At 42.8% G+C, this 131,894-nt stretch overlaps 4 protein-coding genes across 10 annotated transcripts in view; 3 read left to right on the plus strand and 1 right to left on the minus strand.

Moving 5' to 3' along the window:
* LOC139543144 (FYVE, RhoGEF and PH domain-containing protein 1-like) overlaps positions 1–14,311 on the minus strand; it is a 181,076-nt gene extending 166,765 nt beyond the window's left edge. The window contains exon 1 of the mRNA XM_071349371.1: positions 12,727–14,311. Within this exon, the coding sequence (XP_071205472.1) occupies positions 12,727–12,946 (220 nt within the window). The 5' untranslated portion in view covers positions 12,947–14,311. The remainder of the gene's footprint in view (positions 1–12,726) is intronic.
* Positions 14,312–34,902: 20,591 nt separating this feature from the next.
* On the plus strand, positions 34,903–68,233 carry LOC139543145 (methyl-CpG-binding protein 2-like). 3 transcript variants are annotated; one of them, XM_071349374.1, is made up of 3 exons: positions 34,903–35,692; positions 53,037–53,453; positions 57,315–68,233. In XM_071349374.1, exons 1-3 carry the CDS (start codon positions 35,607–35,609, stop codon positions 58,696–58,698), a joined length of 1,887 nt encoding a protein of 628 aa, XP_071205475.1. In that variant the 5' UTR covers positions 34,903–35,606; the 3' UTR covers positions 58,699–68,233. The 3 variants fall into 3 exon arrangements, with proteins under 3 accessions (XP_071205475.1, XP_071205476.1, XP_071205477.1); XM_071349375.1 differs by lacking the exon at positions 34,903–35,692 and adding an exon at positions 51,353–51,455; XM_071349376.1 differs by lacking the exon at positions 34,903–35,692 and adding an exon at positions 51,353–51,455 and having other exon boundaries at positions 53,040–53,453.
* Positions 68,234–79,050: 10,817 nt separating this feature from the next.
* Positions 79,051–121,073, plus strand: irak1 (interleukin-1 receptor-associated kinase 1). 2 transcript variants are annotated; one of them, XM_071349378.1, is made up of 13 exons: positions 79,051–79,167; positions 83,281–83,448; positions 84,599–84,751; positions 85,185–85,267; positions 88,672–88,845; positions 96,147–96,211; positions 105,027–105,141; positions 106,089–106,201; positions 108,667–108,877; positions 114,679–114,750; positions 114,906–115,214; positions 115,422–115,839; positions 119,772–121,073. In XM_071349378.1, exons 2-13 carry the CDS (start codon positions 83,352–83,354, stop codon positions 119,966–119,968), a joined length of 2,007 nt encoding a protein of 668 aa, XP_071205479.1. In that variant the 5' UTR covers positions 79,051–79,167; positions 83,281–83,351; the 3' UTR covers positions 119,969–121,073. The 2 variants fall into 2 exon arrangements, with proteins under 2 accessions (XP_071205479.1, XP_071205478.1); XM_071349377.1 differs by lacking the exon at positions 79,051–79,167 and adding an exon at positions 79,566–79,965.
* A 4,383-nt stretch (positions 121,074–125,456) lies between these two features.
* LOC139543147 (host cell factor 1-like) overlaps positions 125,457–131,894 on the plus strand; it is a 51,443-nt gene continuing 45,005 nt past the window's right edge. For 3 of the 4 annotated variants that reach the window (XM_071349379.1, XM_071349383.1, XM_071349384.1), the window contains exons 1-5: positions 126,588–126,812; positions 127,177–127,367; positions 128,254–128,402; positions 128,636–128,796; positions 131,026–131,222. In XM_071349379.1, the coding sequence (XP_071205480.1) occupies positions 127,199–127,367; positions 128,254–128,402; positions 128,636–128,796; positions 131,026–131,222 (676 nt within the window). In that variant the 5' untranslated portion in view covers positions 126,588–126,812; positions 127,177–127,198. Of the gene's footprint in view, positions 125,631–126,587; positions 126,813–127,176; positions 127,368–128,253; positions 128,403–128,635; positions 128,797–131,025; positions 131,223–131,894 lie in introns of those variants that run through there. The other variant, XM_071349382.1, reaches the window with a different exon arrangement.

A 131,894-nucleotide genomic window follows, 5' to 3' on the forward strand; every position in this document is an offset into this window, starting at 1 on the left:
GAATCAGAGAGGTTATGTAGTGTAAAGTCTCCTGAATCCAAGAGGTTATGCAGTGTAAAGTTTGCTGACTCAGAGAGGTTATGTAGTGTAAAGTCTACAGAATCAGAGAGGTTATGTAGTGTAAAGTCTACTGAATCAGAGAGGTTATGTAGTGTAACGTCTACTGAATCAGAGAGGTTATGCAGTGTAACGTCTACTGAATCACAGAGGTTATGCAGTGTAAAGTATTCTGAATCCAAGAGATTATGCAGTGTAAAGTCTGCTGAATCAGAGAGGTTATGTAGTGTAAAGTCTGCTGAATCAGAGAGGTTATGCAGTGTAAATTCTACTGAATCAGAGAGGTTATGCAGTGTAAAGTCTGCTGAATCAGAGAGGTTGTGGTGTAAAGTCTACTGAATCAGAGAGGTTATGTAGTGCAAGGTCTGCTGAATCAGAGAGGTTATGTAGTGTAAAGTCTACTGAATCAGAGAGGTTATGCAGTGTAAAGTCTACTGACTCAGAGAGGTTATGCAGTGTAAAGTCTGCTGAATCGGAGAGGTTATGCAGTGTAAAGTATTCTGAATCCAAGAGTTTATGCAGTGTAAAGTCTACTGAATCCAAGAGGTTATGAAGTGTAAAGTATACTGACTCAGAGAGGTATGTAGTGTAAAGTCTGCTGAATCAGAGGGGTTATGCAGTTCAAAGTCTACTGAATCAGAGAGGTTATGTAGTGTAAAGTCTGCTGACTCAGAGATGTTATGTAGTGTAAAGTCTACTGAATCAGAGAGGTTATGTAGTGTAAAGTCTACTGAATCAGAGAGGTTATGTAGTGTAAAGAATACTGAATCAGAGAGGTTATATAGTGTAAAGTCTACTGAATCAGAGAGGTTATGTAGTGTAAAGTCTGCTGAATCAGAGAGGTTATGCAGTGTAAAGTCTGCTGAATCAAAGAGGTTATGTAGTGTAAAGTCTGCTGAATCAGAGAGGTTATGAAGTGTAAAGTCTGCTGAATCAGAGAGGTTATGAAGTGTAAAAGTCTGCTGAATCAGAGAGGTTATAGAGTGTAAAGTCTACTGAATCAGAGAGGTTATGCAGTGTAAAGTCTACTGAATCAGAGAGGTTATGTAGTGTAAAGTCTACTGAATCAGAGAGGTTATGTAGTGTAAAGTCTACTGAATCCAAGAGGTTATGTAGTGTAAAGTCTGCTGAATCAGAGAGGTTATGTAGTGTAAAGTCTACTGAATCCAAGAGGTTATGCAGTGTAAAGTCTGCTGAATCAAAGAGTTTATGTAGTGTAAAGTATTCTGAATCCAAGAGGTTATGCAGTGTAAAGTCTGCTGAATCAGAGAGGTTATGTAGTGTAAAGTCTACTGAATCCAAGAGGTTATGCAGTGTAAAGTCTACTGAATCAGAGAGGTTATGTAGTGTAAAGTCTACTGAATCAGAGAGGTTATGTAGTGTAAAGTCTACTGAATCCAAGAGGTTATGCAGTGTAAAGTCTGCTGAATCAAAGAGTTTATGTAGTGTAAAGTATTCTGAATCCAAGAGATTATGCAGTGTAAAGTCTGCTGAATCAGAGAGGTTATGCAGTGTAAATTCTACTGAATCAGAGAGGTTATGCAGTGTAAAGTCTGCTGAATCAGAGAGGTTATGTGGTGTAAAGTCTACTGAATCAGAGAGGTTATGTAGTGTAAAGTCTACTGAATCATATAGGTTATCTAGTGTAAAGTCTGCTGAATCAGAGGTTATGCAGTGTAAAGTCTGCTGAATCAGAGAGGTTATGGAGTGTAAAGTCTGCTGAATCAGAGAGGTTATAGAGTGTAAAGTCTACTGAATCAGAGAGGTTATGCAGTGTAAAGTCTACTGAATCAGAGAGGTTATGCAGTGTAAAGTCTACTGAATCAGAGAGGTTATGTAGTGTAAAGTCTACTGAATCCAAGAGGTTATGCAGTGTAAAGTCTACTGAATCAGAGAGGTTATGTAGTGTAAAGTCTACTGAATCAGAGAGGTTATGTAGTGTAAAGTCTCCTGAATCCAAGAGGTTATGCAGTGTAAAGTTTGCTGACTCAGAGAGGTTATGTAGTGTAAAGTCTACAGAATCAGAGAGGTTATGTAGTGTAAAGTCTACTGAATCAGAGAGGTTATGTAGTGTAACGTCTACTGAATCAGAGAGGTTATGCAGTGTAACGTCTACTGAATCACAGAGGTTATGCAGTGTAAAGTCTACTGAATCAGAGAGGTTATGCAGTGTAAAGTCTACTGAATCAGAGAGGTTATGCAGTGTAAAGTCTACTGAATCAGAGGTTATGTAGTGTAAAGTCTACTGAATCAGAGATGTTATGTAGTGTAAAGTCTACTGAATCCAAGAGGTTATGCAGTGTAAAGTCTGCTGAATCAGAGAGGTTATGCAGTGTAAAGTCTGCTGAATCAGAGAGGTTATGCAGTGTAAAGTCTGCTGAATCAGAGAGGTTATGTAGTGTAAAGTCTACTGAATCAGAGAGGTTATGTAGTGTAAAGTCTACTGAATCAGATAGGTTATGCAGTGTAAAGTCTGCTGAATCAGAGAGGTTATGCAGTGTAAAGTCTGCTGAATCAGAGAGGTTATGGAGTGTAAAGTCTACTGAATCAGAGAGGTTATGTAGTGTAAAGTCTACTGAATCAGAGAGGTTATGCAGTGTAAAGTATACTGAATCAGAGAGGTTATGTAGTGTAAAGTTTGCTGAATCAGAGAGGTTATGCAGTGTAAAGTCTGCTGCATCAGAGAGGTTATGTAGTGTAAAGTCTGCTGCATCAGAGAGGTTATGCAGTTAAAGTCTGCTGAATCAGAGAGGTTATGCCGTGTAAAGTCTGCTGCATCATAGAGGTTATGCAGTGTAAAGTCTACTGAATCAGAGGTTATGCAGTGTAAAGTATACTGAATCAGAGAGGTTATGTAGTGTAAAGTCTACTGAATCAGAGAGGTTATGCAGTGTAAAGTCTACTGAATCAGAGAGGTTATGTAGTGTAAAGTCTACTGAATCAGAGAGGTTATGTAGTGTAAAGTCTACTGAATCCAAGAGGTTATGCAGTGTAAAGTCTACTGAATCAGAGAGGTTATGTAGTGTAAAGTCTACTGAATCAGAGAGGTTATGTAGTGTAAAGTCTACTGAATCCAAGAGGTTATGCAGTGTAAAGTCTGCTGAATCAAAGAGTTTATGTAGTGTAAAGTATTCTGAATCCAAGAGGTTATGCAGTGTAAAGTCTGCTGAATCAGAGAGGTTATGTAGTGTAAAGTCTACTGAATCCAAGAGGTTATGCAGTGTAAAGTCTACTGAATCAGAGAGGTTATGTAGTGTAAAGTCTACTGAATCAGAGAGGTTATGTAGTGTAAAGTCTACTGAATCCAAGAGGTTATGCAGTGTAAAGTCTGCTGAATCAAAGAGTTTATGTAGTGTAAAGTATTCTGAATCCAAGAGATTATGCAGTGTAAAGTCTGCTGAATCAGAGAGGTTATGTAGTGTAAAGTCTGCTGAATCAGAGAGGTTATGCAGTGTAAATTCTACTGAATCAGAGAGGTTATGCAGTGTAAAGTCTGCTGAATCAGAGAGGTTGTGGTGTAAAGTCTACTGAATCAGAGAGGTTATGTAGTGCAAGGTCTGCTGAATCAGAGAGGTTATGTAGTGTAAAGTCTACTGAATCAGAGAGGTTATGCAGTGTAAAGTCTACTGACTCAGAGAGGTTATGCAGTGTAAAGTCTGCTGAATCGGAGAGGTTATGCAGTGTAAAGTATTCTGAATCCAAGAGTTTATGCAGTGTAAAGTCTACTGAATCCAAGAGGTTATGAAGTGTAAAGTATACTGACTCAGAGAGGTATGTAGTGTAAAGTCTGCTGAATCAGAGGGGTTATGCAGTTCAAAGTCTACTGAATCAGAGAGGTTATGTAGTGTAAAGTCTGCTGACTCAGAGATGTTATGTAGTGTAAAGTCTACTGAATCAGAGAGGTTATGTAGTGTAAAGTCTACTGAATCAGAGAGGTTATGTAGTGTAAAGAATACTGAATCAGAGAGGTTATATAGTGTAAAGTCTACTGAATCAGAGAGGTTATGTAGTGTAAAGTCTGCTGAATCAGAGAGGTTATGCAGTGTAAAGTCTGCTGAATCAAAGAGGTTATGTAGTGTAAAGTCTGCTGAATCAGAGAGGTTATGAAGTGTAAAGTCTGCTGAATCAGAGAGGTTATGAAGTGTAAAAGTCTGCTGAATCAGAGAGGTTATAGAGTGTAAAGTCTACTGAATCAGAGAGGTTATGCAGTGTAAAGTCTACTGAATCAGAGAGGTTATGTAGTGTAAAGTCTACTGAATCAGAGAGGTTATGTAGTGTAAAGTCTACTGAATCCAAGAGGTTATGTAGTGTAAAGTCTGCTGAATCAGAGAGGTTATGTAGTGTAAAGTCTACTGAATCCAAGAGGTTATGCAGTGTAAAGTCTGCTGAATCAAAGAGTTTATGTAGTGTAAAGTATTCTGAATCCAAGAGGTTATGCAGTGTAAAGTCTGCTGAATCAGAGAGGTTATGTAGTGTAAAGTCTACTGAATCCAAGAGGTTATGCAGTGTAAAGTCTACTGAATCAGAGAGGTTATGTAGTGTAAAGTCTACTGAATCAGAGAGGTTATGTAGTGTAAAGTCTACTGAATCCAAGAGGTTATGCAGTGTAAAGTCTGCTGAATCAAAGAGTTTATGTAGTGTAAAGTATTCTGAATCCAAGAGATTATGCAGTGTAAAGTCTGCTGAATCAGAGAGGTTATGTAGTGTAAAGTCTGCTGAATCAGAGAGGTTATGCAGTGTAAATTCTACTGAATCAGAGAGGTTATGCAGTGTAAAGTCTGCTGAATCAGAGAGGTTATGTGGTGTAAAGTCTACTGAATCAGAGAGGTTATGTAGTGTAAAGTCTACTGAATCATATAGGTTATCTAGTGTAAAGTCTGCTGAATCAGAGGTTATGCAGTGTAAAGTCTGCTGAATCAGAGAGGTTATGGAGTGTAAAGTCTGCTGAATCAGAGAGGTTATAGAGTGTAAAGTCTACTGAATCAGAGAGGTTATGCAGTGTAAAGTCTACTGAATCAGAGAGGTTATGCAGTGTAAAGTCTACTGAATCAGAGAGGTTATGTAGTGTAAAGTCTACTGAATCCAAGAGGTTATGCAGTGTAAAGTCTACTGAATCAGAGAGGTTATGTAGTGTAAAGTCTACTGAATCAGAGAGGTTATGTAGTGTAAAGTCTCCTGAATCCAAGAGGTTATGCAGTGTAAAGTTTGCTGACTCAGAGAGGTTATGTAGTGTAAAGTCTACAGAATCAGAGAGGTTATGTAGTGTAAAGTCTACTGAATCAGAGAGGTTATGTAGTGTAACGTCTACTGAATCAGAGAGGTTATGCAGTGTAACGTCTACTGAATCACAGAGGTTATGCAGTGTAAAGTCTACTGAATCAGAGAGGTTATGCAGTGTAAAGTCTACTGAATCAGAGAGGTTATGCAGTGTAAAGTCTACTGAATCAGAGGTTATGTAGTGTAAAGTCTACTGAATCAGAGATGTTATGTAGTGTAAAGTCTACTGAATCCAAGAGGTTATGCAGTGTAAAGTCTGCTGAATCAGAGAGGTTATGCAGTGTAAAGTCTGCTGAATCAGAGAGGTTATGCAGTGTAAAGTCTGCTGAATCAGAGAGGTTATGCAGTGTAAAGTCTGCTGAATCAGAGAGGTTATGTAGTGTAAAGTCTACTGAATCAGAGAGGTTATGTAGTGTAAAGTCTACTGAATCAGATAGGTTATGCAGTGTAAAGTCTGCTGAATCAGAGAGGTTATGCAGTGTAAAGTCTGCTGAATCAGAGAGGTTATGGAGTGTAAAGTCTACTGAATCAGAGAGGTTATGTAGTGTAAAGTCTACTGAATCAGAGAGGTTATGCAGTGTAAAGTATACTGAATCAGAGAGGTTATGTAGTGTAAAGTTTGCTGAATCAGAGAGGTTATGCAGTGTAAAGTCTGCTGCATCAGAGAGGTTATGTAGTGTAAAGTCTGCTGCATCAGAGAGGTTATGCAGTTAAAGTCTGCTGAATCAGAGAGGTTATGCCGTGTAAAGTCTGCTGCATCATAGAGGTTATGCAGTGTAAAGTCTACTGAATCAGAGGTTATGCAGTGTAAAGTATACTGAATCAGAGAGGTTATGTAGTGTAAAGTCTGCTGAATCAGAGAGGTTATGCAGTGTAAAGTCTGCTGCATCAGAGAGGTTATGCGGTGTAAAGTCTACTGAATCAGAGAGGTTATGCAGTGTAAAGTATACTGAATCAGAGAGGTTATGCAGTGTAAAGTCTACTGAATCAGAGAGGTTATGTAGTGTAAAGTCTGCTGAATCAGAGAGGTTATGCAGTGTAAAGTCTACTGAATCAGAGAGGTTATGCAGTGTAAAGTATACTGAATCAGAGAGGTTATGTAGTGTAAAGTCTACTGAATCAGAGAGGTTATGTAGTGTAAAGTCTACTGAATCAGAGAGGTTATGCAGTGTAAAGTCTACTGAATCAGAGAGGTTATGCAGTGTAAAGTATACTGAATCAGAGAGGTTATGTAGTGTAAAGTCTACTGAATCAGAGAGGTTATGTAGTGTAAAGTCTACTGAATCAGAGAGGTTATGCAGTGCTCTGTGTGTTCTGCAGCACCTCAAACCAGGTGGTAGTTGATGTGCAGTTCGCAAACGATTGATTATTCTTTAACAACACTTTTTACGAACTCTAAAATGATGATTCATTTTTTCTGAGGGACTTGTTCATTTTAGTCGTTCATTTGACCTGCTCGCGCTGGAGTCACAACGAGTCCTACAGCAGGATTTAATACACACTCCTCCGGTGACTACAGAGACGTGCTCCGACCAATAACCGTCTGGCGTATATGTGCGCAAGCGAAACCCCTAGTACAGCCGGGGACAATACCAGTATTACGATACTCGTTAGTATCTTGGCAAGGATACAAAACACAAAAAAGCGGATTTAACTTATTTTAGGGAAAACAGCTCCAATTGTAGTGAGGTGCGTACTGGCGGCAGAGAAGTCAGGCGCAGGAGTTGTCGTTTAATATCCATAAACCACCGTCAACAGAACAATACAATAAATGGGTTAAACAAAACTACTGTGCATAAGCACTACAAGAAACAATACCGACAAGGACATGGGGGGGGGGGGACAAAGGGTTAAATACACAACATGTAATTGATGAGATTGGAACCAGGTGTGATGGAAGACAAGACAAAACCAATGGAAAATGAAAAGAGGATCAGCGATGGCTAGAAGGTCGGTGACGTCGACCGCCGAACGCCGCCCGAACAAGGAGAGGGACCGACTTCGGGCGGAAGTCGTGACACCAATGTTGGAAACAAACAGCGTGTAATGTTGTCATCGTATAATGTTTTTATTTCTCCAGGCTACAGCACACAATATTTGACATATAGCAGGTTTTTAAAGGACCAAAGAGTTTCGGCTACTTCCTGTTTTCATTTTTACCATGGAACACATATCCAGATTCTGTTGCCATCACAACGAAATAGATCAGGCTGCAGGCGACATAGAGAAGAAAAAGACATGTTTACAACTGATAAGGGATCGCATGGTGCAAGAATGAATTCATTATTGCATGTTATCGATGGAGACAGATGACAGATGTGCTGTCTCCATCTGTTGTTATGCCCCTGAACAAGGCAGTTAACCCACTGTTCCCCGGTAGGCTGTCATTGTAAATAAGAATTTGTTCTTTAAACTAACTTGCCTAGTTAAATAAATAAAAAGTTGCTCTTTATTAGAGTGTCTGCTAAATAAACTTAAATGGAGAATGCATGGAAGTATTTACACCTGTACTGGACAAATCTGTTCCAACATGTTTACTGAGGGAATTGTAAGTATTTGGGGTATTTGTACTTGAAGTTTGTTCTAACAGACAAGTGTGGGCATCTGATATTCATTGGTTACCCTTAGAACATGTTGTTCTGTAGTGACAGGTGGTTTCACCTGACAGGTGACAGATGGTTTGTAGTGATGACAGGTGTCAGGTTTGTAGTGATGACAGGTGGTTTGAAGTGATGACAGGTGTCAGGTGGTTTGTAGTGATGACAGGTGTCAGGTTTGTAGTGATGACAGGTGTCAGGTTTATAGTGATGACAGGTGACAGGTGGTTTGTAGTGATGACAAGTGTCAGGTGGTTTGTAGTGATGACAGGTGACAGGTTTGTAGTGATGACAGGTGTCAGGTTTGTAGTGATGACAGGTGGTTTGTAGTGATGACAGGTGTCAGGTGGTTTGTAGTGATGACAGGTGTCAGGTTTGTAGTGATGACAGGTGTCAGGTTTGAAGTGATGACAGGTGACAGGTTTATAGTGATGACAGGTGTCAGGTTTGTAGTGATGACAGGTGACAGGTGGTTTGTAGTGATGACAGGTGTCAGGTTTGTAGTGATGACAGGTGACAGGTGGTTTGTAGTGATGACAGGTGTCAGGTTTGTAGTGATGACAGGTGACAGGTGGTTTGTAGTGATGACAGGTGACAGGTTTGTAGTGATGACAGGTGACAGGTTTGTAGTGATGACAGGTGTCAGGTTTGTAGTGATGACAGGTGACAGGTGGTTTGTAGTGATGACAGGTGTCAGGTTTGTAGTGATGACAGGTGACAGGTGGTTTGTAGTGATGACAGGTGACAGGTGGTTTGTAGTGATGACAGGTGTCAGGTTTGTAGTGATGACAGGTGACAGGTGGTTTGTAGTGATGACAGGTGGTTTGTAGTGATGACAGGTGGTTTGTAGTGATGACAGGTGTCAGGTTTATAGTGATGACAGGTGACAGGTTTGTAGTGATGACAGGTGACAGGTTTGTAGTGATGACAGGTGTCAGGTTTGTAGTGATGACAGGTGTCAGGTGGTTTGTAGTGATGACAGGTGACAGGTGGTTTGTAGTGATGACAGGTGGTTTGTAGTGATGACAGGTGGTTTGTAGTGATGACAGGTGTCAGGTTTATAGTGATGACAGGTGTCAGGTTTGTAGTGATGACAGGTGTCAGGTGGTTTGTAGTGATGACAGGTGTCAGGTTTGTAGTGATGACAGGTGTCAGGTTTGAAGTGATGACAGGTGACAGGTGGTTTGTAGTGATGACAGCTGTCAGGTTTGTAGTGATGACAGGTGTCAGGTTTGTAGTGATGACAGGTGACAGGTGGTTTGAAGTGATGACAGGTGGTTTGTAGTGATGACAGGTGTCAGGTTTGTAGTGATGACAGGTGGTTTGTAGTGATGACAGGTGTCAGGTTTGTAGTGATGACAGGTGACAGGTTTGTTTCAATAAGATCATGTATTCGGCTCAATGATAATGTCAGTAGGATACTGTATTAAACTCAATGATAACGTCAGTAGGATACTGTATTAAACTCAATGATAACGTCAGTAGGATACTGTATTAAACTCAATGATAATGTCAGTAGGATACTGTATTAAACTCAATGATAATGTCAGTAGGATACTGTATTAAACTCTGTGCCTAATGATAATGCGCTGTGCCTAATGATAATGCCTGTGGGATAATGTATTTAATTCAATGATCATGGCAGTAGGATAATGAATTCAAAGCACCTCTAAATATGATTATTTCACAGCTCTCAGAGCCATGACCCTTCGAAGCACGAATCCTTAATTGGTGAAACTGCCACGACTGTTTGGGATATTACCACAACAAGTTACTTCAAACAACCAACACCCCCCCCTCCCCTCCCTCAGGACAGCAGAATATGCACATCAGCAACCTCTCCTCCATTTTAATCAACAAAACACACACAAAATAACAGTGGCGCTGTTTGTCCTAATGAGGAGTCCATCTTTAAACTGCTGGGACTGTGATTATACACACTGCAATCTGTGGTATCAGAAATCATGTCTCTACACTCTACATGTTGATCCTAGTCACATAAGCTATGGCAACAATGAGACAGATGGAGAGAATTGTGTGTGTGTGTGTGTGTGTGTGTGTGTGTGTGTGTGTGTGTGTGTGTGTGTGTGTGTGTGTGTGTGTGTGTGTGTGTGTGTGTGTGTGTGTGTGTGTGTGTGTGTGTGTGTGTGTGTGTGTGTGTGTGTGTGTGTGTGTGTGTGTTTGGTTGGAGGTTCACATTATTTAGGCCAGAACAGATGTTTAACACCAATAGCTATGGTTTTACACACACACACACACACACACACACACACACACACACACACACACACACACACACACACACACACACACACACACACACACACACACACACACACACACACACACACACACACACACACTTTTCCCCATCTTAAGTGATCAGGATAAAACTGTTTTTAGAACCCCGAGAATTAAATGATTAGTGATTTAAAGTAGAGGATCCTACTTCAACATCTACGGAGGATTAAACGTTAATAATAAAAAATAATAATATTATGATAATGATTTCATGAGAAACGCAGGAGATAAAGGGATCGTCCCAAAGGGCATTCCTATTCCTTGTGTAGTGCATTGACCAGGGGCCCATAGAGAACTACATAGGGAACAGATGCCATTTGGGACAGTTATAATCCTCTATAATGGTCATGTTATCCATTTCCCCATTTTCCTGTAAAGTACTCAGCCTGTTTAGAAGAACAGCGGGGGGGGGTTCAGGGATGAGTGTTTTTGATGGACAGATTTTTACATTAGACACCTCTGTCTTGCATGATATCTATTCTATTAGGACATCTGTTTTCTCTGTTTGTACTGTTTGGGTCGATACGCGTTGTGTGCCATGCCTAGCTGTGTAACCAAGACATTTGATCTACCTTCTGCCGTTGTAATTAACGTGTGGCGTATCGTCAATAGACTATCATACAGGACCACGTTGTTTTGGCCTATGGATGCATGTCAATGTGTCTTTCATCCTCGCTCCCATATCCAAAGACAGTAAGGGACAGAAACAAACAGTGGCTACTCCACCTCATAGTGATCCATCCTCCATCTACAGTTTATATTCCACCTCATAGTGATCCATCCTCCATCTAGTTTATATTCCACCTCATAGTGGTCCATCCTCCATCTAGTTTATATTCCACCTCATAGTGATCCATCCTCCATCTATAGTTTATATTCCACCTCATAGCGGTCCATCCTCCATCTAGTTTATATTCCACCTCATAGTGGTCCATCCTCCATCTAGTTTATATTCCACCTCATAGTGATCCATCCTCCATCTAGTTTATATTCCACCTCATAGTGATCCATCCTCCATCTAGTTTATATTCCACCTCATAGTGATCCATCCTCCATCTAGTTTATATTCCACCTCATAGTGATCCATCCTCCATCTATAGTTTATATTCCACCTCATAGTGGTCCATCCTCCATCTACAGTTTAACAAATAAATAAAACCAAGAATATAAAAAAAAACCATCAGATTAACATTTTTTGATGAAGCCAGAAACGCTGAAAACAAATTCATTTTTAATGGTAAAATTTAATTGATTCGTTTTGGTTAGCATTATTTTTTTTGTAGTTTACATCACAGACACTGAAAGGGGGGGGGGGGCTCAGTTAATCTGATCCTGTTCATCTAAATGCAGAATAACTCATCTCAGTGACTGACAGTACCGATATTATTTCATGTTGACTAACCAATCGCAGTGAAATTAGATTAAATTTAGTCATAATCAGTTTCATATATTTCCTTTCAGGTGAATTTTGAAGATCGGCTTGAGAGCGGCATTGACGTTGTCGGTTGGTAACGAGCAAAAACTTGATATTACACATCGTTCACTTTGGTAGCTAGCTATTTTCAGGTCAACTAAAGCTAAATGAAAGTATAAACCCCACCATGGTGATATCTGTGAAGAAGCTATGAATGAGGTCCCAGGTTGAACAGTCCTTGCACTTTGAAACCCACCCCACCATGACGTATAGCAACACCCACCAAGTAAAATGGTGTAAAAAGAGTGTGTCCCAACCTGGAAGAACCACCCAGCCAGCCACTACTACCACCCAATGAGCACAATATTTGTTGTTGTTGAACATACGTTGAAAAGATGTCTTTCCAACGTCTTTTGTTCACTGGGTAGCCTATACACTACATATGTCTAAAGATGTCTTCCCAACGTCTTGTGTTCACTGGGTAGCCTATACTCTACACGTGTTGCTACTTCAGATCCCTCAGTTACGGGAACCTTTGTCACCGACCTTGAGGGAAATCAATGTACTTCAACACAAGTGCATGTATTTCACCTAACCAAGTGATCTTATTATTTCCAACACTCAAGCATATTAACAGGGAAACGAAGTGTTCTTGCATGAGTGAACATAGTCTGTCTGTCAAAGAAATTCATAGAATAACGAGGCTTACGAGGTATGAATGGCCTTTTATTAGAATGACAACAGCCTCTGTTCAACACTGGTGCTTATCATAATAGACTATCGCAATAGGGATGATAGTGGTGTTGGTGTGTGTGTGTGTGTGTGTGTGTGTGTGTGTGTGTGTGTGTGTGTGTGTGCCAATTTAGTAACTGGAGTACCCGCCCACTGGACGCACACATTGGTTGATTCAACGTTGTTTCCAAGTTATTTCAATGAAATTACGTTGAATAGAAGTTGAAATGACGTCTGTTCCCAGTGGGAGAAAACATCACTGGAAAATGCTCTATCTTTATAAGAAAGTGCTTGACATAACCTATAACCTAACCTACTATCTGTGTAAGCAAATAGGTTACTACTCACGTATCCCGCGCAGCGGTGGTTGTGGACTTGGCATGCCGCTGCTGATGTGGTAGGAGAAGCGGATTGTTTTGAACTGGCTGGAGAAGGAAACCGTACTGGTAGTCCTATTGGCTGCGGTCTCCGGGGCCATCGGTGGGCTGAAGCTCGTCACTAAAGCGCTCTTCGGCCGGTTCAACTGCATACCTGCCTGGTCACAGTTTACACAGGCATAGCATAGCATAGCCTACACAGGATACGATGCGGGTTATCTCACCAAAGAAAGTAAATCAGATTAGATTCCAGGGTTATTGGGTTAAATCCTCAAAAATCAGGATCTTCTGAGTGCGAGGGGTGTCATTTAGGGCGACCAGTGGGCGCTCGAGCGAGCAGCCTGTCCCCGGACTGGTCCGGTGATTCGAGTCGTTGTCCCGTGCCAGACTCCCAGTAGAAAGGGTCTCCAATCTTTCATCCACCGAACTGCAGTCCTCCTGGGTGAGCTGTACAGTACGAGTGGAAACACGATCAAAATCTTTACCAACAACGGAAAAAAGCCATCAAATAGATATTTATATTATTTGTCTTAATAACTCTAACCGACGTCAACATATTATTGATTTATTTCACTGCAAAATACAATGAAAATTATTTTAGGTTGCAATCCACAAGGATACCGATTATGGCAATTGTTGCAATAAAAATACAATAAGGCCTCATTGAAGTTGGTCACATTGTTGCGTCCAAATAATGGCTCACTGCATCTCTCTCAAAATCCGACATTCTTGGGAAAAGGGGTCGGCTACAATGTATCTTCTTTAATGACTTATGTATTCAAATAGGTTACCAGAAAACTAACGGCAAGCTACAGCTGACATTTCGATACAAGTCCATGCCCATTCTGGAATAAACAAAACGTTTTCCTCGGTCTGACCCCGCTCTTGAAAAAGAAACGTTAAAAAAAGACAATGCACAAAACCAAAAGTGATTGAAACATTATTACACGTGATAAAAGTCACTGCTCTTCTCAGCTCACATCGTTCCTTCTGTTATCTGTCTGCCACATTTTTCCTCCGTCCCGATTTCCACTGGAAACGCGAATCCAAAATATGCAACTTCAGCTTCTTCTTCAACTACATTCAAACCCCGTCATCAAAATTCTTTATACTCGTCATTCCAACATTTTAAACATGTTAATTGAATCCTTGAATGTATTTTGGGTGCATCAATTTGTCATCAATTTCGCCTTTATGGTCCCCCGCGGGTTAGTTTTTCTCCATTCTTTGAAACTTCCCGACAACGCCATCAAACTGCAATTCCTTGAATTTGTAAACTTAACCCCCTCCTTCTCTCCTCTCCTTCTGTCTTTCCTCTCTCGTTCCCTGCTCCTGTGTGCGTTATTCTGTCGACATATGAAACCAGTCTCAACCCCCCTAATCCGCCATCTCTCTAAAGCAAATTGTTGAGATGAATCCTCGTTTTTTTCTTTTTTTTTTTTCTCCAAAAGTAAACATTTGTTACTGGCTTACATTGTATGATTACTAGCCCTAACTGTTTTGAATACATGTATCCTAATAAACAATAAATATAGTATCAACAGAACCTAAAGGAGAATAAGAAGAGGGAGAGAGGAGAGGAGGGGGGACTGCCTAATCCAGTCTGACCCAGTTAGCAGTCACTTGGCCCAGTGGACAGGGTCAGTGGGCTGAGTTCCTCCACACTGCTGACTGGACCTAGATCCAAATATAATTAAATAGAACAGTTATTATTCACTAGTTTAAATTATAGTCAATGAAACGGAATAACATAGAATATACACTCAAGTGGCCAGTTTATTAGGTACAACCATCTAGTACTGGGTCGGACAACCCTTTGCCCCCAGAACAGCCTGAATTCTCTGGGGAATGGAACCATTGCTCATTTGGTATCAAGGGACCTAACATGTGTCAGGAAAACATTCTCCAGACCATTACACCCCCAGCCTGTACCGTTAACACCAGGCAGGATGAGGCCACGGACTTTGCCGTCAGCATGAACGCAACAGGGAACCGAGATTCGTCGGACCGGGCAATGTTTTTTTCCACTCCTCAATTGTCCAGTGTTGGTGATCGTGTGCCCACTGGAGCTGTTTCTTCTTGTTTTTAGCTGATAGGAGTGGAACCCGGTGTGGTCATCTGTTGCAATAGCCCATCCGTAACAAATCAAATCAAATTTTATTGGTCACACACACATTTTTTAGCAGATGTTATTGCGGTTGTAGCGAAATGCTCGGACCGATGACTTGTGCGTTTACGAGATGCCGTTCTGCACCATTATTTTCCTGTTTTTTTGCCCACCTGTTAGCTTGCCCCCAATTCTCCTTGGATCTCTCATCAACCAGCTGTTTCCTCCCACAGGACTGCCACTGTCACGCCCTGACCTTAGTTCCTTGTTTATGTCTCTATTTTGGTTTGGTCACGGCGTGAGTTGGGGTGGGCATTCTATGTTTTGTTCTGTGTGTTGTATTTCTATGTGTTTGGCCTGGTATGGTTCCCAATCAGAGGCAGCTGTCAATCGTTGTCTCTGATTGAGAACCATATTTAGGTAGCCTTTTTTCCCACCTGTATTTTGTGGGTAGTTGTTTTCTGTTTTGTGTGTCTACACCAGATAGAACTGTTTCGTTTGTGCCGTTTTGATAATTTTTGTTCTAGTGTTCGGTGATAATAAAAATGATGGACACGTACCACGCTGCACCTTGGTCCTCACCTTCTTCCACCGACAGTCGTTACAGCCACTGACTGGAGGTTGTTCGTTTGTCGCACCGTTCTGGGTAAAACCTAGACACTGTCGTGTGTGAAAAGGCCAGGAGGCCGTTTCTGAGATACTGGAACCGGCTCGCCTGGCACCGACCATCATACCACGCTCAAAGTCACTCAGGTCACTCGTTTTGCCCATTCTAACGTCCAATCGAACAGTAACTGAATGCCTGTCTGTCTGCTTTATACACACTGTTAAAATAGAAAGACTCAAAACATTATCGCTGTGTTGTAAAACCATGAAAATGACTGCACCTAAACTGAGATCTGGTGTTTGGAGGGTGTTTGAATGTGAACCCAACGGACGTGTTCTGATACACTGAATGGATTTCCAAACAGAATGGAAGTACTGAAACACACAAAGCGGTTCTTCATTCTGAATCATTGTGTTTTTTAAGACAGAACTGCGACAACCCTTGTTTGTGTTTCAATGCATTTAAAAGGCAGCATCCAAACACAAAATGTTTTGGCAGACTGTCTCTCATACAATCAAATGGTTTTAAAATTGCAAATATTCATAGCAAATATTGATTGATGATGATTTCAGTCAATACTTTGATGAACATTTTAAAGAAGCCACTGGGAATGAAATACCTTTTCCTAGGGTAGGCTTAGGCACTAATTATAGGCTACAGTTACCAGGCTCATTATGAGATTAGAACTAATGATACAATCACAATGTTTAGGGCTATGTACATTGTAGCAATGGTAACGTGAGGTAACGTGTATAAAGTGAGTCTTCATCACTGGTATTCATGTGAGTAGGTGGATGTGAGGCCAGGTCTCCTGCTGGTCAAATGACTGCTTTAATACACTCAGCCAGTCTTCGGGACTAGACTGTTGTGCTGAACCCGATCTTGTTACACTGAGCACATGTTGAGGCAGATTAGAAACAGGAGGAGACAGATTAGAAACAGGAGGAGACAGATTAGAAACAGGAGGAGACAGATTTTAAACAGGAGGAGACAGATTAGAAACAGGAGGAGACAGATTAGAAACAGGAGGAGACAGATTAGAAACAGATTAGAAACAGAAGGAGACAGATTAGAAACAGATTAGAAACAGGAGGAGACAGATTAGAAACAGAAGGAGACAGATTAGAAACAGGAGGAGACAGATTAGAAACAGGAGGAGACAGATTAGAAACAGGAGGAGACAGATTAGAAACAGGAGGAGACAGATTAGAAACAGGAGGAGACAGATTAGAAACAGGAGGAAACAGATTAGAAACAGGAGTCAGATTAGAAACAGGAGGAGACAGATTAGAAACAGGAGGAGACAGATTAGAAACAGGAGGAGACAGATTAGAAACAGGAGGAGACAGATTAGAAACAGGAGGAGACAGATTAGAAACAGGAGGAGACAGATTTTAAACAGGAGGAGACAGATTAGAAACAGGAGGAGACAGATTTTAAACAGAAGGAGTCAGATTAGAAACAGATTAGAAACAGGAGGAGACAGATTAGAAACAGAAGGAGACAGATTAGAAACAGGAGGAGACAGATTAGAAACAGGAGGAGACAGATTAGAAACAGGAGGAGACAGATTAGAAACAGGAGGAGACAGATTAGAAACAGGAGGAGACAGATTAGAAACAAGAGTCAGATTAGAAACAGGAGGAGACAGATTAGAAACAGGAGGAGACAGATTAGAAACAGGAGGAGACAGATTAGAAACAGGAGGAGACAGATTAGAAACAGGAGTCAGATTAGAAACAGGAGGAGACAGATTAGAAACAGGAGGAGACAGATTAGAAACAGGAGGAGACAGATTAGAAACAGGAGGAGACAGATTAGAAACAGGAGGAGACAGATTAGAAACAGGAGGAGACAGATTAGAAACAGGAGGAGACAGATTAGAAACAGGAGGAGTCAGATTAGAAACAGGAGGAGACAGATTAGAAACAGGAGGAGACAGATTAGAAACAGGAGGAGACAGATTAGAAACAGGAGGAGACAGATTAGAAACAGGAGGAGACAGATTTTAAACAGGAGGAGACAGATTAGAAACAGGAGGAGACAGATTTTAAACAGAAGGAGACAGATTAGAAACAGATTAGAAACAGGAGGAGACAGATTAGAAACAGGAGGAGACAGATTAGAAACAGGAGGAAACAGATTAGAAACAGGAGTCAGATTAGAAACAGGAGGAGACAGATTAGAAACAGGAGGAGACAGATTAGAAACAGGAGGAGACAGATTAGAAACAGGAGGAGACAGATTAGAAACAGGAGGAGACAGATTAGAAACAGGAGGAGACAGATTTTAAACAGGAGGAGACAGATTAGAAACAGGAGGAGACAGATTTTAAACAGAAGGAGTCAGATTAGAAACAGATTAGAAACAGGAGGAGACAGATTAGAAACAGAAGGAGACAGATTAGAAACAGGAGGAGACAGATTAGAAACAGGAGGAGACAGATTAGAAACAGGAGGAGACAGATTAGAAACAGGAGGAGACAGATTAGAAACAGGAGTCAGATTAGAAACAGGAGTCAGATTAGAAACAGGAGGAGACAGATTAGAAACAGGAGGAGACAGATTAGAAACAGGAGGAGACAGATTAGAAACAGGAGGAGACAGATTAGAAACAGGAGTCAGATTAGAAACAGGAGGAGACAGATTAGAAACAGGAGGAGACAGATTAGAAACAGGAGGAGACAGATTAGAAACAGGAGGAGACAGATTAGAAACAGGAGGAGACAGATTAGAAACAGGAGGAGACAGATTAGAAACAGGAGGAGACAGATTAGAAACAGGAGGAGTCAGATTAGAAACAGGAGGAGTCAGATTAGAAACAGGAGGAGACAGATTAGAAACAGGAGGAGACAGATTAGAAACAGGAGGAGACAGATTAGAAACAGGAGGAGACAGATTAGAAACAGGAGGAGACAGATTTTAAACAGGAGGAGACAGATTAGAAACAGGAGGAGACAGATTTTAAACAGAAGGAGACAGATTAGAAACAGATTAGAAACAGGAGGAGACAGATTAGAAACAGAAGGAGACAGATTAGAAACAGGAGGAGACAGATTAGAAACAGGAGGAGACAGATTAGAAACAGGAGGAGACAGATTAGAAACAGGAGGAGACAGATTAGAAACAGGAGGAGACAGATTAGAAACAGAAGGAGACAGATTAGAAACAGGAGGAGACAGATTAGAAACAGGAGGAGACAGATTAGAAACAGGAGGAGACAGATTAGAAACAGGAGGAGACAGATTAGAAACAGGAGGAGACAGATTAGAAACAGATTAGAAACAGGAGTCAGATTAGAAACAGGAGGAGACAGATTAGAAACAGGAGGAGACAGATTAGAAACAGGAGGAGACAGATTAGAAACAGGAGGAGACAGATTAGAAACAGGAGGAGTCAGATTAGAAACAGGAGGAGTCAGATTAGAAACAGGAGTCAGATTAGAAACAGGAGGAAACAGATTAGAAACAGGAGTCAGATTAGAAACAGGAGGAGACAGATTAGAAACAGGAGGAGACAGATTAGAAACAGGAGGAGACAGATTAGAAACAGGAGGAGACAGATTAGAAACAGGAGGAGTCAGATTAGAAACAGGAGGGGACATAGAAGGAGTGAAAGTTGGACAGGTAGAAGGTGGTGGTGGTGGTAGTGTGATGGTTTGGGGTCAGCATGGTGGAGGTAGTGTGATGGTTAGGGGTCAGCATGGTGGTGGTAGTGTGATGGTTTGGGGTCAGCATGGTGGTGGTAGTGTGATGGTTAGGGGTCAGCATGGTGGTGGTGGTGTGATGGTTTGGGGTCAGCATGGTGGTGGTAGTGTGATGGTTTGGGGTCAGCATGGTGGTGGTGGTGTGATGGTTTGGGGTCAGCATGGTGGTGGTAGTGTGATGGTTAGGGGTCAGCATGGTGGTGGTAGTGTGATGGTTAGGGGTCAGCATGGTGTGGTAGTGTGATGGTTTGGGGTCAGCATGGTGGTGGTAGTGTGATGGTTTGGGGTCAGCATGGTGGTGGTAGTGTGATGGTTTGGGGTCAGCATGGTGGTGGTAGTGTGATGGTTTGGGGTCAGCATGGTGGTGGTAGTGTGATGGTTTGGGGTCAGCATGGTGGTGGTAGTGTGATGGTTTGGGGTCAGCATGGTGGTGGTGGTGTGATGGTTTGGGGTCAGCATGGTGGTGGTAGTGTGATGGTTTGGGGTCAGCATGGTGGTGGTGGTGTGATGGTTTGGGGTCAGCATGGTGGTGGTGGTGTGATGGTTTGGGGTCAGCATGGTGGTGATAGTGTGATGGTTTGGGGTCAGCATGGTGGTGGTAGTGTGATGGTTTGGGGTCAGCATGGTGGTGGTAGTGTGATGGTTTGGGGTCAGCATGGTGGTGGTAGTGTGATGGTTAGGGGTCAGCATGGTGGTGGTAGTGTGATGGTTAGGGGTCAGCATGGTGGTGGTAGTGTGATGGTTTGGGGTCAGCATGGTGGTGGTAGTGTGATGGTTTGGGGTCAGCATGGTGGTGGTAGTGTGATGGTTTGGGGTCAGCATGGTGGTGGTACTGTGATGGTTTGGGGTCAGCATGGTGGTGGTGGTGTGATGGCTTGGGGTCAGCATGGTGGTGGTAGTGTGATGGTTTGGGGTCAGCATGGTGGTGGTGGTGTGATGGTTTGGGGTCAGCATGGTGGTGGTGGTGTGATGGTTTGGGGTCAGCATGGTGGTGATAGTGTGATGGTTTGGGGTCAGCATGGTGGTGGTAGTGTGATGGTTTGGGGTCAGCATGGTGGTGGTAGTGTGATGGTTTGGGGTCAGCATGGTGGTGGTAGTGTGATGGTTAGGGGTCAGCATGGTGGTGGTAGTGTGATGGTTAGGGGTCAGCATGGTGGTGGTAGTGTGATGGTTTGGGGTCAGCATGGTGGTGGTAGTGTGATGGTTTGGGGTCAGCATGGTGGTGGTAGTGTGATGGTTTGGGGTCAGCATGGTGGTGGTACTGTGATGGTTTGGGGTCAGCATGGTGGTGGTGGTGTGATGGTTTGGGGTCAGCATGGTGGTGGTAGTGTGATGGTTTGGGGTCAGCATGGTGGTGGTAGAGTGATGGTTTGGGGTCAGCATGGTGGTGGTGTGATGGTTTGGGGTCAGCATGGTGGTGGTAGTGAGATGGTTTGAGGTCAGCATGGTGGTGGTAGTGTGATGTTTGGGGTCAGCATGGTGGTGGTGTGATGGTTTGGGGTCAGCATGGTGGTGGTGGTGTGATGGTTTGGGGTCAGCATGGTGGTGGTAGTGTGATGGTTTGGGGTCAGCATGGTGGTGGTGGTGGTAGTGTGATGGTTTGGGGTCAGCATGGGGGTGGTAGTGTGATGGTTTGGGGTCAGCATGGTGGTGGTAGTGTGATGGTTAGGGGTCAGCGTGGTGGTGGTAGTGTGATGGTTTGGGGTCAGCATGGTGGTGGTGGTAGTGTGATGGTTTGGGGTCCAGCATGGTGGAGGTAGTGTGATGGTTTGGGGTCCAGCATGGTGGTGGTAGTGTGATGGTTTGGGGTCCAGCATGGTGGTGGTAGTGTGATGGTTTGGGGTCCAGCATGGTGGAGGTAGTGTGATGGTTTGGGGTCAGCATGGTGGTGGTAGTGTGATGGTTTGGGGTCCAGCATGGTGGAGGTAGTGTGATGGTTTGGGGTCAGCATGGTGGTGGTAATGTGATGGTTTGGGGTCAGCATGGTGGTGGTAGTGTGATGGTTTGGGGTCAGCATGGTGGTGGTAGTGTGATGGTTTGGGGTCAGCATGGTGGTGGTAGTGTGATGGTTTGGGGTCCAGCATGGTGGAGGTAGTGTGATGGTTTGGGGTCAGCATGGTGGTGGTAATGTGATGGTTTGGGGTCAGCATGGTGGTGGTAGTGTGATGGTTTGGGGTCAGCATGGTGGTGGTAGTGTGATGGTTTGGGGTCAGCATGGTGGTGGTGGTGTGATGGTTTGGGGTCCAGCCTGGTGGTGGTAGTGTGATGGTTTGGGGTCAGCATGGTGGTGGTAGTGTGATGGTTTGGGGTCAGCATGGTGGTGGTAGTGTGATGGTTAGGGGTCAGCATGATTGTGGTAGTGTGATGGTTAAGGGTCAGCATGATGGTGGTACTGTGATGGTTTGGGGATACTTTGCTGCCTCAGGACCTGGACCACTTGGCTTAATAGAAGGAACCATGAATTCTGCTCTGTATCAGAGAATTCTACAGGAGAATGTCAGGCCATCCGTCTGTGAGCTGAAGCACAGCTGGGTCATGTAGCAAGACAATGATCCAACACACACAATCAAGTCTACATGAAAATATAATAATCAAGTCTACATAATAATAAAGTCTACATGAAAATGCCTAAAAAGCAACAAATTTTAACTGTTGGAATGGCCTAGTCAAAGTCCAGACCTTATCCCAATTGAGATGTTGTGGCAGGACTTGAAACGAGCAGTTCATGCTTGAAAACCCTCAAATGTCACTGAGTTAAAGTAGTTCTGCATGGAAGAGTGGGCCAAAATTCCTCCACAGCGACGACGTGAGAGACTGATCAACAACTACAGGAAGTGTTTGGTTGGAGTCATTGAGTGTAAAGGGGGCAAATTACTTTTTCACACAGGGGCATTGGATGTTGAATAATTTAGTTTATGAAATAAATGAAATAATTATGTAATTGTTGTGTTATTGGTTCACTTTATCTAATATTAGGATTTAGTTAAAGATCTGATAACATTCAGCATCAGAAATATGCAACAGTAGAGAAAATGAGAAAGGGAGATCCGAGCCGTCTGAACCACTGATGTCATGGAGACCAGAATTGACATGTTTTAATTCAGAATTGACATGTTTTAATTCAGAATTTACATGTTTTAATTCAGAATTGACATGTTTTAATTCAGAATTGACATGTTTTAATTCAGAATTGACATGTTTTAATTCAGAATTGACATGTTGTAATTCAGAATTGACATGTTTTAATTCAGAATTTACATTTAGATCAATGATCCTCTTGATTCTGTCTCACCATAAGATTCTTCTGTTCCCCCGCCGTCATTCACTTTTGAAAATAAACTGAAAAAAACAGCATCACAACAATAATATGTCTACCAACTGTCATGGGATCACCCACGCCTAGGAGGAAGACATTTTCTTGGACTAGTTTGTATCGGCGACAGTTAGGAGACAAACAACTCTCCCACTGAATGAGTAATTCACTGGATCATTTCAGATTTGGCAGATGGTTTTCTCACACCCAGCTGTGAGATGATCAGGCAGTTCCCTGTGTGGCCACTAGGATAGAAGTACTCCCAATGAACCAGTCACAGTCAACTACTGCTGGTCTATAGAGACAACACAAACAGACCTCAACAAAGCCCCAGGACAGCAAAAACAATTAGACCCAACCAAATCATGAGAAAAAATAAAAGATAATTACTTGAGACATTGGAAAGAATCAACAAATAAAACAGAATGCTATTTGGCCCTAAACAGAGAGTACACAGTGACAGAGTACCTGACCACTGTGACTGACCCAAACTTAAGGAAAGCTTTGACTATGTCCAGACTCAGTGAGCATAGCCTTGCTACTGAGAGGCCGCTATAGGCAGACCTGGCTCTCAAGAGAAGACAGGCTATGTGGTGTGGGGGCTGTGCTTTGGCAAAGTGGGTGGGGTTATATCCTGCCTGTTTGGCCCTGTCCGGGGGTATCATCGGATGGGGCCAGTGTCTCCTGACCCCTCCTGTCTCAGCCTCCAGTATTTATGCTGCAGTAGTTTGTGTCGGGGGGCTAGGGTCAGTCTGTTATATCTGGAGTACTTCTCCTGTCTTATCCGGTGTCCTGTGTGAATTTAAGTATGCTCTCTCTAATTCTCTCTTTCTCTCTCTCTCTCTTTCTTTCTTTCTCTCTCTCGGAGGACCTGAGCCCTAGGACCATGCCTCAGGACTACCTGGCATGATGACTCCTTGCTGTCCCCAGTCCACCTGGCCGTGCTGCTGCTCCAGTTTCAACTGTTCTGCCTGCTGCTATAGAACCCTGACCTGTTCACCGGACGTGCTACCTGTCCCAGACCTGCTGTTTTCAACTCTCTAGAGACCGCAGGAGCGGTAGAGATACTCTCAATGATCGGCTATGAAAAGCCAACTGACATTTACTCCTGAGGTGCTGACTTGCTGCACCCTCGACAACTACTGTGATTACTATTATTTGACCATGCTAGTCATTTATTAACATTTGAACATCTTGGCCATGTTCTGTTATAATCTCCACCCGGCACATCCAGAAGAGGACTGACCACCCCTCATAGCCTGGTTCCTCTCTATGTTTCTTCCTAGGTTTTGGCCTTGGAAGGGGACTGGAGAGTGTGCAAAACTGTCATCAAGGCAAAGGGTGGCTACTTTGAAGAATGTAAAATATCAAATACATTTTGATTTGTTTAACACATTTTTGGTTACTAAATGATTCCATTTGTGTTATTTCATAGTTTATGTCTTCACTATTATTCTACAATGTAGAAAATAGTACAAATTTATGAAAACCCTTGAGTGAGTAGGTGTGGTACTGTTAACTGTATTCTATTCTACTGTATTTTAGTCAATTCCACTCCGACATTGCTCGTCCTAATATTTATATATTTCTTAATTCCATTATTTTACTTTTAGATTTGTGTGTATTGTTGTGAATTGTTAGATGCTACTGCACTGTTGGAGCTAGAAACACAAGCATTTTGACCCTGCAATAACATCTGCTAAATACAGTTGAAGTCAGATGTTTACATACACCTTAGACAAATACATTTAAACTCAGTTTTTCACAATTCCTGACATTTAATCCTAGTAAAAATTCCCTGTTTTAGGTTAGTTAGGATCACCACTTTATTTTACGAATGTGAAATGTCAGAATAATAGTAGAGAGAATTATTTATTTCAGCTTTTATTTCTTTCATCACATTCCCAGTGGGTCAGAAGTTTACATACACGCAATTAGTACTTGGTAGCATTGCCTTTAAATGATTTAACTTGGGTCAAACGTTTCGGGTAGCCTTCCACAAGCTTCCCACAATAAGGTGGGTGAATTTTGGCCCATTCCTCCTGACAGAGCTGGTGTAACTGAGTCAGGTTTGTAGGCCTCTTTGCTCGCACACACTTTTTCAGTTCTGCCCACAAATGTTCAACAGGATTGAGGTCAGGGCTTTGTGATGGCCACTCCAATACCTTGACTTTGTTGTCCTTAAGCCATTTTGCCACAACTTTGGAAGTATGCTTGGGGCCATCATCCATTTGGAAGACCCATTTGAGACCAAGATTTAACTTCCTGATTGATGTCTTGAGATGTTGCTTCAATATATCCACATTATTTTCCTTTCCTCATGATGCCATCTATTTTGTGAAGTGCACCAGTTCCTCCTGCAGCAAAGCACCCCCACAACATGATGCTGCAACCCCCGTGCTTCACGGTTGGGATGGTGTTCTTCGGCTTGCAAGCCTCCCCCTTTTTCCTCCAAACATAACGATGGTCATTATGGCCAAACAGTTCTATTTTTGTTTCATCAGACCAGAGGACATTTCTCCAAAAAGTGCTATCTTTGTCCCCATGTGCGGTTGGAAACCGTAGTCTGGCTTTTTTATGGCAGTTTTGGAGCAGTGGCTTCTTCCTTGCTGAGCGGCCTTTCAGGTTATGTCGATATAGGACTTGTTTTACTGTGAATATAGATACTTTTGTACCTGTTTCCTCCAGCGTCTTCACAAGGTCCTTTGCTGTTGTTCTGGGATTGATTTGCACTTTTTTGCACCATAGAACGTGTCTCCTTCCTGAACGGTATGACGGCTGCGTGGTCCCATGGTGTTTATACTTGCGTACTATTGTTTGTACAGATGAACGTGGTACCTTCAGGTGTTTGGTAATTGCTCCCAAGGATGAACCAAACTTGTGGAGGCCTACAGTTGTTTTCTGAGGTCTTGGCTGATTTCTTTTGATTTTCCCATGATGTCAAGCAAAGAGGCACTGAGTTTGAAGGTAGGCCTTGAAATACATCCACAGGTACACCTCCAATTGACTCAAATTATGTAAATTAGCCTATCAGAAGCTTATAAAGCCATGACATCATTTTCTGGAATTTTTCAAAGCTCTTTAAAGGCACAGTCAACTTAGTGTATGTAAACTTCTGACCCACTGGAATTGTGATACAGTGAATTATAAGTGAAATAATCTGTCTGTAAACAATTGTTGGAAAAATTACTTGTGTGTCATGCACAAAGTAGATGTCCTAACAGACTTCCCAAAACTATAGTTTGTGAACAAGAAATTTGTGGAGTGGTTGAAAAAACGAGTTTTAAATGACTCCAACCTAAGTGTATGTAAACTTCCGACTTCAACTGTATGTGTATGTGACCAATAACATTTAATTTTATTTGAAGATCGGTTGTTGAAAATGTCCCAAAATGGACTAACAATTTGCAGGACCCATGTTCCTCTCTCTACAGTTTTCTATATTCCTCCTCCTCCTGTGGTTGAGTTGTGCCTGTCAGGGATTCCGGAACGCTCTCTGATGTTCCCTGTCCGGATCTTCTTCACTTCCTTTTCTCAGACAGGTCAAAGGTTACCAAAGACGTTACCACGACTACCGTTGCCAAGGCTGTTGCTGAGGCTGTTCCTACAGTGACCAAGTCGATGCCAGACAAGACAGCTGTCACACATACAGATACCCGAGGAGGAGATTGTAGCTACAGCTTCTGATAGGTCTACTAGTGAGAGGGATCTGTCGCTGTCAGCTAAGAATTAATTATGTCCCTCACAGCACACCGTAGCCACAATTTCTTATTCACTACAGTGTCCTTCAGTACTTAACCCCATGTGTAGGTCTTGCTCCGACACAGGGGGAAATGTCTCCTTTTCTCTGTAATGTTGTATTAGTGGAAGAACGGCTGCCTGGCTTACCCAACATGTTTACATCTTTACATATGGAAATACTTAAACCCTCTCCTACTCAGAGGCTCATTGACTATAGTCCTATCTTCTCTATATCCTCTGCAGGATTCTAATTTGTGAGGTTGTCGCACTACAAGTTACATGTAGGCAGTGTTTCCAGCGACATACATTTACATATGACCTCGACTAACTGGTGCCCCCACACATTGACTCTGTACCGGTACCCCCTGTATATAGCCTCCACATTGACTCTGTACCGGTACCTCCTGTATATAGCCTCCACATTGACTCTGTACCGGTACCTCCTGTATATAGCCTCCACATTGACTCTGTACCGGTACCCCCTGTATATAGCCTCCACATTGACTCTGTACCGGTACCTCCTGTATATAGCCTCCACATTGACTCTGTACCGGTACCCCCTGTATATAGCCTCCACATTGACTCTGTACCAGTACCTCCTGTATATAGCCTCCACATTGACTCTGTACTGGTACCCCCTGTATATAGCCTCCACATTGACTCTGTACCAGTACCCCCTGTATATAGCCTCCACATTGACTCTGTACCGGTACCTCCTGTATATAGCCTCCACATTGACTCTGTACCGGTACCCCCTGTATATAGCCTCCACATTGACTCTGTACCGGTACCTCCTGTATATAGCCTCCACATTGACTCTGTACCGGTACCCCCTGTATATAGCCTCCACATTGACTCTGTACCGGTACCTCCTGTATATAGCCTCCACATTGACTCTGTACTGGTACCCCCTGTATATAGCCTCCACATTGACTCTGTACCAGTACCCCCTGTATATAGCCTCCACATTGACTCTGTACCGGTACACCCTGTATATAGCCTCCACATTGACTCTGTACCGGTACCCCCTGTATATAGCCTCCACATTGACTCTGTACCGGTACCCCCTGTATATAGCCTCCACATTGACTCTGTACCGGTACCCCCTGTATATAGCCTCCACATTTACTCTGTACCGGTACCCCCTGTGTATAGCTTCCACATTGACTCTGTACCGGTACTCCTGTATATAGCCTCGCTATTGTTTTTTTTACAGCTGCTGTTTAATTATTTTCAATTTTTAGTCTATTTTTTTCTTAACACTTTTTTGTCTTAAGACTTCTTAAAGCATTGCTGGTTAAGGGCTTGTAAGTAGGCATTTCACTGTAAGGTGATTTGCCAAGTGAAATAAAGTTTTTTTTATTTTTTCATTGTTGTATTCGGCGCATGTGACAAATCAAATTTGATTTGAAGATGCTAGGAGATACACTGCATGACCAAAACTATGTAGACACCTACTCGTCGAAAATCTCATTCCAAAATCATGGGCATTAATATGGAGTTGGTCCCCCTTTGCTGCTACAACAGCCTCCACTCTTCTGGGAAGGCTTTCCACTAGATGTTGGAACATTGCTGCGGGGATTTGCTTCCATTCAGCCACAAGAGTATTAGTGAGGCCGGACACTGATGTTGGGCGATTAGGCCTGGCTCGCAGTCGGCGTTCCAATTCATCCCAAAGGTGTTTGCTGGGGTTGAGGTCAGGGCTCTGTGCAGGCCGGACAAGGTCTTCCACACAGATTTCGATAAAACATTTCTGTATGGACGTCGCTTTGTGCACGGGGGCATTGTTATGCTGAAACAAGAAAGGACCTTCCCCAAACTGTTGTCACAAAGTTGTAAGCACAGAAACGTCTAGAATGTCATTGTATTCTGTAGCGTTAAGATGTCCCTTTCATGCACTAGCGGCCCAAGCCATGAAAAACAGTCCCAGACCATTGTTCCTCCTCCACCAAACTTTACAGTTGACACTAAGCATTGCGACAGGTAGCGTTCTCCTGGAATCCGCCAAACCCAGATTCGTCCGTCAGACTGCCAGATGTTGAAGCGTCATTCTTCACTCCAGAGACGGCGTTTCCGCTGCTCCAGAGTCCAATGGCGGTGAACTTTACACCACTCCATCCGACATTTGGCATTGCACATGGTGATCTTACGCTTGTGTGCGGCTGCTCGGCCACGGAAAAACATTTAATGGAGTTCCCGACGAACAGTTCTTGTGCTGACTTTGCTTCCAAAGGCAGTTTGGAACTCGGTAGTGAGTGTTGTAACCGAGGACAGACGATGTTTACGCGCTAGGCGGTCCCCTTCTGTGAGCTTGTGTGGTCTACCACTTCGTAGCTGAGCCGTTGTTGCTCCTAGACGTCTCCACTTCACAATAACAGTACTTAGTTGACCGGGGCAGCTCTAGCACGGCAGACATTTTACCAACTGGCTTGTTGGAAAGGTGGCATCCTATGACGGTGCCACGTTGAATGTCATTGAGCTCTTCAGTAAGGCCATTCTATTGCCAATGTTTGTCTATGGAGATTGCATGTCAGTGTGCTCAAATGTATACAATTGTCAGCAGCGGTGTGGCTGAACTACATGGCGCTACAGAGTCTGGAGAGACAGTCCTCATGATGCTGGACTGTCCCTACGATGGTCGCCAGCTCGGGCCTTTCCCGCTGTCTCCATTTAGATGGGTCGATTATTCTGTCACATTGTATAATGATGGGAGACAGACGCCGGAATACGACAATAGTTTTTTTTATTTCCTTAACCAAAATAGAGTACGCCGTGAAAATGACGGGGACGAAGCCCAAAACAAACACGTTTTGGGCGGGTGGCGCAGTGGTCTAGGGCACTGCATCGCAGTGCTAGCTGCGCCACCAGAGTCTCTGGGTTCGCGCCCAGGCTGGGCTGGGTTCGCGCCCAGGCTCTGTCGCAGCCGGCCGCAACCGGGAGATCCGTGGGGCGACGCACAATTGGCATAGCGTCGTCCGGGTTTGGCCGGTAGGGATATCCTTGTCTCAGTATGTAAAAATGTAATAAAATGTATGCACTCTACTGTAAGTCGCTCTGGATAAGAGCGTCTGCTAAATGACTAAAATGTAAATGTAAATATATGTAACACAGGGATGTAACCCAAACAAAAGAGCGAAGTGCAACCCCCCCCCCCTAAATACACCTGACGAGAACAATACACTGGAACGAGCCCTGTAATAACAAGTGCACAATAACACTATGTAAACCGTAACACAATGTACAGTAAACGTAGCACGAAAGCCGATACCACAGGTACTCACAAGACCAACGGACATGGGAACAATAATCGGCAAGGACAATGGGGAACAGAGGGCACAAGCCAGCAGCATACTACCCTGCATCCCACTGCTGGCTTGATTCTGAAGCTAAGTAGGGTTGGTCCTAGTCAGTCCCTAGATGGGAGACCAGATGCTGCTGGAAGTGGTGTCGGAGGGCCAGTAGGAGGCATTCTTTCCTCTGGTCTAAAAAAAATATATCCCAATGCCCCAGTGCAGTGATTGGGGACATTGCCCTGTGTAGGGTGCCGTCTTTCGGATGGGACGTTAAACGGGTGTCCTGACTCTCTGTGGTCACTAAAGATCCCATGGCATTTATCGTAAGAGTAGGGGTGTTAACCCCGGTGTCCTGGCTAAATTCCCAATCTGGCCCTCAAACCATCACGGTCACCTAATAATGCCCAGTTTACAATTGACTCATTCATCCCCCTCCTCTCCCCTGTAACTATTCCCCAGGTAGTTGCTGTAAATGAGAACGTGTTCAGTCAACTTACCTGGTAAAATAACAGATAAATAAAAAATGATACACATACTAATCAGGGGGAATAGGAACCAGGTGTGCGTAATGAGAAGAGACAGTCCGGGGTCGGTGGTAATGAATTCAGTTCAGTGACGCCTAGAAGGCCGGTGACGTAGACCTCCGGAGCTGGTGAATGGAATGAGCAGCAGTACCGGATAGGTGGGTGGATGGGTGGGGGAGTGGAGAGATCCGTGCAATCTACTTGACACATTTAAAAAGGTACTTACCTTAGAGATCAGAAAGTCAGCTAGTTTCCACTCCATTCATCTGAAAAATCAGTTTGATTCATACTGGTTTGTCTGGCTGTCATGTTATCATTTGAACCTTCCCTGATCCACAGTGAAATAATATAATTTAAGTCGTCTATTATGATTCATGTTTGTTCTATCTCCCAAAGCTCATTAGCACCCCCTTGTGGTTGAATATATATATATATACACACCTATTGTAGGTCCTAGGATACAATAATGAACCATGTGGAACAAATAAATACCATCAAAAGGTCACCTTACAACAATGAACACCTTGTGAAACCCAACCTGGCACTATTTAAGATTTTAATACATAAACCTGTTACAGGTGCCATTAATTCATTTTTTTGTATACTCACATGGCAATCAGACTAAAATACTGCATTCTGGTGTGTGGAATAGACAGGAGAGGTGGATGCTGTGTGGGTGGGAGGTTCTGCCTGTCACTTGTTCTCAACAGGCAGCTAGTCTCGGAAGGGGGACTCGAAGAGGGAGACGGCGAAGTCCAGACACTGCTGCTCTCTTTGTTCTGAGTGTTGGCAGTGCTCGTGTTTTTAGTTCATCTGTGTATCTCACATATGATGTGCCCAGTATGATAAAGCAAGAAAACTTTCTTAACAGATATTGACAACATGACAATAACAGTAGATGATGTAATGAGATGGAGGAGAGGGAATGGGATGAGTGGGCAGATTGCCTAACAAGCAGACATCACTAAATGCATAAATTGGTCTGGAAGGAGAAAGAGTTCAAGGATGAGGAGAGAGGAAAGAGAATCAAGAGACAGTTCTTCCTGTCACTTGTCCTCAACAGGCAGCCAGTCCCAGTTTAATTAAGGCATTTAAAACACCCCTACTCAATCTTTTTAGTGTTTGACCTGATGGGACTTGGATAGATGTAATACTATGTTGATGACTCCACCCCTGCTGTGTAATGGACTCTGAGACACTTCTACCATATTATATACACAAATCTAGACCGTCCAGATATACAAACACTAACTAGAAACCAATGTCTAATTCCATACCAACCCCGGCCTAAAATTGTTGATTTGGAATTGGGCACAAAAGATGAATGGCTAGGGAGACGGGGTTAAAGACCAGTAAGAAACTGGGCAACTGAACATTTTACTTGCAATGAATATATTTAATATGCAAATGTATTCATTTTGCAGCCAATTTGAGCAAACTTCAAATGGAGAAAAATATATACAAATATTTACATGCTTGTAAAACATTGCAATACAAGACAGATACCAGCTTCACAGCTAATGTCTGCAACAAAACACATCTTTATACAAATTAAAAAGCAATATTACAATAGGTTAAGGTTATTTACAATAATATACAATTTACAACAAGATGCAATGTAGTAAAATACCTACCGTTTTGAGATGAGGAGCCAGCCAGGCAGTGAAAACAAGGGTGGGTGAAAACAGACAAAACAGATAACGGACGATGGAAAGACAAATTCACGCACATTGACGACATGAGACAAACAAGACACATCAAAATGTTTGCTGCATCTCCTGCACCGGGCCACCTCCTTACCTTCTCTCGCGCATTTCCGACAGAAGCAGTGGACGCTGACCTCTGTTTGTGTATCGGTGTGGACACTCCTGTCTCAGCCTCCAGTATTTATGCTGCAGTAGTTTATGTGTCGGGGGGCTAGGGTCAGTTGGTTATACCTGGAGTACTTCTCCTATCTTATCCAGTGTCCTGTGTGAATTTAAGTATGCTCTCTCTAATTCTCTCGTTCTCTCTTTCTTTCTCTCTCTCGGAGAACCTGAGCCCTAGGACCATACGTCACGGCAAACCGGGCATGATGACTCCTTGCTGTCCCCAGTCCACCTGGCCTTGCTGCTGTTCCAGTTTCAACTGTTCTGCCTGCTGTTATGGAACCCCTACCTGTTCAACTCTTAATGATCGGCTATGAAAAGCCAACTGACTTTTATTCCTGATTATTATTTGACCATGCTTGTCATTTATGAACATTTTGAAAATTTTGGCTCTCTCTAATTCTCTCCTTCTCTCTTTCTTTCTCTCTCTCGGAGGACCTGAGCCCTGGGACCGTGCGTCGGGGCTGCCGGGCGTGATGGCTCCTTGCTGTCCCCAGTCCACCTGGCCTTGCTGCTATTCCAGTTTCAGCTGTTCTGCCTGCGGTTATGGAACCGCCACCTGTCCCGGACCTGCTATTTTCAACTCTTGATGATCGGCTATGAAAAGCCAACTGAAAATTATTCATGATTATTATTTGACCATGCTTGTCACTTATGAACATTTTGAACATCTTGGCATAGTTCTGTTATAATCTCCACCCAGCACAGCCAGAAGAGGACTGGCCACCCCTCATAGCCTGGTTCCTCTCTAGGTTTCTTCCTAGGTTTTGGCCTTTCTAGGGAGTTTTTCCTAGCCACCGTGCTTCTACACCTGCATTGCTTGCTGTTTGGGGTTTTAGGCTGGGTGTCTGTACAGCACTTCGAGATATTAGCTGATGTACGAAGGGCTATATAAAATAAACTTGATTTGATTTGATTTGACACCTTGGGAGGACTGGACCCGGGACGGGGACTGGACCCGGGACGGGGACTGGAATCGGGACGGGGAAATGGTGCCAGGTGGCCAGGCTGAAAACAAGAGTAAATATGTTGTTTTCTCATGGACTTCTGATGGTGATGAGAACCTCACTAGTGTCTTCTAGTCCAGTGACTGGCCTTATCTGGCCACTCTTCCGTAAAGCCCAGCTCTGTGTAGTGTACGGCTTAAAGTGGTCCTATGGACAGATACTCCAACACATGAATTCAATCACACCTTTGAACGACTACAGTATATTATATAATTGTATATAAAATTGCATTGTTTACCTCAGTCAACAACTGCGGCTCCCGTCCGTACAGCAGGTGATAGGGCGAGTACTCGGTGGAGGCCTGGACACTGCTGTTGTGTGCAAAAGAGAACTACCTTCATGTTGGCCTCCCACCGTTCCCGGTACCCGTCAAGGGACTTGCCCATGGCAGTCTTGAGGGTCTGGTTGGTCTGTTCATCCAAAACTGAAGGAGGGGGATAAGAAAAGGGATATCTATTGACAATGGAAGATATTGAAATCTGTCTGATTATGTACCATGGAAAAACAATAAAAACAAAACCGTTGGTCTGTGGATGATAAGCAGCAGAGACCCGGTGCTTCACCCCCCCCGGTCCTCCAACAAGGCTTTATGGGTCTAAAGAAAACCGCACATCAGTAAATAAACATGACCATTTATATAGTTGGTGACAGAATATAGCCTATAATATTATTACCTTGTTCTAAGAGTTCACAACCTCGGTCACTCAAGATGACCTCAGGAGAACCGTGGGTGTTGAAGATGTCCATCTTCGCCTTGGAGGTGGCCTCGCCAGTCCTTGACGGGTACATACAACATGAAAATCGCTTATTTTTGTTGGTTCTAAGCACCCTTTTTTAAAAAATCGTCTACAGAAGTGAATTTAGAGTTAAACACATTCTCTTCCTGTAGAGACCTTAATGGGTATTGCCTCGACCCACTTATAATATAAATCGGTCGGCTGTCAGACACCAGCTGTTACCATTCCTGGATTTCGTGAAGGGTCTGATGAGGTCCCTAACATTTAAAGTGTTATAAGAGAAGATGACTTTAATTCATACCCGTATCTTTGTCATACAGTATGCAGTTTTTATATGTGTAAGGATACTGACACAAACATTCGATCATATTAAACTCTGCTGTGGTCAAACTTATCAATGCAGAATTTGAATTGTGACACACTTAGCGATCATGTTCCACGGTGAAACAACTTTGACGGGCTTCTACTCCGGCGCCACAGTCTTCACCCTCTCAAACTTCTGGCACGCTAGACAGGGTACTGACCCTAGAAGCAAAAAGTGACATATTGAAACATAGTGTTCGTTCTGATATGACATTCATCAAAAAAATCAGAATAATTTCACAGATATAATAGAATGTGATTGAAAAACAAAAGGTTATTTCGCTTGCCCAGCTGTCCACGTCCTTAACAATACCACTCCAGAAGAAGCGTAGGTTGATTTTGGCAATCATGTGCTTCACTACGAAATGTCCAGCATGCATCTCTGTCAGCACGACCTCTTTCTCCTCTGTGGAGTGTACGGCTCACACGAGATGTATGTGGCAGGGTCTAGAGTCAATCACGGATTACAAAAAGAAAACCAGCAGCGGACATCGACGTCTTGCCCCCAGACAAATTAAACAACTTCTTTGCTCGCTTTGAGGACAATACAGTGCCACTGACACGGCCCGCTACCAAAAGCCTGTGGGATCTCCTTCACCGTGGCAAAACCCTCGCATGGCTGGGGGCTGCCCAGACGGCATCCCTAGCCGTGTCCTCAGAGCATGCATAGACCAGCTGGCTGGTGTGTTTACGGACATATTCAATCAATCCCTATCCCAGTCTGCTGTCCCCACATGCTTCAAGAGGGCCACCATTGTTCCTGTTCCCAAGAAAGCTAAGGTAACTGAGCTAAATGACTACCGCCCCGTAGCACTCACTTCCGTCATCATGAAGTGCTATGAGAGGCTAGTTAAGGACCATATCAACTCCACCCTACCTGACACCCTAGACCCACTCCAATTTGCTTACCGACCCAATAGGTCCACAGACGACGCAATCGCAACCACACTGCACACTGCCCTAACCCATCTGGACAAGAGGAATACCTATGTGAGAATGCTGTTCATCGACTACAGCTCAGCATTTAACACAGCATTTAACACCATAGTACCCTCCAACTCAATCCTCAAGTTTGCAGGCGACACTACAGTGGTAGGCTTGATTACCAACAACGACGAGACAGCCTACAGGGAGGAGGTGAGGGCCCTCGGAGTGTGGTGTCAGGAAAATAACCTCTCTCTCAACGTCAACAAAACAAAGGAGATGATTGTGGACTTCAGGAAAAAGCAGAGGGAGCACCCCCCTATCCACATCGAAGGTACAGTAATGGAGAAGGTGGAAAATTTTAAGTTCCTCGGTGTACACATCACAGACAAACTGAATTGGTCCACCCACACAGACAGTGTGGTGAAGAAGGTGCAACAGCGCCTCTTCAACCTCAGGAGGCTGAAGAAATTTGGCTCGTCACCAAAAACACTCACAAACTTATACAGATGCACAGTCGAGAGCATCCTGTCGGGCTGTATCACCGCCTGGTACGGCAACTGCTCTGCCCACAACCGTAAGGCTCACCAGAGGGTAGTGAGTCCTGCACAACGCATCACCGGGGGCAAACTACCTGCCCTCCAGGACACCTACACCACCCGATGTCACAGGAAGGCCAAAAAGATAATCAAGGACAACAACCACCCGAGCCACTGCCTGTTCACCCCGCTGTCATCCAGAAGGCGAGGTCAGTACAGGTGCATCAAAGCAGGGACCGAGAGACTGAAAAACAGCTTATATCTCAAGGTCAACAGACTGTTAAACAGACATCACTAACATAGAGTGGCTGCTGCCAACATACAGACTCAAATCTCCAGCCACTTTAATAAATTGTATGTAATAAATGTATCACTAGTCACAACAAAAAAATGCCACTTTATATAATGTTTACATACCCTACATTACTCATCTCATATGTATATACTGTACTCTATACCATCTACTGCATCTTGCCAATGCTGTTCGGCCATCGCTCATCCATATATTTATATGTACATATTCTTATTCATTCCTTTACACGTGTGTGTATAAGGTAGTTTTTGTGAAATTGTTAGATTACTTGTTAGATATTACTGCACTGTCGGAACTAGAAGCACAAACATTTCACTACACTCGTATTTAACATCTGCTGACCATGTGTATGTGACCAATAAAATTAGATATGTCACCTTGATACCTACAGTCTACTACTCAATGAAGAGGGCATGAAAGGCAACAACACCGGAACACCGTGCCCTTCGCTCCCGCATGACAAGCGCTACTGTCCGCCAACGGATCGGGAAGTAGCTACCTAGTAGCCAATATCAGGGTGACAGTCACAGTACGCACACGCATAGAACGCATGTTGAAACAGTACACCCATCGTCAATACGTCCGTTTTATAACTGAAAATGTACAATTGTGTGTGTGTGTGTGTGTGTGTGTGTAAAACTAACAGTGAAATACGACTCAGACTCATCCTCCGGCTTAAAATCATGAAATTCAAACTCTCTCGGTATGGTAGCTCAATGTACGGTAGTTGCCTGGTAATACATGGGGAGAAAACAATTCAAACTCTCTCGGTATGGTAGCTCAATGTACGGTAGTTGCCTGGTAATACATGGGGAGAAAACAATTCAAACTCTCTCGGTATGGTAGCTCAATGTACGGTAGTTGCCTGGTAATACATGGGGAGAAAACAATTCAAACTCTCTCGGTATGGTAGCTCAATGTACGGTAGTTGCCTGGTAATACATGGGGAGAAAACAATTCAAACTCTCTCGGTATGGTAGCTCAATGTACGGTAGTTGCCTGGTAATACATGGGGAGAAAACAATTCAAACTCTCTCGGTATGGTAGCTCAATGTACGGTAGTTGCCTGGTAATACATGGGGAGAAAACAATTCAAACTCTCTCGGTATGGTAGCTCAATGTACGGTAGTTGCCTGGTAATACATGGAGAGAAAACAATTCAAACTCTCTCGGTATGGTAGCTCAATGTACGGTAGTTGCCTGGTAATACATGGAGAGAAAACAATTCAAACTCTCTCGGTATGGTAGCTCAATGTACGGTAGTTGCCTGGTAATACATGGAGAGAAAACAATTCAAACTCTCTCGGTATGGTAGCTCAATGTACGGTAGTTGCCTGGTAATACATGGAGAGAAAACAATTCAAACTCTCTCGGTATGGTAGCTCAATGTACGGTAGTTGCCTGGTAATACATGGAGAGAAAACAATTCAAACTCTCTCGGTATGGTAGCTCAATGTACGGTAGTTGCCTGGTAATACATGGAGAGAAAACAATTCAAACTCTCTCGGTATGGTAGCTCAATGTACGGTAGTTGCCTGGTAATACATGGGGAGAAAACAATTCAAACTCTCTCGGTATGGTAGCTCAATGTACGGTAGTTGCCTGGTAATACATGGGGAGAAAACAAACACAGCGCATTCAAAACCGTCTCACGTATAGCAGAGAACTTTCGACACACCCACTCACCCATACCCTGGTCGCCATATTGGGATTCAGATACCCACTATTCTCATTTCATCTGATGACAGACTTTTCTGTCAAACGTCCACTGAGCGACGCAAAGAAACCATTCAAATGTGTGCGGACTCGTTACAACTTTTAGCTTTAAGCACAAAGTGATTTTGTCTGTCTGTGACCAAATGAAAGTGGTATTGTTTAAATTATACAAAATTATTTTCATTTTTTTTCCCTGTTGAGACCTATAAATCTATTCGAGAACATCACAGCCAGGTGAAATTTATAACTAACCCAAGATAGTTAATTTGTGTCGTTTACAGCACGGGCAAATGAAGCATACTCAGGGTTGCCAGGTCAAGTTCAAATCTGTGACCACTAAAAACCCGCCCTAAAGGCCTGAAAACTAGCCCAAATAGTTTTTTTCCAAAACAAGAGAGGAGTTGCCATATCTATACAATAAACCCTTTATCCATAACCTTATCGAGCCAATTAAGAAGGAATATCCTTATAACTTGTAACGACGTTAGAAGGAAAATGTGTGTTTCTTCAAAATAATAATTATTGCAAACTATGACATGACGTAATAAAGGAATTTGAATATGTGGCAAAAGAAAATATAATTTGCCCAGATAATTTTCCATCAATGGATGTCGATTTAACTCGCTTGGCTGCTATGACTGTACCACGGCTACGGGCTGTTCTTAAGCACGACACAGCGCGGAGTGCCGGGATACAGTCGTTAGCCGTGGTATATTGGCCATATACCACAAACACCCGGGGTGCCTTATTGCTATTATAAACTGGTTACCAATGTAATTAGAGCAGTAAAAAGTTATGTTTTGTCCTACCCATATGGTATATGGTCTGATATACCACGGCTTTCAGCCAATCAACATTCAGGGCTCCAACCAGGTTTATAATTGTAAATAAATCCCCTTTGTGTATGTACATAACTATAGATAAATCCGACAGGAGAGTTTGGGTGATGAAAGTTGGGACAGTGGATCAAGAAATACTTGGATTCACAATAAAAAAACGAATGTTAGGCTATTTTCTGGCAACTGTGATGTTATTATCAAATCAAATTGTATTTGTCACATGTGCCGAATACAACAGGTGTAGTAGACCTTACTGTGAAATGCTGACTTACAAGCCCTTAAACCAACAATGCAGTTCAAGACATAGAGTTAATAAAATATTTACTGAATAAACTAAAGTTTTTAAAAAATCGAAACAATCAAAAGGTAAACACAAGAAATGTACATAACAATAAGTAGGTTATATATATACAGGGTGTTACGGTACCGAGTCAAAGTGGAGGCTATATACAGGGTGTTACGGTACCGAGTCAATGTGGAGGCTATATACAGGGTGTTACGGTACTGAGTCAAAGTGGAGGCTATTGTCACGAACCGGCTCAGAGCCCGTAACAAAAGGGAGACCACGTGGAGATAAGGAGTAACAAAATATATTTATTAGATAAAGAAACTAGGTATAATATACAATGGTGTGTGTAATCAGTAATCAGTAGTGTAAGTGAATGTCTTGCATGCATGAATGTGATAATGCAGGGTGTTGAAAGATGCTAAAACAAACAACCAAAAAGCACCATGAAACATAACCGAATCTATCAAGGTGTCTACATGGAGAGAGTCCCCTCCATGAATGGGGAAGTGGTGTATTTATCCTGGGAGAGTGGGCCCAGGTGTTTCCCATGTAGCTGACGACCCTCCCAACTCCGCCCACCGGCATCCTAATAAGGAAACAAGAGCAGAGAGAGAGAAAACGGTAGACAGAGTGGGAGGGTCGTCACATTCCCCCCCATAAAACCGGGGACCAACAAGGACCCCGGAACAACATACCGGCCTCTGCGTCCCAAACTGACACAGCACTTGCGTCCCAAATTGATGAGGGGTTACGTGTTCCCACTTCCAAATTTGCCCCAGCCAACCTCCTCTCCAGACCACAGCAACCTTTGTGCACGGGAAGCAACCTTTAAGAGGAAAGAAGACTCCCCAGACCTCAGCAACCTTAATACATAGGAAGCAACATTTAAGAGGAAAGAAGACTTCCCAGACCTCAGCAACATTAGTGCATAGGAAGCAACTTTTAAGAGGAAAGAAGACTCCCCAGACCAGGACGGAATAGACAGGAAAGACAGAACCTGACCATACAAACATTCAGGAACAGGGCGCACGAGAGAGCGCATCAGCAATCACGTTATCCGTTCCACGAATGTGCTGCACATCGAGATGGAATGATTGTAAAAATAAACACCATCTCATTATCCTCTGATTAGGACACATCATGGACCTCAAAAAGGTGAGAGGGTTATGGTCAGTGTAGACCGTAATAGGTACTACTCCCGACCCGACATAGACCTCAAAGTGTTGCAGCGCCCAGATGAGTGCTAACGCTTCTTTTTCAATGACCGAGTAGTTTAACTGATAATGGTTAAACTTTTTCGAAAAGAAACTGACAGGTCTCTCAACCCCAGACACATCTGCCTGCAGCAAAACTGCCCCTGCCCCCACATGACTAGCATCCACCTGCAAGGTAAATGACAATTCCACGCGAGGAGCAGCCAGCACCGGAGTTGAGGTAAGCAACCTCTTTGCATCTTCGAAAGCGTGTTGACAACGAGAAGACCAAATGTAAACAGCCTTTGCTTTCAGCATATCTGTCAATGGAGCGACCACAGTAGAGAAGTTATTACAAAAACCACGGTAATAACCAATCATGCCCAAGAAACGCATCAGTTCCTTTTTAGTAGTTGGTGGAGGAAACGCATCAATAGCTACCACTTTAGCTCGAACAGGACGCACTTCCCCCTGCCCAACCACCTTTCCAAGGTATGTAACAGTCGCCTGAGCAAACTCACATTTAGCCAGATTGATCGTGAGGTGACCCGCAGCCAGGCGTTCGAATAAGGCTTGAATACGGGACAGATGTTCCTCCCATGTATCTGCATATATCACTACATCGTCCAGATAAACAGCACACCCTGTCAGACCGGCGATAACCCTGTTCATAAGTCGCTGAAAAGTGGCAGGTGCATTACGCAGTCCGAAACTCATAACCAAATACGAGTACAGACCAGAGGGTGTAATAAAGGCAGAGATTTCACGTGCCCTACTCGTCAGTGGCACCTGCCAATAGCCCTTTAACAGGTCAAATTTACTCACAAATCTAGCTGCCCCGACTTGATCAACGCAGTCCTCCATCCGAGGAAGAGGAAATGAATCTGGCTTAGTGACACTGTTGACCTTACGGTAGTCTGTACAAAATCTGTTTGTTCCATCTGGTTTTCTGACCAAGATACAGGGAGAAGCCCAACTGGAGAAAGAAGGCTCTGCTATCTTACTCTCCAGCATGTATCTGACCTCAGCATCCAGACAATGCAGTTTCTCTAAAGAAACTCTATAGAACTGCTGACGAATGGGGTCAGCATCTCCAACGTCAATATCATGTTCTATCAAGTTTGTACGTGTAGGTGTATCAGAAAACAAACCTGGAAATCTCCGAATCAGACCAACCATCTCTTCCCGCCTATCAACGGGTAGATGAGTGAGAATGCTGCCCAAATTATCCAGTGTCTCTGAATTTTTCAATCTACCCTGCAGTATGCAATCGTCGGGACCAGGAACATCTTCCTCCTCATTCGTAGACCTATCCTGAGAAGAATCCAAGGGAATAACGGTTTCAGCCAAAAGAACAGGTTTACCGTCCTCTATAGATTCCCACTGTTCAGTCTCTGAGGAACGTGCATAATAGGGTTTTAACAAATTTACATGGCACAGCTGGTGTGCTTTCCTCCGTTCTGGAGTGGCAACTAGATAATTTTGCTCAGTGTACTTGCGCACCACTGTATATGGACCTTGAAACTTGGCTTCAAAAGGAGAACCAACAATTGGCAGCAGAGCAAGAACCTGGTCACCTGGACTAAAGTGACGTGGCTCAGTTCGGCGATCAAATATTCCCTTCATCCTCTCCTGTGAAGATGATAGCTTCTCTTTAGCCATTTCGCCAGCGGCATACAAGCGGCGCCGGAAATCACACACATACGATAACAAAGACTGAGGAGGCTCGGGAGACTTCCAGTCATCCTGAAGAACAGATAGAAGTCCACGCACCCTATGTCCAAACACAAGGTCATTTGGACTAAAACCGGTGCTCTCCTGTGAAACCTCCCTAGCGGCTAACAATAACCAAGGCAACCCCTCCTCCCAATCCTTATCCATCTCAGTACAATAACTTCTCAACAAAGACTTAAGTGTTTGATGGAAACGTTCTAGTGCTCCTTGACTTTGCGCGTGATAGGCGCTAGCCAGATTGTGCTTAATATGGAGCTGTTGGAGAACCTGACCAAACAGATTAGAGGTGAAATTAGACCCTTGATCACTCTGAATGACCTTAGTTTCTGTCACTGTTTGGAATACCTGAGTCAAAGCTTTTAACACAGACTTAGTCGTGATAGACCGGAGAGGATAGGCTGCTGGAAACCTTGTGGTCTGACACATCACAGTGAACAGGTAACTACTACCCTTTTTAGAACGAGGCAACGGACCCACACAGTCAATGATCAGATACTCAAAAGGTTGGCTGAGTACAGGAATAGGAAACAGTGGTACCGGCTTAATAGCTTGATTAGGTTTCCCAGGTAATCGACAGGTGTTGCAAGTTTTGATGAAATCTGAAACATCCTTCTTTAATCTTGGCCAAAAGAAATGTCTTAATATGCGATGGTATGTTTTCCCTACACCCATATGTCCAGCAACATCATTGTGAGAAGTTGTCAACACCAACTCACAAAGTTTTACTGGTACCACAACCTGACTAATCGCCTCCCCTAGAAAACAACTACCATGAGACACCCACTTTCTCATCAGGACATCCTCTTGGAGAAAATAACCATGGGCGACATCTCCCAACTGTTCCACAGGCACAATTTGGTCACGCAACTCTTCTAATGTGGAGTCAGTCCGTTGCGCATTGATTAGATCTGAGCGGTTAACAGATAACGGAATAACAGGGAAAGCAGTGGCATACTTCTCATTAGTCGGCACAGTGACCAGTTCGCCACGGCTCATAGAACGCGTCACTGCACACGCACTGAACACCTCTGGGAAGCTCTGTACACTCTCATCAGGAATCTCAACAACTGACGGCTTTGTGGAAACCACTAGAGATGGAAACGCGACAGGCCACACCCGCTCACCTGCCAAGTTATTCCCAAGAATAACGTCGATACCCTCAATAGGCAACGAAGGACGCACCCCCACAACAACCTCACCTTTCACCAGTCCACAATCTAACATCAGTTTATGCAATGGAACTGAAAGAGTGTTCAAACCTATTCCCCTAATTAGAACACTATTCCCCGAATCAGTCTCAGCTGAAAAGGGTAACACAGACTCCAACACAAACGATTCGGAGGCACCTGTATCTCTCAAGATCTTCACTGGCACTAATTCCTTACTTCCTAACATAGACACAAAACCTTCCGTAATGAAAGGTAAATAGTCTGGATCAATATGTACTTTCACATGCTCCTGGACCTGAGGCAATGAGTCATGAATGAACTGATGTAGAACAGGCGCAGCTAACGCGGTAGGCTTAGGTTTAGCGTAAGCCCCCTTTGATCTGAGAAGTGGACATTCGTTTTTCCAATGACCTGAACCTTGACAGTAGTGACACTCTTGCCCAAAGTCAGCTTTACCACGGGAGTCAGGCTCAACCCGAGTTGAATTAAACTCTGCCCGTGAACCAAAATATCTCGGTGAGCGAAGCCCAAATCTATCCGAACGCCCCCACTCATTCCGAATACGGGGCTCTGCAAAGACTCTTTTGTGAGTCAACACATACTCATCCGCCAAAACCGCAGCTTCAGCGACATTCTTTACTTTTCGTTCGTTAATATAGGTGGCAATACGATCAGGGATTGTGTCCTTAAATTGCTCTAACATAATCAGATCACACAGCCCTTGGAAAGTCACAACTGCAGAGGCAGAACACCAGCGATTAAACTGTACAGATAATTGTCGCGCAAACTCAACATGAGTCTGTTTATCATCCCTTTTTAAAGTTCTAAATCGTTGGCGGTAAGCCTCAGGGACCAATTCATAAATCTGCAACACAGCCGTTTTAACCTTATCATAACAGGCACTGCCGTGTACAGTAAGAGCTGAATATGCCTCCTGCGCTTTACCAGTCAGCACACACTGCAACATTAAGGTGCGGTCAGAATCAGGCCAACTCCTAGCGTCAGCAACACGCTCAAACAACGAAAAGAATGTCTCAGGGTCCTTTTCATTAAACTGAGGCAATAACCGTAAGTTCCCAACAATATCAAATGTGTCCGGGGCACGACCAAAAGAGGAACGACCCCTAGGTAAATCTGGATCACCTTCCCAGAACAAACTCTCCCCTGAGATCTTTCCTTCCCTAATCAACTCTATCCGTTCTTGTTGCAACTTGATTTTAGCCATCTCCATATCTTGTTTAAATGCTAATTCCTTTTCATACTTTACACGATCGTGCTCTAGCTTCTCACGATCATGCTGCAGCTGTAACAGAGGCAGTTCTTTCTGCTGTTCAAAAAGAAGACTACTAGGACTAACCGATGGAATGGCCATTGCAACGTTACGGGGAGATGACTCCTCAGCAGAGACTGGCCCAGTGATAACTTCAAGAATACCACTCTCCATCAGATTGGCCTTCAATATCAACCTAATAGAATTCTTTAGACGTTTATCACTAATTTCAACCTTGTAGTGTTCAGCGATTTTCAACAGCTGTTCTTTAGTACCTAATTCTAACAATTCCTCTGATGGAAAGCGAATGAACTCATCTACATAAGACGCCATAGTCAAAAAAAATATTCTCACTCTTCCCCTCTGCTGAGCACACCAGACCACAACCAGAGAAATGACAATCACCCTGAGCACCACAGAAGAGAGATGAGATACGGAGCTTCCCCAAAACCTACAATAACTCAACCCTAGTCTTCGTGCGGATTTGCGGTGGGTATTTACGCACTGTAGCCCGCTGGCAAGGTAATAAACCCCCCAGCACGCTGGCAGATTCCACCAAGCCACGGATGTGCCCCCGAGACAACTGCTCAGTCCACAGACACCACACAAAAATAACAAACATTAACCATGCCCAACATATTCCAAAAAGGAAACACGTCGCTAAGCCTATCAGGGGTAAAAGGCTATAGCTCCGGGTAGCAAGTTCCACTACCCTACCCAAATCTCCCACTGAGGTACACAGTCGATTACTCACCTCCTCAGACCAATGTCCCAACAGAAAGTAGAACAAGAGTTTCCAGGCTGGGCAGGGCCTGGAAACTAACCATTATACTCTCTCCAATGCAGCACACAAACCAAACAACAAAGGCAACCAATACTGGGCCTATCAAACTCAAACAACATATGCAACCCAAACACGTACCTCCACGTTCTCCCAAACCAATACGTTCAAAAGATCCCGGATGAGCCCCCACTTGTCACGAACCGGCTCAGAGCCCGTAACAAAAGGGAGACCACGTGGAGATAAGGAGTAACAAAATATATTTATTAGATAAAGAAACTAGGTATAATATACAATGGTGTGTGTAATCAGTAATCAGTAGTGTAAGTGAATGTCTTGCATGCATGAATGTGATAATGCAGGGTGTTGAAAGATGCTAAAACAAACAACCAAAAAGCACCATGAAACATAACCGAATCTATCAAGGTGTCTACATGGAGAGAGTCCCCTCCATGAATGGGGAAGTGGTGTATTTATCCTGGGAGAGTGGGCCCAGGTGTTTCCCATGTAGCTGACGACCCTCCCAACTCCGCCCACCGGCATCCTAATAAGGAAACAAGAGCAGAGAGAGAGAAAACGGTAGACAGAGTGGGAGGGTCGTCACACTATATACAGGGTGTTACGGTACAGAGCCAATGTGGAGGCTATATACAGGGTGTTACGGTACCGAGTCAAAGTGGAGGCTATATACAGGGTGTTACGGTACAGAGTCAATGTGGAGGCTATATACAGGGTGTTACTGTACCGAGTCAATGTGGAGGCTATATACAGGGTGTTACGGTACCGAGTCAATGTGGAGGCTATATACAGGGTGTTACGGTACAAAGTCAATGTGGAGGCTATATACAGGGTGTTACGGTACAGAGTCAATGTGGAGGCTATATATATATACATACAGGGGGTACCGGTACAGAGTCAAAGTGGAGGCTATATACAGGATGTTACGGTACCGAGTCAATGTGGAGGCTATATACAGGGTGTTACGGTACAGAGCCAATGTGGAGGCTATATACAGGGTGTTAAGGTACAGAGTCAATGTGGAGGCTATATACAGGGTGTTACGGTACCGAGTCAATGTGGAGGCTATATACAGGGTGTTACGGTACAGAGTCAATGTGGAGGCTATATACAGGGGGTACCGGTACCGAGTCAATGTGAAGGCTATATACAGGGGGTACCGGTACCGAGTCAATGTGGAGGCTCTATATATATACAGGGGGTAGCGGTACCGAGTCAATGTGGAGGCTATATACAGGGGGTACCGGTACCGAGTCAATGTGGAGGCTATATACAGGGGGTAGCAGTACCGAGTCAATGTGGAGGCTATATACAGGGGGTACCGGTACCGAGTCAATGTGGAGGCTATATACAGGGGGTAGCAGTACCGAGTCAATGTGGAGGCTATATACAGGGGGTACCGGTACCGAGTCAATGTGGAGGCTATATACAGGGGGTACCGGTACAGAGTAAATGTGGAGGCTATATACAGGGGGTACCGGTACAGAGTCAATTTGGAGGCTATATATATACAGGGGGTACCAGTACCGAGTCAATGTGGAGGCTATATATATATATACAGGGGGTACCGGTACCGAGTCAATGTGGAGGCTATATATATATATACAGGGGGTACCGGTACCGAGTCAATGTGGAGGCTATATATATACAGGGGGTACCGGTACCGAGTCAATATGCGGGGGGTACTGGTTATCCGAGGTCATTTAAAAAAGTGACTATGCATAGATAATAAACAGTGAGTAGCAGCAGTGTACATGTAGGTAGGGGTAAAGTGACTATGCATAGATAATAAACAGTGACTAGCAGCAGTATTAAAAACAAATGTAAATAGTCCGTGTGGCCATTTGATTAGTTTTGTTGTTGAGCAGTCTAATGGCTTGGGGGTACAAGCTTTATGTGACAGATGTTAAGACTACAAACCGTTATAAAAATTGACCATTTGCGAAATTGACTTGTCATTTCAATAGACATAGGCTACAGAGTAAAATCTGGGTTTATGATTCTTAATTACATTTTTTTTGTCATAGTTTGCTTTGATAAATGCAGGTAGCCTATAGGCCCTGATAGGCCTACATCTAATTGAATATAGTCTACAGTAACCTAGACAATATGTAGACCAGACGTAGGCTGAACGATTTAGTAGCTTGCTTAGTTCAAATGAAGACGAATTTATTCTACATGAATAGCGAGGCGTTTGCGCAATAAGAGGTGCTTGTTTCCCAATAGCCTGCTGGAATAGACTATTAAGAATGGGAGTCATAATTTCATGAACTAAATATGCTAGTCAACAATAGCCAGTGTTTATTTTTTAATTCGTTTTACCTGTAGCCTAATCTGACTACTGTTACCGCCAATCTAATGCGCTCATAACAACACAAGGCTAAACCAACAATGAACTGACGTCATAGGCTCTTTATTACATTGGTTCGCCAGCTGCAGGAAGGCTACGCAAAGTGGCACAAATTAATTTGCAATGACTCCAGTGATTTCAACATTATTATTGTATCAAATGGTAGCCCACAGTGGCATATACATTAATAGGCTACTTGATGGCCAATAGAGGCAAATTTATATTTCTCCACGTTTAGTTTCATTGAGGACTTTCATTGAGGACTTTCCCCATAAAAAAAATATCCATAACTTCCATTTCAAATGTCCACTCTGGCAGTCCCCGAGACCCAAGAACCGAGCATGCATAAAGCACTTCGCTTGGTACCGTTATCTTGAAGCAAAGTCAACATTAGAATGCAGTTAGAACCACCTCCGAGCGGATTTATGTAATGCGCTCTAGTGCGCCCAAAGTAGTTTTCCGGTGCTTTGTCTCCATTATTTATTAGTGTGCATCAGTTCTATAGTATTAACATGTTTAATGGGAAAAGGTTTGGACATAGGAGTCTCTCCATGGTGACAAACTAAACAGACTACCTACAAGTGCTGAAAAGTGTCACAACGTGTACGCGTGTTGCTCTGGCTCCTCTCGCTCACGTGACTCCGCTAATAACGGTAGCGCTCTCTCTCAGCGGACATCCGGTCCTCCGGTCCTCCCCATCACTCACTCAGCAACATCATGTCTCACTACCTGACAGTCAGGAGCAGGTCACAGTGAAATATATATATTTTTAAGATAAATATTTTGGCGGCCGCGGTGCAATTTAAAAATAGCCCAAAACCCCAACCCGCGCAATAATTTATCCGCCATGACATCGTTTTCAAAGTGGCCCAATTTCACTGGAAAACCTAAAACATGGCAACTTTGAGCATACTGTGCAGAACAGGAAAGTAGGTGGGCAAAGTCAATCACGAGCTAGCGAGATCCTATTGGCGCGTTGTAGTATTATTTGCATATTTCTGTTAGGGAACGCCTCCCTTGTGCATGTGCGCAAACTCAATTAGACCTTTCACTGCTTCTAAACAACGCCATTTAAAAAAATAACTTTGCCAAGGCGTCAAGTCTATTAAACTTAGTGCACTGTATTGGTAACATATTTTACTTTTGCTAATCGAACAATATATTAAAATCTGATATGTCATCGATGAGAAAATGTGCAGAATGTCGACCCAGTTCCCCCTAGTTCCATCCTCTCCCTACTACCCGACCCTGGACTTCCTCTCACTACCATATTTGGTAGTTAGAAAAGGTTCTAAACGGATGCTTCCGCGTTATAGCCCCTGTGACGTGTCTGGATTTCCCCGTCTGTATGTGATGAAACAGCTATTACCATCAGAGCCTACCTTCTATTGACCCTGTTGACTCATCAGTAGGAAAGATTTGTTTCTCTTTTGGTCCATTCAACAACAGAGCGATATGAACCTTGTTTCAGCAGGATGTTGTATCTATACCTTATGTCATGCCTTATTGGAATGGATTTATTGATAATATCTGTTGGGAAAAAGTTTGGATGTTGCCACACACATACCTACTGGTTAACAAAATTAACAACAAATCAATACAGAAAGTACATAAGGGAACACAAGTATATATAGATTATATATAATGGACAATCGAGCTAGGGGGTACAATATCACATTACAATTACACAAGGACCTTAATAAGGGACATACATACACTTACAATTCTAACCGCTTTTTTGTTAGTAGAGTATTTAACTGTCTTAAAATACAGTTCAATTTATTTTTGTAGGGTAAGAAAATGTGTTTTTTTGTTAGTAAATTTACATTTGTGTATATGAAATTTGGCCAAAAGAATAATGAAATTAATTACATAAAAATGTTTCAGCTTATTTTTATCGTATGTAAAGAATCCAAGCAGTACATCTCTCCACAATAGTGTAAAATCTTCATAAATGTGTTAAATTATAAATCTACTGATGTCTTGCCACAGTTTTCTTACATGTATACAATGCCAAAAAAGATGCAACACTGTTTCTGGGAGGTCATTACAAAAGGAGCAATTTGAGTTGATGTTTTCCTTAAACTTCTTCATATAGTGGTTGGCAGGATAATATTTATGAATAATTTTAAAGGAAACCTCCTTAATAATAAATAAATAAATATATGAAACCGTTATTGTTGCATCCGCTAGACCCCAGTTCACTGACTTATAATGAGAACGCCCCAGTTTCATATGCGCTTATTGCCAGCGCAGCTTTGAGGTTTACAGACACAGGAAATCGTTCCTTTTCCTGGATAGGCCGGAAAAGGTGAGTGTTGCTCCCTATGCAAATATATTTCCTGTGTCTATGAACCTCACAGCTGCGGTAATAATAGCGCATATTATATAAATATATATATAAATATTATAAATATATATATATAAATATTATATATATAAATAAAATAAAGAAAAATAAAAAATTATATATATATCATATATAATAAAAAAATATATATATATACATATATATATCATTTTATTTTAATGTATTTTTTATTATATATTAAAAAATATATATATTATATATATTTTTTTATTGCAACAATAATAACAATATTACACATCAATACAGGGACATTCCTGTGAATACAATGAAAAACATGTAATAATAAATCACCAGGCAACCCCCCCCCCCCCCCAAAAAGAATCATTCAGGACATAATTTATACGTGACAAGGCAATTAGACATTAACAGACGTTCAGAGACATGACTTCTGTAATAGCGCATATAAATCAGGACAACCAGCACTTGTAGGGAGTGTCAAGCAATTGATTTTTTGCGCCTTTCACAGAAAGCGCTGTACACAGAAATATCGGTGGCAACCGGTACAGCACTGCTCAAAGTCCCTTTATATGTTATTTCAAGAGGTAGACTGGCTCTGTCAGCCAAAACAGCCAAATACTCCATCTAAATGTGAATTGATTCTCAATTGGAATATGGTTCTAGAAACATATTTTTATTTAACTCGACAAGTCAGTTAAGAACAAATTCTTATTTTCAATGACAGTCTAGGAACAGTGGGTTTACTGCCTTGTTCAGGGGCAGAAAGACAGATTTTTTACCGTGTCAGCTCGGGGATTCGATCTCGGAACCTTTTGGTTACTAGTCCAACACGCTAACCACTAGGCTACCTGCCACCCCTCCCCTCAAAAAAGCATAAATCCCTTTACTTTACTTTCATATTACATTCAAATAATTTCACAAATGCAAAATATACACTGTTTTAACTTGCTCTATGTCAGTTGCAGCCAACAGTATTTTTCAGTTACAACATGTTTCTGGCCGCCTTCTTCCAATTACGCGCAGGTGTTCAGAGCATGGAAGATAGCTAATTAGCACAGGTTGTCAGCTCTGTCTTCCCTAAACACCCGCTGTAACATGGATATGACAGCGTGGGAACAATAACCTTAACCCTATAAAGGTGTGTAGTAATAAAACCTTTTGAAATGTATTTTTTTTTTTTTTTTTACAAATTCTCACTGATATGAAAGATACGTTCCGAATGTTTCCAAACCGTACCGCGAGCGATGCGTGTTCAAACCGTACCGCGAGCGATGCGTGTTCAAACCGTACCGCGAGCGATGCGTGTTCAAACCGTACCGCGAGCGATGCGTGTTCAAACCGTACCGCGAGCGATGCGTGTTCAAACCGTACCGCGAGCGATGCGTGTTCACGTTCAGACAGAGTGTCGGGGCTCTTAATAAAAGTTCCCTGGGAAGAAGATACGTTAATCAATAGGCGCCAAATGCATTTAGGGTCTGTAAATGGCGTCGGGCTGTCCACGCCTAAAACCAAAGCAGAGGTACAACTTCTATTGAGAACTATTATACCATATGTATTACTATGACCTAAGTGGTAAAACAAATACACATTTGTTCTGAAGACAGATTGTCAAGGAAACCAATAGTGGGGATTTTCTGGTGACAGTTCCACCTCCACCACTCATCAAATTATAAACTCCAAGCCTGGATGTGTTTTGATGGTGTGTGTCATGTGTATTTGCTGCAGATGGAGATAGTGGCCTCATCTCAGAGTTCACAACCATTTACAGAGTAAGACAACTGCTCTCGCGAGATCCAAGGGCTCATACAATGGGTCTTATGAAACTGTTTCACGGATCTCGCGTGAATACGCCACTGACGGCAGTGAAATTGAGGCAGGGGTGAGAGGTACCCATGAGATGTTTTGAGAATTTTTATACAATTATTTATTTAAATAAAAAATGGCCGCCGTAGAGAGCGGAGACGAGAGACTGTAAGTGTGAATTACATGTATTCACCATTTCAATGTCGAGTTAGATGAATGTTCAAGTCGTTTAAAATGTATTGCTGTATTTAGCTAAAGTAATGCCTTGTATTTTTGTTATGAACTGGTCAGCAGGCAAGCTTACTGAAAGAGGCGTTCTGAATACGTCACCAAATTATACATAAATAAGTATTCCCCTACTTTAGCAGATCATAGATGAGCAAGGCAATGGTCTCAGTTAGATTTCTGTCGTGTGTGTGGGGGTGGGGGTGTCATTTTCTGACCTTTGAAAACACAGCCTGTAGATTTGTAAATATATTTACTATCAACAAAAATATATCCAGTTGTGTTCTTGTGTTTGCACTCTGTTTTGTCCACATCCTCCACCCTCATAACCAACTTGGCTTGCTGGCTAAATAGCTGGATAGGATGTAGCGTCATCCGATTACATTTGTGGCCATTTGACGTGGTAATTTTGCGACAGAATAGCCACATGTCATTTTACAGTGTTGTTATGACGTAAACCATTTTTATTTATTTTCTTTACATAGAAAAATGTTTGTTTGGTTATGACGACTGTTATCATCTAGCTAAATACTAGAGTTAGCTGACATGAGTTGGCCCATTTTTCTAGAATAACAAATAATGTTAAGGCATTGCTTTAATTGCATGAAGGACTGAGTATGATATAGCAGTGGTAGAAAAGTATATTGATGTACCGTGAAAATAATGCCCCTGTATTTTCACTACACTGGCATCTGGTATGGAGATATTCTACATAGGACAATTTATACCCCCCAGAAAATGTATTGTAAATATTCTTTATATGCATTACAATTAGTCAGCTAGGTTGAAGTGATTAGCATATTGTGATGTAGCTGCTGCTGTAGGCTACGTCTACTTTTACTGTTGTGTAGATCAGAATCATGATAAGATGTAAGATGCTTGTGTGTAATGTGGACCGACCATTGTGCAGTTGAAAATATTCGAACCATTGACATCTCTTGCCTAGTGGCTTCTCTGGCTGGCTGCGTCATTCAATATGCCTGCTATAGGGACGGTGCTTATAGAATATGGTTCAGTTCAGTTCAGGCAGAGTGAAGGTTTTGTCCTTAATGCCGTATATATATATATATATATATTTCACTATGTGAAGAAACAGCACAACACAATATTCTTTCCCAAAATGTTTTTTTTTTAACGACTTTTGTAAATAGGTAGTGAGTAGGTTGGGAGCAAGCTGAGGTTTGTAACTTATCTGTGATTTTTTTGTTTAAAACATGTTGTACCCCTATCGGCATTGAAGATAAGTTTGCAAAATTCTTGGAACTTTCAATAAATTCCCTGGTTTTCCCCCCCAAAAAACTTGGTTGGAGGACAACGGATTCCCTGCTTATTCCCTCCAGATTCCGGGAATCCTCAAACTGGGATTTCGGGAAAACCAGGGAATTTATTGAAATTTACAGTACATTTTTTTGTTGTTGTCAACCCTAGCAACAGACAGCCATTCTTCATATTCTCTGGTCTGATGAGCTGAGACCATGCCTCTGCTCTGCCTCTCCCCCTCATGACTAACATTGTCTTCCACAGCAGTGAGGAAAAGAGTGAAGATGCCAACCAGACTCAGAGCTCCAACGACAAGGACCCTAAGACACACAGCAAGCCCAAGAAGGTGAGGCTGGAGCGGAGGGATATGGAGAAGGAGAGGCTGGAGTCTTCATCCACCACCACTATGTTCTCCCCTCCTCATCCTCCAGTCCAGCAGCCCAGTGTAGATCAAGACCAGCCGCAGCTGGCTGAGGCGGGGCCCTCGGAACCCATGGTTACTGCAGTTGGTGAGGCCTCGGGTCTATTCGAGTCCCCTGCTTCGCCCAAACAGAGGAGGTCCATAATCAGAGACCGAGGTCCGCTCTACGACGACCCCTCTCTGCCCCAGGGCTGGACACGTAAACTGAAACAACGCAAGTCTGGGCGGTCCGCCGGAAAGTTTGACGTCTACTTGATGAAGTGAGTAGGCTATGAGAGAGAGCCATATCAAGAATTGTCTCTCAAAAGCATATCTGAAATAATGTCATGATATGATCATATTAAATATAATACAGAGAGATATGATACAGAGATGTGATATTAAATATTTTGCTGGAAGTAGCGAACAAAATCATGTCTGTTTCGTCCCTCATTGATATTGTAATGTGACTGAACCGTTTAGAAATTGTTTTACAAGACTGGTTTAATGTGACTGAACCAAAGAGAGTGTTTTTCAGGACTGTTTTGAGGTTGATGGAAATACAAAGATGGATTACACTTCAAAGTATTCAGACCTCTTGACTTTTTCCACATTTTGTTACGTTACAGCCTTATTCTAAAATGGATTAAATAAAAACAATTCCTTGGTGATCTACACACAGTAACCCATAATGGCAGCGTGAAAACAGGTTTTTAGACATTTTTGCAAATCTATTAAAAATAAAAAAATACCTTATTTACATAAGTATTCAGACCCTTTGTTATGAGACTCATAATTGAGCTCAGGTGCATCCTGTTTCCACTGATCATCCTTGAGATGTTTCTACAACTTGATTGGAGTCCACCTATGGTAAATTAAATTGATTGGACATGATTTGGAAAGGCACACAATTGTCTATATAAAGTCCCACAGTTGACAGTGAATGTCAGAGCAAAAACCAAGCTATGAGGTTGAAGGAATTGTCCGTAGAGCTCAGAGACAGGATTGTGTTGAGGCACATATCTGGGGAAGGATACCAAAACATTTAAATGGGGAATAGTTTGGAACCACCAAGACTCTTCCTAGAGCTGGCTGCCCGGCCAAACTGAGCAATCGGGAAGAAGGGTCTTGGTTAGGGAGGTGACCAAGAACCCGATGGTCACTCTGACAGAGCTCTAGAGTTCCTCTGTGGAGAACCTTCCAGAAGGACAACCATCTCTGCAGCACTCCACCAATCAGGCCTTTATGGTAGTGGCCAGACAGAAGCCACTCCTCATTAAAAGGCACATGACAGCCCGCTTGGAGTTTGCCAGAAGGCACCTAAAGAATCTCAGACCATGAGAAACAAGATTCTCCGGTCTAATGAAACCAAGATTGAACTCGTTGGCCTGAATGCCAAGTGTCAGGTCTGGAGGAAACCTGGCACCATCCCTATGGTGAAGCATGTTGTTGACAGCATCATGCTGTGGTGATGTTTTTCAGCGGCAGGGATTGGGAGACTAGTCAGGATTGAGGCAAATATGAACAGAGCAAAGTACAGAGAGATCTTTGCTCCAGAGTGCTCAGGGCCTCAGACTGGAGAAAAGGTTCACCTTCCAACAGGACAACGACCCTAAGCACTGCCAAGACAATGTAGGAGTGGCTTTGGGAAAAGTGTCTGAACGTCCTTGAGTGGCCCAGCCAGAGCCTGGACTTAAACCCGATCGAACATCTCTGGAGAGACCTGAAAATAGCTGTGTAGCAACGCTCCCCATCCAACCTGACAGAGCTTGAGAAGATATGCAGAGAAGAATGGGAGAAACTCCCCAAATACAAGTGTGCCACGCTTGTAGCGTCATACCCAAGAAGAATCAAGGCTGTAAACGCTGCCAAAGGTGCTTCAACAAAGTACTGAGTAAAGGGTCTGAATACTTAAGTAAATGTGATTTTTCAGTTTTTTTATTTTTAAATAAATTAACAAAAATGTGTAAAAAACAGTTTTTGCTTCGTCATTATGGGTTATTGTGTGTCGATTGATGAGTTAAAAAAGTTGTTAAAAATTGTAATGCATTTTAGAATAAGGCTGTAACCTAAAAAAAATGTGGAAAAAGTTCAAGGGGTCTGAATTCTTTCCGAAGTGTATTTTTCTGAATCTGGAGATATTTGCTCAGTTCATACTGGTACTTGCCCACCTTGTATTTCACCACACTTACAGTTGAAGTCGGAAGTTTACATACACCTTAGCCAAATACATTTAAACTCAGTTTTTCACAATTCCTGACATTCAATCCGAGTAAAAATTCCATGTCTTATGGTCAGTTAGGATCACCACTTTATTTTAAGAATGTGAAATGTCAGAATAATAGTAGAGAGAATGATTTATTTCAGCTTTTATTTCTTTCATCACATTCCCAGTGGGTCAGAAGTTTACATACACTCAATTAGTATTTGGTAGCATTGCCTTTAAATTGTTTAACTTGGGTCAAACGTTTCGGGTAGTCTTCCACAAGCTTCCCACAACAAGGTGGGTGAATTTTGGCCCATTCCTCCTGACAGAGCTGGTGTAACTGAGTCAGGTTTGTAGGCCTCCTTGCTCGCATACGCTTTTTCAGTTCTACCCACACATTTTCTATAGGATTGAGGTCAGGGCTTTGTGATGGCCACTCCAATACCTTGACTTTGTTGTCCTTAAGCCATTTGCTACAACTTTGGAAGTATGCTTGGGGTCATTGTCCATTTGGAAGACCCATTTGCAACCAAGCTTTAACTTCCTGACTGATGTCTTGAGATGTTGCTTCAATATATCCACATAATTGTCCATCCTAATGATGCCATCTATTCTGTGAAGTGCACCAGTTCCTCCTGCAGCACAGCACCCCCACAACATGATGCTGCAACCCCCGTGCTTCACGGTTGGGATGGTGTTCTTCGGCTTGCAAGCCTCCCCCTTTGGCCAAACAGTTCTATTTTTGTTTCATCAGACCAGAGGACAATTCTCCAAAAAGTACAATATTTGTCCCCATGTGCAGTTGCAAACCGTAGTCTGGCTTTTTTATGTCGGTTTTGGAGCGGTGGCTTCTTCCTTGCTGAGCAGCCTTTCAGGTTATGTCGATATAGGACTCGTTTTACTGTGGATATAGATACTTTTGTACCTGTTTCCTCCAGCATCTTCACAAGGTCCTTTGCTGTTGTTCTGGGATTGATTTGCACTTTTCGCACCAACTACATTCATCTCTAGGAGACAGAACACGTCTCCTTCCTGAGCGGTATGCCGGCTGCGTGGTCTCATAGTGTTTATACGTGTGAACTATTGGTTGTACAGATGAACGTGGTACCTTCAGGCGTTTGGAAATTGCTCCCAAGGATGAACCAGACTTGTGGAGGTCTACAATGTTTTTTCTGAGGTCTTGGCTGATTTTAGATTTTTCCATGATGTCAAGCAAAGAGGCACTGAGTTTGAAGGTAGGCCTTGAAATACATCCACAGGTACACCTCCAATTGACTCTAATGATGTCAATTAGCCTATCAGAAGCTTCTAAAGCCATGACATCATTTTTTGGAATTTTTCCAAGCTGTTTAAAGGCACAGTCAACTTAGTGTGTGTAAACTTCTGACCCACTGGAATTGTGATACAGTGACTTATAAGTGAAATAATCTGTCTGTAAAAATTGTTGTAAAAATTACTTGTGTCATGCACGAAGTAGGTGTCCTAAACGACTTCCCAAAACTATAGTTTGTTTACAAGAAATTTGTGGAGTGGTTGAAAAACTAGTTTTAATGACTCCAACCTAAGAGTATGTAAACTTCCGACTTCAACTGTATCTTTACAGAAAGGACGTTTACAGATCCGTTTACAGAAATTACGATTACAGAGATGTTAAATGTTAGGACGTTTACAGAAATTACATTTACAGATCGGTTTACCGTTAGGACGTTTACAGTTAGGAAGTTTGCAGATCCGTTTACAGAAATGACGATTACAGAAATGTTAAATGTTAGGACGTTTACAGAAATTACATTTACAGATCGGTTTACCGTTAGGACGTTTACAGTTAGGAAGTTTGCAGATCCGTTTACAGAAAGGAAGTTTGCAGATCCATTAACAGTTAGGAGGTTTACAGATCCGTTTACAGTCGGGACGTTCGTTGTGATCTGTATTTCAGCCCAGAGGGGAAAGCCTTCCGATCCAAGGTGGAGCTGATCGCCTTCTTCCAGAAGGTAGGAGACACCGCCACCAACCCCAACGACTTCGACTTCACCGTGACAGGGCGAGGCAGTCCCTCCCGCCGCGAGAAGAGACCCCCAAAGAAACCCAAGGTGATGAAACCGTCAGGGAGGGGCCGGGGTCGGCCGAAGGGGAGTGGGAAGTTACGCCCGGCCATGGAGGGCGTGGCAATGAAGCGTGTGGTGGAGAAGAGTCCTGGGAGGCTCTTGGTCAAAATACCTTTCAGCGCATCCAAGGCATCTGAAGCGGCGGGGCAGCCGCCATCGCAGGTCGTAGTCGCCACGATGCGCCCTGGACGGAAAAGGAAGGCGGAGACACAACTGCAGACTGCTCCGAAAAAGCGGGCGCGTAAGCCAGGGTTGGTGTCAGCGGCAGTTGGGGTGGCGGATTCCAGTACTTCCTCCTACGCAGCGGTTGCTATCGTCGCCGCAGAAGCCAAAAGGAAAGCTCAGAAGGAGTCTTCCACTAAGACAGTGCAGCAGACCGCTCTACCCATCAAGAAACGCAAGACCAGAGAAACTGTTGAGGAGTCGAAAGACATTCCAGCTATAGCTGGGGCAGGGAGTGCTGTGGTGGTGGTGGCAGCAGAGAGGACAGACCAGGGACAGAAGGATCAGGGACAGAAGGATCAGGGACAGAAGGATCAGGGACAGAAGGATCAGGGACAGAAGCTGCCAAAGAGTCCAGGGAGGATGCACAAGGACAGTCCCGTGACTGCCGGGCTGACCGCAGACGACAGTGGTGGGGCCAGCGGAGGCGGCAGCAGCAGTAGCATCACTACCCCAAAGAGTCACAGCCACAAGAGAAAAGAGCGTACGCCGCACAAACACCTTCACCACCACCACCACCGTCGCCACAGTCACTCCTCTGTAGTGGAGGATCCTCCTCCCCCACCCTCCCAGCGGCCCCCTCACCATCACTTCCCCGGCTTGACTATGGGCCTAGTCTCCCATACAGCCAGGGCCTCGGTGAGGCCAGGGGCACTCCTGCAGAATGAGCCCCAGGACCTGAGCACCTCCAGGGGGCCCTGCCGGGCCAACACCACCACGGCCAGAGGAGAGAGAGAGGAGGTCAGGGAGGTCAGACAGGACAGGTGTCCAAAGCCTCCGGTAGCTGCAGTGGTGGGAATGGATGACACCAGGGCCAACAAGCATCAAGTGGACATGGCAGCAGGGACGGTGGAAGGGAGGGATTTGAGAGACATTGTATCCTTCTTAGTCGTCCCCAGACCTAGCCGGGAGGAGACCGTCTCAGCCGTACCCAGACCTAGCCGGGAGGAGACGGTCGAGTCTCGGACACCGGTCACTGAAAGGGTTAGTTGACTGCGTTGCAGGACCCATGTCTGTAAGGAGAGAGGAGACGTTTAGTGCAGCAGTGGATTTTGTAAGAAAACAACAAACAGAAAATGTGTACATAAAAACAAAAGGCAGCTGTTGGTTGATGTTCTTTCTGTGGGTTGGGCTGTTTATCTGTTTATTGACAAACAAATAACGCAGCTTAATGGACATCCCAAAACAGATTGCTTCCTGATAATTTTTTTGGTAATTGTTTTGTTCTTTCTTTTTGCTTTAAACCTGTTAGTCATCCACTGCGACCCATGATCCTTTGCTCAAAGCTTACAGGACGTGGAGGACCTACACTTCCCGTATACATCATCAGCCGGAAACTATGGAATCCATGGTTTAAGATACCATTGTTAAAATGGGACTGAAACAGGGTTGGATTTGCCTAAAGCCAAGGCACATGTCCTGTCTGGCCCTTTATAAAGTGGACTTGCCAATGCTGTTATTCTGTGCTCCGTGGATAGAGGCCTCACAATATACATATGCCATGCAAGCTGCCACTGCTTCTGTTGTAGCATCCTCTTATTACCGCAGAACGCAGGGTGAGTCCAAAATGGCACCCTATTCCTTATTTTAATGCACTGCTTATAGGGTCCTGGTCAAACAGTGTGCACTGTATTGGGAATAGGGTGCCATAGGGCTCTGGTCTAAAGTAGTGCACTATATATAGGGAATAGGGTGCCATAGGGCTCTGGTCTAAAGTAGTGCACTGTATAGGGAATAGGGTTCTAGTCTAAAGTAGTGCACTGTATAGGGACTAGGGTGCCATTTTGGATGAAGCCTCGGTTTCCAGTCCACACTCTACAGTCCAGGCCTATTCATTTAGGTGACATAAGTTTTCCTCAACCTATAATATGTCCATGCGTCCCAAATGGTACCCTATTCCCTATGTAGTGCAATACTTTAGACCAGGACCCTAAAAGTAGTGCAATACTTTAGACCAGAACCCTAAACGTAGTGCACTACTTTAGACCAGAACCCTAAAAGTAGTGCACTACTTTAGACCAGAACCCTAAAAGTAGTGCACTACATAGAGAAGAGGGTATCATTTGGGACTACCTCCTGAAGCTTTGAAACGAAAACACTCTTGATTCTGACCGATAACTTCCTATCTGATGGTTGAGGTGATGAAACCACAGGGTTTTAGAGGCCTACCGATAACTTCCTATCTGATGGTTGAGGTGATGAAACCACAGGGTTTTAGAGGCCTACCGATAACTTCCTATCTGATGGTTGAGGTGATGAAACCACAGGGTTTTAGAGGCCTACCGATAACTTCCTATCTGATGGTTGAGGTGATGAAACCACAGGGTTTTAGAGGTCTACCGATAACTTCCTATCTGATGGTTGAGGTGATGAAACCACAGGGTTTTAGAGGCCTACCGATAACTTCCTATCTGATGGTTGAGGTGATGAAACCACAGGGTTTTAGAGGCCTACCGATAACTTCCTATCTGATGGTTGAGGTGATGAAACCACAGGGTTTTAGAGGCCTACCGATAACTTCCTATCTGATGGTTGAGGTGATGAAACCACAGGGTTTTAGAGGCCTAGATACACCAATGACGTGTGGTTTGATGAATGTTTGGCTCCTGAAAACAGGTTCAATTACAATTACAATTCTACTGATGCCTTTTCTCGTCGTTTACTTATGTAATGGAGGCTGACTGTAGTCCCACAAATACACAGAAGCAAATAATAGAATACCAATCATTAAAACAGTATTATTTATTTTTTTACTAGTAATGCAAATGAGATGGTAAAATTTCCATGTACTCAGTTTCTCCTAAACTGTTTCCCCACAGTCAGAGAGGAAGCTAAAAGCACAACTGGACCCAGGCATTATAATAGCCAATGCTCCATAGATTCGTCCCCCCAATTTTTTTGTTGTTGTTTTTGTTGTTGTTGTCAATACCTAAAGTATCAAAAGTTTTCTATATACTCAAATGACATCCCAAAGACAATATAAATAACCAAACCCGCTGGAGGAAGTTGTTTTGTTGTCTGTTGTGTTTGGGGGGGAATTTTTTTGTTGTCAATAATTAAAAAGTAGACCGCATAGTGGGTCAATTTCCACTACAACTAGGCGCTTAGAAGCACGAGGCTCAACTTCTCCACTGTTTTGGTCCCGAGGAAAATCGAACCAGTACACATGTGCAGATACTGTGTGAGAGCAATACTTGATCATCTCAATATCTCCGCTACTGTTCGTGGCGACGTCATTTAGTCAAGTCTACCATTAATCTTTTATTTTTTATTCAGTCCTGTTCTAAAAAATGTATTTCAAATAGAGCATTTGATTATTAAATATTCCAGTTTTGACGCAGCCACTATGAATGTCAACACAGCAACTGGATTATCTTCTGTACTCGTGGCTTCATGAAACTTTGTTAGCTGTGTTAGACTAGTTGCTTTCCTTTAGTTTAAAATCGCAGGTAGGAAGTCAAAACGCATAACGCCTGCTAGTGGTTTTAGGCGGTTTTAGGAAGCTAGAACCTACTCCATGGTCACTATAGAGGGTTTTAGGAAACTAGAACCTACCAGTGTTTTTAGATAAGAAATCATGCGAAGAGTGACATCATAGTCGGTCAGATTTAAAACGTATGGTTGGTATTCAATCAAATCTGCAGTGAGCAGAAGTCGGCATTCCTACGCAGACAATAGTCTACAATTTGTGTGTTGATCAACAAGCAAAATTATAAATCTGTTTTGTTTCACCCCATTAACAATGTCTCGCTAATTACATTAGTTAATTACATTAGTTTAAAACATGCCTTTTTTTTCTTCTGGCTCAATAACAAATGTTTTAATGAGTTTTACCCTGCACTCAATCCCTCACTCACACAGAAGTGTAACGGCAGCCTTCCTGCTCTTCGTCTGAAGAGGAGGTGTAGCAGGGATCGGACCAAGACGCAGCGTAGCTCGTGTTCAACATGCTTTAATAAACAAGACGAAAACGTGAACAATTAACAAAATACAAAAAATAACAAACGTGGCAAACCGAAACAGTCCTCTCTGGTGAAACGAACACAAAGACAGGAAACAAACCCCAACACAAAACAAGCCACCTAAATATGATTCCCAATCAGAGACAACACAAAACACCTGCCTCTGATTGAGAACCATATTAGGCCAAACATAGAAACAGACAAACTAGACACACAACATAGAATGCCCACCCAGCTCACGTCCTGACCAACACTAAAACAAGTAAAACACACAAGAACTATGGTCAGAACGTGACAAGAAGCAATTCCATAAATTTACCGTAATCGGCCCTGACCAGAAAACCTTGTTTCTAATCTGTACTCAGTCTTGAATCTGAAAAAAAACTTATTCTTGCATGTCAAAACTCCAGAGATCTATTTGTTATTGACTTCTTTACATATTATGATAGTATAGATTATTATTACTTTAATACAACAATATGTTAAATCTGGAATTCTCTGTAATGGACATCGTGACGACAGTATGGATGTTGTGTAGAGTTGACCTGTTACAGTAGTTTGCCTTAAACAGTAGTACTCAGTTTTGGCACAACACCAGACGTCACAAAATATAAATATAATTTTTTACAAATCTGCACGAGAATTTTTTTGACTTTCTGTAGATCAGATGTAAGAACTGTGAAAGTTCAGACCCCCCCCCCCCCGTCTCCACCTGCCCCCCCCCCCTGTCTCCACCTGCCCCCACCCCTGTCTCCACCTGGAGAATATGTCCTATATTTACTAGAAGGGGGCTTTTTCCTCCTCAATAAAATACAAATTGTAGACAAACAATAGTTTGGATATGGCCCATATCTCTCCTTTTGCTTCGCCTCTTGCCCTAGTGACTAGGGAGGGGCACAATGGATAATACGAGCTCTCTTGCTCACAAAGGGCTATGTAATATCTTCAAATTCACAACAACGCGGGGAGAAAGAACTGTTAAAAGTCTAGTGTATCAAAAAACCTGACATAATCACACCATCTGCATTGTTGCAGTTTGGAAGTTTTGGTACAAGTTGACTGTTTTACTGAGTGAACTCCCAGTGGCTCTTTCTCTCTCTCTCGTTCTCCCCCACCCCCCTCTCTCTCTTCCCCCTCCAGCGCTTTCTCTCCCCCTCTCTCTCGTTCTCCCCCACCCCCCTCTCTCTCTTACCCCTCGAGCGCTTTCTCTCCCCCCTCTCTCTCGTTCTCCTCCACCCCCCTCTCTCTCTTCCCCCTCCAGCGCTTTCTCTCTCCCCTCTCTCTCGTTCTCCCCCACCCCCCTCTCTCTCTTCCCCCTCCAGCGCTTTCTCTCCCCCCCTCTCTCTCGTTCTCCCCCACCCCCCTCTCTCTCTTCCCCCTCCAGCGCTTTCTCTCCCCCCTCTCTCTCGTTCTCCCCCACCCCCCTCTCTCTCTTCCCCCTCCAGCGCTTTCTCTCCCCCCCTCTCTCTCGTTCTCCCCCACCCCCCTCTCTCTCTTCCCCCTCCAGCGCTTTCTCTCCCCCCTCTCTCTCGTTCTCCCCCACCCCCCTCTCTCTCTTCCCCCTCCAGCGCTTTCTCTCCCCCCTCTCTCTCGTTCTCCCCCACCCCCCTCTCTCTCTTCCCCCTCCAGCACTTTCTCTCCCCCCCTCTCTCTGCAGATCATCACAAGAAGCTCTTACACTACACAAATACCCTTTCCCACCCTACTGAGCTGAGCTGTCTCCGATATTATTTCCAGCACAGTTCCAGCAACTATGGTGGATGCGGAACCAGGTCAGTGCAGTGCGATTCAGCTTTTGTCAGCTCAGCTCCGTAGTGTGAAAGGGTTTAACCAGTACCAGGTTCGGACTCAGTCTTCAGTAATATGTCTCCGCTGGTCTAGAAACCTGGAGGTGGAGGCTAGAGGAGGGTCAGTCCGTTACAGCAGTTTGAAGGCAAAATATGCACTTTTCATTTTGCATTTTAATATTTAATGAAGCAGAAATTGGGTATAGTAAATAGCAAAAGTAGGATGGAAAAAACAAATTGGTTACTTGCAGTGAATTCGGAAAGTATTCAGACCCCTTGATTTTTTCCACATTTTGTTACGTTACAGACTTATTCTAAAATGGATTAAATCGTTTTTTCCCCTCATCAGGCTACACACAATACCCTATTATGACGTCACAATACCCCATAATGAGAAAGTAAAATCAGGTTTTTAGAAATTTCTATAAGAAAAAACCCCCCGGAAATATTACATTTACATAAGTATTCAGACCCTTTACTCAGTACTTTGTTGAAGCACCTTTGGCAACGATTACAGCCTCAAGTCTTCTTGGGTATGACGGTATAATCTTGGCACACCTGTATTTGGGGAGTTTCTCCCATTCTTCTCTGCAGATCCTCTCAAGCTCTGTCAGGTTGGATGAGGAGCGTCGCAGCACAGATATTTTCAGGTCTCTCCAGAGTTGTTCGATCGGGTTCAAGTCTGGGCCACTCAAGGACATTCAGAGACTTGTCCCGAAGCCACTCCTGCGTTGTCTTGGCTGTGTGCTTAGGGTCGTTGTCCTGTTGGAAGGTGAACCTTCGCCGTCCTGAGTGCTCTGGAGCAGGATTTCATCAAGGATCTCTCTGTACTTTGCTCCGTTCATCTTTCCCTCGATCCTTACTAGTCTCCCAGACCCTGCCCCTGAAAAACATCCCCACAGCATGATGTTGCCACCACCAACCTTAACCGTAGGGATGGTGTCAGGTTTCCTCCAGATGTGACACTTGGCATTCAGGCCAAAGAGTTCAATCTTGGTTTCATCAGACCAGAGAATCTTGTTTCTCATGGTCTGAGAGTCCTTTAGATGCCTTTTGGCAAACTCCAGGCGGGCTGTCATGTGCCTTTTACTGAGGAGTGGCTTCCGTCTGGCCACTCTACCATAAAGGCCTGATTGGTGGAGTGCTGCAGAGATGGTTGTCCTTCTGGAAGGTTCTCCCATCTCCACAGAGGAACTCTAGAGCTCTGTCACAGTGACCATCGGGTTCTTGGTCAACTCCCTGACCAAGGCCCTTCTCCCCAGATTGCTTAGTTTGGGTGGCCAGCTCTTGATGGTTCCAAACTTCTTCCATTTAAGAATGATGGAGGCCACTGTGTTCTTAGGGACCTTCAATGCTGCAGAACTTTTTGGGTATCCTTCCCCAGATCTGTGCCTCGACACAATCCTGTCTCGGAGCTCTACAGACAATTCCTTCAACCTCATGGCTTGGTTTTTGCTCTGACATGCACTGTCAACTGTGGGGCCTTATATAGACAGGTGTGTGCCTTTCCAAATCATGTCCAATCAATTGAATTTACCACAGGTGGACTCCAATCAAGTTTTACAAACATCTCAAGGATGATCAATGGAAACAGGATGCACCTGAGCTCAATTTCGAGTCTCATAACAAAAGGTCTGAATACTTATGTAAATATATATATATTTTTATATATATATATATATATATATATACATTTGCTAAAATAAAAAATATAACAGATTTCGCTTTGTCATTATGGGGTAATGTGTGTAAATATTTAATACATTTTAGAATAAGGCTGTAACATAACAAAATGTTGAAAAAGTCAAGGGGTCTGAATACTTTCCAAATGCACTGTATGTCCTGAAATTCTGTCATTGTGATCAGTGTGGACTTGAGGACTGGATCGAAGCTCAATGTCTCCATTACCTGGTTCACTCTGTTGGGGTGAACTGACCCGGACAGCATCGAAGCTCAATGTCTCCATTACCTGGTTCACTCTGTAGGGCTGAACTGACCCGGACAGCATCGAAGCTCAATGTCTCCATTACCTGGTTCGCTCTGTAGGGCTGAACTGACCCGGACAGCATCGAAGCTCAATGTCTCCATTACCTGGTTCCCTCTGTAGGGCTGAACTGACCCGGACAGCATCGAAGCTCAATGTCTCCATTACCTGGTTCACTCTGTAGGGCTGAACTGACCCGGACAGCATCGAAGGTCAATGTCTCCATTACCTGGTTCACTCTGTTGGGCTGAACTGACCCGGACAGCATCGAAGCTCAATGTCTCCATTACCTGGTTCACTCTGTTGGGCTGAACTAACCCGGACAGCATCGAAGCTCAATGTCTTCATTACCTGGTTCACTCTGTAGGGCTGAACTGACCCGGACAGCATCGAAGCTCAATGTCTCCATTACCTGATTCACTCTGTAGGGCTGAACTGACCCGGACAGCATCGAAGCTCAATGTCTCCATTACCTGGTTCACTCTGTAGGGCTGAACTGACCCGGACAGCATCGAAGCTCAATGTCTCCATTACCTGGTTCACTCTGTTGGGCTGAACTGACCCGGACAGCGTCGAAGCTCAATGTCTCCATTACCTGGTTCACTCTGTTGGGCTGAACTGACCCGGACAGCGTCGAAGCTCAATGTCTCCATTACCTGGTTCACTCTGTTGGGCTGAACTGACCCGGACAGCGTCGAAGCTCAATGTCTCCATTACCTGGTTCGCTCTGTAGGGCTGAACTGACCCGGACAGCGTCGAAGCTCAATGTCTCCATTACCTGGTTCGCTCTGTAGGGCTGAACTGACCCGGACAGCATCGAAGCTCAATGTCTCCATTACCTGGTTCACTCTGTAGGGCTGAACTGACCCGGACTCTGCTGGTTCTGTTTCCTTTCCAGCAAGGAACCGAGGCAACCCAGTACAGCTAGGCATGGTTTGGCTCTGCAGTAGAATCAGGTTCAAGTGAACACCATTGCCAGTCTGGCTAGCTGAGCTGCAATCTAAGGGCAAGTGCCTTGCTTTGCGGATTTACATTATACACTGTATTGTGTGACAGATGTGGCCTTTGATTAAAAACATTGTATTTTATTCCAGTAAAATTAAACTATGGTCTGAGGAGAGAAGTGGGTGGGTTGAACAATTTACTAGCCTAGTCCCAGATCTGTTTGTGTCGTCTTGCCAACGTAACGACCCTAGGAACAAACAGATCTGGGACCAGGCTACAATTTCACAACGAGGATCTTGCATTCCTTAAGTGAGAGTTAAGGTTAATAACAGGTTATATATATATATATATAATATATAACAGGTTATAACGTCTGTTTGGACTCAACTCTCACTCAGTATGTAACCAACCTGTAGTTGATTGTGATGTTTGCCTGTTATTAAGTAATAAGTCCCTAATTTTTCTATTGGATTTGATGAAAGAAATATCCAGTGGTATAGAATGTAATTTCATGGACACAGCTAGACAGGCTTTTGATGTGATAGCATGTAGTGAAGAAGAAATAAAGAACAATTCATTAAAAAATATATACTATATTTATGGAAATAAATGAACGTGGCAGCTTACCAGGACTCGTGTTTTCTTTTGGTGAAGGAGAGTTGTCCGTATACTTTTCTAGAGATTTTGTATGTCTTCATTCCCCCTGCTTCAGGATGTTAGATTGAACTATTTCAGACATGGTAGCTTTGACAATGCTGTTTAAACTGTCCCTTTCCCACACCAAATCACTGCTTTTTACAAAAGCAATATTATATAAAGAAAAACGAGTGAATATACGTTTTTATGTCATTATTCAATTTGCTTTTAATTTTCTCCCTACACTTCTATCCCTATGCGTCAATTGTGTAATAGGTGACATTGACGTATAGGATTAATCTTTATTTAAATTATTATTTATTATTTATTTAATAAATGCTAATTCTAGTTGAAATTAAAACAGAGTAAACTTTGATACAAATTCAAAAAGTCCGCTTCTGGAGAAGAAGTTGACTGTCTATTTAACATAGTCTTGTGCCTTGAAGTACTATAATTTATACTGTGGTCGATTGTGTATTTGCCTCTTGTTGCTATTCTATGCTTTGAGTGTATTATAGAGTAATAGATAAAAGTATTTTCTCAGTTTGACGATCATTTGCCTGCTTTCATTTTTTTTCATTTAAACAAAAACGTATTTAGAGTAACTGAGTACTATAAGTTGCAATAACGAATATCTCATAAGACCTTTTTGACAATTTTAAGAGATTTTGTTGTTTTTCGTATCTTGTTTTAGCACTTTGGGAAATTGTTGTTGTTGATTAGCATCATTATTATTGTTATTATTATTATTATTAATAATAGTATCAAATAATTGGTCATCATTAGCCTGCCTTATCCCTTCCGACCACGGCTTTATATGAGATAATATTTAAATCATGGCCAGTGTATGAAACACAAAAATTAAAGATCTGCACTTTATATAGTCCGTTACCTTACAGGACACTCATCATCCTTTTCTATGTATTTTGTTGTTGTCTGAATTAGTCATTTGATTTAGATATTTTTTTTCATTTAGTTTCAACTAGTAATGCAAAGGGGGATGGGTAGTCCTAAATGTTAGCAAAACTATTTTAATGAAACAAACACACGTTCCTGGTGTCAAGGGTTATAATGTATTATTGTTATGCCATTTCCAAGCCATGTCTTTGCTTTCCTGAAACTACAAAGCATAGTTTTTGTTAGTAATTTTTATAGTAATATATCTGTTTGTTTGATTCTATGTAACAAACATACTAGTAAACAACATATATCTATATTGTCTTGTGTGTAAACATTATTTTTTTCATTCATTCATTCATTCATTTGGGCGACATTCATTTGGGCAACCACGAGTCACTTTACATCTCCACGTGTGTAATTCATATCCGAACCCTGACTAGAGCCATGCCACATATATTCATACATCCACCAATCCACTCCCTCTAGCTAGCCCATACCTCTACCAATCCACTCCCTCCAGCTAGCCCATACCTCCACCAATCCACTCCCTCCAGCTAGCCCATACCTCCACCAATCCACTCCCTCTAGCTAGCCCATACCTCTACCAATCCACTCCCTCCAGCTAGCCCATACCTCCACCAATCCACTCCCTCCAGCTAGCCCATACCTCCACCAATCCACTCCCTCTAGCTAGCCCATACCTCTACCAATCCACTCCCTCCAGCTAGCCCATACCTTTACCAATCCACTCCCTCCAGCTAGCCCATACCTCCACCAATCCACTCCCTCCAGCTAGCCCATACCTCCAGCTAGCCCATACCTCTACCAATCCACTCTCTCCAACTAGCCCATACCTCCACCAATCCACTCCCTCCAGCTAGCCCATACCTCCACCAATCCTCTCTCTCCATCTAGCCCATACCTCCACCAATCCACTCCCTTCAGCTAGCACATACCTCCACCAATCCACTCCCTCTAGCTAGCCCATACCTCCACCAATCCACTCCCTCCAGCTAGCCCATACCTCCACCAATCCACTCCCTCCAGCTAGCCCATACCTCCACCAATCCACTCCCTCTAGCTAGCCCATACCTCCACCAATCCACTCCCTTCAGCTAGCCCATACCTCCACCAATCCACTCCCTCCAGCTAGCCCATACCTCCACCAATCCACTCCCTTCAGCTAGCCCATACCTCCACCAATCCACTCCCTCTAGCTAGCCCATACCTCCACCAATCCACTCCCTCCAGCTAGCACATACCTCCACCAATCCACTCCCTCCAGCTAGCCCATACCTCCACCAATCCACTCCCTTCAGCTAGCCCATACCTCCACCAATCCACTCCCTCCATCTAGCCCATACCTCCACCAATCCACTCTCTCCATCTAGCCCATACCTCCACCAATCCACTCCCTCCAGCTAGCCCATACCTCCACCAATCCACTCCCTCCAGCTAGCCCATACCTCCACCAATCCACTCCCTCCAGCTAGCCCATACCTCCACCAATCCACTCCCTCCAGCTAGCCCATACCTCCACCAATCCACTCCCTCCAGCTAGCCCATACCTCCACCAATCCACTCCCTCCAGCTAGCCCATACCTCCACCAATCCACTCCCTCCAGCTAGCCCATACCTCCACCAATCCACTCCCTCTAGCTAGCCCATACCTCCACCAATCCACTCCCTCTAGCTAGCCCATTACCTCCACCAATCCACTCCCTCTAGCTAGCCCATACCTCCACCAATCCAATGCTTTTAGATTTGAGGGAAGTTGTGAATGAGTCTACATTTCAGGAGATAATAGTTTTTATTGGGGTGTCCCCAATGTGTAATTTGTAACCTGACTAGAGGCAGGCTACTTTTCTGTCACAGTAACAGGGTTTTCTTTCTGAGCTGAACCAGTCTCCCTCTCTCTGAACTGAAGGTGAAAGGACATCGATCAAATTACACAAACACACACCCAGTTGCAGGGGGTCTGTTTGAATTTAGAAAATGAGAGAAGACTTGAAATAGGCAAGATGGCTGCGTACACATTAATGGATTACTTCATGGAGCAAAAAAAATGATTTATTTTAATAATGTTCTCCTGTTTTCACAAATCGAGGATTAAAACAGTATTGCAGGGTGGCAGGTTGCCTAGTGGTTAGAGTGTAGAGGCGGCAGGTAGCCTAGTGGTTAGAGCGTTGGGCCAGTAACTGAAAGGTTGCTGGATCGAATCCCCGAGCTGACAAGATTAAAAATCTGTCGTTCTGCCCCTGAACAAGGCAGTTAACCCACAGTTCTCCGGTAGGCCGTCATTGTAAATAAGAATTTATTCTTTAACTGACTTGCCTAGTTTAATAAAAGTAAAAATAAATTGCTAACATGCTACACCAAACAGTACCTAACCTGTAACTCCTAGTATAACAGATTTCCACATGTTTTGTTTTTAAATGACATGATCTGGTGTTACAATCTGTTGCTATGTGTTGGCCCCTATGTGAGAAGAGGCCCTCGGGTAGTTCTTGACTCAGTTCCAATACATTACAATAAAAGTCATTGGACGAAAGCGTCTTCTGTAGGGGTGGGGGGGGTTATTAAGAGCCGAGACGTTCGGTCTGAACATTAACACGTATCGCTTGCGGTATGGTTTTGGATGCATAAGGACCTTCTCTTTCATATTAGCAATAAATAAATAATTTTCAAAAAACAAAAGATTACGTTGATACACACCTTTATAGGGTTAGGGTTCCCACGTGGCCATAATTCCATGTTACAGCTCTTGTTAATGGAAAACACACGGAAGACATAGTGGACTGACTACCTGTGCTAATTAACTATCTGCGTCTCCAAACGGCTGTGTGTAAATGAAGGACAGATGCCACAGACATATTGTCGCTGAAAAAATACTGTCTGCTGCAACTGTTTTAAACCTGGTTAAAAGTGTAAAGTGAGTGTGTATTTGTGAAATTATTTTGATGTGATATGAAAGTAGAGGGATTTATGTTTATAGAACCGTACCGCAATTGAGAATCGATTCACGTTTAGATGAAGTATTTGGTTGCTTTGGCTTCTAGATCAAATTCGCCCTTTAAACAGAATATGTAAGATCGGTGATCCCTGTGTAGGGTCTTGTGTACATTTAGTTAATTTGAGCCAAAATGCAGAGTGGAAAATGTCTCGTTTTTCATTACTGAATTTGCAAATCGGAAATCATTTTCTTTTCTAATTTATTGTCAAAAATTTGACATGGAATTAACAAATGAAAATCAACGATCTATTACATTTTTGGATTTTTAGTTTTATTCATACTGGGAAGTACACGCCCCTCGTAGGATATTCACTGGACTTATGGAGGGGAGGGGGGTTACAGGGCTAGAATTTCTCCCGTTGTTCTATTTCAATAACACTGTTTTCTGACCTTATTCATTCTGAAACGATGAACCCATCAGTTCCAAGTGGAACAACATCTACTTTATATTTTTCGATAGAAATAACACCATTCTCTATCACTGTAATTTACAACTTGATAAGCGCTACAGATAAGAGATAGCTAACAGAGTAAGTGTCACGATCGTCGTAAAGATGAGACCAAGTAGAGTGAGTAGAGTTCCACATCATTTTAATAAAGAGAAACTCACCTAACAAAACAACTAAACGAACCGTGAACCTACTGGTATGCACTCAGGCAACTCAATGTAGACAAGATCCCACAACACAAACGAGGAAAATGGCTACCTAAATATGATCCCCAATCAGAGACAATGACAAACAGCTGTCTCTGATTGGGAATCATATCAGGCCAACATAGACATACAAAACCCCTAGACATACAAAACACCTAGATGACAACACCCCTAGACATACAAAAACTCTAGACATACAAAACTAGCGTACCCACCCTAGTCACACCCTGACCTAATCAAAATATAAAGAAAAACAAGAGATATCTAAGGTCAGGGCGTGACAGTAAGTCATTTTAATATAAATAAATATAAATAACCACTTGTTTTAGATCTGGACACGTGGAAAACAGTCATACGGCAGCAAACTGAAGCTTATCAACATATCACCTTTTCCACAGTGATGTTGATGAAATGCTGGCCTTGTAACTTGCAATGATGACATTTGGAGACCCGAGCTATAGGCTTCTGTAGCCACGATGACAGTACAGCGCCAAACCTACTGAGTTGATTTTTGACTTCTAGAATGTTCTCATTATATGCCCAGACTTTTTCCACTGTATTTTAATAAAGTAAAATTTCATAGTGTTGATGTCATAGTGTTGATGTCTTCACTATTATTATTCTATTATTACTATTATTTAGATGTAGAAAATAGTAAAAATAAAGAAAAACCCTGGAATGAGTAGGTGTGTCCAAACTTTTGACTGGTACTGTACGTGCAATAATTTGGGATACGTAGCCTATTTGAATCACTATGGAACGCAGACCATACGTCCATGACTACTTGTCACCATGACTACTGGACTCGGGCCGTTGTCATGGCAGTTACATCATTAGTGAGGGTAGATATTCAGGTAGATTTATAGGACTACTGGTCAACCCCTATTGTACGCTTTTCTCACCTTCCAATATTACATGGATTGATCAGTTGAATATGGCATCAGGATGAATCAAACCACTGTATTTATGATTCACCAATATATTTTGTGCATAATGGCTCTCCAAACCTGTCTTTTTCTTATTGATAAATACTTACCTAACTCTAAATAGTATACAAAATCAGAGTACTTTTTAAAATTGTTATCTACCAGTTGGTGCTGAAAAGGAGATGAATATGTGTGTATTTAAGCCTAGATGGCTTCCTTTCATTGATCCCTAATATTCTGAACCTGGTGTAAAGTAGTGCACTACTACCCTATAGAACCTGGTCTAAAGTAGTGCACTACTACCCTATAGAACCTGGTGTAAAGTAGTGCACTACTACCCTATAGAACCTGGTGTAAAGTAGTGCACTACTACCCTATAGAACCTGGTCTAAAGTAGTGCACTACTACCCTATAGAACCTGGTGTAAAGTAGTGCACTACTACCCTATAGAACCTGGTATAAAGTAGTGCACTACTACCCTATAGAACCTGGTGTAAAGTAGTGCACTACTACCCTATAGAACCTGGTCTAAAGTAGTGCACTACTACCCTATAGAACCTGGTCTAAAGTAGTGCACTACTACCCTATAGAACCTGGTCTAAAGTAGTGCACTACTACCCTATAGAACCTGGTGTAAAGTAGTGCACTACTACCCTATAGAACCTGGTGTAAAGTAGTGCACTACTACCCTATAGAACCTGGTCTAAAGTAGTGCACTACTACCCTATAGAACCTGGTGTAAAGTAGTGCACTACTACCCTATAGAACCTGGTGTAAAGTAGTGCACTACTACCCTATAGAACCTGGTCTAAAGTAGTGCACTACTACCCTATAGAACCTGGTGTAAAGTAGTGCACTACTACCCTATAGAACCTGGTATAAAGTAGTGCACTACTACCCTATAGAACCTGGTGTAAAGTAGTGCACTACTACCCTATAGAACCTGGTCTAAAGTAGTGCACTACTACCCTATAGAACCTGGTCTAAAGTAGTGCACTACTACCCTATAGAACCTGGTCTAAAGTAGTGCACTACTACCCTATAGAACCTGGTGTAAAGTAGTGCACTACTACCCTATAGAACCTGGTCTAAAGTAGTGCACTACTACCCTATAGAACCTGGTCTAAAGTAGTGCACTACTACCCTATAGAACCTGGTGTAAAGTAGTGCACTACTACCCTATAGAACCTGGTCTAAAGTAGTGCACTACTACCCTATAGAACCTGGTGTAAAGTAGTGCACTACTACCCTATAGAACCTGGTCTAACGTAGTGCACTACTACCCTATAGAACCTGGTGTAAAGTAGTGCACTACTACCCTATAGAACCTGGTGTAAAGTAGTGCACTACTACCCTATAGAACCTGGTCTAAAGTAGTGCACTACTACCCTATAGAACCTGGTGTATAGTGCACTACTACCCTATAGAACCTGGTGTATAGTGCACTACTACCCTATAGACTCTGGTGTAAAGTAGTGCACTACTACCCTATAGAACCTGGTGTAAAGTAGTGCACTACTACCCTATAAACCCTGGTCTAAAGTAGTGCACTACTACCCTATAGAACCTGGTGTAAAGTAGTGCACTACTACCCTATAGAACCTGGTGTATAGTGCACTACTACCCTATAGAACCTGGTGTAAAGTAGTGCACTACTACCCTATAGAACCTGGTGTATAGTGCACTACTACCCTATAGAACCTGGTGTAAAGTAGTGCACTACTACCCTATAGAACCTGGTCTAAAGTAGTGCACTACTACCCTATAGAACCTGGTGTATAGTGCACTACTACCCTATAGAACCTGGTGTATAGTAGTGCACTACTACCCCATAGAACCTGGCGTATAGTGCACTACTACCCTATAGAACCTGGTCTAAAGTAGTGCACTACTACCCTATAGAACCTGGTGTAAAGTAGTGCACTACTACCCTATAGAACCTGATGTAAAGTAGTGCACTACTACCCTATAGAACCTGGTGTATAGTGCACTACTACCCTATAGAACCTGGTCTAAAGTAGTGCACTACTACCCTATAGAACCTGGTGTATAGTGCACTACTACCCTATAGAACCTGGTGTATAGTAGTGCACTACTACCCTATAGAACCTGGTGTAAAGTAGTGCACTACACTGGGAATAGGGTGCCATTTGGGACGCACAAATAAAGGTACAGCGTATTAAATGGGATGACTTTAAATAAATGTACTGAAATCCCTATTGAATGAAAACTCCACGAGAAAATCGGTTGGCCAGCAAGTGGGTGGGTTTTCAACGGTTTAATTACATTTATTCATACCTGAGTATTCAACATATGTCTATGGCAGTAATTCAGAAAAGCATCTTTATTTTTTAAATATATTTTTTTAACCTTTATTTAACTAGGCAAGTCAGTTAAGAACACATTCTTATTTTTTATGACGGCCTAGGAACAGTGGGTTATCTTCCTTGTTCAAGGGGCAGAACGACAGATTTGTACCTTGTCAGCTCGGTGATTCAAACTTGCAACCTTTCGGTTACTAGTCCTACGCTCTAACCACTAGGCGACCTGCCGCCCCTACACTCTAACCACTAGGCGACCTGCCGCCCCTACACTCTAACCACTAGGCGACCTGCCGCCCCTACACTCTAACCACTAGGCGACCTGCCGCCCCTACACTCTAACCACTAGGCGACCTGCCGCCCCTACACTCTAACCACTAGGCTACGCTGCCAGAGAGAACCAACGTGAATATTTGTGCTATCAAAACTGAATAATCACAAGGTACAGACCACACCTTCAGCTGTATATGTTTAAGATATTTAATGCAGTGAGTGACAGATAGGAGTTGAGGGGGGGGGGGGGGGGGGGGGCTTTGTATTACCCACTTTGTATGACACTTGAACTTTGCGTGTCACATGATCACAATCAGTCATATCTAGTATCCATCAAAGCAACATTCCCAATGCAAATTCAGGGAATTTCATTAATTGGATATTTGCTCAGTACTTGAATGGTGAATAGCAAAACCCCCTCACATTAGGGCTCTTTAAAAGGTGGTGGCACATTACTGCCATCTAGTGGATACATTCTTTTTTTGTACATCTCGGGTTATTCTATAAATACACTACAATTCAGCCATATTTGAGACTTGACGCAGGATTAATTAAACTAATTTCAAACCATGTCAGATTTAAGAATATTTGATCCCTTATTGTGCATACAGTACCAACACATACATACAGTCCCTCCCTCCCTCTCTCCCTCCCAGGGAGCCCTAAAATAATCATAGGAAGTGTAGTCTGTGCAGGAATGCTTGCAGTTGAAGAGGCAGAGTGTTAGTCTGTTGGCCTGCCTCACCACTTAATGACAGGTGGACCACCCAGGGAAAGTCTACCACTTAATGACAGGTGGACCACCCAGGGAAAGTCTACCACTTAATGACATTCGGAAAGTATTCAGACCCCTTTACTTTTTCCACATTTTGTTACGTTACAGCCTTATTCTAAAATAGATTAAATAGTTTTTTCCCCTCATCAATCTACGCACAACACCCCATAATTACAACGCAAAAACAAGTATGGTGGTAGCAGCATCATGCTGTGGGGACTGGAAGAATAGTCAGGGTCAAGGGAAAGATTTTTATATTTTACTTTTATTTAACTAAGCAAGTCAGTTAAGAACAAATTCTTATTTTCATTGACGGCCTAGGAACAGTGGTTTAACTGCCTTGTTCAGGGGCAGAACGACATTTTTACCTTGTCAGCTCGGGGATTCAAACTTGCAACCTTTCAGTTACTAATCCAATGCTCTAACCACTAGGCTACTTGCCGCCCAGCTGCCAAGATGAACGGAGCAAAGTACAGAGAGATCCTTGATGAAAACCTGCTCCAGAGCGCTCAGGATCTCAGACTGGGGCGAATGTTCACGTTCCAACAAGACAACGACCTTAAGCACACAGCCAAGACTATGCAGGAAAGGTTTCGGGACAAGTCTCTGAATGTCCTTGAGTGGCCCAGCCAGAGCCTGGACTTGAACCCGATCGAACATCTCTGGAGAGACCTGAAAATAGCTGTGCAGTAACGCTCCCCATGCAACCTGACAGAGCTTGAGAGGATATGCAATGGGAGAAACTCCCCAAATACAAATGTGCTAAGCTTGTAGCGTCATACCCAAGAAGACCCGAGGCTGTAATCGCCGCCAAAGGTGCTTCAACATAGTACTGAGTAAAGGGTCTGAATATTTATGTAAATGTGATAGTTGAAAAAATATTTAGAAATGAGCAAAAAAAACGATTGAATCCATTTCAGAATAAGGCTGTAACGTAGGAGGCGGTAGTGCAGGACCTTGAGAGCATCATGTCGATTGGATAGGGCTGGTTGAGTGACTGAACTGTGTGAATGGTCCTGTTGGTGTGGGTGAGAGTGAGAGTGCAAGAGAGAGAGAGGAAAGAGACAGAGAGAGACAGAGAAAGACAGAGAGAGACAAAAAGAGACAGAGAGAGTGACAGAGACAGAGACAGATACACATAGAGAGACAGAGAGAGAGACAGAGAGAGACAGAAAGAGAGAGAGAACAGAGACAGAAAGAGACAGAGAAAGACAGAGAGTGACAGAGACAGAGAGACAGATACACATAGAGACAGACAGAGAGAGAGAGAGAGAGAGAGAGAGAGAGAGAGAGAGAGAGAGAGAGAGAGAGAGGGGATAGGAAAGGGAGAGATAAGAATGTGTGTGTGTGTGTGTGTGTGTGTGAGGGGGATCAGTAACCAAGTAATATTAGGCTGGTTCCACATCATTGATCATCAACCCCCCCAAAGAGGGTATGTACAGATGTAGGATCTTAATTTGATCATTTTCTCACAGCAGGAAAATCATCATGCAGCAACAGAAAATGTGAATTATTGTGTGGATTATAAATCATTTACATTTTTGTAAGAGTTTCTATATGTTTTATTGTGGTAAATCAAGTCTGGCATTTTAAAGTGGAAATTCCAAACTTTAGAAGCCTTTTAAAACCTTGAATACACTAAAAGTGTGCTTTTCCTGCAACAACAGGGTGATCAAATTAAGATCTTACACCTGCATTCAGAGAAGTAGACCATTTGTCACACAGCAATAGTCGTGTTCACAACTGAAGAGTATAGCCTACGTCTGCCTTTCAGTGAGCAGGAAAGGTTGTTGTTGAAGTATACCCATATCAATAAAAAGGCTAATTTTAACTTACTGTATGATGGAACTACATGAAGCTCATGATGATCAGCTCAGATGCCATATTGTGCTTTTCTCCTGCGGTAACATTCAGAACTCACACACAGAGAGACATACACACACACACACACACAGAGAGAGACACACAGAGAGACATACACACACACACACACAGAGAGACACACAGAGAGAGACACACAGAGAGACACACAGAGAGACACACAGAGAGAGACACACAGAGAGACACGAGAACTGTCTATCGCTTAATTTGATATTATTGTTTGAATAAGTAAAAGCTAAGTTAGCGATGCAAAGTGCCAGATAGGTAACCATTTACAGTAACTGCTGTTCATTATTTCTCAGTCAATAAACACTATCAGCCGACAGAAGAACTAGCTAAGTTAGCAACAGAAAGTAATAGGGAAATATGACCTTTCTGCAGCATCTTGTAAAAGGTTGTGAGGGACTAACCTACTTCCACTACCTAGCATGACTATAGCCAGTAACCAGGTAGGGCTAGCTAGCCAATAGCCAGCCTGCTAGCTAGCCAATAGCCAGCCTGCTAGCTAGCCAATAGCCAGCCTGCTAGCTAGCCAGTAACCAGGTAGGGCTAGCTAGCCAATAGCCAGCCTGCTAGCTAGCCAATAGCCAGCCTGCTCGCTAGTCAATAGCCAGCCTGCTCGCTAGTCAATAGCCAGCCTGCTCGCTAGTCAATAGCCAGCCTGCTCGCTAGTCAATAGCCAGCCTGCTCGCTAGTCAATAGCCAGCCTGCTCGCTAGTCAATAGCCAGCCTGCTCGCTAGTCAATACCCAGCCTGCTCGCTAGTCAATAGCTAGCCTGCTCGCTAGTCAATAGCCAGCCTGCTCGCTAGTCAATAGCCAGCCTGCTCGCTAGTCAATAGCCAGCCTGCTCGCTAGTCAATAGCCAGCCTGCTAGCTAGTACAAGCCAACTTTTTTCAGTTGTTGAGTTTGTTCTATTTACATGCCAACTTCATAATAAGTTCTGTATCTTAGCTAACATGAGTATTTGTATCTTCCTGTCCCAGTCTAATCCTTTCTTTGTGCTGCCAACCTAGGCTGTAAACACCCCCTCTAAGCTTTGTGAATATTCAATGAGGGGGTGGGTACTTCCCCTTATTGAACAAAATGAAAAACAGAAATAAAAAAATTTATAAACTGTGCTGTTATTTGTTTTTCCCTTATTCCATGTCCAATTCTGACACTATAAATGAGAAAATATGTCGATTTCAGATTTTCTTTTTTCAAATTTAGAAACAAAAAACAACAAATTAGCCGCCGTTTTCCGTTTTTCCATTCTCCGTTTTCAAACGGAAAACAAAATAACGAAACGTACATGGATGGACCTACCAGACCACTCCTTGGACGAGTAACATTAGGCCCCTTTAGTGCAATATTGGGCTAGCAAGAGACATTTTGACAAGATTTATAAATGAATTGAGACAAGGTAGGTTCACTGCTATGCACTGCACATACTATTCCATTGAAATACAAAGACATTTCTCAAGAAGGAATGATTCTATGTGAAAAGCCAAAAACGTTGCTCACTTTTATTTTGTTATGTTTTATTTTTAATTAACAAATATAACACAATATACAAACATATCTTACAAAACAGTTTACAAAATAACACAGCCAAAACTTTGATACTTACATAAAAAAAATAATAATAACACAATTAACTCACATGGCTACATCAAACATGTCTAACATTAAAAAAACAACACCGGTATATACAAGAAAATACTAAATGCATACAAAAAAAATAATATATATATATATATAAAATAAATCAAATTCTATTAACTGATACTTTTCCATGAAGGCAGAGGATGATGACGTAGCCCATCATGTGGGGGGCGTGTCTGACGAGAAAGTTCTGCTTGCTGGCGACAGCGAAGTTTAGGCATATTTGAAGCAGGGAAATAACTTATTGAATAACCGATTTTGTTATATACTTTTAAATTTGTTTTTTTTATCACGGACAACCACGTTAGCATCCCTGGCTCGATTGCAGTAAGGTTCGCTTTAATAGCGTGATGGTTTTTACCGTAGTGAATTTAAAACGTAAAAATAAATGTTACCTTTAGCTTGCTAGCTACGTAACGCGTTGGCTAGCAAGGTTTTAAAAATATGTCGTCCTGGGATATCAGAAAGGTATACTTGTACAAGTTACCACCGGTTGTGCTGTGCGACTTCTCCCTTGTTATGGACAGTATCTCCGATGTGGACTGGGACAGATTCGGTAAGAAATGGCACTGACCGACATTGCTAGTAGTTAAATATAGTTTCAAAAACTAGGCTAATTAATAAGCTATGGCGTCCAAGTTGATGGCCGTATTTCGGCCGAACAGCCGTAAAAAAAACAACCTTGTTGACGTAAAAAAAATTAAAACGTCACAAAATGTGTTCATATGTGTATGATCGGTTTCGGTTGTGAAGCATGGGGGACTCCCCCCTCGTCAGAGATTGGGTAATAGGAGGGATTCTTCAATGAAGTGCCTGTTGTCATTCAATAAAGGGAATTACACATTTTTTCCCCCCTCTTCACTTTAATACTACATTAAACATCCCAGTCAGATGCAAAATTGCGCCACAAAGATTTTCTCGTCCCCAAAATCTGACAGATTTATTTTGTTATCTTAGATAAATTATGGCTTTTGAGGAAATATATATATATATATATATATATTACACACACGTACACTGACTACGTCATCTCAAAATGGACAAATACACTATTACCCCGTTTCTCTCGTTTTTCAAGCCAGGTTCTTTTAAGGGAGTATGCACCAGTGGTGGAAAAAGTACCCAGTTGTCATACTTGAGTAAAAGTACCTTTTAATAGAAAATGTAAAATATTACTTGAGTATAACTCTAAAAGTATTTGGTTTTAAATATACTTAAGTATCAAAAGTAAAAGTATAAATCTTTTCAAATTCCTAATATTAAGCAAACCAGACTGCACCATTTTCTTGTTTTTAATTTTTATTTACTGATCGCCAGGGCAACACTCCAACACTCAGACATTTTCACAAATGAAGCATTTGTGTTTAGTGAGTCTGTCAGATCAGATGCAGTAGGGATGACCAGGGATGTTCTCTGTTTAGTGAGTCTGTCAGATCAGAGGCAGTAGGGATGACCAGGGATGTTCTCTGTTTAGTGAGTCTGTCAGATCAGAGGCAGTAGGGATGACCAGGGATGTTCTCTGTTTAGTGAGTCTGTCAGATCAGAGGCAGTAGGGATGACCAGGGATGTTCTCTGTTTAGTGAGTCCACCAGATCAGAGGCAGTAGGGACGACCAGGGATGTTCTCTTGATAAGTGCATGAATTTGACCTTTTCCCTGTCTTGCTAAGCATTCAAAATGTAACGAGTACTTTAGGGTGTCAGGGAAAATGTATGGCGTAAAATCATTTTCTTTAGGAATGTAGTGAAGTCAAAGTTGTCAAATATAAATAGTAAAGTACAGATACCCCCAAAAACGACCTAAGTAGTCGTTTTAAATTATTTTTACTTAAGTACTTTACACCACTGGCATGCAGCACACTCATCTAGCCTAACTGAAGCATGCTGTTGCATCACGTATCAAAATAGCAACTCATTTTATCTTGACAAAATTTGACACTCTCATTGCCCCCCATAAAATGAACTAATCACTTGCTAAATAATTAATTGATGGCCGAAACCCTCTCGCTTCGCCGCTCCCTCTCAGGTATAGCATCTCGCTAGCTAGCTAGTTGTCACACGTTGCATTGGGGACAGCTGAGCTAAAGCAGAGTGGAGGAGGTGAAGCCAGTATCTTGCACTATAGATAATCTTTGCTTGAAGTTGATTTCCATTGACTATGAACACCATATGAAGTTAAGTATCTTTGCTAAGAATGGTATTGCTAGCTAGCTCAGTAAAAAAACTATATTATACAGATAACAGACAGTTAACTAGCTGGGTACATAGTGAGCGGTTAACTAGCTGGGTACGTAGTGAGCGGTTAACTAGCTGGGTACGTAGTGAGCGGTTAACTAGCTGGGTACGTAGTGAGCGGTTAACTAGCTGGGTACGTAGTGAGCGGTTAACTAGCTGGGTACGTAGTGAGCGGTTAACTAGCTGGGTACGTAGTGAGCGGTTAACTAGCTGGGTACGTAGTGAGCGGTTAACTAGCTGGGTACGTAGTGAGCGGTTAACTAGCTGGGTACGTAGTGAGCGGTTAACTAGCTGGGTACGTAGTGAGCGGTTAACTAGCTGGGTACGTAGTGAGCGGTTAACTAGCTGGGTACGTAGTGAGCGGTTAACTAGCTGGGTACGTAGTGAGCGGTTAACTAGCTGGGTACGTAGTGAGCGGTTAACTAGCTGGGTACGTAGTGAGCGGTTAACTAGCTGGGTACGTAGTGAGCGGTTAACTAGCTGGGTACGTAGTGAGCGGTTAACTAGCTGGGTACGTAGTGAGCGGTTAACTAGCTGGGTACGTAGTGAGCGGTTAACTAGCTGGGTACGTAGTGAGCGGTTAACTAGCTGGGTACGTAGTGAGCGGTTAACTAGCTGGGTACGTAGTGAGCGGTTAACTAGCTGGGTACGTAGTGAGCGGTTAACTAGCTGGGTACGTAGTGAGCGGTTAACTAGCTGGGTACGTAGTGAGCGGTTAACTAGCTGGGTACGTAGTGAGCGGTTAACTAGCTGGGTACGTAGTGAGCGGTTAACTAGCTGGGTACGTAGTGAGCGGTTAACTAGCTGGGTACGTAGTGAGCGGTTAACTAGCTGGGTACGTAGTGAGCGGTTAACTAGCTGGGTACGTAGTGAGCGGTTAACTAGCTGGGTACGTAGTGAGCGGTTAACTAGCTGGGTACGTAGTGAGCGGTTAACTAGCTGGGTACGTAGTGAGCGGTTAACTAGCTGGGTACGTAGTGAGCGGTTAACTAGCTGGGTACGTAGTGAGCGGTTAACTAGCTGGGTACGTAGTGAGCGGTTAACTAGCTGGGTACGTAGTGAGCGGTTAACTAGCTGGGTACGTAGTGAGCGGTTAACTAGCTGGGTACGTAGTGAGCGGTTAACTAGCTGGGTACGTAGTGAGCGGTTAACTAGCTGGGTACGTAGTGAGCGGTTAACTAGCTGGGTACGTAGTGAGCGGTTAACTAGCTGGGTACGTAGTGAGCGGTTAACTAGCTGGGTACGTAGTGAGCGGTTAACTAGCTGGGTACGTAGTGAGCGGTTAACTAGCTGGGTACGTAGTGAGCGGTTAACTAGCTGGGTACGTAGTGAGCGGTTAACTAGCTGGGTACGTAGTGAGCGGTTAACTAGCTGGGTACGTAGTGAGCGGTTAACTAGCTGGGTACGTAGTGAGCGGTACCCAAAGTTTTTCCTGGCCACATCACCTAATAAGGAATAAACTCTGGGTCCTCCAGTACGAACCTGTAAGTAGCGTTCAGAGTTTTTCCCGATCAGGAAGAACATAGCTGACAACATTAGTGCTGCTGACTGTAACTGAATTGTATTATTGGTGTGATTTGATTGATCTCTAAACAATTATTGATTTCTATACCATTTGTTATTGGTCCTCCATGGCAGCGTCCCATGTGTTGACCGACCAGACTGACAGGCGTCTGGCTGAGAGGAGAGAGAGACGGACAGACTGGGTGATGAATCACTGGGCTCAGAGGAATGGAACAGTGGGAGAACTACTGAACGTACTGGAGAAGCTGCAGCTGTTAAGAGCTAGAGATATCATCTTGAACTGTGAGTAAGACACAGACCTGGGCACAGACAGACACGTGTGCGTGCATAGACGGACGGAGGGACGCGTGGGGGGACGGACGGAGGGGCGGACGGAGGGAGGGACGGAGGGAGGGAGGGACGCGTGCGGGGACGGACGGAGGGACGCGTGCGGGGACGGACGGAGGGACGCGTGCGGGGATGGACGGACGGAGGGACGCGTGCGGGGATGGACGGACGGACGGAGGGACGCGTGCGGGGATGGACGGACGGACGGAGGGACGCGTGCGGGGATGGACGGACGGACGGAGGGACGCGTGCGGGGATGGACGGACGGACGGACGGAGGGACGCGTGCGGGGACGGAGGGACGCGTGCGGGGACAGACGGAGGCACGCGTGCGGGGATGGACGGGCGGACGGAGGGACGCGTGCGGGGACGGAGGGACGGACGGAGGGACGCGTGCGGGGACGGAAGAAGGGACGCGGGGGGGAGGGACGCGTGCGGGGACGGACGGAGGGACGCGGGGGGGGGACGACGCACACGCGTGTGCGGGGACGGACGACCGGAGGGGACGGACGGACGGAGGAAGGGACGCGGGGGGGGATGGACGGACGGACGGAGGGAGGGACGTGTGCGGGGAGGGACGCGTGCGGGGACGGAGGGACGCGTGCGGGGACGGAGGAAGGGACGCGGGGGGGAGGGACGCGTGTGGGGATGGACGGACGGGGGGAGGGACGCGTGCGGGGATGGAGGGACGCGTGCGGGGACTGAGGAAGGGACGCAGGGGGGGATGGACAGACGGACGGAGGGAGGGACGTGTGCGGGGATGGATGGACGGACGGACGGAGGGAGGGACTTGTGCGGGGATGGACTGACGGACGGACGGAGGGAGGGACGCGTGCGGGGGGGAGGGACGCGTGCGGGGACGGACGGAGGGACGCGTGCGGGGACGGACGACCGGAGGGGACAGACAAACGGAGGAAGGGACGCGTGCGGGGACGGACGACCTGGGGGGACACGAGCCAGGACGCACACCTACCTTAGCTGTACACTCCAATCAGAAAAGCTGAGAAAGAGAAGCCCAGGTCCAAGGTTTCAGTGAATCATTGTTCTCTTTATAATGGATGCTTCTGGAAGATAGTTGTCTAATGGCTGCTGTTGTCTTAATGTAGGGAAGCCCAGTGGACATCAACCCTCTTCCACTCCTCTTGCTGCTCCGTCGCAGGTTAAACTGGAGCCTCTTGTTCCTCCATCTCATCTCTTCAACCCTCCTCCTAAAGTCCATCCGACCAACACTCTGACCACTAAGGCTTACTCTCCACCGGGTAACGTCTCGTTTAATCACCGATCACTGTGTGCTTACAACAACTGATTATTAGAACACTTTTTTCAAGATTTCATACTGCTTGTAATATGACGATAACACGGGCTTATGAAGTCTTATCATATTTTACACCATAGAATTACATATAGGATCTCTTGTGTTTATCTCTGTGTTTATAGGATCTCTGTGTTTATCTCTGTGTTTATAGGATCTTTGTGTTTCTCTGTTTCTAATATGTTATCATATTTTTCAGTGTGATCATTGATCCAATGTAACCCAGTTTAAAGTATCTCTGTTTATATACTGTTTCTAATATGTTATCATATTTTTCAGTGTGATCATTGATCCAATGTAACCCAGTTTAAAGTGCTGTGCTATCAGATCAGGTGTCAGTCTGTTCTCCACCTTCACTAGGGCTGTTTCTCTCCCTCCAGGACTGAAGTGTCTGCCCAAACCTGGCCCTCCACCCTCAGGGCTGAAATCACAGGACCACAGAGGGGCGTTTGTAGACCAACAGGTGACGGAAGCCATTAAGTAGCAATCAATCAATGAAATGTACAATGACTATACCAAACATTAGGAACACCTTCATAATATTGAGTGGCACCTCCTTTTTGCCTTCAGAACAGCCTCAATCCGTCGGGACGTGGACTCTACAAGGTGTCGAAAGCGTTCCACAGGGATGCTGGCCCATGTTGACTCTAATGCTTCCCACAGTTGTGTTAAGTTGGCTGGATGTCCTTTGGGTGGTGGACTATTCTTGATACACACGGGAAACTGTTGAGCGTGAAAAACCCAGCAGCGTTGCAGTTCTTGACACAAACCGTTGCGCCTGACACCTACTACCATACCCCGTTCAAAGGCACTTTTGTCTTGCCCATCCACCCTCTGAATGGCACACATACACAAGCCATGTCACAAGGCTTAAAAATCCTTCTTTAACCTGTCTCCTCCCCTTCATCTACATCGATTTTGAAGTGACATCAATAAGGGATCATAGCTTGGATTCACCTGGTCAGTCTGTCATGGAAAGAGCAGGTGTTCCTAATGTTTTGTATACTCAATGTATTTTATAAAACCTTTTTTTTCCAGTCTTGACAGATCAGATTGAATCTTTTGCCAATAGTTGGGCTGCTTGTGTAAACGCAGCCTTTGAAAGAGGAGCTGGTATGAGAGAGGAACCAGAGTCACTATTGTTAGACTCGGTTTTTAGATTCAGACGTAAATAGCAGAATGAAATGGTTGACGCCCGGAAATGGTTCTAGAGCAGACCGGAACAATAAAACAGAACCAACAGACATATATATTTAGAACAGTTGTATTTCTCCGGTAGCCCGGTGGTCTCCACAATGACTACTCGTTCACGGTTACTGACACCGGTCGTAGTAGTAGTTCACGGTTACTGACACCGGTCGTAGTAGTAGTTCACGGTTACTAACACCGGTAGTAGTAGTAGTAGTAGTAGTTCACGGTTACTAACACCGGTAGTAGTAGTAGTAGTAGTAGTTCACGGTTACTAACACCGGTAGTAGTAGTAGTAGTAGTGTCGTGGAAAATCATTTTCAAATACAACGCTTACCAGAACTTTTAAAATCAAACATGCTCTTTATTACAACTGTACAGCCCACTGGCATGTCCCCGCGGAACACACCCCGCGGAACACACCCCGCGGAACACACCCCATATGCAAATAAGCATACCTCCCCTAATTCTTCCTGCCATCCTTATCTTTTTAGTTCAGGCTTCCTGCTTGTTCACGCCTACTAACGCCCATTATCTGCTTTCAGTTAAATTATAATAGTGGCCAGACCCATGCTTGTCTTAAAAATAATATATGTCCCTCTATACTCTAGGCCTATGACTCAACCCTGTATTTAATTCAATGCCCCAGCATGTTCTCTGGTATGTCCTTATTGGAATTGGCAGACTCTATGTCTCTTCTTATCATTAGTGTCCAGTTGCCTTAGGCATATTTCTCTGGTATGTGTGCTTTTAGTGGAATGTGTAGACTATAAGTCTAGTGTGTCCAATTGTTTTAGGTGCCCATGTGTCTGGTCAGTCTGTCAGCACAATGGAGAAAATAAGAGGGCCAGAACGTCCCTTAGTATATCTCCATTACCAGTCTCATGATCAACGTGAACATGTGGTTCGTTACTTTAATGTTCAGCTGTCTTATGTCTTTATATATTATCCATGTGTCTTATGTTACTACTACAGTAGTAGTTCACGGTTACTAACACTGGTAGTAGTAGTAGTAGTAGTTCACGGTTACTAACACCGGTAGTAGTAGTAGTAGTAGTTCACGGTTACTAACACCGGTAGTAGTAGTAGTAGTTCACGGTTACTAACACCGGTAGTAGTAGTAGTAGTATTAGTTCACGGTTACTAACACCGGTAGTAGTAGTAGTAGTAGTTCACGGTTACTAACACCGGTAGTAGTAGTAGTAGTAGTTCACGGTTACTAACACCGGTAGTAGTAGTAGTAGTATTAGTTCACGGTTACTAACACCAGTAGTAGTAGTAGTAGTAGTTCACGGTTACTAACACCGGTAGTAGTAGTAGTAGTAGTTCACGGTTACTAACACCGGTAGTAGTAGTAGTAGTAGTTCACGGTTACTAACACCGGTAGTAGTAGTTCACGGTTACTAACAACGGTAGTAGTTGTGATTATGTTCTATACCAAAGTATCTTTGTCACCAGTCTGTATCTTTCTCAATAGTCTGTATCTTTCTCAATAGTCTAGTCTGTATCTTTCTCAATAGTCTGTATCTTTCTCAATAGTCTGTATCTTTCTCAATAGTCTGTATCTTTGTCAATAGTCTGTATCTTTCTCAATAGTCTGTATCTTTGTCATTAGTCTGTATCTTTCTCAATAGTCTGTATCTTTCTCAATAGTCTGTATCTTTCTCAATAGTCTGTATCTTTCTCATTAGTCTGTATTTTTGTCATTAGTCTGTATCTTTCTCATTAGTGTGTTTCTATCTCATCAGTCTATCTTTCTCATCGGTCTGTAGGTGTCTTTGTCATTAGTCTGTATCTTTCTCATTAGTCTGTATCTATCTCATCAGTCTGTATCTATCTCATCAGTCTGTATCTATCTCATTAGTCTGTATCTTTGTCATTAGTCTGTATCTTTGTCATTAGTCTGTATCTTTCTCATTAGTCTGTATCTTTCTCATTAGTGTGTATCTTTCTCGTTAGTCTGTTGGTGTCTATCTTTCTCGTTAGTTTGTGGGTGTCTGTATCTTTCTCGTTAGTCTGCATCTTTCTCGTTAGTCTGCATCTTTCTCGTTAGTCTGCATCTTTCTCGTTAGTCTGCATCTTTCTCGTTAGTCTGCATCTTTCTCGTTAGTCTGTATCTTTCTCGTTAGTCTGTATCTTTCTCGTTAGTCTGTATCTTTCTCGTTAGTCTGTATCTTTCTCGTTAGTCTGTATCTTTCTCAATAGTGTGTATCTTTCTCATTAGTCTGTATATTTCTCGTTAGCCTGTACCTTTGTCATTAGTTTGTATCTTTTTCGTTAGTCTGTGGGTGTCTGTATCTTTCTCGTTAGTCTGTATCTTTCTCGTTAGTCTGTGGGTGTCTGTATCTTTCTCGTTAGTCTGTATCTTTCTCGTTAGTCTGTGGGTGTCTGTATCTTTCTCGTTAGTCTGTATCTTTCTCGTTAGTCTGTATCTTTATCGTTAGTCTGTATCTTTATCGTTAGTCTGTATCTTTATCGTTAGTCTGTATCTTTCTCGTTAGTCTGTAGGTGTCTGTATCTTTCTCGTTAGTCTGTATCTTTCTCGTTAGTCTGTGGGTGTCTGTATCATTCTCGTTAGTATGTATCTTTCTCGTTAGTCTGTGGGTGTCTGTATCTTTCAACAAGGGGTTGAGATCAAAGCAGAAAATTGATGAATAAAGTATTGTTGTTCTTCATCAGTGGTCCATCTCCAGAGATCCCCTGCTGTCCAGCGCTATGTGTTGGCCGTTTGAGGAAGTCCAGAGAGGAACAGAGGACTTCTCCCATGCCAAGCAGATAGGAGAGGGGGGGTTTGGACATGTGTACCGGGCTACCATGAGGAGCACCGACTTCGCTGTCAAGAAACTGAAGGAGGTATGCGACTTTTAGACTGCTCAGTCCTCTTCAGTGGTAATCATAGAGGAAAGATGGTTGATATAAATAGATATTTATGACTGCCAACCCTGGCAATATATCTCGGGGTGTAAATGTGTCATATCAAAGTATTTGTTAACAGGATACAACGTATGTAAAACTGTCCAAGGAAACTCTTACTCACAAAGTCTTTCCCAACAATGCAGTGTTCAATATCGACTGGTAAGAAAGTAGAATATCCAGAAATGATCCTAACCAACCGTTTATACTCCTTGGGAAATTGGCCTATACGAATAAGGCTACATTTTAAATGTTTCTTATAGAAATATGAATCAATCAATTGAAAGGGAACAGTTTGTACATTAGGTGATTTTTATTTTTATTAGACTCAAGGGTGAGGACACAACAGTTTTCTTGACACAAGACTGAATCCAAACATTACACTGTTGATTTTTATTGTGCATTTTACACTAAACCGGACAGTTTTTTTAGGTACAGTCATGTAGTACTGGGTCGGACAGCCTGAATTCTTCTGGGCATTCTACAAGTTGCTGCAGATTGGATGGCGGTACATTCATGCTACGAACAGCCCGTTCCGTCTCATCCCAAAGAGGCTCTACTGGGTTGAGGTCTGGGGACTGTGTGTAACAGTTTAACTTTAGTCCGTCCCCTCGCCCCGACCCGGGCGCGAACCAGGGACCCTCTGCACACATCAACAACAGTCACCCACGAAGCATCGTTACCCATCGCTCCACAAAAGCCGCGGCCCTTGCAGAGCAAGGGGAAACCCTACTTCGAGGTCTCAGAGCAAGTGACGTCACCGTTTGAAAGGCTATTAGCGCGCACCACCGCTAACTAGCTAGCCATTTCACATCGGTTACATGTGCAGGCCACTCAAGTAAACTGAACTCGCTGTCATGGTTCCAGGTGATGTGTTTGTATCTGATAGGAGTGGAACTTGGTGGGGTCGACAGCTGCAATAGCCCATCTGCTGACAAGGACAGACGAGTTGTGTGTTCTGAGACGCCGATCCGCACACCACTGTTGTACTGCGCCGTTATTGGTCTGTTTGCGGCCCCGCCTCTTATCTTGCACGATTCTTGCCGTTCTCCTTTGTCTTCTCTCATCAACGAGTTGTTTTCGCCCCACAGGACTGCCGCTGATTGGATGTTAGTTTGTTTGTCGCAGCGTTCTGGGTAAAACTCGAGACGCTGTGGTGTGTGAAAAGCCCTGGAGGGCGGACGTTTTTTTATAAAGATACTGGATCGGGCGCGCCTGGCACCAACGATCATACACCGAGCTCAAAGTCTCTTAGGTCACTTGTTTTGCCCGTTCTAACGTTCAATCGAACAGGAACTGAATGCCTGTCTGCTTGCTTTATATTTCAAGCCACGGCTACGTGACTCACGGTCTGAGCAGGGTGGTGTACCTAATAAACTCACCGGCGAGTGTACATTTACTGTACTTTTTGCCGTATTTGTTGATCAAATGGGAAAATACTCCGGAAACATTCAGTAACATGATAAGAATATTCTTGGAAAATGTGGGGTAGGTGCAACATAAGATAATTGGCCACACTCCTCTCCCATTGGCCACACTCCTCTTCAGTGTCTCTCATTGGCCACACTCCTCTCCGGTGTCTCTCATTGGCCACACTCCTCTCCAGTGTCTCTCATTGGCCACACTCCTCTTCAGTGTATCTCATTGGCCACAGTCCTTTCCAGTGTCTCCCATTGGCCACACTCCTCTCCAGTGTCTCTCATTGGCCACACTCCTCTCCAGTATCTCTCATTGGCCACACTCCTCTCCAGTGTCTCTCATTGGCCACACTCCTCTCCAGTGTCTCCCATTGGCCACACTCCTCTCCAGTATCTCTCATTGGCCACAGTTCCTAAATAATTTCAATGCACTTATATGACTCAGAAGAGTCCACTATACTGAACAAAAATAAAACGCAACATGAAATAATTTCAAAGATTTGACTGAGTTAGTTCATTGACGGAAATCAGTCAATTTAAATATTAATTAGGCCCTAATCTATGGAAGTCACATGACTAGGAATATAGATTTTTTTTAAAATAGGGGCGTGGATCAAAAACCAGTCAGTATCTGGTGTCACCACCATTTGCCTCATGCAGCGCGACACATCTCCTTCGCATAGAGTTGATCAGGCTGTTGATTGTGGCCTGTGGAATGTTGTCGTACATGTCGATCCAGAGCATCCCAAACATGCTCAATGGGTGACATGGTGAGTATGCAGGCCATGGAATAACTGGGACATTTTCAGCTTCCAGGAATTGTGTACAGATCCTTGCGACATGGGGCCGTGCATTATCATGCTGAAACATGAGGTAATGGCGGCGGATGAATGGCACGACAATGGGCCTCAGGATCTCATCACGGTATCTCTGTACATTCACATTGACCTCAATAAAATGCAATCGTGTTAGTTGTCCGTAGCTTATGTCTGTCCATACCATAACCCCATCGCCACCATGGGGCACTCTGTTCACGTTGACATCAGCAAACCACTCGCTCACACGGCGCCATAAATGTGGTCTGCGGTTGTGAGGCTGTTTGGACATCGTACCTAACTCTAAAACAACGTTGGAGGCGGCTTATGGTAGAGAAATTAACATTTAATTCTCTGGCAACAGCTCTGGTGGACATGTCAGCATGTCAATTTTGCATGCTCCCTCAACTCGAGACATCTGTGGCATTGTGTTGCGACAACTGCACATTTTATTGTTCCCAGCACAAGGTGCACCTGTGTAATGATCTTGCTGTTTAATCAGCTTCTTGATATGCCACACCTGTCAGCTGGATGGATTATCTTGGTAAAGGAGAAATGCTCATTAACAGGGATGTAAACAAATGAGAGAAATAAGCTTTTTGTACATAATGGAACGTTTCTGAGATCTTTTATTTCCACTTTACTTTTTGTTCAGGATATAAAAGGAGCTTTTGGAACTTTCCTAGCTGTGCCGTTGAGGAACTAGAGTAAGCACACTTGTAGTTGTTTTTGTTTGGAACACAGCCCTGCATCCCCACAACTGTTGTTGTTTTGTTTGGAACACAGCCCTGCATCCTCACAACTGTTGTTGTTTTGGTTTGGAACACAGCCCTGCATCCCCACAACTGTTGTTGTTTTGGTTTGGAACACAGCCCTGCATCCCCACAACTGTTGTTGTTTTGGTTTGGAACACAGCCCTGCATCCCCACAACTGTTGTTGTTTTGTTTGGAACACAGCCCTGCATCCCCACAACTGTTGTTGTTTTGTTTGGAACACAGCCCTGCATCCTCACAACTGTTGTTGTTTTGTTTGGAACACAGCCCTGCATCCTCACAACTGTTGTTGTTTTGGTTTGGAACACAGCCCTGCATCCCCACAACTGTTGTTGTTTTGGTTTGGAACACAGCCCTGCATCCTCACAACTGTTGTTGTTTTGGTTTGGAACACAGCCCTGCATCCCCACAACTGTTGTTGTTTTGGTTTGGAACACAGCCCTGCATCCCCACAACTGTTGTTGTTTTGGTTTGGAACACAGCCCTGCATCCCCACAACTGTTGTTGTTTTGGTTTGGAACACAGCCCTGCATCCCCACAACTGTTTTTGTTTTGGTTTGGAACACAGCCCTGCATCCCCACAACTGTTGTTGTTTTGGTTTGGAACACAGCCCTGCATCCTCACAACTGTTGTTGTTTTGGTTTGGAACACAGCCCTGCATCCTCACAACTGTTGTTGTTTTGGTTTGGAACACAGCCCTGCATCCCCACAACTGTTGTTGTTTTGGTTTGGAACACAGCCCTGCATCCTCACAACTGTTGTTGTTTTGGTTTGGAACACAGCCCTGCATCCCCACAACTGTTGTTGTTTTGGTTTGGAACACAGCCCTGCATCCCCACAACTGTTGTTGTTTTGGTTTGGAACACAGCCCTGCATCCTCACAACTGTTGTTGTTTTGGTTTGGAACACAGCCCTGCATCCCCACAACTGTTGTTGTTTGGTTTGGAACACAGCCCTGCATCCCCACAACTGTTGTTGTTTTGGTTTGGAACACAGCCCTGCATCCTCACAACTGTTGTTGTTTTGGTTTGGAACACAGCCCTGCATCCCCACAACTGTTGTTGTTTGGTTTGGAACACAGCCCTGCATCCCCACAACTGTTGTTGTTTTGGTTTGGAACACAGCCCTGAATCCCCACAACTGTTGTTGTTTTGGTTTGGAACACAGCCCTGCATCCCCACAACTGTTGTTGTTTTGTTTGGAACACAGCCCTGCATCCTCACAACTGTTGTTTTGGTTATGGAACACAGCCCTGCATCCTCACAACTGTTGTTGTTTTGTTTGGAACACAGCCCTGCATCCCCACAACTGTTGTTGTTTTGGTTTGGAACACAGCCCTGCATCCTCACAACTGTTGTTGTTTTGGTTTGGAACACAGCCCTGCATCCTCACAACTGTTGTTGTTTTGGTTTGGAACACAGCCCTGCATCCCCACAACTGTTGTTGTTTTGGTTTGGAACACAGCCCTGCATCCCCACAACTGTTGTTGTTTGGTTTGGAACACAGCCCTGCATCCCCACAACTGTTGTTGTTTTGGTTTGGAACACAGCCCTGCATCCTCACAACTGTTGTTGTTTTGGTTTGGAACACAGCCCTGCATCCTCACAACTGTTGTTGTTTTGGTTTGGAACACAGCCCTGCATCCCCACAACTGTTGTTGTTTTGGTTTGGAACACAGCCCTGCATCCTCACAACTGTTGTTGTTTTGGTTTGGAACACAGCCCTGCATCCCCACAACTGTTGTTGTTTTGGTTTGGAACACAGCCCTGCATCCCCACAACTGTTGTTGTTTTGGTTTGGAACACAGCCCTGCATCCCCACAACTGTTGTTGTTTTGGTTTGGAACACAGCCCTGCATCCTCACAACTGTTGTTGTTTTGGTTTGGAACACAGCCCTGCATCCCCACAACTGTTGTTGTTTTGGTTTGGAACACAGCCCTGCATCCTCACAACTGTTGTTGTTTTGGTTTGGAACACAGCCCTGCATCCCCACAACTGTTGTTGTTTTGGTTTGGAACACAGCCCTGCATCCCCACAACTGTTGTTGTTTTGGTTTGGAACACAGCCCTGCATCCCCACCATCACACAATTTACTGTTGTTCACGCAATCAGGGCATAACATTTTAACACCCATCACCTGACAAATGCGGGTATGTTTTTGGCATTGGCTGTTAAGTTGTCTTATTTCATTAGCCACGTAGGCGGGTAGTCAGGTCTCCACAGTGGGAGCATTTAACTCGCATTTGTGAATAAAAATGGTCAAGTATGATCACATTTATAGTAAAATAAATGCTACAGTAGCTGTTTACAAAGTATTTCTGCCGTTTTGTTTCATAGCTGGTCACATTGATTGCACACAGTCGAGGAACTATCAATCCTATCGGAAAGTGTTCAGCCCCCTTGACTTTTCCCACATTTTGTTACAGCCTTGTTCTAAAATTGATTTAAATTGTTTTTTTTCTCCTAAATCTACACACACAACCCCATAATGACAAGCAAAAACAGGTTGACATTTTTGCATATTTATTAAATATAACTCACATTTACATTAGTATTCAGACCCTTTACTCAGTACTTTGTTGAAGCACCTTTGGCAGCGATTACAGCCTTGAGTCTTCTTGGGTATGACGCTACAAGCTTGGCACACTTGTATTTGGGTAGTTTCTCCCATTCTTCTCTGCAAATCCTCTCAAGCTCTGTCAGGTTGGATGGCGAGCGTTGCTGCACAGCTATTTTCAGGTCTCCAGAGATGTTAGATCGGGTTCAAGTCCGGGCTCTGGCTGGGCCACTCAAGGACGTTCAGACACTTGTACCAAAGCCACTCCTGCGTTGTCTTGGCTGTGTGCTTAGGGTCGTTGTCCTGTTGGAAGGTGAACCTTTGTCCCAGTCTGGGGTCCTGAGTGCTCTGGAGCAGGTTTTCATCAAGGATCTCTCTGTACTTTGCTCTGTTCATCTTTCCCTCGATCCTGACTAGTCTCCCAGACCCTGCCGCTGAAAAACATCCCCACAGCATGATTCTGCCACCACCATGCTTCACCGTAGGGATGGTGCCAGGTTTCCTCAATGTGACGCTTGGAATTCAGGCCAAAGAGTTCAATCTTGGTTTCAACAGACCAGAGAATCTGGTTTCTCATGGTCTGAGAGTCCTTAAGGTGCCTTTTGGCAAACTCCAAGCGAGCTGTCATGTGCCTTTTACTGAGGAGTGGCTTCCATCTTTACTGTTGTACTATAAAGGCCTGATTGGTGGAGTGCTGCAGAGATGGATGTCCTTCTGGAAGGTTCCCCAGATCTGTGCCTCGACACAATCCTGTCCGGGAGATCTACCGACAATTACTTCGACCGCATGGCTTGGTTTTTGCTCTGACATGCACTTGTCAACTGTGGGACCTTTATATAGACAGGAGTGTGCTTTTCCAAATCATGTCCAATCAATTGAATTTACCACAGGTGGACTCCAATCAAATCGTAGAAACATCTCAAGGATGATCAATGGAAACAGGATGCACCTGAGCTCAATTTCGAGTCTCAAAGCGAAAGGCCTGAATAATTATGTAGATAAGGTATGTTTTTTATTTATTTGTAATACATTTGCAAAAATGTCTTAACCTGTTTTCGCTTTGTCAGTATGGGGTATTGTGTGTAGATTGAGGAAACCATATATAATTTTTAATCCATTTTAAAATAAGGCTGTAATGTAACAAAATGTGGAAAAAGGGGAAGGGGTCTGAACTTTCCCAAGACACTGTATAGTGTATGTATATTTAGGCAGGGGTACAAGTGACTGGTCAGTAGGATAAATAATAATAATAACAGCACCGTGTGTTGCTCATGCGAGAGTAACATTGTGCTTGTGAGTGTGAATAGAGACCTGAGAGTGTGTAATCGTCAGTGCAGGTCGTCTGTGGATGAGGGTGAGCAGCCATCAGTTAGCTGTTCACCAGTCTTATGGCTCGAACAGAGAAGCTGTCTTGGAGCCTGTTGTTCCGATACCGCTTGCAAGACCGTAATAGAGAGAATAGTCCACGGCTGGGGTGGCTGTCGTCTTTTTTGAAATATTCCGGGCCTTTCTCAGACACGGCTTGGTATAAATGTCTACTGATGATGACGTTGTTATTATTTCTGTTTAAACTGGTCAGTAAATGTCATTTGAATGAATATATATATATACAGAAAAGAAAGCCAGTAAAATGCATTTTGTTTATATTGGATCTTGTTCTTGTATTCCCTTTGTAGAACTCTCCACTAGACTGGAGCGTAGTGAAGGAGAGCTTCAAGACCGAGGTGGAGAAACTATCACAGTAAGATGACAGTCTTTAGAACCTCTCCTACTTTTATCTCTGGCATCTCACTTTAACCTCGTTCAATTCCTCTTGGTTGTCTTTCTTTTCTAAGAAGTTATCTGTGTAGAAAATAGGGCTGTCCCCCACCCCCCCCAAAAAAAATCTTTGTCAATCAAGAGTCGTGTTCTTTCGAACCAATCGACTGGTCGAAATTTTAAAACGTATATTTTTCCAGACCCTATGTGTTTTAATAAAATCAACTATATGTAGGCTACGGAGCTTGTTTGATGCTTTAAGTATACTGTGATGAAATAATTAAGACACAAATGACTCAAGTGGGAGCTAGAGATCAAGAACCTGTTCCCGAACCACCACATCCCGTTGCTGCTGGCCTTTGTAGATTCTACCATTACTTTCCCTGAGTTGCCGCTAATAGGATACGCCAGGGGTCGGACACCTTTTTTCCATTTGGACTGCCGATTTATCTTACCAATTCTACCGATCAGTTCTAATTTTCATATGCACGTTTTCGTGGAACAATTTAATTTATTTTAGAATAAAGTCTTCGTATCTCAATCATTGTCATGTGATTAATACAAATTATATCTAAATGAAAATTATACAAATCTAAAATTGCCATTGCCAACTACAGTACCAATCAAATGTTTTGACACCTACTCATTCCAACGTTTTTCTTTATTGTTTACAAAAAATGTTATGCCAAGAGTGTGCAAAGCTGTCATCAAGGCAAAGGGTGGCTACTTTGAAGAATCTCAAATATAAAATATATTTTGATTTGTTTTAACACTTTTGGTTACTACATGATTTCATATGTGTTATTTCAAAGTTTTGATGTCTTCACTATTCTACAATGTAGAAATAAGTAAAAAATAATGTGTGTGTGTTTGTCATATTAAAAATAAAGAAAAACCCTTGAATGAGTAGGTGTGTCAACTTTTGACTGGTACTGTATATAAAAATAGCCTACATAAAACCAACCAATAAACATTGCAACCTGCAGGTAAAAAATATCGGTGTTTTAAAAATAAATCACATTGGCTACCCATGGCCTGTCTGGTCCAGCCCAAGCGCTAACAAACTTAAACATTCTATAAAATATTCTGGACCCTCAGTTTTCTGCGCCATTAAGCTCCGGACAGACACAGCTGTATTTGCTCAAGGGATAAGAAGTAATCAGCTTATTTTATGACGTTTCCACCGGATCAGAGCATGACGGACCTTCTCCCCTTTCACGCTAAGTGGTTATCGAAAGGGAGGAAGCTGGAAAGATTTTGCAAATAGGCTAAATTGAGGAACTGTCATTTTCAATGGATCTAAAAACAGACGTTTAACCTTTTCTCAATATAGGGGGTGCTGTTTCAACGTTATCATTTATCGTTCCCAAATTAAACTGCCTCGTACTCAATTCTTGCTCGTACAATATGCATATTATTATTACTATTGGATAGAAAACAATCTCTAGTTTCTAAAACCGTTTGAATTATGTCTGTGGGTGAAACAGAACTCTTTCTGCAGCGAAATTCATGACAGGAACTGCGAAGGTCTGAAAACGAGGCTCTGTTCTCAGATCAGTTTAAAGCTCTGTATGTATCCTATGGGTCGACATGAACTGCACACGCCTTCCCCTGGATGTCAGTAACCAATTAGAATTGGAATGGAGTTTCTACGTAGATCTCAGACCTTATAAAGCCGCAAGGAACGGAGGGAGCTCTCTTTTTGACGTTCGTCATGACGCAAAGCAAGACCTCAGGATGGCATTTTGAAACGCTCAGTTATCGGCCTTAGATATATCCGTCTGTAATTTAATTCGATATAGGTGTTAGAAACATCATAACGAAGTTATTTTAAACCGAGTTATATCAGTTTATGCGAGTATATTGCAATTTTCGGAATTTCCTTAGTATTGCGTTTTGAACATTTGGGCACGTCTTCGCCACATGGCTAATGTTTGCTGCTAATTCCTAAATTGAAGACGGCAATCTACAACCGAGCAACGATGATTCTGGACAAAGGACCACTTGCCCAAGATTCTGATGGAAGCTCGTCCAAAAGTAAGAGCTATTTATGATGTTATTCCGTATTTATGTGGAAAAATGTAAAAGGATTTGTCCGCCATTATTGCGGCACTGGTCTGGCTGTAACGCACACTGTATGTCTAGTAACGTTAATTTTAAAAATCTAACACAGCGGTTGCATTAATAACTAATGCATCTTTCAATTGCTGTCCAACCTGTATTTTTTAGTCAAGTTTACGATTATTTATCGATTAGATTAGGTGCCTCTCCAAGATGGCGCCGGCCAGAATGCATGAAATGCTGCTACTGTTCACATTGTATAACCACGATTTGTGCCGCTAAATATGCACATTTTAGAACAAAACCTATATGCATTGTGTAATATGATGTTACAGGACTGTCATCTGATGAAGTTTATCAAGGTTAGTCCAATTATATATATTTTGCTGGATTGTTACGATCGCTAACATTTGCTGCTGGTAAATGCGGTTGTGTTTCTGGCTATTGTGGTAAGCTAATATAATGCTATATTGTGTTTTCGCTGTAAAACACTTAAAAAATCTGACATATTGGCTGGATTCACAAGATGTTGGGCTTTCATTTGCTGTACGCTGTGTATTTTTCAGAAATGATTTATGATGAGTAATTAGGTATTTGACGTTGGTCTCTGTAATTATTCTGGCTGCATCGACGCTATTTCAGATTGCAGCTGCAATGTAGAACTGTGATTTATACCTGAAATATGCACATTTTTCTAACAAAACATATGTAATACAATAAATATGTTATCAGACTGTCATTTGATGAAGTTGTTTCTTGGTTAGTGGCTATTTATATCTTTATTTGGTCGAATTTGTGATAGCTACTGATGGAGTAAAAAACTGGTGGAGTAAAAAAAAGTGGTGTCTTTTGCTAACGTGGTTAGCTAATAGATTTACATATTGTGTCTTCCCTGTAAAACATTTTAAAAATCAGAAATGATGGCTGGATTCACAAGATGTGTATCTTTCATCTGGTGTCCTGGACTTGTGATTTAATGATATTTAGATGCTAGTATTTACTTGTGACGCTATGCTAGGCTATGCTAGTCAGCTTTTTTACTGATGGGGGTGCTCCCGGATCCGGGTTTGGGAGGAATTAGAGGTTAACTGTGTTCGAATACTTATACTAACCACTATTTGTAAAGTAAATTGAGTATATAGTACGCTTATTGGTCATAGTATGGATATAGTTTGTATGCCAAAAGTTCCCAGATGTCGTACTAAATTCGCCAAAATATGACGTATACAGTGATCCCTCGCCACTTCGCGGTTCACTTATCGCGGATTCGCTATTTCGCGGATTTCCATAATGCATTTTTTTTTTTTTTTTTGTGCATTGTGCTCTGCATTCTGATTCGCTAAAAACTCACTCCCGCTTCTTGTATCAAAACATGCTACGAATTGTGCTATCATTTTGTCGTCTCGTGCAGTTATGTGTACGTACATAAAACAGCTTGGCAAATTTACATTAAGTTGGCCAGGAAGGAAGGAAGGACTAACGCTTGGTCGCTTAGCAACCATGGTGCGAATGGCCACTGAACTTAAGCGAGTAGCTGAGGAATGGGACCCTTTGATGAGCCGTTCATTACAGTTCTCCAACGTAATCGATGGTGGCATGTCGGTGTACAAGGATCTTTTTGCAAAGAAGAAAAAAGAGCGACAACAGCTGCCTATCACTATGTTCTTCTCCCGAACAAACACACCTGCACCGCGGGCTTCAGAAGAAGAGAACACTGCAGAGCGCAGTCAGGATGCAGCGGCCCAGTCTGAAGAGCAGTGAAACGGCCTACACGTGAGTCACTGTATTTGTATACATGTAATAGTTGCTAATTGTAAAAAAAAAAAAAAGTTTTCTATTTCGCGGATTTCACTTATCGCGGGTCATTTTCGGAACGTAACCCCCGCGATAAACGAGGGATTACTGTACACGCATTGGACACTATTTCTGTACTTTTAGGGCCCATAATGCAATTCAGAAAATACGCGTGGTTTCACAACGTTTTCAGATTTGAATAAAATGGCAGAAAATGTGCAGCCGAAGTCCAACGAGAGCGGATACAAATTCATTGCTTTAACTAATTTTACAAATGTCAAGAAATGTAATAAAGTAATGACTTCTCAAATAAGTTACACGTTATGTTGGCTGACAATTTGTTAGCTACGCTGTCCTTACAAACAGCATAGCATTACAGTAGCTAGTTGCCTAACTGTTAGTTGGCTACTAATACATCGAACTTGCCAGGCAGTATATTAACTATCTGCTATCTAACTAACTATCCAACGTTTATTGACTTGATTATTTACATCATACTTAGCTAAGTGGTATAGTTGTTGTGCGTTTCAATAGAGGTAACGGCACTCTGGTCTGAGTGTGCCAGAGCGCCGAATAACTGATGAATTGACGAACGCTCAACACCCGTTGAAATATGGCCGGTGTCAGTAAACGTTGGCAAAAAAAAAAAAACGTAATTAAATTGTTGCTAGCAGCACAGTTACAGTCACCAACGCTCTGGATAACATGAAAACAGCCTAGCCAGCTATGCTAGGGTGAGAAAAGGGTCAGAGTGAGGTGTTCTCTCATTTGTGTTTGAAAGTAACTTCGCTAGACAGCCGTTGAACGCTCGGATCAACCCTACTCCTCGGCCAGAGCGTCCAGGGTGACGCTCTGAACGCTCCGCGAAACGCTCTGAATTTACGAACGGACAATCTGACAACGCTCTGGGTTTACGAACGGACAATCTGACAACGCTCTGGGTTTACGAACGGACAATCTGACAACGCTCTGGGTTTACGAACGGACAATCTGACAACGCTCTGGGTTTACGAACGGACAATCTGACAACGCTCTGGGTTTACGAACGGACAATCTGACAACGCTCTGGGTTTACGAACGGACAATCTGACAACGCTCTGGGTTTACGAACGGACAATCTGACAACGCTCTGAATTTACGAACGGACAATCTGACAACGCTCTGGGTTTACGAACGGACAATCTGACAACGCTCTGAATTTACGAACGGACAATCTGACAACGCTCTGGGTTTACGAACGGACAATCTGACAACGCTCTGGGTTTACGAACGGACAATCTGACAACGCTCTGGGTTTACGAACGGACAATCTGACAACGCTCTGAATTTACGAACGGACAAACTGACAACGCTCTGGGTTTACAAACGCCCAGAGCTCACTCTGACAATCCAGATTGAATTTAATAACACACCCGAAATCGTAAAATGTCTAGCTAGTCATTTGTTTTGCTAATTACAAGCTAACAAGAGGTTGCATAGCAACAGCATCTACTTCCGGTAGACCTGCTAGTACACACACAACTGAAAAGATACCGTTCGATTACAGTGTACTAAAATGAACTAATAGTATATAATATGTAGTAGGTACTCATTAAGTATGTAGTATACAGTATGTTAGTATGGGTATTCGAACACAGCTTTTGTTTACTTGCTGTTTTTTGGTGAAGACAAATTACTTTGAGAATCTCCCCAGCTCGTTAGTGTTGGTACTTTAAGACAGTCAGAAATACTATCCGATCCCCAAATGGACACATTTATTATATGCATACATTTGAGCGCAGGCCAGGTAGCCTAGGCCGATTTCTATGCGGAATCAGGTGCACATCCTTACTCAACATTGACAGTAGCGCTCCAAACAAAACAACTCCATAAATGGAATGAAATAAACCAAAACTTATTTCTCACAAGTGTAGCTTAGGTTGTGCGCTCTGCAAACAATGTGTCCACTCTGACAATGAGAACTGTAAAATACTAATAATTAGTGATGCACCTTTTTGGCTGATACCGATATCCGATATTTTCCTTGCCAAAAAACCCTGATACCGATAACCGATGTTTAACATTTTTGCGGCCTTTTAAACATTCTATTACAGTTAAATAATTAACACACAAATGGACGCAGCGGTCTTAGGCACTGCATCGCAGTGCAAGAGTCGTCACTACAGTCCCTGGTTTGAATCCAGGCTGTATCACATCCGGCCGTGATTGGGAGTCCCATAGGGCGGCGCACAATTGGCCCAGCGTCGTCCGGGCCGTCATTGTAACTAAGAATGTGTTCTTAACTGACTTGCCTAGTTAAATAAAGGTTACACACACACACATACGCCACACTATCCCAAAAGTTATTTTGTTGGCATTTACGTATGGCCCCATTACCAGTAAAACATAATCAAAACCTATTTCTTTCACTTACTTACTTGCTGTTTCGTTGTTCATTTGTTCAGTCGTTTCATTCTCAACCAGGATTTCTATGGAACGCCGTTTGGGTCTTTGCGTGTCAAAAAAGATTCACATCAAATTGCACTATTTGACGTGTGAAATAAGCTTGTTGACCAATCAGGACCTGAATATGACTGCACGTCATATAATAATTAAACGCGTTCATAATTTTTTTACGTAGTTATTACACATTGATTACACTCACTCGTATTTCATATGTCACAACGATTCATCGAAACGTATGCTATGATGCTGATAAAGTTGTCTCGCACACCTACAGTGCTGGTCATTATAAATTAGGGTTATTTTAGATGACACCTAGCTATATAGTTAGCTAGCTAAATATAACAACTGAAACAGATGTCGTTTTGCAATGTTTTTGGGGAAGAACATTGTTTGCATCCATGAGCTAGCTAGCTTTTTTTAAAGACAGTTCTTATTTGATTAATGGTGGTCAGACCCATCAATGTGAAGTTAGCCACAATAAGGATTAGCCACAATAGTGGACTTTGCGGTTATCCTTCAAAGTAAAAGTATGGCATAATTCTACTATTTGTATTCATTTGCGTCACTGTCAATGACATACTTTTATTTTGAAGGCAAACCGCAAATTCCACTATTGTGCCTTATCCTTATTGTGGCTAGCTTCACAACACATAACCCGGTCCAGTTGTTCCTCACTAGCCAGATGAAGCTAGCTGGCTGCTTATAACGTTAGCTTTGGGCAACAGGGTTAAGTTGCTGACTAGCTATTTATTTTTCATGAACTGAAGTTCAATTTCAATAGGCGAACAACAAGTGGCAACCTAGTTAATACTTACAAGGATTCCTAAGTCATTGCTAAGAATAATGAAAATGGCTGCAGTTTCTCCTGGTCATTGTTTACAGGCTGGTTGTATTGGTGCTAGCTAGGTACCAAGCTAAAGCTAGCTACCCAGGAAGTTGCGGTTGAACAAATTATGCTTTATTACCAATGCGGTCCAGTGGGGCAACTTCTGAAAAATAGCGCACTTGGTAGTATGTACCGGTGCTCGACCAGTCGGCGAAAGCCAAAATCCCCCACGACAGAGAGCGGTTGATTGTCAAGGGCAATGAGTTCCATTATCTTGGCTTTAATGGATTTTGCCTTTGTTGTCTTGCTGAAATGTTCATACTTTCAAATGAGTGCTCGACTTGTTGACTGGTCGATCCACACAGTAGACATTGTGGGCGTCATTACGTCATGTACCTACATTATATAGGTATGCATGGTAGCTTTGACATTGGTTTTTAACATCGGTGTTGAACTAAACATCGGGACGATACCGATAATGGCATTTTTAGCTAATATCGGCCGATTCCGATATGTGCACTGATATATTGTGCATCCCTAGTAATGATTATATATTAAATGCTTTAGCATAAATTACGGTACCCAAACAAACATTGTAGATTAGAAATGATGGTAATTAACAGTAAATGTGATACTGGTGTGTCATCCCCGTGGCCTCCACAATGGATTAGTCCACTGAGACAGGCCTCTACAATGGATTAGTCCACTCTGACAGGTCTCTACAATGGATTAGTCCACTGAGACAGACCTCCACAATGGATTAGTCCACTGAGACAGACCTCCACAATGGATTAGTCCACTGAGACAGGCCTCCACAATGGTTTAGTCCACTGAGACAGGCCTCTACATTGGATTAGTCCACTCTGACAGGTGTCAATCAATACATTTTTGTTGTTGTTGCAACTGCTCGACTAAAACATTATTGGTCGACCAACAGCCTATCGACCAAACAATCGACCAGTGGACTAAATGGGGTCAGCCCCAGCCCTAGTCTCCCCTATTCCACGTACATCAGACTGTATTCCGTATCGTCATACGGGAAGCCTGACCATGAAAAGCCCAGGTGGAGACAGGCCTAGAGAATCAGAAGTTCCCTTTATACTGTCCTCTTCAGGCTTTAGCTGGTCCGCTGTGGTTAGTCTGTCTTCTGCTGGTTCGCTGTGGTTAGTCTGTCTTCTGCTGGTCCGCTGTGGTTAGTCTGTCTTCTGCTGGTCTGCTGTGGTTAGTCTGTCTTCTGCTGGTCTGCTGTGGTTAGTCTGTCTTCTGCTGGTTCGCTGTTGTTAGTCTGTCTTCTGCTGGTCTGCTGTGGTTAGTCTCTCTTCTGCTGTGGTTAGTCTGTCTTCTGCTGTGGTTAGTCTCTCTTCTGCTGTGGTTAGTCTCTCTTCTGCCAAGCAGGTCATCTTTACTCTGCCTATATGCTCTTCTGTCTTTACTCTGCCTATATGCTCTGTTTCTCCCTCCTATTGTTGAGGAAGGAGTTTTTCCTAGCCACCGTGCTTCTACACCTGCATTGCTTGCTGTTTTAGGCTGGGTTTCTATACAGCACTTTGAGATATCAGCTGATGTAAGAAGGGCTAAAAAAATACATCTGAAAAGTGTCTTCTTCATTGTAAGATGCGGCTCTATTGTAGGTTTAGCAACAAACAAAAATACTCTGCCTTTCCCCGCCCAGATACAGACATCCCAATATAGTGGACTTTGTGGGCTACAGTGTTGGACAAGGAACCTACTGTCTGCTCTATGTCTTCATGCCCAACGGTTCTCTGGAAGACCAGCTGCACAACCAGGTCAGTCTTTTATTCTTCATATCTTTAAAACTAAAGAACGTTAACCGGGGACTGCTATCGAGACGGACGGGGACTGCTATCGAGACGGGACGGGGACTGCTATCGAGACGGGACGGGGACTGCTATCGAGACGGGACGGGGGACTGCTATCGAGACGGGACGGGGACTGCTATCGAGACGGGACGGGGACTGCTATCGAGACGGGACGGGGACTGCTATCGAGACGGGACGGGGACTGCTATCGAGACGGGACGGGGACTGCTATCGAGACGGGACGGGGACTGCTATCGAGACGGGACGGGGACTGCTATCGAGACGGGACGGGGACTGCTATCGAGACGGGACGGGGACTGCTATCGAGACGGGACGGGGACTGCTATCGAGACGGGACGGGGACTGCTATCGAGACGGGACGGGGACTGCTATCGAGACGGGGACTGCTATCGAGACGGGATGGGGACTGCTATCGAGACGGGACGTGGGACTGCTATCGAGACGGGACGGGGACTGCTATCGAGACAGCTTATTAAACATTGAGAAAGGAGGACATTGAGATTGAGAAAGGAGACGGGACGGGGACTGCTATCGAGACGGGACGTGGACTGCTATCGAGACGGGACGGGGACTGCTATCGAGACGGGACGTGGACTGCTATCGAGACGGGACGTGGACTGCTATCGAGACGGGACGGGGACTGCTATCGAGACGGGTTATTAAACATTGAGAAAGGAGACGGGCGGGGACTGCTATCGAGATGGACGGGGACTGCTATCGAGACAGGTTATTAAACATTGAGAAAGGAGACGGGCGGGGACTGCTATCGAGATGGACGGGGGACTGCTATCGGGACATTAAACATTGAGAAAGGAGGACATGGCACGAGGGTTGAACTTGGAATATATGTGTTGTTGGTGTGTGTTGACTGTGTGTGTGTGCCTCTCCCTCAGGCCAGTGCTGCCCTCTTCTGGCCACAGCGTGTCGGTGTGTTGCTGGGCACAGCCAGAGCCATTCAGTTCCTCCACTCATCCTGTCCGCAGCTCATACATGGAGACATCAAGAGGTAAGCTTTTCCTGGCTACCCATCCACATCGCTCCGCAAACTGACCTTTTCTTTTCCATCGTTCTTCTGGATTTTTGCCTTGTGATTGGTCCCAGACACAGATGGGTTGGGCCAGAGACAGCCTACACGGTGTTATCAACTTTGATATTCTGATTGGTTAGATTTGTAAGAGATTATCCAATTGCTGATGCATTTTGGTACAACACCCCTCCATTTTGAAGTCTAGGAGGGAGAGGCTATACAGAAACACCTGGTGCCCAAATTGATGACATATGTCGAGCAGCTGAGAGTTGAGTGGAGACGAATGGATTGGGTTCAGTCATCCTGATAAGCCCCTTCCCAGCTAGCTAGTTCAGTCAGTCATCCTGATGAGCCCTTCCCAGCTAGCTAGTTCAGTCAGTCATCCTGATGAGCCCCTTCCCAGCTAGCTAGTTCAGTCAGTCATCCTGATGAGCCCTTCCCAGCTAGCTAGTTCAGTCAGTCATCCTGATGAGCCCTTCCCAGCTAGCTAGTTCAGTCAGTCATCCTGATGAGCCCTTACCATCTAGCTAGTTTAGTCAGTCATCCTGATGAGCCCTTCCCAGCTAGCTAGTTTAGTCAGTCATCCTGATGAGCCCTTCCCAGCTAGCTAGTTCAGTCAGTCATCCTGATGAGATGTCCCAACTAGCTAGTTCAGTCAGTCATCCTGATGAGTCCTTCCCAGCTAGCTAGTTCAGTCAGTCATCCTGATGAGACCTTCCCAGCCAGCTAGTTCAGTCAGTCATCCTGATGAGCCCTTCCCAGCTAGCTAGTTCAGTCAGTCAGTCATCCTGATGAGACCTTCCCAGCTAGCTAGTTCAGTCAGTCATCCTGATGAGACCTAGCTAGATAGTGTAGCCAATAGCAGGTCAGTAAGGAGAGGGAAGTAGCTAGATAGTGTAGCCAATAGCAGGCCAGTAAGGAGAGGGAAGTAGCTAGATAGTGTAGCCAATAGCAGGCCAGGGTGACAGCTATAGTGATTATGTACAACTACAGCATTAACGTCTATATTTTAGAAAAAATAAAATAACAAAAAAATAGCAATAAATCAGATCGAAACAAAATGATTCTGAACACGAAGTCCCAATTTCGGCAGACACGTTTCTAATTGTCACTGAAGTTTGTAGCCACATCTATAAACTAGCTACCTGGGCTAAGGCTCATCAGGAAGACTGACTGAACTAGCTAGCTGGGCTAAGGCTCATCAGGAAGACTGACTGAACTAGCTAGCTGGCTAAGGCTCATCAGGAAGACTGACTGAACTAGCTAGCTGGCTAAGGCTCATCAGGAAGACTGACTGAACTAGCTAGCTGGCTAAGGCTCATCAGGAAGACTGACTGAACTAGCTAGCTGGCTAAGGCTCATCAGGAAGACTGACTGAACTAGCTAGCTGGCTAAGGCTCATCCGGAAGACTGGCTGAACTAGCTAGCTGGCTAAGGCTCATCAGGAAGACTGACTGAACTAGCTAGCTGGCTACAGCTCATCAGGAAGACTGACTGAACTAGCTAGCTGGCTAAGGCTCATCAGGAAGACTGACTGAACTAGCTAGCTGGCTAAGGCTCATCAGGAAGACTGACTGGACTAGCTAGCTGGCTAAGGCTCATCAGGAAGACTGACTGAACTAGCTAGCTGGCTAAGGCTCATCAGGAAGACTGACTGAACTAGCTAGCTGGCTAAGGCTCATCAGGAAGACTGACTGAACTAGCTAGCTGGCTAAGGCTCATCAGGAAGACTGACTGAACTAGCTAGCTGGCTAAGGCTCATCAGGAAGACTGACTGAACTAGCTAGCTGGCTACGGCTCATCAGGAAGACTGACTGAACTAGCTAGCTGGCTAAGGCTCATCAGGAAGACTGACTGAACCGAATCCGTTCGTCTCCACTCGACTCTCACTGCGCACCAGGCAAGAGGTAGGCTGAGTCACCAGGCAAGAGGTAGGCTGCTCTGTTATATTCAGGCTGAGTCACCAGGCAAGAGGTAGGCTGCTCTGTTATATTCAGGCTGAGTCAACAGGCAAGAGGTTGGCTGCTCTGTTAAATTCAGGCTGGGACACCAGGCAAGAGGTAGGCTGCTTTGTTAAATTTAGGCTGAGTCAACAGGCAGAGGTAGCCTGCTCTGTTAAATTCAGGCTGGGACACCAGGCAAGAGGTAGGCTGCTCTGTTATATTCAGGCTGAGTCACCAGGCAGAGGTAGAATGCTCTGTTAAATTCAGACTTGGACACCAGGCAAGAGGTAGCCTGCTCTGTTGACTGAATCATTCCTTTGTCCCCATAATTTCTTACTACCATATTAAGCCTCTATCTCATATTTGAAATGAGAAATTAGCCTCTAGAAGAATAACCAGGTGGTGACAGATCTACAGCTGATGCTCGGACATTTTTTGAAGGAAAACTTGGCGCAATAAATAACTGAAGTTTGCATTGCACCATCTGTCTTCTTCTTCCAGCTCGAACATCCTACTAGACGAGCACCTGGAGCCTAAGCTGGGGGACTTTGGCCTGGCCCGGTTCTGCTGTAGCTCCAGTAGTAGGTCAGCTGGTAGAACCACCACGGTAGCCTATACCAAGACAGTGAGGGGAACACAGGCGTACTTACCTGACGAATACCTCAAAACAGGAGCGTTGGGAGTAGCCATTGACATCTTCAGCTTTGGAGTGGTAGGAAGAAAGCACACACTGTACTGCTGTACTATTATACAGTAGCCTAGTACAGTAGCATAGTAGTATATAATAGCATACTACTGCACTATACTATTATATACTACTGTACTAGGATACATTACTCTATTATAAAAATGTACAACTGTACTATACCACTATACTGCACTATACTATTATATACTACTGTACTGGGATACATTACTCTATTATACTAATGTACTACTGTACTATTGCACTATACTATTATATACTACTGTACTAGGATACATTACTCTATTATACTAATGTGCTACTGTACTATTGCACTATACTAGTATATACTACTGTACTAGGCTACATTACTCTATTATACTAATGTACTACTGTACTATACTGCTCTGCTATACTATGCTACTGTACTCTACTAATTTATTTTACATTTATTTAACTAGGCAAGTCAGTTAAGAACAAATTCTTATTTTCAATGACGGCCTACCGGGGAACAGTGTGTTAACTGCCTTGTTCAGGGACAGATCGACATATTTGTACCTTGTCAGCTCGGGGGATTCCATCTTGCAACCTTTCGGGTTACAAGTCCAACACTCTAACCACTAGGCTACCAGCCACCCCTTGTACTACTAATGTACTACTGTTCTATACTACTCTACTCTACTGTATTACTGTACTATACTACTCCACTATACTACTCTACTATACTACTGTATTACTGTACTATACTACTCTATTACTGTACTATACTACTGTACTACTGTACTACTCTACTGTATTACTGTACTATACTACTCCACTATACTACTCTACTGTACTACTGTACTCTACTACTCTATTACTGTACTATACTACTCTGCCATACTAATGTGCTACTTTACTATACTAATGTGCTGCTCTATACTACTCTAATATGTTACTGTGCTATACTACTATACTAATGTACTACTCTACTATACCAATGTACTACTCTACTATACTAGTGTGCTACTCTACTATACTAATGTACTACTGTGCTATACCACTATTATATTGCTGTACTATACTACTCCACTATACTACTCTACTATACTGATGTACTACTCTACTATACTGATGTACTACTCTACTATACTAATGCGCTACTCTACTATACTAATGTACTACTGTACTATACTGATGCACTACTCTACTATATTACTGTACTATACTACTCCACTATAATACTATACTAATGTACTGCTGTGCCCTACTACTCTATTACTGTACTATACTACTCTGCTATACTAATGCACTACTATACTACTTCACTATATTACTGTACTATACTATACTACTCTACTCTACTATACTAATGTGCTACTCTACTATACTAATGTACTCCTGTACTATACTACTCTACTATGTTACTATACTAATGTGCTACTCTACTATACTATTGTGCTGCTCTACTATACTACTGTACTACCGCACTATACTACCCTGCTACTATGCTATGTTACTGTACTATACTACCAGACTATACTGATGTACTACTGTACTATATTACTCTACTATATTACTGTACTATATTTCTCTGCTATACTAATGTACTACTCTACTATAATAATGTGCTACTCTACTATACTAATGTACTACTGTGCTATACTACTCCACTACTATGCTATGTTACTATATTATACTACTATACTATTGTAATACTGTGCTATACTACTATATTACTGTGCTATACTATACTAATGTGTAACTGTACTATGCTACTCTACTATACTACTCGATTACTGTACTATACTACTCTACTATACTAATGTACTGCTGTACTGTGCTACTCTATTACTGTACTATACTACTCTACTATACTAATGTACCACTGTGCTATACTACTCTGCTATATTACTGTACTATACTACTCTACTATACTAATGTACTGCTGTACTGTGCTACTCTATTACTGTACTATACTACTCTACTATACTAATGTACCACTGTGCTATACTACTCTACTATATTACTGTACTACACGACTATACTAATGTACTGCTGTACTGTGCTATACTGCTCTACTAATGTACTACTCTACTATAATAATGTACTACTGTGCTATACTACTCCACTACTATGCTATGTTACTATACTATACTATTGTAATACCGTGCTATACTACTATATTACTGTACTATACTACTATACTATACTAATGTACTGCTGTACTGTTCTACTCTATTACTGTACTATACTACTCTACTATACTAATGTACCACTGTGCTATACTACTCTACTATATTACTGTACTATACTACTCTACTATACTAATGTACTGCTGTACTGTGCTACTCTATTACTGTACTATACTACTCTACTATACTAATGTACCACTATGCTATACTACTCTACTATATTACTGTACTATACTACTCTACTATACTAATGTACTGCTGTACTGTGCTACTCTATTACTGTACTATACTACTCTACTATACTAATGTACCACTGTGCTATACTACTCTACTATATTACTGTACTATTCTACTCTACTATACTAATGTACTGCTGTACTGTGCTACTATATTACTGTACTATACTACTCTACTATACTAATGTACCACTGTGCTATACAACTCTACTATATTACTGTACTATACTACTCTACTACACTAATGTACCACTCTACTATACTAATGTACTACTCTACTATACTAATGTACTACTGTGCTATACTACTCTACTATATTACTGTGCTATACTGCTCTACTAATGTACTACTCTACTATAATAATGTACTACTCTACTACAATAATATACTACTCTACTATATTACTGTGCTATACTACTCTACTATATTACTGTACTATACTACTCTACTATATTACTGTACTATAATACTGTACTATACTAATGTACTACTGTACTCCACTATTACTGTGCTATACCACACTAATGTACTACTCTACTATACTACTCTACTATATTACTATACTAATGTATTACTGTACTATACTACTATATTACCGTGCTATACTACTCTACTATACTAATGTACTACTCTATTATGCTAATGTACTACTCTGCTATACTAATGTACTACTGTGCTATACTACTCTACTTTACTACTCTACTGTATTACTGTGCTATACTACTCTACTATATTACTGTACTATACTACTATACTAATGTACTGCTGTACTCTACTACTCTATTACTGTACTATACTACTCTACTACACTAGTGTACTACTCAACCATACTAATGTACTACTCTACTATAGTACTCTATTACTTTACTATACTACTCTACTATACTAATGTATTACACTAATGTACTACTCTATTATGCTAATGTGCTATTCTACTATACTAATGTGCTACTGTACTATACTACTCTACTATATTACTGTGCTATACTACTCTACTATATTACTGTACTATATTACTATACAAATATATTACTGTACTATACTACTCTACTAATGTGCTACTGTGCTATACTACTCTATTTCTGTACTATACCACTCTACTATACTAATTTACTACTGTACTATACTAATCTGCTATATTACTGTACTATACTACTCTACTATATTACTGTACTATACTACTATACTAATGTACTACTGTACTCTACTACTCTATTACTGTACTATACTACTCTACTATACTAATGTACTGCTGTACTCTACTACTCTATTACTGTACTATACTACTCTACTACACTAGTGTACTACTCAACCATACTAATGTACTACTCTACTATAGTACTCTATTACTTTACTATACTACTCTACTATACTAATGTATTACACTAATGTACTACTCTATTATGCTAATGTGCTACTCTACTATACTAATGTGCTACTGTACTATACTACTCTACTATACTACTCTACTATATTACTGTGCTATACTACTCTACTATATTACTGTACTATATTACTATACAAATATATTACTGTACTATACTACTCTACTAATGTGCTACTGTGCTATACTACTCTATTTCTGTACTATACCACTCTACTATACTAATTTACTACTGTACTATACTAATCTGCTATATTACTGTACTATACTACTCTACTATATTACTGTACTATACTACTATACTAATGTACTACTGTACTTTACTACTCTATTACTGTACTATACTACTCTACTATACTAATGTACTACTGTACTCTACTACGCTATTGCTGTACTATACTACTCTACTATACTAATGTACTACTGTACACTACTACGCTATTGCTGTACTATACTACTCTACTATACTAATGTACTACTGTACTCTACTACACTGTTACTGTACTATACTACTCTATATTATTGTACTATACTACTCTACTATACTAATGTACTACTGTACTCTACTACGCTATTGCTGTACTATACTACTCTACTATACTAATGTACTACTGTACTCTACTACACTGTTACTGTACTATACTACTCTATATTACTGTACTATACTACTCTACTATATTACTGTACTATACTACTATACTAATGTACTACTGTACTCTACTACTCTATTACTGTACTATACTACTCTACTATACTAATGTACTACTGTACTCTACTACGCTATTGCTGTACTATACTACTCTATTATACTAATGTACTACTGTACTATACTACTCTATATTACTGTACTATACTACTCTACTATACTAATGTACTACTGTACTCTACTACACTATTGCTGTACTATACTACTCTATTATACTAATGTACTACTGTACTATACTACTCTATATTACTGTACTATACTACTCTACTATACTAATGTACTACTGTACTCTACTACGCTATTGCTGTACTATACTACTCTATTATACTAATGTACTACTGTACTATACTACTCTATATTACTGTACTATACTACTCTACTATACTAATGTACTACTGTACTCTACTACACTATTGCTGTACTATACTACTCTATTATACTAATGTACTACTGTACTATACTACTCTATATTACTGTACTATACTACTCTACTATACTAATGTACTACTGTACTATACTACTCTATATTACTGTACTATACTACTCTACTATACTAATGTACTGCTGTACTATACTACTCTACTATACTAATGTACTACTGTACTCTACTACACTATTACACTAATGTACTACTGTACTATACTACTCTTACTGTACTATACTACTATACTAATGTACTACTGTACTCTACTACACTATTGCTGTACTATACTACTCTACTATACTAATGTACTACTGTACTCTACTACACTATTGCTGTACTATACTACTGTACTATACTAATGTACTACTGTACTCTACTACACTATTACACTAATGTACTACTGTACTCTACTACACTATTGCTGTACTATACTACTGTACTATACTAATGTACTACTGTACTCTACTACACTATTACACTAATGTACTACTGTACTATACTACTCTTACTGTACTATACTACTATACTAATGTACTACTGTACTCTACTACACTATTGCTGTACTATACTACTCTACTATACTAATGTACTACTGTACTCTACTACACTATTACACTAATGTACTACTGTACTATACTACTCTTACTGTACTATACTACTATACTAATGTACTACTGTACTCTACTACACTATTGCTGTACTATACTACTCTACTATACTAATGTACTACTGTACTCTACTACACTATTGCTGTACTATACTACTCTACTATACTAATGTACTACTTTACTATGCAATGCTCACAGACCTACAGATACACACAACATAGATGACCACCAAAACTACTGTTTCAATGACCTGGTAGATGTGATGTCACACAATCACCTTGTCTTCTCTTCCTCAGGTGCTGCTGGAGGCCCTGACAGGTCGTAGAGCTTTAGAAGTGGACCCCGGCCAATCCAAAGCTGTCTACCTGGTGAGGCTGACGCAGTTGATACTCTTAAAAGACCCGTGAACCACTAGTCACACTGACACGCTGATCAGACGTGCTGCAAGTCTGTATAACGTTGTCATGTCTGGCCGTTTAAAAAAAAAAAAAAAACGAACGTCTTGTATAATTTTCCTCTTCAGAAAGACCTGGTGAAGGAGGCTGAAGATGACAACGGAGGTCATCAGGCCAGAGGGAGGTCAAAGAGGAGTTCAGAGAGAGTAACCCAGGAACAGTCTAGTATTCCTCCAGCCGTTACACATATCTGGCAGAAGCACCTGGACCCTAGACTGATGGTGAAAGGGATGGGAGGCTCTCTTTCTAGCCCATCCACGGTGTGTACGGCAGGTCCAGGCTCCCCTTCTCCGGCCCCACACGGCTCCCTGGACCTGACTACTCTAGCCTGTCGCTGTCTGGAGGCCCGGGGGAAGAGAAGACCCCCCATGACCGAGGTACTACTTGTCACCGTGTGATTTTAAACAAGTGTAGAATGTATTGTGACCAGGCTCAATTTAAATTTAAATTCCAGTCAATTCAGAAAGTTAAAACCGAATACCAATTTCACTCATTGAAAAGCATCGAAGAGAATTGTAATTTCAGTGTACTTTCCTGAGTTGAAATGGACTTGACTCCAACCCTAATTGTGACATGACTCCTAGGTATTCCAGGTGCTTCAAGACATCCGTACCAGTTTGAAGGCCTCTGACAAAGCCGTGTCCTCCTCCTCTTCTTCTCCTTCTCACCAGTCCTTCCCCAAACCTCCTCAATCATCCATAGACTCATGTATAGACTGCCTAACAGACGTTCTGTCAAAAGTGGGTCCACTGGAAGACACGTACCACTGCCCTCCACACACCTACTCCATCTCGCCTCACCCGTCCTCGGTCCTCCCTCCCTCCTCCGCCTCCTTCCTTGGTCCATGTGAATCAGACGAGAGCCAAGGTTATTCCCAGTACTGTGCTCCTCCCTCTCAGCTCCCCCATAGTGACACCAGATCAGAGCCCCAGACCTCCGTGCCGTGTGGTTGGTCTTCGCCAGCCAGGCGGTTACGCTCCAGTTCACCGTGCTCAGCGTCAGGTAAGAGGTTTAGTTGTGTCAGAGCCCAGGGGCAGGGTGCACAACTCCATGAGGGCTGCAGTCATTGGGGATTTTAGTTTTACTCCGTCAGTGGCCGTTGAAACCTTTTAGGTCATGTTCATCAACAGGGATGGAAAGAGTACTCAAATAGCCTACTCCACTAACAGTACTGTTATTTCAGTGGTAGTTTACTGCAGTAACAGTACTGTTATTTCAGTGGTAGTTTACTCCACTAACAGTACTGTTATTTCAGTGGTAGTTTACTCCACTAACAGTACTGTTATTTCAGTGGTAGTTTACTCCACTAACAGTACTGTTATTTCAGTGGTAGTTTACTCCACTAACAGTACTGTTATTTCAGTGGTAGTTTACTCCAGTAGCAGTACTGTTATTTCAGTGGTAGTTTACTGCAGTAACAGTACTGTTATTTCAGTGGTAGTTTACTCCACTAACAGTACTGTTATTTCAGCGGTAGTTTACTCCACTAACAGTACTGTTATTTCAGTGGTAGTTTACTCCACTAACAGTACTGTTATTTCAGTGGTAGTTTACTCCAGTAGCAGTACTGTTATTTCAGTGGTAGTTTACTGCAGTAACAGTACTGTTATTTCAGTGGTAGTTTACTCCACTAACAGTACTGTTATTTCAGTGGTAGTTTACTCCAGTAGCAGTACTGTTATTTCAGTGGTAGTTTACTCCACTAACAGTACTGTTATTTCAGTGGTAGTTTACTGCAGTAGCAGTACTGTTATTTCAGTGGTAGTTTACTGCAGTAGCAGTACTGTTATTTCAGTGGTAGTTTACTCCACTAACAGTACTGTTATTTCAGTGGTAGTTTACTGCAGTAACAGTACTGTTATTTCAGTGGTAGTTTACTCCACTAACAGTACTGTTATTTCAGTGGTAGTTTACTCCACTAACAGTACTGTTATTTCAGTGGTAGTTTACTCCACTAACAGTACTGTTATTTCAGTGGTAGTTTACTGCAGTAGCAGTACTGTTATTTCAGTGGTAGTTTACTGCAGTAACAGTACTGTTATTTCAGTGGTAGTTTACTCCACTAACAGTACTGTTATTTCAGTGGTAGTTTACTGCAGTAGCAGTACTGTTATTTCAGTGGTAGTTTACTGCAGTAACAGTACTGTTATTTCAGTGGTAGTTTACTCCACTAACAGTACTGTTATTTCAGTGGTAGTTTACTCCACTAACAGTACTGTTATTTCAGTGGTAGTTTACTGCAGTAGCAGTACTGTTATTTCAGTGGTAGTTTACTGCAGTAACAGTACTGTTATTTCAGTGGTAGTTTACTCCACTAACAGTACTGTTATTTCAGTGGTAGTTTACTCCACTAACAGTACTGTTATTTCAGTGGTAGTTTACTCCACTAACAGTACTGTTATTTCAGTGGTAGTTTACTCCACTAACAGTACTGTTATTTCAGTGGTAGTTTACTCCAGTAGCAGTACTGTTATTTCAGTGGTAGTTTACTGCAGTAGCAGTACTGTTATTTCAGTGGTAGTTTACTGCAGTAACAGTACTGTTATTTCAGTGGTAGTTTACTCCAGTTACAGTACTGTTATTTCAGTGGTAGTTTACTGCAGTAACAGTACTGTTATTTCAGTGGTAGTTTACTGCAGTAACAGTACTGTTATTTCAGTGGTAGTTTACTGCAGTAACAGTACTGTTATTTCAGTGGTAGTTTACTGCAGTAACAGTACTGTTATTTCAGTGGTAGTTTACTGCAGTAACAGTACTGTTATTTCAGTGGTAGTTTACTGCAGTAACAGTACTGTTATTTCAGTGGTAGTTTACTGCAGTAACAGTACTGTTATTTCAGTGGTAGTTTACTCCACTAACAGTACTGTTATTTCAGTGGTAGTTTACTGCAGTAGCAGTACTGTTATTTCAGTGGTAGTTTACTGCAGTAACAGTACTGTTATTTCAGTGGTAGTTTACTGCAGTAACAGTACTGTTATTTCAGTGGTAGTTTACTGCAGTAGCAGTACTGTTATTTCAGTGGTAGTTTACTGCAGTAGCAGTACTGTTATTTCAGTGGTAGTTTACTGCAGTAACAGTACTGTTATTTCAGTGGTAGTTTACTGCAGTAACAGTACTGTTATTTCAGTGGTAGTTTACTGCAGTAGCAGTACTGTTATTTCAGTGGTAGTTTACTGCAGTAACAGTACTGTTATTTCAGTGGTAGTTTACTCCAGTAGCAGTACTGTTATTTCAGTGGTAGTTTACTGCAGTAACAGTACTGTTATTTCAGTGGTAGTTTACTGCAGTAACAGTACTGTTATTTCAGTGGTAGTTTACTCCACTAACAGTACTGTTATTTCAGTGGTAGTTTACTGCAGTAGCAGTACTGTTATTTCAGTGGTAGTTTACTGCAGTAGCAGTACTGTTATTTCAGTGGTAGTTTACTGCAGTAACAGTACTGTTATTTCAGTGGTAGTTTACTGCAGTAGCAGTACTGTTATTTCAGTGGTAGTTTACTGCAGTAACAGTACTGTTATTTCAGTGGTAGTTTACTCCACTAACAGTACTGTTATTTCAGTGGTAGTTTACTGCAGTAACAGTACTGTTATTTCAGTGGTAGTTTACTCCACTAACAGTACTGTTATTTCAGTGGTAGTTTACTGCAGTAGCAGTACTGTTATTTCAGTGGTAGTTTACTGCAGTAGCAGTACTGTTATTTCAGTGGTAGTTTACTGCAGTAACAGTACTGTTATTTCAGTGGTAGTTTACTCCACTAACAGTACTGTTATTTCAGTGGTAGTTTACTCCACTAACAGTACTGTTATTTCAGTGGTAGTTTACTCCACTAACAGTACTGTTATTTCAGTGGTAGTTTACTCCACTAACAGTACTGTTATTTCAGTGGTAGTTTACTGCAGTAGCAGTACTGTTATTTCAGTGGTAGTTTACTGCAGTAGCAGTACTGTTATTTCAGTGGTAGTTTACTCTTGTAGCAGTACTGTTACATTAATGACATTTTACTCAAGTAAAATTACTCACTTAGAAAAATACAAAAATACTCAAAGTAGAAGTACTCAGAAAGCTACTCAGTAACAGTAAGGACAGTGTAATTGTATTTGTTATTGGTTATTAGACACAAAAGGGAAGAAAATGGAATGAAACAGGGAGACTACCTAGACTTGTCCAGTCATATCTTTTCTTTTGCAAAACGATGTGTCCATCTGAAGTAACACATCCCTGGTTTCCCAGGTCTAAACTAGTCACTGATTTAAAATGGCAGCAACTAAAAACAACAGTGACTGCATCCCTGGCGGCCTGGAGTTGTGGACCTCTGCCCTTACCCAACACTGTCTAGCTTACCTGTTAGGAAACATACTCTCTCTCTGCCAGGCTTGCCCTGCCATGGACTAGTTGTTAATACGTACAAAGAGCGTTTCCTCCACAAGATGACGCTCAATGACGAAGGCAGAATAAAGACCGACGAGCTTTTTTTCTCCTCAGATATTTGTAAGCTGCTGTTTCTTTCCATGATCTGACCTTTCCCTACATTCAACTCCCTAACTGTGTTTGTAATGGTACAAATAACTTATTTATTTAGCTTATCTTATCTTAGCTTATCTTAGCTTATCTTAGCTTATCTTAGCTTATCTTAGCTTATCTTAGCTTAGCTTATCTTATCTTAGCTTATCTTAGCTTATCTTAGCTTATTTGACTACAAGTCAAAGTATGTATTATTGTCAGTATGCTCAATAGCTGTTGTTTTTCTATCTGGTGTATGTGATGACTAAATCACTTTATAAAAAATATATATCTTTTTAAAATATTAATAAATAAATATTTAATATATTTTAAAAAATATATATATATTTGTTTTTTATATATAAATATTAATAAATGTATATTTAATATATATATTTTTTTAAATAAATAATATATAAATATTGATCTTTCAGATTCTGAGATGAACCCACAATGCCGAGGGCCAGAAGAGAGTGATGAGATGAACCCACAATGCCGAGGGCCAGAAGAGAGTGATGAGATGAACCCACAATGCCGAGGGCCAGAAGAGAGTGATGAGCTTGACTACCTTTCCGGTGAGGCCAGTGAGAGTCGAGCCAACGCGCCCAGACAGACCAACGCTCACAACTAACGACCCAGCCTACCATTACACACTGGAGTCTACCATTACACACTGCAGCCTACCATTACACACTGCAGCCTACCATTACACACTGCAGTCTACCATTACACACTGCAGTCTACCATTACACACTGCAGTCTACCATTACACACTGCAGCCTACCATTACACACTGCAGCCTACCATTACACACTGCAGTCTACCATTACACACTGCAGTCTACCATTACACACTGCAGTCTACCATTACACACTGCAGCCTACCATTACACACTGCAGTCTACCATTACACACTGCAGTCTACCATTACACACTGCAGTCTACCATTACACACTGCAGCCTACCATTACACACGGCAGTCTACCATTACACACGGCAGTCTACCATTACACACGGCAGTCTACCATTACACACGGCAGTCTACCATTACACACTGCAGCCTACCATTACACACTGCAGCCTACCATTACACACTGCAGTCTACCATTACACACTGCAGCCTACCATTACACACTGCAGCCTACCATTACACACTGCAGTCTACCATTACACACGGCAGTCTACCATTACACACTGCAGTCTACCATTACACACTGCAGTCTACCATTACACACTGCAGCCTACCATTACACACTGCAGCCTACCATTACACACTGCAGTCTACCATTACACACTGCAGTCTACCATTACACACTGCAGTCTACCATTACACACGGCAGTCTACCATTACACACTGCAGCCTACCATTACACACTGCAGTACCTAGACAAACAAAGACACGTGGGTGCAGTCTGTGTATCATACATTGCCCAACAGTCAATATTGGTTGTTATGCAAGTTCAGTTTGGGAAAAGCAAAGCAAATGTTGAGTTACGAGGAAAAAAAGCAGGATTGGAGTATGTTCCATTTTTATAAAAAAAAAAAAAAAACTAAAGCATTGCGGTTTGGTATCGTGAAATGTAATCAACCCCAAATCCAATCATTTTCTTTCACACATCACTAGTTCTGTTTTACAATTTGTACAATGTATCTTTTAGATAATTCAGACAACTGTATGATTTCTATTTGTACAATTTAATGTCAAGGTTTTCATTAAATAAACTGGACTGGACTGACCACCTGCTCTGATTCTTCGCACCTTAGTACACATGCACTCACCCATACACACTCACCCATACACACCCATACACACACCCATACACACACACTCATACACACACATACACACACACACTCACCCATACACACTCACCCATACACACTCACCCATGCACTCACCCATACACACTCACCCATACACACACTCACCCATACACACACTCACCCATACACTCACCCATACACACTCACCCATACACACTCACCCATACACACTCACCCATACACACACACCCATACACACTCACCCATACACACTCACCCATACACACACACCCCCATACACACACACCCATACACACACACCCATACACACACACACACCCATACACACACACACCCATACACACACCCATACACACTCACCCATACACACTCACCCATACACACACAGCCATACACACACACCCATACACACACCCATACACACTCACCCATACACACACACCCATACACACACACCCATACACACACACCCATACACACCCATACACACACACCCATACACACTCACCCATACACACTCACCCATACACACTCACCCATGCACTCACCCATACACACTCACCCATACACACACTCACCCATACACACTCACCCATACACACTCACCCATACACACACCCATACACACTCACCCATACACACTCAGCCATACACACACACCCATACACACTCACCCATACACACTCACCCATACACACACAGCCATACACACACACCCATACACACACCCATACATACTCACCCATACACACTCACCCATACACACACACCCATACACACACACCCATACACACTCACCCATACACACCCATACACACACACCCATACACACTCACCCATACACACTCACCCATACACACTCACCCATACACACACAGCCATACACACACACCCATACACACTCACCCATACACACTCACCCATACACACTCACCCATACACACACAGCCATACACACACACCCATACACACACACTCACCCATACACACACAGCCATACACACTCACCCATACACACTCACTCACCCATACACACACACCCATACACACACACTCACCCATACACACACACCCATACACACACACCCATACACACACACTCACCCATACACACACACCCATACACACTCACCCATACACACTCACCCATACACACTCACCCATACACACTCACCCATACACACACAGCCATACACACACACCCATACACACTCACCCATACACACACACCCATACACACTCACCCATACACACTCACCCATACACACACAGCCATACACACTCACCCATACACACACAGCCATACACACTCACCCATACACACTCACCCATCCATACACACACACACACACATATACACACACCCATACACACTCACCCATACACACACAGCCATACACACTCACCCATACACACTCACCCATCCATATACACACACCCATACACACACCCATACACACATATACACACACCCATACACACATATACACACACCCATACACACACACTCACCCATACACACTCACCCATCCATACACACACACACACACACACACACATATACACACACCCATACACACTCACCCATACACACACAGCCATACACACTCACCCATACACACTCACCCATCCATACACACACACACACACATATACACACACCCATACACACACACTCACCCATACACACACACCCATACACACTCACCCATACACACACACACATATACACTCACCCATACACACACAGCCATACACACTCACCCATACACACACACATATACACTAATGCTACGTACACAGCACAACTGTTGCTACCAAACTCGTATTATACTACTCCGTTTATACACTGCCCTCATCCCGACCTTCCCCAAAACCTGTAAATATTGGACTAACTTGTGCCTTCCTGTGTTATACTTCTGCTCAAATGTATTATTCTATTCTACTGACATTTCCTTTAGGTTCCTGTTCTTATTATTTTATGTGTTATTGTTGCATTGTCGAGAAGGAACCCGCAACTAAGCATTTCATTGGACGATATATACCATGCGTATCTCGTACATACGACTAATAACTTGAAATATGGCCGTTAACAAATAAAGATACATTTTTTACACAATTAGGCCTATCAATCATTATTTAGAAGTCCGCTGAACATGTATTGTCTACTATTCGTAAAGAAAGTAGAATTATTTGGATATTTAATGTTTCAAGTTTTGGTTTGTCGTATGTACGAGATACACATAGTATACATCATCCAATGAAAGGCTTACGTGCAGGTTCCTTCTTGACAATGCAACAACAAAGTGAATTATTTAATTATGTAACAATATTAATTTATTTAATTGTCTGGTATGTTGAGTTTGTTTTCAAGAGATGTAAATTGTGACATTGTATTAAAATACAATGTATACAACATGTCCCACAATGTACTTGGGTCATTCCACCAATTCGGTGCCTTTTGAAAAGTGTAACTTGGTCCAATTTTGTATTTTATTTCACCTCATTTTAACATTATGTCATAAAGAATAGATGTTTAACTTCATAAAAACACGTTTTCCCCATTTCAAGAGGTTAAATAATAAAAATGACGATAGTAAATAATTATTAAATGAAAACACCACCCATAAACTATATTTTGGTGTTTGTTTCATTAGTCCATTGTTGACATAGTCCCAAAATGTTTTGCTTGTTAGCACTCAAGGTTTCAAGATATGCAACTTTCAAAATACATAAATCAACCCTGTATGATGCAAAAACATAGCATCATATGATGAAAAACGCATCATATGGGATTAATCTGTGAAGAGCACACTTCGCCAGCGTCCATTGAAGGTGAGCATTTTCCCACTGAAGCCTGTTACGACACTGAACTGCAGTCAAGACCCTGGTGAGGATGACGAGCATATGTGCTTCCCAGAGACTGCTTCTGATCCCGCAGGTGAAAAAGCCAGATGTGGAGGTCCTGGGCTGGTTACACGTGGTCTGCGGTTGTGAGGCCAGTTGGGTGTACTGCCAAATTCTCTAAAACGACAGAGGTGGTTTATGGTAGATTAAATTCTCTGGCAACAGCTCTGGTGGACATTCCTGCAGTCAGCATGCCAATTGCACACCCCCTCAAAACTTGAGACATCTGTGGCATTGTGTTGTGATGAAACTGCACATTTTAGAATGGCCTTTTATTGTTCCCAGCACAAGGTGCAACTACGTAATGATCTTGCTGTTCAATCAGCTTCTTGATATGCCACACCTGTCAGGTGGATGGATTATCTTGGCAAAGGAGAAATGCTCACTAACAGGGATGTATACACATTTGTGCACAACATTTGAGAGAAATAAGCTTTTTGTGCATATGTACCATTTTTGGCATCTTTTATTTCAGCTCATGAAACATGAGACCAACAGTTTACATTTTTGTTCAGTGTAGATGTTCCTTTAGATTTTTGTTTTTAAAGGAATAGTTTCATCCTATTAAAATTACAGTTCAGTTCACGTAACAGGATTGACTTTAAAATGAGGGACAGATGTAAATTTTTTTATTTTTTATTTTACCGTTATTTTACCAGGTAAGTTGACTGAGAACACGTTCTCATTTGCAGCAACGACCTGGGGAATAGTTACAGGGGAGAGGAGGGGGATGAATGAGCCAATTGTAAACTGGGGATTATTAGGTGACCGTGATGGTTGAGGGCCAGATTGGGAATTTAGCCAGGACACCGGGGTTAACACCCCTACTCTTACGATAAGTGCCATGGGATCTTTAATGACCTCAGAGAGTCAGGACACCCATTTAACACACACATATACAAATGAATCACTAATTACATGAAATAAATATTGATCTTCAGAAATCAAAGCAACCAAATAACTAGGACTTTACAATGATGGTGAAACTTGGAGAAATGTTTGGATGCCACTGCGCCATGCTAAACTGCGTTCAAGTCGCTCTGGATAAGAGCGTCTGCTAAATGACTTAAATGTAAATGTTCATATACCGGTAGATGATTTCGCCATAGTCTAGGACCGTAACGATGCTTCGTGGGTGACTGTTGTTGATGTGTGCAGAGGGTCCCTGGTTCGCGCCCGGGTCGGGGCGAGGGGACGGACTAAAGTTATACTGTTACATAAATAATCTGCTTTCTACTACACTGAACAAAAATACATTGAGTTCTATCAGTGAAGTTATTTTTTGAACCATTTACATGCAGCCTGGTCTATCTAGGCCAATTGATGCCATGTAGTGAGTGTCCTGCCAACCTTTGCCCCTGTTGTTGGAGTGGTGAGACTGGTTGGTCAGTCCGCAAGCCACTGTGCTCGCCATCTCCACTATGGGCTTCTGGATAGTGGTGTTTGTTTGAGGCAGATGAGAAAATGGCGGCTTCCTGGGCGGCATGAGAAGTAGCCAAAGACAGTACTAGCTTCTTCTCATTTTAACTGATATAATTATCTGGGTGCAATTTCTTAAATTGAGTCCCGCTCTCGAGACTTTTGATTAGTTACAATTAACGTGTAAGTATAATGTGGTAATGATAATTCAACTTTTTTTGTTGTTGCTTTTGTTGTGACGGTATCTCCGCCATTTTTCTTGAGGGAAGTTGGCTAACTTGCTAGCAAGGCTAATAAGGAAAGTAATTTATAACTGTTAATGCTTCAATGAAAGATACGTTAATAAAGAAGTTCAACTTAATTTCCCCAAATTATTCTACCATGTTAGGTTTTACTAAGGTTGCTCGTCATTCATAACTAGCTGTACTTGGTCAAGAAGGATATTAACTTTAGCTTCTAAGCTGGAAGCTAACGTTAACGAGAGAGCTAGCTAAGAAGCTAACTCTTGTTAGCTAAATAGCTATATGCTATCTGGGTTGTTCTATTGAAATTCCATGTATAATCTGGCAGTAGTGTTATGTTGAATCTTGATTTGTAGCATTAGCTAACCTAGCGGACTATCAAAGATGCTTCACTAGTGTTAGCTAGCTAGCTAGCTGTTAGCTAAACCAGCGCATTTTTGACATCTAGCTAGCTTTTTGTGTAGAAATGGCGACACCCAGAAAAAAGCATGACTTTTTTTGTAAGGTACATCACAGTGCAACAAAACAACACCAATGAACATTGCCTGCCTGCAACTTTAGCAACAATTACTAGAGATGACAATTGGAGTGGTACTGAAGGAAACAAGTTACAATTAAATCTACATATCTGCTCAATATTTAGGTCTGTAAAGTTTGTTGAATAACATTAAATATGCATTTCTGCTCATGATGAAGCATGGAAATAAACAGTTGTGTGGCTACCTTCCCGGGACAATAATGTCCAAACATAAATCTGGATTGTAAGTTATATACGTGACACAAATTACGCTAAAATTATATCTGGAACGAGCTAGCTAGTAAAACGTTCAGTCGTAACTAGCAAACTGGGTTCAGCGCCTAATTTGTCTCGGCCATTTTTCTAGTCAGGCTGGGTGGTTTGTTTAGTTTGTTAGCGCCAAGATGGCGGCACCCATTGAATCGCACCGTCTTGCTTATGTGGAACTATAACTGCAACCCAGAAAATTATTGCGTCAATTTTGAAGAGATGCACAAAGTTGACTGCGAGTTCCACAATTTTGATGGCGGCGCATTCATGGTGTTACGGATCTATGTTGTTTTGACCTGCCGGCGTTTTCAAATTTTCTGCAAAGCGTCTAGCTAGGTAAAATGGCGGCTCCCATAGATTTTATTTAGCTTCTTCTTGGCTAAATAAGCTTGCTTGCTACTGTTAGCTAGTAAGGTAGAACCACAGCTGCCTGGACATATTCTCAATACAGCTATATACAATTGGACTTGAACTGGGATCAAAACAAACACATCTTGATTTTATATTTTATTTTTGTGTGCAGTATTTTAGCAGGACGCGGTTATTAATCCTGTTAGCTTAGCGTTAGCCAGCTAGCTGGCTATTCCTGACAGGAGATAACTAGCTCGCTAGTTAATTTAGCATTGTTATACTTGAGCTATTTAGCTCAATTTTCAAGTAATATTGAAAAGCTTTTCAATTTGGATTTTTTTTCCCTCAGAGGAACTTCATTTCCCGGCACAATGGCATCTGGCTCAGTTCTGCAGCCACGGTGGAAGCGGGTTTTGGGTTGGTCCGGTCCTGTCCCTCGGCCCCGACATGGGCACCGTGCGGTTGCAATCAAAGAATTGATGGTCGTTTTCGGGGGTGGCAATGAAGGAATTGTGGATGAGTTGCACGTTTATAACACAGGTAAGGTTTAACGTCCAGTGGTTCATGCATACATTTAGTACATATTGTTAAATCCTAGCTAGCTAACATTTTTAGCAATTGGATTCTAACTAGCGCTTCCGCTAAAATGTGCTAGTCAGTTATTGGACTGTAGTAGCGCTAACGCATTAGTCAACTAGAAATGTTGGATACATAGAAATAGAATGTATGGTTGGCTAGCAAACTACCTATACATATTATTTTAACCAAGTACTTAATCCGCGTATGCATTGTCGTTCAACATAGTGAATTAGCAATGAACCTCTGTGTTTGACAGCAGGTAGATGGTTAAAATATGACTTCTGTATTGCTCATATTTTGTAAGGTAAGCAAGCGCTAGTGTTGACGTGCTGTGAAAATGTAATGGGATCAGTAGTTAGCTAGCCAGCTGTGTGGGTAATGGCTCGCCTAGGGTGCTGATTGGAGAGAAAATCCAGAGAGAAATGGCGGGTTAATAGAAAACAGCAACGTCATAATATCAACAAAGATCAATCATTATTAAACTCCCTCGAGCCTATCTTTTTTTGAAGACTAATCCATGATGAATTCTATGTTGTGCTATTTTATAAGCATACCTGAGCACTGTCATAATGGCATATCAACAAAAATACACCAAAAAAACTATGCGATGATAAACACAACACATCCCATTTACATGCAATAGAGCTTTATTTCTATGGTCTGTCAGTGGTGCAGCATCAGGAATGACTTTCCATATTGGCATATCTGGTAGGCTATATTATTAATTGAAATCACTGGAATTCTCAGACTGTGGCTTTTGACACTTTGTAGTTAAGCAGGTTATTACTACAGTAACGTTGGTACATAGCAGGGGTTGTCATTAACCTAAGAGTTCATTGTGTTTCAGCGACCAACCAGTGGTTCATTCCTGCTGTCCGTGGTGATATCCCGCCTGGCTGTGCTGCATATGGATTTGTGTGTGATGGCACCAGGCTGCTGGTGTTTGGGGGGATGGTGGAGTATGGCAAATACAGCAACGATCTGTATGAACTGCAGGTACGCGCTCAGCCCACAGAATACAGCTCTGATAGTTATTTAGTGAGATATTGGGGCGTAAACACTCAACTGTTTGCACAAACAAATCTGTATATTATATTCTGTCAATTTAAACACATTTCTTATGTTTTGCATCAGATGTCTGCCTAGGCTAGTTAGAGATCGTAGGGTCACACCCAAGCTTGTTAGTGAGTTATTCTCTGCGTGATGTTATTTTCTCCGGCTGTCCTCAGGCCAGCCGCTGGGAGTGGAAGCGTCTGAAGGCCAAGTCTCCTAAGAACGGTCCCCCCCCGTGCCCCCGTCTGGGCCACAGCTTCTCCCTGGTAGGGAACAAATGCTACCTGTTCGGAGGACTGGCTAACGACAGCGAGGACCCCAAGAACAACATCCCCAGGTACAGTACATCAATATATACTGAACAAAATAAATTACAGTTCATATAAGGAAATCAGTCAATTTAAATAAATTCATTAGGCCCTAGTCTATGGAATTCACAAGACTGGGAATACAGTTGGTCACAGATACCTTTAAAAAAAATAATCACAAAACCAGTCAGTATCTGTTGTGAGCACCATTTGCCTCATGCAGTGTGACACATCTCCTTCACATAGAGTTGATCAGGCTGTTAATTGTGGCCTGTAGAATGTTGTCCCACTCCTGTTCAATGGCTGTGCGATGTTGCTGTATATTGGCGGGAACTGGAACACGCTGTCGAACACGTCGATCCAGAGCATCCCAAACATGAACAATGGGTGACATGTCTGGTGACTATGCATATCATGTTGAAACATGAGGTGATGGCGGCGGATAAATGGAACGACAATGGGCCTCAGGACTGTCTGCCATCTTCCTGGTATAGTTGAAACCGGATTAATCTGTGAAGAGCACACTTCTCCAGCGTGCCAGTGGCCATCGAAGGTGGGCATTTGCCCACTGAAGTTGGTTACAACGCCGAACTGCAGTCAGTTCAAGACCCTGGAGAGGACGACGAGCACGCAGACGAGCTTCCCTGAGACTGTTTCTGACAGTTTGTGCAGAAAGCCCACAGTTTAATCAGCTGTCTGTGTCTGGTCTCAGGCTATCCCGCATTTGAAGAAGCCGGATGTGGTGGTCCTGGGCTGGCGTGGTTGCTCGTGGCCTGCGGTTGTGAGGCCGGTTGGACGAGTTGCCAAATTCTTTAAAACCATATTTGTAACTGTTTCGCAACACAAGGGGTGGGGGGAGCATGTTCCCAGTGACGTACTGGGCTGTCTTCACCACCCGCTGGGGGGGCCTTGCGATTCTTCATGCAATTGTGGGAAAACTATTGAAAGCAGTTTGGGCCTTTTGTTTAAAAAAGAAAAAGAAGAGGAATCCCAGTTTTCCATTGCTACCACATTTATTTCTCTACTCCTTCAATTGTGCGAGTGGCATTGTTTTACACATGCAGTTACATCTGGAGTATCAAGCATGTTAGGCACAGCAATAGAACTCTTAAAGGGCCAGTGGTGTCTTAAAATGTTAATGACATAGGTCTACTTTGTAATAGAAACAACAAAATATTTTGAGTGAATAATTATTTTATGTACAGTGCATTTGGAAAGTATTCAGACTCCTTGACTTTTTACACATTTTATTACGTTACAGCCTTATTCTAAAATGGATTAAATGCATTTATTTCCTCATAAATCTACACACAATACCCCATCATGATGTCACAATACCCCATCATGAAAGTGAAAACAGGCTTTTATTTACATAAGTATTCACACCCTTTGCTTTGAGCTCAGGTGCATCCTGTTTCCATTTATTTCAATTGAATGGACATGATTTGGAAAGGCACAAACCTGTCTATATAAAGGTCTCACAGTTGACCGTGCATGTCAGAGCAAAAACCAAGCCATGAGGTCATAAGGAATTGTCCGTAGAGCTCTGAGACAGGATTGTGACAGGATTTCTTAAGTCGTGTCATAGCACAGGGGGATTTCTTAAGCCGTGTCGTAGCACAGGGGGATTTCTTAAGTCGTGTCATAGCACAGGGGGATTTCTTAAGTCAGATTTCTTATTTTGTTCTCTAATGCTCCTCTGTTCCTCAAGAAGGGATGGAGGCCGTTGACATCACGACTTCCCATCAAACCAACTCCCTGAATGCCCTTCTTGAAGTTTGCAGTTGTGTGTACAAAAAAAAAAAAAAAAGTTTTTCTCAAAACATCTTTTTGTACCCTTTAGTGTGTCCTTTACTGTGTTTTATACCTGGGATATCACTCTTCAACAGGAAACGGTTAAACTCACTGGAGAACGTTGTCTACGTTTCAGTCAGTGGATTGGTTGATACTTTAACCCCTGTCTAATAGATTAGTGACTCACAGTACACAGTGTTCCCTGTTGGGATTGAACCCATAACCTTGCCAAACACTATAGAAACAACCAGATGAAGGGAGGCTGTAATCATCATGAGACAGAGGAACATCAGGGCTTGCAGCTAACTCTGGGGGTCTATCATCCAGTGTGGTGTTTGGATGGTGTTAATGTAGGCCCTTGTCAAAACATAGCAACATATAACACAATCTAGTCTATTTTTATTTTTACAGTGTAATGATAGAACAGAATAAAATGTAACTGTGTTTCCTTTCCTCCACCCCAGATACCTGAATGATCTGTATACGTTGGAGCTGCGTGCCGGCTCCAGTGTAGTGGGCTGGGACATCCCCATCACCTACGGGGTGTTGCCCCCGCCCAGAGAGAGCCACACTGCCGTGGTCTACACAGAGAAGTCCCGTCTAGTCATCTATGGAGGCATGAGTGGTTGTCGCCTGGGGGATCTGTGGATCTTAGACATTGGTGAGTGACGGCTCGAGTTTCATGCCCGACTAGGAAATCAAAATCCATTTGTCTAGACAGGATACACATGGTGTTCACAGTACAGTGACACGCTGACTGGCAGGTTGCGTTGCATCAACCAATGGCTGCGTGCTACGTCATCGACTGTGCAGTTGGGCATCAGGTTGTTATGTTATGTGCTGATCTGTTAAACACCTATCCAGGCGTTGTAAACTCTGACATCAGTCTAGTCGGGCAGAATTTAGTAAACTAGTCTAGTAAACTAGTCTAGTCGGGCAGAATTTCGGACCGAATCTTGAACCATTAGGCGGTGTTTACACAGGTTATCCAATTACGGTCAAAAGAGCTGATCTGATTTGGTCAACAAACCAAATAGTATAAAAAATTATCCAAATAGAGCTGTGTGTGTAAACGTAGCCTATGTTGCATGATCTAGGTGTATTATTATTATAATTAGTATTATTATAATTATTATTAGTATTATATTTAGTATTATAATTTTAATTTGTATTATTATGATTATAATTAGTATTATTACTATAATTACTATTCGTATTATTATAATTCGTATTATTATAATTCGTATTATTATAATTCGTAGTATTATTATAATTATTATAATAATGCATTTTACGTGCTTTTTAAGACACTCAAAGTCACTTTACACAGCAG

This window comes from Salvelinus alpinus, chromosome 17 (genome assembly GCF_045679555.1).
Source record: "Salvelinus alpinus chromosome 17, SLU_Salpinus.1, whole genome shotgun sequence".
Taxonomy (NCBI): Eukaryota; Metazoa; Chordata; class Actinopteri; order Salmoniformes; family Salmonidae; genus Salvelinus; species Salvelinus alpinus.

Bases quoted from the DNA above. Each gene is read 5' to 3' on its own strand.
- LOC139543145 (XM_071349374.1), top strand. From the start codon at position 35,607: ATGTCACAGGAAGGCCAAAAAGATAATCAAGGACAACAACCACCCGAG. The intron at 35,693-53,036 runs GTCAGTACAGGT...TGTCTTCCACAG, and splicing joins GCTGTCATCCAGAAGGCGAG to CAGTGAGGAAAAGAGTGAAG. The intron at 53,454-57,314 runs GTGAGTAGGCTA...TCTGTATTTCAG, and splicing joins TTTGACGTCTACTTGATGAA to CCCAGAGGGGAAAGCCTTCC.
- irak1 (XM_071349377.1), top strand. From the start codon at position 79,854: ATGTCGTCCTGGGATATCAGAAAGGTATACTTGTACAAGTTACCACCG. The intron at 79,966-83,280 runs GTAAGAAATGGC...CCTCCATGGCAG, and splicing joins TGTGGACTGGGACAGATTCG to CGTCCCATGTGTTGACCGAC. The intron at 115,840-119,771 runs GTAAGAGGTTTA...TTGATCTTTCAG, and splicing joins TTCACCGTGCTCAGCGTCAG to ATTCTGAGATGAACCCACAA.